The sequence below is a fragment of the Ornithorhynchus anatinus genome, chromosome X5 (assembly GCF_004115215.2).
Source record: "Ornithorhynchus anatinus isolate Pmale09 chromosome X5, mOrnAna1.pri.v4, whole genome shotgun sequence".
In the NCBI taxonomy this organism is placed as follows: Eukaryota; Metazoa; Chordata; class Mammalia; order Monotremata; family Ornithorhynchidae; genus Ornithorhynchus; species Ornithorhynchus anatinus.
This window is the reverse complement of record NC_041753.1, coordinates 24,410,021-24,552,403: the sequence shown is the minus strand read 5'-3', so window position 1 is coordinate 24,552,403 and position 142,383 is coordinate 24,410,021. Positions and strand designations below refer to the sequence as shown.

Genomic DNA, 142,383 nt, shown 5'->3' with positions numbered 1-142,383 from the left:
AGGAGGCCTTCGCCCGCCATTATCAGAATGAAATGTGATCCTGAGGTGGTTAGTTCACCTAGGAACAAAGTGGGGATTGTACTAGACGATTGACCATTCTGTCGCCTTCCCATACTGTACTAGATGATTGACCATCCTGTCTCCATTCTATCTCCTTCCAATATTGTATTAAACATCTTGTCTCCATTTACTCTCCTTCCTGTGGGAGATAAATCATTTTAAGTTTGGGTAGCAAAGTGTCAATTACGTTACCTTATATGGACCGCTCCTAAGAACTGGTTCTGATTGGAGGCTGGAGTACGGGCAATGCAATGGCACTGGGTAGGATTTTGGACACACGCTGGAAGAGTTGCGGTCGAGTGGAACGTGGAAATGCTCGCAAATAAAGGTACCAGGTTCGGATGACTCGGGGCTGTTCGTCACTCGAACCCTACTGTGGTGAATGGGCGGGCAGCCACTTTCCGCCCTTTCCTGCTCTCTCGGCTCGCTCTCTTGGGTCTGTTCATTTCTACACCAAGGTCACGAAACCCTCTCATGCGATTGCGAGATCAGAGTCATTTCTCTGATAAATTCCATAACAATCTACAATTCTATTTATTTTGATTCCTGTTTACTTGTTTTGATGCCTGTCTCCCCCCTTCTAGACTGTAAGCCCATTGTGGGCAGGGATTGTCTCTATTGCTGAATCGTACTTTCCAAGTGCTTAGTACAGTGCTCTGCACAGTAAGCACTCAATAAATGTGAAGGAATGAGTGAATGAATGATCATGTTCCCTGCCCAAAAGGAGCTTACTGCCTAGAAGGACTGCCTAGAGTCAATCAATCAGTGGTATTGATGGAAGGCTTACTGTGGAAAGTGATGTAATGAAATTGCAATAATTGAGCTGTTTGGTGGAAACAAAGCCTTAGCACAAGTGACACCACTTTGAGCAACAGGTAAGAGAACTTTAAAATGTCAGTGTGAAAAGCTTTAGAAAATCCTTTGTAACTTGCTGAATTTTACTACCCACCATTTGAGAATGTGTCAACAAGCCCTGGCACCTAAAATGACCTTATGTGGGAGTCAAGATGACTATTGTCTATGGGAGTGATTGAAATGCGGATGTAACTTGGAGGGGGGGGCGGCGGGGGAGAGACATGCTACTGTGGGGGTCTAAATGTAACTGAAAAAGTGTCTTTGGGGTCTAACACTAATCACCTCCTGAGGCCTGGTGTTTGATCATTCTGCAGAATAAAATTTGGAGACTATAAGAACCATGTATGGTCTCAGTGACCATGCAGAGCAACCAACAGGCATAATTTTACATGCAACATTACTGGGTACTGAGCACTGTACTGAGTGCTTGGGAAAGGACTATACAAAAGTGTTGGTAAACACGTTCCCAGCCCACAACGAGCTTATCCAGATGTTTGAGGCGGAGAAGAGGATGAAACATTACTTGGAAGTTCTCTTCAGTAAGGAGTAAGACTCTCATTCCACCTTACTGTCATTCCACCTTTCTGAATACTCCTTTTTTTAAATGGTATTTGTTAAGTCCTTTAATATGTGCCAGAATATATCTGTTCTTACTGCTGGGGCAGATCAGAGCTGTTCATGTTGAACACGTGGGGCTCACAGTCTTCATCCCCATTTTACAGATGAGGGAACTGAGGTAGAGGGAAATGAAAGGATTTGCCCAAGGTCACACAGCAGACAAGGGGCAGAGCAGGGATTAGAATTCTGACTTCCGGGCTCAGACTCTCTCCACTAAACCACATTGCTTAGCACTTAAATGCCATAATAATAATGACATGACTTCAACTATCACATCAATATGAATTGACTCCCAAATCCATCTCTCCAACAATCTGCCATGTGAGAGTGGGAAAAGCTTTTTCTTTCAGGACAGTGTCATCAAGTCATCAATTATGCTTCCAGTCAACTATTTCCCCCCTCTGCAATTTATAGACTGTATAAACTCTAGACTGTAAGCTCCTTGCAGGCAGGGAACGTGTCTTCCAAATAAAATGTACTGGTATCCTCCAAGCGCTTGTACAATACTCTGCACACAGTAAGCACTCGATACCATTGATTAATGAGCTCATTGTGATTATATAACAATTATACCACTTCCACAAATATTTAGATAGACTCACTGCAGCATCCAGAAATACCAGCACCCAAAAAAGTGATTATAAGAGGGAGATTTTGCCATTCAGGAACTGGAAAAACAGAAGTAATCGGGAATCATGGTATCAGCTCCTGGAGGGACAGGGACTGTGACCAAGCTTATTTGCTTGTGTCCACCCCAGCTCCTGGTACAGGGCCTGGCACATAAAAGTGCTTAACAAATGCCATTATTAATAATGACAATAATAATAAAATGGAGATTCAATACTTCTTCCCTATTATACTATGAGTTACCTGAGGGACGGGGACAGAGTCTGACTGGATAATCTTGAATCTACCCAATGCTTGATACAGTGTTTGGCACATAATGAGCACTTAACAAATGCCACCACAATTTTTATTATGCAGGAAGAGGGGGGGCCAGCTGGTTTCTCACCAGGTTTCTGTCTTCTCTCTCTCCTTCCCCTGCCTTGTTAACTAGAACAGCATGGTTTGCCTTGGCAGCCTGGACATTGCTGAGGAGGGCACATGGGAGATTAATCAATGGTGTTTATTTTATGAAGACCACTTTACCAAGTGCTTGGGAGTCCTCAACAGAGCTGGTGGACACACTCCCTGCTTTCAATCATCTTATAGTCTAGTTGGAGAGGCGGACAGTAAAATAAAATAACAGGTAGGATATCTGGGGCACAAGTGTATTCGTGTGTTTGTGTGTGTGTGTGGACATGCACACTTGTGCACCATGCAGGTGGGCTACCTTTACATGGGTGTGAATGTATTGGAGTTGTCTGCTTGGGGGTTCTTGCATGTGCCCACCTATGATGTCTCTGTTCTATGTGTAGTTACAATCCCCTGTCACGGGCCTCAGAATGAGACAGTCATGGTTTCTAATCCCAGCTCCACCCTTGCCTGCTGTGGAACCTTGGTTAAGTCACTTCCCTTGTCTGTGCCTAACTTACATCATCTGTAAAATGGAGATTAAGACATTCATCCCAATGTGGGAGAGGGAGAGTGTCCAACCTGATTCCCTTGTGTTCCACCCCAGCTCTTGGTACAGTACCTGGCACGTTTTGGGTGCTTAAATATCACAGTTGATTACTTCCAGATCTGCCCCTCCTCTGCGATGTGACCTTGGGCTTCAGTTGCCTCATGTGTAAAATGGGCATAGAGACTGTCCCAGACGGGGACTGTGTCCAATCCAATTGCCCTGTATCTAACCAAGCTCTTGCTGTGGTGCCTAACACATGTTAAGTACTTAATTAATACCACAGTTATCATTATTATTACTACTATTACAGCAGAGTTAGTAGACACATTCCCTACCCACAAGTAGTTCACAGACTAGATGGGGAGACATACTTGCATATAAATAAATAATATATATTCTGGCATTTAAGCACTCAATACCACAAGTATTGTGTTTATTATTAGAAAAGGGGGAAGGGAAAGCGGAGACCCAGAGGGATCGAGGGACACCACTAGAGTCACACTGCATTTAATCTCTTCAATACGACATTGATTCACTGACTGACCGGGTAGTGGAATCTGGGACAACCTCCAGGCTGAGCCACTACCCATCTCCAACCCATGGTGCCCGCTCTTTGTCTCTTGGGCCTAAGAGGGTCATGCCTTGTGGCCTAGCCCAGCCTGGTAAAGCCAATAGGGGCAAGGAGAAATCTGAGATTCTCCCACCCCTGGGAGCCCCATTCTTCTGCAGACTCTCAGGCTGGGTCCGGGGAAGAGGAAAGGAGAAAAAGAGGGTGACATCACCCAAGTCCCCAGACCCTTTCTCCTGACTGGGTGAGACTGAAGGAATGAAAAGTGGAGGGAGGAAGGAGAGAGGGTGGCAGGTTGTCAGTCTACAATTTAGAAGCTGGCGATATCCTCCTGCTTTGAGTAACAGCAGATACCCCCAAATTATAACCCTTCTGGGGAGTAGGAGCAGCTGCCACTGGATCAAGGGACTTGGGAAAGAGGAAAAATCATCCATTTAAATTTCACACAGATGTATTTGGGCTTACAAAGCCCATGCCGCCAAAGGGACAGAGAGGGGTGGGGGAGGAGGAGGAGAAGGGGGCCAGACCATGCCATTTCTGTTGGTAGGATGGGGAAAACCACTTTGCATCTTCCCACTCTAGCATGTGCTGATAGTCCTCTCCCTTCCTCATTCTGCTCGTCCAGGAGAGGTGGAGGTCATAGGGTAGTCACACATGCATACACATAGACAGGCACACCCCTAACTACTCCTGTCCCTGTATCCCCCTCCCCCAGGGGCACCTCCCTCGGGCAGGAGTCTGTACTCTTGAAGCCAGAGCTAGGCAGATAGCTCCCAAGCGAAGGGCCCGGCCCGGAGGAAGTTGGAAGTCTCACTGACTATAGAATTAAGGGCCCCAGGGGCGACTTCACACCCACTCTCAGGTCCTTCCACGCAGCACCTGCCTGAAGCTCTAGACGCCTGTCTCCATAACCCTCTACCCGTCCAAAGAGGGCCAGCCCCTCTCACCCTGCTCTGGTCCTGGCCCTCGCTCTCACGCACGAGGCACACACACACACACGCACACACCTCCATCCCCTCCTGGATTTGCAAGGGACTGGTTTGGCACCCATAATGCAGTATTTGATCCTTGACCCCCAAAGGAAATGGCATTGTCTGGAAGGAGGCGATACAGGTTTCCAATGGATGGGGGCTATAGGTGCATCCCTTTTTGGATAATGGGGTTGGGGGGAGGGGGTGTACGAGCCTTGCACAAACTACCTGTCACCTTCCAGCACATTTCAGGCACAAAGCCCTGGGTTATGGTAGGTTACTGGCTTGGATGACTTTACGGTTGAGTGGACAATACTAGGTATCTGGGGCCTGGCCAGAGCACAGGAAGAGAGCTCAATGAGAGAGACACATAGAGACCGTGATCATACACCCTCATGCACCCCGTAGTTTCTACCCCATCAAAACCCTCACCTCTAGACCCAGAGCAGTAATCATTCCCCACCAAAACAGGACTTCATCACATCGTAACCCCTCAAGTTCCTCGGCTCTTGATAACCAAATTAGAGGCTGGGCTACAAATACTGTTAACCACAAACATGTGTCCAATCTGATTATCTTCTACCTACCCCAGCACTTGGAACACATATTAAGTGCCTACCAAATACCATCATTTCATCAACACAATCAACAAGTAAACTGCATCAAATATTCTCCTATCACTCTCAAGCCTCTCCATTACATACACATCATTAATCCAATTGACACTGACTCTCCAGCCCTAGTCTCCTTCCTGCCTCGCCACACACACAACTCCAGCTTTCTTCACCCCCTATTGGATAATTCAGTACAGGAGATATCACATCACAACCCTAGATTATCAACTCCAGTCATTGGTATCACTACTTACCTTGTAACCACTCCAGCACTCAATACAGGGCTTGGCATATAGTAAACATTTAACAAATACCATTATCTTTATCAAGAATACACACAAAGTCAATCATATTTACAGAGCACTTACTGAAGGCAGAACACTGTCTTAAGCATTTGGGTTAGTACTAGGTAACTCCTAACTGCAGCCCCTTCCCCTAAAGGGCCACCACCATTATGCCAATTATTCTAGACTTGGGTCTCCCTTTCCTACCCCTTGAAGTCAAAGTCTGAGCCCAGTCCATTTTTTAGTCCCCTCCATCACTATAATCAATAAAATCACTAATATCCAAAACCTCCACATCCAAGTCACTGCTAAGTCACCCATATAAAACCAACTCCCCTCACAAGCCACTCCATCACCATGGGAGTCAACATCTATTAGCCCATCCTTAAGTTGTCCCAAAAGCATGAACCCTACTCACTGCTGAGCCATCAGAACCAAACCATTTGCCCTACCCACCTCAGCACCACTGGTATAAGAAATAGGTACAGAAAGCCAACTTAGGAGGGCTTTTAATCCAATACATCAACTACCACAGCTGAACTACCAAGCCAACAACTATTACAGCTAAACAAAAGATATACTAATCAAGGGGGCATCACAAGCCCTGCTCACCAAAGCCCAAGAAGAACACACTTTGCCTTCTTTCCACAGCCTACAGCAAGTAAAGTCCCCAGGCCTTACCTAAGGTAGAAAAAACCCCACCTGCCTCTGGGGCTTTAAAGGGGCAGTGCCATGCCCTATTGTAGGGCACCTAATGGAGAGTCTGGGTTGCCCGGGGGGTGGGGCTATAGGGGCAGGGAAGAAAAAGAGGCATTAGGCTATTAAAGAGAAGGGGATTTGCAGCTGCTCATTGTTAAAAGGATCTGGAAAAACATCCTTAATTATAGACACCTACAAGCCATTAACATACTCCTCGAGGATGGGGTCTAATTCTCAACCAGGGCTATCCCAGCGCCTAGTACAGTGCTTTGCACCCAGGATGATATTCAATAAATAAGAATGAATGAGCAAATGAATGAATGAATCGGTCAATAAACTCAATCTCTTCCCTAAGGTCTCCACGTGCCCTGGCCTCACTGTCCCCTCCACTCTTTCTCTCCTTTTTGTTTCTTTTATAATGGTATTTGTTAAGTGCTTTCTGTGTGCCAGGCACTGTGCTGGGTGCCACGGTGGATACAAGATAGGTTGGACACGATCTCTGTCCCATTTGGGGCTCGCCCTCTTGATCCCCCATTTTACACATTCAATAGTATTTATTGAGCGTTTACTATGTGCAGAGCATTGTACTAAGCGCTTGGAATGTACAAATCGGTAACAGATAGAGACAGTCCCTGCCCTTTGACGGGCTTACAGTCTAACTGGGGGAGACAGACAGACAAGAACAATAGCAATAAATAGAATCAAGGTGATGTACATCTCATTAACAAAATAAATAGGGTAATGAAGATATATACAGTTGAACGGATGAGTACAGTGCTGAGGGGATGGGAAGGGAGAGGGAGAGGAGCAGAGGGAAAGGGGGGAGAAGAGGATTTAGCTGTGGAGAGGTGAAGGGGGGGTAGAGGGAGCAGAGGGAAAAGGGGAGCTCCATCTGGGAAGGCCTCTTGGAGGAGGTGAGCTTTAAGTAGGGTTTTGAAGAGGGGAAGAGAATTAGTTTGGTGGAGGTGAGGAGGGAGGGCGTTCCAGGGCCGCGGAAGGACGTGGCCCAGGGGTCGATGGCGGGATAGGTGAGAATGGGGGATGGTGAGGAGGTGGGCGGCAGAGGAGCGGAGCGTGCGGGGTGGGCAGTAGAAAGAGAGAAGGGAGGAGAGGTAGGAGGGGGCAAGGTGATGGAGCGCCTTGAAGCCTAGAGTGAGAAGTTTTTGTTTTGTGCGGAGGTTGATAGGCAACCACTGGAGGTTTTTAAGAAGGGGAGTGACATGCCCAGAGCGTTTCTGCAGGAAGATGAGCTGGGCAGCAGAGTGAAGAATAGACTGGAGCAGGGAGAGAGAGGAGGAAGGGAGATCAGGCAGCAGGATGACACAGTAATCTAGCCGGGATATAACGAGAGCCTGTGACAGTAAGATAGCCGTTTGGGTGGAGAGGAAAGGGCGGATCTTGGCAATATTATAAAGGTGAGACCGGCAGGTCTCGGTGATGGATCGGATGTGTGGGGTGAACGAGAGAGCCGAGTCAAAGATGACACCGAGGTTGCGGGCCTGAGAGACGGGAAGGATGGTTGTACTATCCACAGTGATAGGGAAATCAGGGAGAGGACAGGGCTTGGGGGGAAGATGAGCTCAGTTTTGGTCATGTTGAGTTTTAGGTGGCAGGCAGACATCCAGGTAGAGACGTCTTGGAGGCAGGAGGAGATACGAGCCTGAAGGGAGAGGGAGAGGACGGGGCAGAGATGTAGATCTGTGTGTCATCTGCATACTGAGGCCCAGAGAAGTGAAGTGACTTGCCCAGGGTCACACAGCAGATGGATAGTAGAACCGGGGTTGGAACCCAGGTCCTCTGACTCACAGGCCCGGGCCCTTTCCACTAGGCCATGCTGCTTCTCTCCTCCCTGCTTCTGTTTCTTTTAGCCCCTGGGGAAGGACTGTTGGTGAAAGAAGTAATTAGAGGAGGCCAAGTCTGGGGGGCTGTAAATCCAAGAGCCTGGAGAGAATGGAGGGAAAAGGCAGGGAAGGTGAGGAAGACAGGAAGGAAGGACGGGTCAGCTTTCAGGCTGGCCATTTGGGTGGCCCCTGATGGCCCTTGCAGATCTTGTACCAACAGATAATAATAATGGTATTTGTTAATAGCTTACTTTGTAGCAAACACTGCATTAAGCCCTGTTGCCCAGGCTGTCACGTGTCTCACGGAACACTTTTTTAATGCTATTTGTTAAGTGCTTACTATGTGTTCAACACTGTTGTAAACCCTGGGGTAGAAACAAATGAATTAGTTCAGAAACAGTCCTTGTCCATTATGGGGCTCACAGTCAAAGTAGGAGGGAGAACAGGAGAACCGAGGCCCAGACAAGGGGAGTGACTTGGCCAAGTCACACAGCAGACAAGCAGCAAAGCCAAGATTAGAACTCTTGACCTTCTGACTCCCAGGCCCGTGCATGATTGACTTTTTGGAACCTCACAATGTTGATCCTTTCCTTTCCACTCATTCTCAGGATGCCACTATTTTACTCAAATTCACCCTTCATCTACTCTCCTCATTTCAGGGAGGTGGAATTTAGGGAAAATCGGGGAATTTTATGGTTCTTTTAAAGGCACACCACCCCCGAGAGAGCTTCCCTGATTAAACTCTCATCAAACCTGGGGAAATGGGGAATTTTATGGCTCATTTAAGGCACATCTTCTCCAAGAGGCCTTCCCTGACTGAGCCCTCATTCTCTTTTCTCCCACTCCCTTCTGGATTGCCCTGACCTGCTCCCTTTATTCACCCCCTCCTTCAGCCCCACAGCACTTTTGTCCATATCCATAATTTCTTCATATTAATGTTGGTCTCCCCCTCTAGACTGAAAGCTCTGTTTGGGAAGGAAATGTGTCAGCCAATTCTGTTGTACTGTACAGCACTCTACACACAGTAGACACTAAATAAATATCATTAATTGATTGATTGGCTCTTAGATTGAAAGCCCAGAGCCTGGACAATGTCCCATGATGCTTTCTCATGCTGCCAGCAAACACCTCAATGGTGGGGAACAGTTTCTGGGTCCCAAGTGGGACAGAAACTTTGTCTGAGTGCCCAAGATCCCCCTCTCCCCCAGATCCCCAATTGTATTATTCCATGAACTCCAGTCCCCTCTAAACTGAAAGCTTGTTGTGGGCAGGGCATGTGTCTGTCCTATGGGTACTCTCCCAAGCACTTAGTACAGTGCTCGGCTCACAGGAGGCCCGCCATCCATCCGACTGATTGATTGAAGGGGCAGAACTGTGTACACTCAGTAAAGAATTCAGTTTCTGGTACAATACCTGCCTTCTGCCCTGCCGGCCCACACCCCGTTGACTTGGTCTCAGGTAGGAGTCTGCCCAACTCTGCTTCTCGGAGCGAAATAGGGAAGGGACACTGATAGACACCCCATCCTCCTCCTGACATTAGAACCCACAAGCTTCCACATTAAGCCCAAAAGGTTCCCTTCTCTGGGGACCGAGGCAGGAAAGTGACCCCACATACAGGACTGCATTACACTTTCCAAGCACTTAATACAGTGCTCTGCACCCAGTAAGCGCTCAATAAATACAATTGAAGGAATGAATGACTATAGTCCTCGGGAGGCTTGATTCATCGGAAGAATTAAAGGCCCTGGGTCTTCTCAGTCCCAGGCAAGTCAGATAGAACTAGCTTCCTGCATAGAGCCCAGGTCCCTGTCCTCCCCTGAGTGGCAGTTGCCTCATCACTCTTCTTCCTTCCTATTATTCACACACACACACGCACACACACAGCCTTGCCTTGAGTAGCATTGCAGCCCACTGATTAAGGGGGAAAATCTGGGAATTGACTCTGCCTACAGTGTAAGAGAGATGCTCCTGGAGACCGAGGAGAAGCACTGAGCTGCAGCTGCTCTGGAAAGATGCCCCTGGGCCCTTGAACCAGAACCACCCTCGGGTCGGAGAGCAGCAGCCCGCTCCCTGGTGGCACTAATCGGGATTCGGGGTGGCTGTGCCTATCTATCGCCGCCTGGTGGCAACAGGCATTGGCCTGGGACGCTGCCCTTTTCAATAGCCCCGAGTTGGTACTACCTACTGTTCTGTGAGGCTTCGCCTCTCTATCATCCCCCCGGTGACACTATTTTTTATGGTGTTTGTAAAGCGCTTACTATGTGCCAGGCACTGTACTAAGCGCTGGGATAGAAAGCTCATCACTTTGGACACAGTCCACATCCCTAATGGGACTCACAAGTCTTAATCCCCATTTGAGAGATGATATAATTGAGGCTCGGAGAAGTGAAGTGACTTGCCCAAGGTCACCCCGCAGAGAAGTGGCCGAGGCTGGATTTGGAGCCAGGTCCTTCCGGGATGTAGCCACCAGGCGGCGCTGCTTCTCGCCCAGACGGTGATTCTGGGCGGCCGCGCCTCTCTATCGCCATCTGGTGGCACTTTGCTCCTACTGCTCTGGCTTCCTCCCTGGGCCTCCATCTCCTCTAGGTCGCCTCTGACTCTTTTCCCCGGCCTCCCTCTGGCATGGAAATCCCTCCCTCTCCACATGGGCCAGACCACTACTCTCCACCTCTTCAGAGCATTATTAAGTCGCAACTCCGCCAAGACGCCTTTTCTGATTAAGCCCTCTTTTACCGCCGCCCACCCCTCCCCCCGCCCCGCCCCTGGCTTCTTCGCCCTTCTGTATCCTCTATAGCCTTGGATCTGTGATCTGTGGACATTCCCTGTTTTCCCTGCAGTACTTATGTGCATATCTGTAAACTATGCATTTGTGTCTCTAGTTATATCCCGGCTAGACTACTGTGTCAACCTTCTCTCTGATCTCCCTTCCTCCTCTCTCCCCCCGCTCCAGTCTATTCTTCACTCCGCTGCCCGGCTCATCTTCCTGCAGAAACGGTCTGGGAATGTCACTCCCCTTCTTAAACAACTCCAGTGGTTGCCTATCAACCTCCGCTCCAAACAAAAACTCCTCACTCTAGGCTTCAAGGCTCTCCATCACCTTGCCCCTTCCTACCTCTCCTCCCTTCTCTCTTTCTACTGCCCACCCCGCACGCTCCGCTCCTCTGCCACCCACCTCCTCACCGTCCCTCGGTCTCGCCTATCCCGCCGTCCACCCCCGGGCCACGTCCTCCCGCGGTCCCGGAACGCCCTCCCTCCTCACCTCTGCCAAACTAATTCTCTTCCCCTCTTCAAAACCCTACTTAAAACTTACCTCCTCCAAGAGGCCTTCCCAGACTGAGCTCCCCTTCTCCCTCTACTCCCTCTACCGCCCCCCCCTTCACCTCTCCGCAGCTTAACCCTCTTTTCCCCCCATCTCCCTCTGCTCCTCCCCCTCTAACTTCCCATCCCCTCAGCACTGTACTCGTCTGCTCAACTGTATATATTTTCATTACCCTATTTATTTTGTTAATGAAATGTACATCGCCTCGATTCTATTTAGTTGCCATTGTTTTTACGAGATGTTCTTCCCCTTGACTCTATTTATTGCCATTGTTCTCGTCTGTCCGTCTCCCCGGATTAGACTGTAAGCCCGTCAAACGGCAGGGACTGTCTCTATCTGTTGCCGACTTGTTCATTCCAAGCGCTTAATACAGTGCTCTGCATATAATAAGCACTCAGTAAATACTATTGAATGAATGAATGAAATCTAGTGGCTGTGAGCACAGAGGGGGTCCTCACAGCCCCTTAGTATTAGTATTATTACTAATAATAATAATTATTAGTAATGTGGCATTACTTTAACATTTAAAATATGCCAGGCCATGTACTAAGTGTTGAGGTAGGTAAAAGAAAATTGGTTTGGACACAGTCATTGTCTCATGTGGAGCTCACAGTCCCAATCCCCATTATACAGATTAGGTAACTGAGGCCCAGAGGAGTGAAGTTACTTGGCCAAGGCCACACAGCAGACAAGTGGCGGAATCAGGATTAGAACCCATTACCTTCTGATGCCCAGGCCCATTCTCTAGCCACTAAGAAGAGAATGAAGTGAAAACACACTGGTGATTACTGAGCATTTACTTTGCACAAAGGACTGTAGGATGTCCTAGGGAGAGTAGGATACTGAGTTATTATGGTATTTGTTGAGTACTTACTATGTGCCAAATGCTGCTGTAAGCGCTAGGGTAGATATGAGGTAATCAGGTTATCTCACATGGGGCTCCCAGTCTTAATCGCAATTTTACAGATGAGGTTACTGAGGCCCAAGGAAGTTAAGTGACTTGCCCAAGGTCACACAGTAGACAAGTGGCAGAGATGGTATTAGAACCCACATCCTCTGACTCTCAAGCCCGTGCTCTTGCGATTAGGCCATGTTGCTGTGGGCAGGTAATGCGTATGTCCTATTGTATGGTCCCAAGCACTTCATACAGTGTTCTGCATGCAGTAAGCACTCTTTCACGTCTGGCGTTGTGAGATCTGGCATTAGGAGATCTGGCCCCAGAAGACACGCCTGGATGAGCAACTGTGGAGACACAAGTTCTCGCCATTCTGCCCTCCATCACCAGCTAAAAAACACAAGTGTTGGACCCCTCGGGCTCCAGGGGAACCATTTGTCTGATAGAAAGGGAGAGATGGCTAGCGTGGCTCAGTGGAAAGAGCACGGGCTTTGGAGTCAGAGGTCATGGGTTTGAATTCCGAATCTGCCACTTGTCAGCTGTGTGACTGTGGGCAAGTCACTTAACTTCTCTGTGCCTCAGTTACCTCATCGGTAACATGGGGATTAAGACTGTGAGCCCCACGTGGGACAACCTGATTCCCCTGTGTCTACCCCAGCGCTTAGAACAGTGCTCTGCACATAGTAAGCGCTTAACAAATACCAACAATATTATTATTATTAGATGGGGTGGGGGTAGGTGTGTGAAAACAATCCAGTTTCACAAACGTGAGCCTCCCCCAAAACATGGATTGCCAAGCAGAGATGACAGTTGACAGTCGCAGCTAAGCAGACTGCTACATCTTGCAGCTCTAAACCCTTAACTAACCCCATCTTCATATTGCCAAGTCCATTAGTTATTCTCCAGGGACTGGATGACCTAAACAACTACAGACTGGGCAGAATTCAGACCCTACATTCCTGCTGAATTACGCTAGAACTGAAGTCCACACGGCTCTACTCCTCAAAGAGGAACAGGGTAGACGTGCTAATGCTACCCTGTCCTACTCCTGACACTAGACCCTCCCCCTACCCCAGAAGCCACCACTGTCAAGGCCACAAGCATCCCTTCTCTGAAGAACTGAAGCTGTGCAAGATGAGCCTGCAGACAGGACTGGGGGCAAAGGGAGGTTCGATCCATCTAGAGAATTAAGGGCCTCGGGTCTTGTCCATTTCACAGCCAGATCAGACAGAGCCAGTTCCCTGCACAGAGCCCCAGTCCACATTTCCAGCACCATCCTCTGTGCTGGAGGTGGCAGCCACCTCCCCTCTCTTCTCTTTTCTCCTCTTCCAGAGATGAACTCTGAAGCATAGAAATTCAAACACAAACATATTCACCAACCACAAACAACACCTTCCCTGAGAGGTGGCGGCACAGCTCCTGACTCCATCTCTCCCCAAGGATTATGATGATGGTACTGGTTAAGCACTTACTTTGTGCCAAGCACTGTTCTAACTTCTGGGGTAAATACAAGGTAATCAGAATGTCCCACGTGGGGCTCACAGTCTTAATCCCCATTTTACAGATGAGGTACTGAGGCACAGAGAAGTTAAGCGGCTTACCCAAGATCACACAGCAGACATGTGGAGGAGCTGGGATTAAAACTCATGTCCTCTGACTCCCAAACCCGTGTTCTTTCCACTAAGCCATGCTGCTTCTGACACAATCCCTGATCCTTGGGGCTCATAGTCTAAAACCCCATTTTACAGATGAGGGAGCTAAGGCCCAGAGAAATAAGGCAATTTGCCCAAAGTCACTCAGCAGACAAGTGGTGGAGCCGGGATTAGAACCCATGACCTTCTAACTCCTAGGCCTGTGGTCTGTCCACTACCCTATGCCGTTTCTCTTGGGAAATGCATTGCTGTGGACATGGAGGGGGTCCCCACTTCCATAGGAGCTACCACTAGTAGACATGGAGAGGGTCCCCACTTGTGGACAGTGGTGTGCGGGGCTCCAGGTCTGCTCATTTGGTCAAGCCAAAATCAGCTCCCCGCCCCAAGCCCCAGTTCCTGAGTGCGAAACCAGCCTTCGTGCAAAGAGTGGCAGCCCCCTCCTCATTACTGTCCCCAAAGCTAACCCCATCTTTCATGCACAGAAGCACACACATCCCACCTTCCCTTTAAGTGGGACTGCATCACAGAGCTCCATCTTTCAGTGGTGGGGTGCATTGGGGAATTGACCTGACTGCCCAAGTGCAGGGGTATAAACTTCAAGGGTGGGGAGTTGTGATGAGCCACAACTGTAGAGAGAGCAGTAGCCAGTAGGATTCTCCCCTTGGTCATCCAGCCCCCATCTACAGAGTTCTGGAGGAGAAGACCTGTGGGGCTTTCCTACTCCCAGAGCTTAGAGCCAATGGACCCAGAATTAGGGGGCTTGGAATGCACCATAAATACCTCCTCTGGAGATGGGGAAGAGGATCTTTGGTCTCATGGAAGAGAGGCAACACTGGAGCCATCCTCCCAGCTCATGTGTTATGCCACTTAATTTCCCCCTGCACTGCACTTAGCAGGTCACTGGGTAATTCTATTCTGCTGCTTTGGATGCTCCTGCTGACTGTTGAGGTTAGGACTGTTGGCGTCAGTTTTCTAAAGTCAAACAGGCCCTGATTCTGCAAAGAACCAGCCATGACCATTAGTAAGTGCTTAACAAATACCATTAATAATAATGACAATGATAATAAAATGAGGATTCAATACCTCTTCCTTCCTCCCTCTTATACTGTGAGTTCCCTGAGGAACGGGGACAAAATCTGACCTGATAATCTTGAATCTACCCTGTGCTTGGTACAGTGTTTAGCACACAGTGAGCACTTAAATGCCACCACATTTATTATTATGCAGGAAGAGGTGGGAGCCAGCTGGCTTCTTACCAGATTTCTGTCCTCTCTCTCCCTCCTTCCCCTGCCTTGTTAACTAGAGGAGCATGGTTTGGCTCAGCAGCCTGGACCTTGTTGAGGAAGGCACATAGGAGATTAATCAATAGGGTTTATTTTATGCAGACCACTTTACTAAGTGCTTGGGAGTCTTCAACAGAGCTGGTAGACACACTCCCTGCCTTCAAGCATCTTACATTCTACCTGGGGAGACGGAGAGTAAAATATAATTAGAGGTAGGTGGGATATCTGGGGCACAGTATTTGTGTGTGTGTGGGCATGCACACGTGCACCGCACAGGTGGGCTAACTACACATGGGTGTGAACATATTGGAGTTGTCTGCTTGGGGGTTCTTGCATGTGCCCACCTATGATGCGTCTGTTCTGTGTGGGTTTATTTACAATCCCCTATCATGGGCTTCAGAATCAGTCATGGGTTCTACTCCCAGCTCCACCCTTGGCTGCTGTGGGAACTTGGTCAAATCACTTCGCTTCTCTGTGCCTTACTTATCTCATCTGTAAAATGGAGATTAAGACAGTCATCCCAATGAGGGAGAGTGTCCAACCTCATTTGCTTGTGTTCCGACCCAGCTCTTGGTACCGTACGTGGCACTTTGGGGGCACTTAAATACCACAGTTGATAACTTCCAACTCTACCTCTTGTCTGCTGTGTGACCTTGGGCAGGTCACTTGACTTTTGGGCCTCACTTGCCTCATGTCTAAAATGGGGATGGAGATTGTGTCCCTGTCTGGGACAAGGACTGTGTCCAATCCAATTGCCTTGTGTCTACCCGAGCTCTTGCTGTGGTGCCTGACACAGGCTAAGTACTTAAATACTGCCATTATCATTCTTACTACTATTACAGCAGAGGTAGTAGACACATTCCCTGGCCCCAGAGAGTTCACAGACTAGATGGGGAGACATACATGCATATAAATAATGTATAATCTGGCATTTAGGCACTCAATACCACAAGTATTGTGTTTATTATTAGAAAAAGGGGAGGGGAAAGCAGAGACCCAGAGAGATCAAGGAACACCAATAGAGTCGCACTGCAAGTCACTTAAATCTCTTCAAACGACTGATTGATTCACTGACTGACCAGAGAGTGGAACCTGGGACAACCTCCAGGCTGAGCCACTATCCACCTTCAACCCATGGTGCCCGCTCTCTGTCTCTTGGGCCTAAGAGGGTCATGCCTTGTGGCCTAGCCCAGCCTGGTAAAGCCAATAGGGGCAAGGAGAAATCTGAGATTCTCCCACCCCTGGGAGCCCCATTCTTCTGCAGACTCTCAGGCTGGGTCCGGGGAAGAGGAAAGGAGAAAAAGAGGGTGATATCAACCCCTCCTTTTACACTCCCAAGTCCCCAGACCCTTTCTCCTGACTGGGTGAGACTGAAGGAATGAAAAGTGGAAGGAGGAAGGAGAGAGGGTGGTAGGTTGTCAGTCTACAATTTAGAAGCTGGCGATATCCTCCTGCTTTGAGTAACAGCAGATACCCCCAAATTATAACCCTTCTGGGGAGTAGGAGCAGCTGTCACTGGATCAAGGGACTTGGGAAAGAGGAAAAATCATCCATTTTAATTTCACACAAATGTATTTGGGCTTACAAAGCCCATGCCGCCAAAGGGACAGAGAGGGGAAGGGGAGGAGGAGGAGGAGGGGGCCAGACCATGCCATTTCTGTTGGTAGGATGGGGAAAACCACTTTGCATCTTCCCACTCTAGCATGTGCTGATAGTCCTCTCCCCTCCTCATTCTGCTCGTCCAGGAGAGGTGGAGGTCATAGGGTAGTCACACATGCATACACATAGACAGGCACACCCCTAACTACTCCTGTCCCTGTATCCCCCTCCCCCAGGGGCACCCCCCTCAGACAGAAGAGGGAGTCTGTACTCTTGAAGCCAGAGCTAGGCAGATAGCTCCCAACGGAAGGGCCCGGCCAGGAGGAAGTCACACTGACTATAGAATTAAAGGCCCCGGTGCAACTTCGCACCCACTCTCAGGTCCTTCCACGAAGCACCTAGCCAAAGCTCTAGACCCCTGTTTGCATAACCCTCGACCTGTCCAAAGAGGGGCAGCCCCTCACACCCTGCTCTGGTTCTGGCCCTCACACTCACACAAGAAGCACACACACACCTCCATCTCCTCCGGGAGTTGCAAGGGACTGGTTTGGCACCCATGATGCAGTGTTTGACCCTCAACCCCCAAAGGAAATGGCATTGTCTGGAAGGAGGAGATACAATTGTGGGCTTGGAGGTGGGAGGGAGGGGGTGTCCAGGGGGCAGCAGCTGTGGCCAGAGGGCAGCAGCCCTTGGCCAACCAATTGCCCAACGGGGGGCCGGCGCAATCACTCTATCAGTGTTCATAGCATCTGGTGGGTAGCTGGTCAGTCCTCTGCTGTCCACAGGGATCAGGTGGTTCGGTTCGGGGCTGCGCTAAGACTTCCTGGGGACAGAAGTGACCATTGGTTGACTGAGGAGGTCTGCCCAGGCCACCCATGGGGAGAGTGCCAGCTTATCTCAGTTGCGGTGGGGGGGGGGCAGGGAAGACTTGGATGGGTCTCCAATGGGGATCCAATTCCTCCAGGTAGGGACGGTAGGGTAGGAGCGTGGTCAGAGGTCACTACTGAACCCAGGGGGATTCGATCACTGCTCTGGTTTGTGGATTATAAGGATGCAGTGGATTGTGTGTGTATATGTGGAGCAGGGGATAAGGTTCCCTCCACTCTATTCTCTCAAGCACTTCGCCTAGTGCTCAATAAAGACCATCGATTCCTTCTATTTGCCTGAAACAGAACCCAGAAAGCCCCAAGCTTAAAGCATAAAGAACTCACCATCCTGTCCAGTCCTGTCTGCACCAACATGTCCTTGGGGAGGCAGGGTTGGACCAGGGGGCTTGGTCTCCCATGATGCACTTGGGGCTCAGGCTTCTTCCTTGGCCCTAAGGATAAAACTGGTCAGGTCTCAGGGTAATCTTGCTTGGCGCCCCTTCTCTGGTCAGGGGGGTGCTACAGCCAGGGCCCAACCCCATCAGTGCCCCATGCTGCAGCTGGACTGTCCCCTGCAGACTCACTCACACCAGAATTGAGAGTGAGCACAAGAGAAAAAGAGCAAGTGAGAGAGAGAGAGAGAGAGAGCAAGAGAAGTGAGAACCAGAGAAGTGAGAGAACCAGAGATAAGGGGCCACCCCTCTGAGACATGAGAGCAGCTGCCATTCATACACCCTGCAAGGGAGGCCCTGATTGGCTTTGTCACCCCAAGGCAGGACACCCCAGGCATTCTGGGATTCCTCAACAAGATGCAGCTCCTGCAGACTCCCTCCCCACCACACCCACCCCCCAATTTCCCAGAGTCTTACCTGTGAGCAGGATTGTCTGGGACACTTCTCCAGGGCACAGAAAGAAGCTGAGATGCTGCCCTTTTTCTCATGTAGCCAAGCCCCTGAACACTTACCCGGTGCCAATCTGGTCCTTCACCCCTCTTCCTCTTTCTTCCTGTCTACCAATAGTAGATCCGGATGGGGCAGCTGACTCCAAGTTCGGCCTGGAGTAAGACCACACCCCTTTAAGCACCCTCTCTGGCAAACTTGGTGTAGGAGACACAGTCCCTGCCCACTGGGAGCTTACAGTCTGTCAGTCTGCCAGTCCATTTGCTGCCAGTCCATGTGCTGAACACTGTACTAACTCCTTTGGCACAGTACTATAGAACCAAGTAACTAACATGCCCCAACAAGCTCACAGTCTAGAAAGGAAGCACTGACTTTGGAACAACATGGTGAGAATGCTTCAAGAGGTTTAGCATTACATAGCACACATGGCCCCTGTTCTCAAGAAGCTTCCAGTCTACATGACAGACGTTAAAATTGAGTTACATACAGGTGGAATGGCTCATACAAGTTCAGTAGATGAAGTTGTACACCTTGAACCCATGATAAGCTTGAATCGGCATAAAAAACAAAGTAAATTAATACGGAGAGTGAAGGGTGGCAGTGTTGCAGTAAGACAGCAAATAGTATTTAATCGGAAGCCATTAGACAGAGCACCCTACTAAGAGCATGACGGGGGTGAGAGGCCTCGGTCATTCAATAGTATTTATCCAGCACTTATTGCAGATTATAACATAACCATCAACAAATTCTCTGCCCACTATGAGCTTACCATCAAGGGGGGAGACAGACATTAGTAGGAATAAATTACATCCATTTGAGTAAGAGCCATGACAAGTGGGTGGAGGAGTCATCTGGAAATATTCTGTAGACTAGATTCCAACTCAACAAGACATTTGCACTTGGTAACTCAGTCTCCCAGGCACGCATCTATTAAGTACTCAACAAATACTGTTGGAGACTCAGCTTCTGCTGTTACAACCAGGATTCATTCATTCATTCAATAGTATTTATTGAGCGCTTACTATGTGCAGAGCACTGTACTAAGCGCTTGGGATGAACAGGTCGGCAACAGATAGAGACAGTCCCTGCCGTTTGACGGGCTTACAGTCTAATCGGGGGAGATGGACAGACAAGAACAATGGCAATAAATAGAGTCGAGGGGAAGAACATCTCGTAAAAACAATGGCAACTAAATAGAATCAAGGCGATGTACAATTCATTAACAAAATAAATAGGGTAATGGAAATAGATACAGTTGAGCGGACGAGTACAGTGCTGTGGGGAGGGGAAGGGAGAGGGGGAGGAGCAGAGGGAAAGGGGGGAAAAGAGGGTTTAGCTGCGGAGAGGTGAAGGGGGGGTGGTAGAGGGAGTAGAGGGAGAAGGGAGCTCAGTCTGGGAAGGCCTCTTGGAGAAGGTGAGTTTTAAGTAGGGTTTTGAAGAGGGGAAGAGAATCAGTTTGGCGGGGGTGAGGAGGGAGGGCGTTCCAGGACTGCGGGAGGACGTGGCCCAGGGGTCGACGGCGGGATAGGCGAGACCGAGGGACGGTGAGGAGGTGGGCGGCAGAGGAGCGGAGCGTGCGGGGTTGGTGGTAGAAAGAGAGATGGGAGGAGAGGTAGGAAGGGGCAAGGTGATGTAGAGCCTCGAAGCCTAGAGTGAGGAGTTTTTGTTTGGAGCGGAGGTTGATAGGCAACCACTGGAGTTGTTTAAGAAGGGGAGTGACATGCCCAGATCGTTTCTGCAGGAAGATGAGCCGGGCAGCAGAGTGAAGAATAGACCGGAGCGGGGCGAGAGAGGAGGAAGGGAGGTCAGAGAGAAGGCTGACACAGTAGTCTAGCCGGGATATAACGAGAGCCCGTAGCAGTAAGGTAGCCGTCTGGGTGGAGAGGAAAGGGCGGATCTTGGCGATATTGTAGAGGTGAAACCGGCAGGTCTTGGTAACGGATAGGATGCGTGGGGTGAACGAGAGAGACGAGTCAAGGATGACACCGAGATTGCAGGCCTGAGAGACGGGAAGGATGGTCGTGCCATCCACGGTGATAGAGAAGTCTGGGAGAGGACCGGGTTTGGGAGGGAAGATGAGGAGCTCAGTCTTGCTCATGTTGAGTTTTAGGTGGCGGGCCGACATCCAGGTGGAGACATCCTGGAGGCAGGAGGAGATGCGAGCCTGAAGGGAGGGGGAGAGGACAGGGGCAGAAATGTAGATCTGTGTGTCATCTGCGTAGAGATGGTAGTCAAAGCCATAAGAGCGAATGAGTTCACCGAGGGAGTGAGTGTAAATGGAGAACAGAAGAGGGCCGAGAACTGACCCTTGAGGAACTCCAACAGTTAAAGGATGGGAGGGGGAAGAGGCTCCAGCGAAGGAGACCGAGAATGACCGGCCAGAGAGGTAAGAGGAGAACCGGGAGAGGACGGAGTCCGTGAAGCCAAGGTGAGATAAGGTATGGAGGAGGAGGGGATGGTCGACAGTGTCAAAGGCAGCAGAGAGGTCAAGGAGGATCAGAATGGAGTAGGAGCCATTGGATTTGGCAAGAAGGAGGTCACGGGTGACCTTAGAGAGAGCAGTCTCGGTAGAGTGGAGGGGACGGAAGCCAGATTGGAGGGGGTCTAGGAGAGAATGGAAGTTAAGGAATTCTAAGCATCGATTGTAGACGACTCATTCTAGGATTTTGGAAAGGAAGGGTAGTAGGGAGATAGGGCGATAACTGGAGGGGGAAGTGGGGTCAAGAGCGGGTTTTTTTAGGATGGGGGAGACGTGGGCATGTTTGAAGGCAGCGGGGAAGGAGCCATTGGAGATTGAGTGGTTAAAAACAGAAGTTAAGGAAGGTAGGAGGGCAGGGGCGATGGTTTTAATAAGGTGAGAGGGAATGGGGTCCGAGGCGCAGGTGGAGGGGGTGGCGCTTGCGAGGAGGGAGGAGATCTCCTCTGAGGAAACTGCAGGGAAGGATGGGAAAGTAGGGGAGAGGGTTGGTGGGGGGGAGGGGAGAGGCGGAGGGGTGACTTTGGGGAGCTCAGACCTGATCGTGTTGATTTTCGTGAGGAAATAGGTGGCCAGATGATTGGGGGTGAGAGATGGGGGAGGGGGAGGAACAGGGGGCCTAAGGAGAGAGTTAAAGGTCCGGAACAATCGGTGGGGGTGACGGGCATGGGTGTCGATGAGGGAGGAGAAGAAGATTTGCCTGGCGGAGGAGAGGGCAGAGTTAAGGCAGGAAAGGATAAATTTGAAGTGTGTGAGGTCGGCTTGGTGCTTGGACTTTCGCCAGCAGCGCTCAGCAGCTCGAGCATAGGAGCGTAGGAGGCGGACGGAGGAGGTGATCCAGGGCTGTGGGTTAGTGGAGCGAGAGCGGCGGAGGGAAAGGGGGGCGAGAGAGTCGAGATGAGTAGAGAGGGTGGAGTTGAGAGCGGAGACCTGATCATCGAGAGTGGGAAGAGAGGACAGGGCGGCAAGGTGAGGAGAGATGCTATTGGAGAGACGGATGGGATCGAGAGAGCGGAGGTCTCTGTGGGGCAGTAGCGAAGATTTGCAGGGGGAGGGAGTGTGAGAGATGAGGCAGGTGAGAAGGTTATGGTCAGAGAGAGGGATTTCAGAGTTGATGAGGGAGGCGATAGTGCAGCGGTAGGAGATGACGAGATCGAGGGTGTGACCGAGTCGGTGAGTGGGCGCGGTATGGTGGAGGAGGAGGTCGGCAGAGTCGAGGAGGGATAGCAGGCGGGCGGCAGAGGAGTCGTCGGGTACATCCATATGGATGTTGAAGTCTCCGAGGATCAGAGTGGGCAGAGAGAAGGAGAGAAGGAAGGTGAGAAAGGGGTCAAGGTGGTTGAAGAAGTCGGAAGTGGGACAGGGAGGGCGGTAGATGACAGCCACAAGTATCTGGAGGGGGTGGTAGAGGCGAATGATATGGGCTTCGAAGGAGGGGAAGGAGAGGGAGGGGGGAGGAGGGATAGTGCGGAAGCGGCAACGGGGCGAGAGGAGGAAGCCGACGCCGCCTCCCTTACCGGTGAGTCTGGGGGAGTGGGAGAAGGAGAGGCCTCCGCCGGAGAGAGCGCCGGCAGAGACCGTGTCTTCGGGAGTGAGCCAAGTTTCCATAAGGGCGAGGAGGAGGAGAGAGCGGGAGAGGAAAAGGTCATGGACGAAAGGTAGCTTACCTGTAATAGAGCGGGGGTTCCAGAGGCCACACTTGAAAGTAGCTGTGGGTGCAAGGGGGGGAGAGGGGTGAAGGGCGGGGCAGGGGAGGATTTGGATGGGAAGGAGGTGGCAGGGCCCTAGACGGGGAGAGGAGGATGAGGGGTAGCGGTGGGACAAGAGGACTGGGATGGGGCGTGGGTGGGGAAGAGAGAAGGGGGGAGGGGGTGAGGAGGGGGTTTGGTGGGGGGAGAGTAGGGGGAGGGGGAAGAGGGGTAGCGCTGGTAAAGTGGGGTTCTAGGGCGGGGGAGGGGAGGGGGGGAGGAGACAGAGGAGAGAGCGGGAAAGAGCTGAGCGAGAGAGGGGAAGGGGAAGGGGAGGATAGGAAGGGGCGGGAGGGGGGAGGGGGGGAAGAGGGACATGGCGAGGCCAGAGAGGTGGGTGGCAGCACTGACAACAATAAACAGTAATAAACGAAATCGGTAATATAGCAACATGATACAGTATGATACAATACAGTAGTGCTAATATAGCAGCATGATACAGTATGATACAATATAGTCGTGTTAATAAAAGGGCGATGACCAGGGTCGGGGGTAGGCTCGATTAAGGGGCGACCTGATCAAACTCAAAGTCTGACGACAATAAACAATAACAAGCGAAATCGCTAATATAGCAACATGGTACAGTAAGACAAACTACAATAGTGTTAATAAGCAGGCGATGACCAGGGTCGGGGGACGAGCCGACCCTACCCGATCAGACTTAAAGTCAAGCGGCCAGCGGCCGAGAGAGTCCCAGAGCTCATGACCAAATGTCCCTGTGGCGGCAGGGGGGCCCTGAGGTTGTCCGGGGTGGGTGGCGGCCGTAGGCGGCGGCTAAGGTAAGGTAACATGGTGAGACCAATGACGTCGTCGCCCGGGGCGGGGCCGGGGGAGATGAGATGTGTTGGGGGTGCTCTGGGTCAGGCCGGCGTATTCATTGAGTGCAGAGTACTGTATTAAGCACTTTGGAGAACACAATGTAACAGACATTCCCCACCCACAACAAGTTTACAGTTTATTCCACACGGGTGAAGCTACTGAACCTCAACTCACTACTGGGCTTTTGTGAGGCTTGTTATGAAGTCCCACGGTGGCAGAACAGGAGATTTTATCTCAGGATACAGAAATTGGGAAGCCTGAAAAGAGGTCCCAGCCAGCCAGCTGAGATCCACGGAATCCTGCACTCAAGGAGCACATGACGATACCGCCACCCCTTCCCCATCGGCAGGTCTTGCTTCCTGCCCCGGGGGGCTCACATTCTGATACTCCGATACTGTCACTTCCACGAACGACCCACGGCGCTGAATTCACTGAGGAGGCTGGAAAGTCGGGTTGAGGGGAAGGTTTCCAGTGAATGGGGCTGGAGGTGCACCCCCTTTTGTATAATGGGGTTGGGGGGGGCATGTATGAGCTTTGCAGAAACAGCCCCTCACCTTCTAGCACATTCCAGGCACAAAGTCCTGGGTTGAGGTTGTGGAAGATTACTGGCTTGGATGATTTTATGGTTGAGTGGGCAATACTAGCTAACTGGGGCTTGGCCCAAGCCCAGGAAAAGAGCTCAATGACAGTGACATACAAGACACACAGAGAGACACAAAGACAGTGAGCATGCACCCCCATGCACCCCATAGTTTCAGCCCCAACAAAACCCTCACCTCTAGACCCAGAGCAGCTATCATTCCCCCCAAAACAACACTTCATTGCATCACAACCCCTCAAATTCCTCCACTCCTGAGAACCAAGTCAGAGCTCAGCTTCAAACACTGTTAACCCCACACCTGTGTTCAATCTGATTATCTTCTACCTAACCCAGCACTTGCAACACATTAAGTGCCTACCAAATGCCATCATCTCATTGACAGGATCAACAAGTAAATGGTATCAAACCTTCTCCTACCACTTTCAGCCCTCTATATTGCATACACATCATTAATCCCACTGACACTGACTGTCCAGCCCTAGGCTCCTGCCTGCCCCACCGCATACACAAATCCATTTCTCTTCACCCCCTATTGGATAATTCAGTACAGGAGATACCATTTATCCCAACCCTAGATTATCAACTCCACTCATTGCTATCACTACTTGTGTCCAATCCACTGCTCAGAACAGTGTTTGGCATGTAGTAAGCACTTAAATACCCTTATTTTTAATCAATAATAGAAAGTCAATCATATTTATGGAATACCTATTCAGGGCAGAACCCTGTCTTAAGCACTTGGGTGAGTACAAGGTAACTCCTAACTGCAGCCCTTCCCCCTAAAAAGCCACCAACATTATGTCAATTATCCCAAACTTGAGTCTCCCTACCCTACCCCTTAATTCAAACCCTGAGCCTAGCCCATTCTTCAGTCCCCTCAATCACCATAATCCATAAAATCATATATATCTTTATATATGATATATCTTAAGTCTAAACATCCATCATTGCTGAGTCATCCATATAAAACCAACCCCCTTCATAAGCCACTCCATCACCATTGGAGCCAACATCAATTAGCCCAGCCTTAAGTTACCCCCCAAAAGCATCAACCCAACTCACTGCTCAACCATCAAAACCAAACCATTTGCCCTACCCACCCCAACACCACTGATATAAGAAATAAGTAGAGAAAGCCTACTTTAGGGGGCTCTTAATCCAATACATCAACTACCACACCTGAACTACCAAGCCCACAACTAAACAAAAGATATGCTAACCCAGGGGCCATCAGAGGCCCTACTCACCAAAACCGGAGAAGAACACACTCTATCTTCACTCCACAGCCTACAGCAAGTAAGGCCCCCAGGCCTTACTTAAGGTAGAAAAGGACCCACCCACCTCTGGGGCTTTAAAGGGGCAGTGCCATGCCCTGGTGTAGGGCACCTAATGGAGAGAGTGGGTTGCCCTGGGGGGGGGGTGGGGCTATAGGAGCAGGGAAGAAAAAGAGGCAGAAGGCTATTCAAGAGAAGGGGATTTGCAGCTGCTCATTGTTAAAAAGGATCTGGAAAAAACATCCTTAATTATGGACACCGGCAGAATGGGGTTTAATTCTCACCCAGGGCTACCTCAGAACTTAGTACAGTGCTTTGCACCCAGGAGGATATTCAATAAATAAGAATGAATGAGCAAATGAATAAATGAATCAATCAGCCAATAAACACAAGCTCTTCCCTGAGGTCTCCACAGTCCCCAGGCCCCACTGTCCTCTCCACTCTTGCTCTCCTTTTTGTTTTCTTTTTAATGGTATTTGTTAAGTGCTTTCCGTGTGCCAGGCACTGTGCTGGGCACCACGGTGGATACCAGATAGGTTGGACATGATTATTTTCCCACATATGTGGGACAAGGAGGTGACTGAGGCCCAGAGAACTGAAGCTACTAGCCCAGGGTCACACAGCAGATGGATTGTGGAGCAGAGGTTGGAACCTAGGTCCTCTGACTCCCAGGTCAGGGGCCTTTCTGCTAGGCCACGCTGCTTCTCTCCTCCCTGCTTCTGTTCCTTTTAGCCTCAGGGGAAAGACTGTTGGTAAAAGAAGTAATTAGAGGAGGCCAGGTTTGGGGGCCTCTTAATCCAAATACATGGAAAAAGTGGAGGGAAAAGGCAAGGAAGGTGAAGAAGACAGGAAAGAATGACGGGTCAGCTTTCAGGCTGACCACTTGGGTGGCCGCTGATGATCTTTGCAGATCTTGGACCGACAGATAATAATAGTAGCATCTGTTAATAACTTACTTTGTAGCGAGCACTGCATTAAGCCCTGTTGCCCAGGGTGTCACGTGTCTCACAGAACACTTTTTTATTGCTATTTGTAAAGTGCTTACTAGGTGTTCAACACTGTCCTAAGCCCTGGGGTAGAAACAAGTGAATTAGTTGGGAAACAGTCCCTGTCCCTTATGAGGCTCAGAGTCTAAGTAGCAGGGAGAACAGGAGAATTGAGGCCCAGAAAAGGGGAGTGGCTTGGCCAAGGTCACACAGCAGACAAGCGGCAGAGCCAAGATTAGAACTCTTGACCTTCTGACTCCCAGGCCCGTGCATGATTGACTTTTTTGAACCTCACAATGTTGATCCTTTCCTTTCCACTCATTCTTCAGCATGCCACTATTGTACTCAAATTCACCCTTAACCTGTGCTTATTTTAGGGAGATGAAATTTAGGGAAAATCAGGGAACTTTATGCTTCTTTTAAAGGCACACCTCCCCCGATAGGCCTTCCCCGATTAAACTCTCATCAAACCTGGGGAAATGGGGGAATTTTATGGCTCATTTAAGGCACATCTCCTCTAAGAGGCCTTCCCTGACTGAGCCCTCATTCCCTTTTCTCCCACTCCTTTCTGGGTCACCCTGACTTGCTCCCTTTATTCACCCCCTCCCTCAGTCCCACAGCATTTTTGGCCATATCCATAATTTCTTTATATTAATGTTGGTCTCCCCCTCTAGACTGAAAGCTCTGTTTGGGAAGGAAATGCGTCAGCCAATTCTGCTGTACTGTACTCTGCCAAGTGGTTAGTACAGCGCTCTGCACACAGTAGGCACTAAATAAATACCATTGATGGATCGATTGGCTCTTAGATTGAAAGCCTGGAGCATGGACATTGTCCCTTGATGCTTTCCTTATGCTGCCAACAGACACCTCAATGGTGGGGAACAGTTTCTGGGTCCCAAGTGGGACAGAAACTTTGTCTGAGGTGATTGTCTTCTGATCTAAAAACTTCATATATTAGAGGCCACCCCATTTATCTTGCCTCTCATTGTGTGCACGAATATTTGCAATCTGTGGTTAGATTGCTATCTATTTGAAGTGGCTTAACTAATTCCACAGAAAGTAGTTTTTTTTCAGCAGGGAGAATTTGGTCAATGAGCCAAACTGAAAAATTGCTAAGGGCTCTTGGCACTAAACTGAAACCAATCCAGGAATTGCAAATCTGATAATTGACTTCTGGGTTGTCAGTCCCAGCTCAAGTCCATGTATATGCCTAGCTTGTCACTAATCAGTCTATCAGTCAATGGTATTTACTGAGCCCTTACTATATGCAGAGCACTGTACTAAGCATTTGGGAGAGACCTAAAGGACAGAATTGATAGATACACTCAAATCGATCAATCAATGTTATTTATCGAGTGCTCACTGTGGGCAGAGAACTGTACTAAATGCTTGGGAGAGGACAATAGAACAGAGTTGCTAGACGCGTTCCCTGGCCACAAGGAGTTTACGGTGTAGAGGGGGAGACAGACATTAATCTAAATCAATAAATTCCAGATATGTGCATGAGTGCTGTGGAACGGAGGGAGGGGTGAATAAAAGGTGCAAATCCAAGTGCAAAGCAAAAGGAAATCTTCTATCTTGTCCGGCCTTGGTGCAGTTTTTAGGAGCAAGGAAAGTGCTTAAAAATACCATCATTATCATACGCACCTTGCTTCTGCTGCAGGCACATGGGACATTTGAGGGGAGTGGGAATACGCACACACACACAAAACCATACACACCCTCCCTTCCCTGCTTCCCCCCTTCTCAGTAGCTCATCTTGAAACTCCATTTCTTCCCTCTGCTTATGAGGTATTGTAGTGTCCATCTCTCCGACTAGATTTTAAGCTCAGAAGATGTTGTGTCTTCATCTTTCAGAATCCCTTGCTCCCCACTTGTGCTCTTAGATTGTGAGCCCCCAAGTCTAATTCCCACCTGTGCCTTCTCTCCCCACACTTAATACAGTGTTCTGCACCCAGTAAGAATGTAATACCTTTACTACGACTGTTATTGCTACTATGGCACAGCTCCAAGCTCATCTCCTCCAGGAAGCCAGCCCTGATTAACTCCATCCACTTTCCTGCCACCCCAATACTCTGTGTGACTAGTATCATGAGCATCCTGCTCCGGGAGTCAGAAGTCACAGTTCTCCGGTGACCGTGCATGGCCACGGACGAGTGTGTGGTTCGGGTACCCTGAGGGGAGTGATTCCCCGGCTTGCACATGAGGCTCTTGTTCCAAGGCTGTGGGTGACCGTGGGCTGCCCGTTCTGCCCCCTGGCCCCCGTGCCCTGAGGAGATACCCTCGGCCTCGTCCCTCTCTTGGACCCAGATGGCCCCTGGCCTGCGAGCCTGGGCCTGTCCGGATGGATACAAGTGTCCCCAGCCAAATTCTGCCTGTAATCCTCATCTAGAGCTGTGGAACCCCATCTTGAGAGATGAATGGATTACTGATACGGGGGTCCAGAGTCTCTCATCCTACCTTCTGGAAAAAGCTGAGAACCGTGTTTGTTACCAGACATTTCAGTCTCGGGCTGGCGGCCAAGAAACCAGCAGTATCAGAGCTGGAAAGAGCTGGGTCGCAGATTGGAGACAGCTTAGTTTGGGGTAGACACTAATCTCCCCATATCCTAAAACACTGACCCTATTTCCAAGAAAGGATGTGTATGGAGAGATGTAGCTGACTGCTGCTATGTCCTACTAAGACTTGTCCCCCTCCCCCTTGCCCCCAGGCCCTCTTTGGGGCACTAATAGGTATTTGGGGAGACTGTGCCTCTCTATCACCCCCCTGGTGACAGCCACCTTGTTCAGGGAGCCTGCACCTTTTTATCGCTCACTGGTGGTACTAGGCATCGCTCTAATAATAGTATATATAGTATAATAGTAATAATAATAATAATTATTATTAGTGGAACTGCACCTCGCTATCGGCCTCTGGTGGCATCAATCGTTATACCGGGAGACAGCATCTCTCTATCGCCGCCTGGTGTCACTATAGTATAGCGTAGTATAGTATAGTATAGAATAGTATAATATAGTATAATATAGTATAGTGTAATATAGTATAGTATAGTCCAGTTTAATTTAGTATAATATAATAGTAGAAAAGCAGCGTGGCTTAGTAAAATGAGCCCGGGCATGGGAGTCAGAGGACGTGGTTTCTAATCCCACCTCCTCCACTTGTCTGCTGGACAAGCCACTTAACTTCTCTGTGCCTCAGTTACCTCATCTGTAAAATGAGGATTAAGACTGTGAGCTCCATGTGGGACAACCTGATTAACTTATATCTCCCCCAGAGCTTAGAACAGTGCTTGGCACATAGTAAACGCTTAACAAATACCAACATTATTATTATATGTCCCCCAGAGCTTAGAACAGTGCTTGGCACGTAGCAAGTGCTTAACAAATGTCATCGTTATTAGTAGTAGTTGTAGGAGTATGGTATAGCACTAGGCTTCTTTTGGGAGGCTGCTTTTCTCTACAGTCTCACGGCGGTACGAGGCGTTGCTCTGTAAAGCTGCGCCTCTCTATCTCCCTTCCCGCCCCCGACTGGCACTCATGGTTGTGGGTTTTTTTTCCGTGGTGTTTTTGAAGCATGTACTATGTGCCAGCCACTGAATTAAGCGCTGGGTTAAAAGAGAAGTTCATCGGGTCGGACACAGTCTACGTTCCACATGGGTGTCACAAGTCTTAGCCCCCATTTTAGAGATGAGGTAATTGAGGCTCAGAGAAGTAAAGTGACTTCTCCAAAGTCACCCAACAGAGAAGCGGAGAGGTCTGGATAAGGAGCCAGGTCTTCTGACGCGCAGGTCCGGCCTGTAGCCACCAGGCGGCGCTTGCTTCCTTCTCACCTGGTGATTTTGGGCGGTCGCGCCTCTCTATCGCCACCCGGTGGCACTGTGCGCTTACTGCGCCGGTTTCCTCCCTGGGCCTCCAGCTCCTCTAGGTCACCTCCGACTCCTTTTTTTTCCGGCCTCCCCCGGGCCTCGATCTCCCTCCCTCTCCACATAGGCCAGACCACCACTCCTCCCCCCTTCTTCAAAGCATTACTAAGGTCACAACCCCGCCAAGAGGCCTTCTCCTATTAAACCCTCTTTCCCCCCACCCCTGCATTCTCCCTTCTAATACTACTACTACTACTACTAATGTCGTTATTTATTAAGAGCTTACTATGTGCCAAGTACAGTTCTAAGCGCCGGGGTAGATACAAGATCATCAGGTGGTCCCATGTAGGGCTCACAGACTTCATCCCCATTTTACTGATGAGGTAACTGAGGCACAGAGAAGTTAAGTGGCTTGCCCAAGGTCACACGGCTGACACTCATCAGAGCTGGGATTAGAACCCATGACCTCTGACTCCCAAGCCTGGGCTCTTTCCACTGAGCCACCTTCTGCATCGCCTACACCCTTTGGATATTCGCTCTTTTCCCTACAGCATTTATATGCCTACCTGTAAACTATGCACTCTGTGTACAGAAATGTGGTGGGTGGGTGTGAGCACAGATGGGGTAGTTAATAATAATAGCAATAAAGATAATAATAATAACTGTGGTGCTTGTGCCAGACACTGTACTAAGCACTGGGATAGATACAAACAAATAGGGTTGGATAGGTCTGACAGTCAATATTTCCAGCCATTCAAGAAACCAACAATTTAAGCAAAATGGCTTCAGGCAGTGGAATGGATGTATTTAGCAAAGACCAGGTTTCCAATTGTGGCCGAGAGCTGAGAACCTTAGTTTGTGGAGCAGGGGATCGATTTACAGGGGGAGACACCTCCAGGAAGAGCGGGAGGCTGAGGCAGGGGACCACCATATGCCTTATTGAAGGCACATCTCTTCCAAGAAGCCTTCCTTGATTGCCCCCTTTTTATTAAGCCCCTCTTTCCTCTTCTCCCACACCTTTCTGCCTCACCCTGAGTTGCTTCCTTTATTCATCCCGCCCCACAGCCCCACAGCACTTATATCTGTAATTTTATTTATATTAATGTCTGTCTTTCTAGACTGTAAGCCTGCTGTGGGCAGAGAATGTGTTTAGTTTTATTGTACTCTCCAAAGCGCTTAGTTCAGTACTCTGCACACAGTGAGCACTCAATAAATATGATTGAATGAACTGAATAAAGCGTGGCACCATGTGAACCTCCGTTCAACTTCCTCTCCTCCTCATTATCCCCCATTCCCAGCACTCATGTCTCTGCTGAAACAAAAGAAGCACAAACCTGGTGAGCTGGTGGTGTTGGCCACCACAGGGAGAATTGGTAGAATGTTCCCTGCCCCTAACGAGCAAGAGTCTAGAGGCTTGAGATCAGGAAGGGCTGGAATCTCTGCCAGGGGAAGACCCCAGGTGAAACCAATTGTAGAAATCTACAGGGCCTGTCGGGGAAGGCAATGACTGCTACCAAATCAGGACCAGAAGGCTTTTCAAATGGCCTGCCTCAGCATTTTTTGGGTAGCCCAGTGGGTCTCAGGGAATGAGAGAGAGATAGAGCCAACTGAAGGTTGTCAGGAGAACTCCAGGGATCAGAAGTCATTGACTAGGGAAGCAGCATGGCCTCATGGAAAGAGCCCTGGCCTGGGAGTCAGAGGACCTGGGTTCTAATCCCACCTCTGCCACTTGCTTGCTATGTGACTGTAAGCAAGTCACTTGATTTCTCTGGGCCTTGGTTTCCTCTTGTGTAAAATGGGAATTCAATCCCTTTTCTCCTTTTTTTATGGTATTTGTGAAGCATTATGTGCGAGGCACTGTACCTGGGATAGATTCAATCTAATCAGGTTTACACAATCCATGTCCCCCATGGGACTCACAATCAATCCCCATTTTACAGATGAGGCAACCGAGGCACAGAGAAGTAGAGTGACTTACCCAAGGTCACACAGCAGAGAGGTGGCACAGCTGGAACTAGAACCCAGCCCCAGGTCCTTCTGACTTCACGGCCCATGATCTATCCACTAGGCCATGCCGCTTACTGTGAGCCCCACGCAGGACAGAGACTTTGTCCGACCTGATTATCCTGTATCTACCTCATTGATTATTATAGTGCTTGGCACACAGTAAGCTCTTAGTGGTATTTTCTTATTACCTGGAATTCCCAACCCCAGCACTGTACTCTGATAGGAAACCCTGAAGCAGAGGGTCTTCCCTGCCTACTCAGGGTCAGAAGCCTTTCTGGTTAGGCTGACGCCAGGTCAGTTAGAGCTAGTAGACTGTAAGCTCACTGTGGGCAGGGATTGTGTCTGTTCTATTGTACTCTCCCAAGTGCTTAAGACAGTGCTCTGCACACAGCAAATGCTGAATACATGTGATGAATTGGCAATAGGGGGTGTTGGGGTCTCTAGGACCCTGGTGCAGTATCTGTGAGATGGGATGAAGAGAGGGGCTGCGCACTGCCACCCCCTAACACCAGGCGGGACTCAAGAAGGGAGCTCTGAATGAAGGACAGCTGTAGAAATGGTTTATTGTTGGTTTTTGCAGGCTCTGGTCTTTCCTTAGACAATCAAGGAATTTGGGGTTTCTCAGCAGCCACTCTTTTATCAAAAGAAAATACGCATCAACCATCTCCCTGAAACATCTCTGGCCCCATGGCCCTCGTGGGGATTGGGGGTTGGGAGGGCATGCGGGGGGAAGGCGGGGTGGAGGAGAGCAGAGGCCTCTCAGGCCCCTTCCCCAGGCCTGCTTGGGAGCAAGAAGTAGTTAGGGCCTCTGTGCATGGAGCCTAGACAACAGGGCATAAGGGTCTGGGGTCAGTGCTGGGGGATGTCCAGATGGGGTGTGGGTCCAGAACGGGTGAGAATATTGGGATACCCCCCCACTGTAATGACAGGAGCTCCCCCTGCCCCCCAGAGCCTCAGGACCTGCTCTCTCTCCCTCTATGACTCCCGACCCCAGAGACAGAGGTTATGCCCAGCTACCACCATCCAGTGGGGAGGGGGTCCAGATGCCACTGGCCCTTCCCTCTGAGCAACCAGCCTCAGGGTCCTGACTTGGAGGCCCTGGGACAGTAACTGGCTGGTGGGGAAACATTTGACACCAAGTCCCCTGGCCCACCCTGGGCTGGCCATTGAGAGACAACCCCCTCCCCCTCCGCAACCCAGTCCTGGCTTCTGTGATTCTCCATCTCCTCTAGCCTCTACACCACCCCCATTAACTCCAATCCTGGGTTTTGTTGGACCCTAGCCTGTCTGCCTGTCTTCTCTTCCCCACTGGGATGATCCCCAAAATTTAAAGTACCACCTGGGGAGGGGCTGCAGCCCCTGGAGACTTCAACCGCCTCCCCTCCGCTGTAGCCCCTGAGAGAAGAAGTCCATGACAAAGCCAAACTCAACTCATAGGGCTTCTCCATCCACTCTCCAAAATACCTGGGTGAGGGGGTGGGGGGCACAGTCAGCAGCTCCCAGTCTTCCCTCTCCTTAAGGGACAGACAGTGCCTGGACTAAGTCTTCCCAAAGCTGAGGGAGCGTAGAATCTGACCCTGTCAGAGGAGAGGAAATCCCTCCCCCTGCTGTGGGCACTGGCACTTGCCACCCCAAACCCATTCCTGCCTAAGGCAGAGGGTGCTTGGTCTAGGTGTACAGGAAATGCCACCCCACGGTTAGTGACCGGGCAGAGAGGCCCCTGAGGAGGGGACTAGCCGGGCAGGTTTGAGGGCCCGGAGCTGAAGACTGAAGGTGGAAAGAGAGGTGTGAGGAAAACCCCAGATCTGCAGCAGGGAGCAGACCTCTGGAGCCAAAAGGCCTGCCTGTCTCTTGGGGGCAGAGGGTCGGGGCTCTCTCCAGCAGACTGGCCACGCTCCAGCAGGCTGGCCAACACTGGCACACACCCAGATCTGTCTGTTCATCTGTGCCTCGGGTACCAGGTTTGTGCCAGCCTTGGCGTGGTTGAAGCCTGACCAGTGCAGTCATGACAGCCCAAACTAGGGAAGCCCAACTCCTGGCCAGAGTCGAGGGGGTGGTTGTTCTGCTGGGCCTGGAAACTTCTGGCAGTGGGACTTTAACAATTCGGGGTGACCTTCAGCTCATACCTGCTCTAGGGGAAGTGGGACCCCGACTTCGATACTGGGGAAGGAGGGTGGCAGGGGAAGGGAAGAATCCCGGAGTCCAACCCCCAAGCAGCCCAAGCCGCTCCAGGTTGACAACGGGTATGGCCGCAGGCGTGGTGGCCTGATGACCAGATCCCTGTGGGTCCGGAAGCCTGGGCCTTTGAGGGTCCGGTGGAATCCTAGGGACCTGCTGGGGCCGGCCAGGGCTGGGCTTCCCTGCCTGGCAGTGCCCACAACTCTCAGAGGTGCCATGCCCGGGCTGGAGGCAGGAAGACCCTGGGGGCCAGGGAGGCCAGGGTACTGCTAAACTGGGCCAGCACATGTTCACTCCTAGTGCTCTGCATCCATGGCATCTAGGTACTTGGCTTTGATGATTCTGGGCAGCAGATTGTACCTGGGGGAGACACAGACAGTTGAGGGGGAGTCACAGGTGGGGTGGCAGAGCTGAGGGGGGAGACCAACAGTTAAGGGAGACCCATTTGGGAGGGGGAGACCCTGCTGAACCCCACTGTTCTCCCCCCGATAATAATAATTATGGTATTTGTTAAGCGCTTACTACATGCCAGGCACTGTACTAAGTGCTGGGGTGGGTACAAGCAAATTGGGTTGGACACAGTCCCTGTCCCACGTGGGGCTCACAATCTCAAACCCCACTTTACAGATGAGGCAACTGAGGACCAGAGAAGTGAAGTGACTTGCCCAAGTTCACATAGCCAACAAGTGGCGGAGCTGGGATTAGAATCCATGACCTTCTGACTCAGAAGCCCATGCTCTCCACTGTGCCATGCTGCTTCTGACAAGGCCGGGGGGCAGGGGGAGCCCCTGGAGGTTTTCAAACATCATCAACAAGACTCCATCTTCCTCTAGACTGTAGGCTCATTATGGGCAGGGAATGTGTCTGCTATATTGTAATACTGTACTCTTCCAGGCACTTAGAATAGTGCTCTGCACTCAGTAAAAGCTCAATAAATACAATTGACCGACTGTGGGCCCGAGTTCCCAATTCCAGTCTGACCTCATTCATTCATTCGTATTTATTGAGCACTTATTGTGTGCAGAGCAGCCTACATTTCCCATGCAGTCTCTAAACTATAAGCTCGTTGTGGGCTGGGAATGTGTCTTTTTATTGTTGTATTGTACTCTCCCAAGCACTTTGTACAGTGCTCTGCACATAATAAGTACTCAATAAATAAAATTGAATAAATGACTGAAAGCAATAGGCCCAAAGACTCTCCGCACCCCAGGGAGAGATCGGAGGGTGCCCCGGTAAGGCGGAAGAGGTCGGAGTGGGCACCTGAAGGGGATCATGGCGATCATGATGAGGGGGAAGATCATCTTCATGTAGGGCAGCGGAGACATGCCAAACACACAGAGGAGCAGCAGCTGGAGCACCTGCAGCCCGGTGAAGTAGTGGATGGTTGGCTGGGGCACCCGCGTATGTAATGGGTCCGGGGGTGGGCCTTCTGCAGAGAGATACAGTGGGGGGCCACCAGGTGGGCACGAGTCGGCCTTACCAGACCTCAGCCCGGCCCCGGGGGCGGGGGCTCAAGGGGATTGCGGTCAGCATCCCCCTCCACCACCCAACAAGGCCAGGGCGGGGGGACCGGGAGACGGGGGCGGGAGGGGGCCGGGCACCTGTTCCTTGAGCAGGAGGGCGACCCGCTCGAACAACTGGTTGCTGTCGATGGAGGTGAGGGCGATGTAGAGGAACAGGCCATAGAGCACGGGTTTTGGGATCCACTGCAGCGGGAAGGGCAGCAGCAGGAGGGACAACACCACCAAGACGTTGGCCACCAGGGTGGTCAGTCGAGTCTCCTTCACACTCGCAAATCTGGGGAAAGGGGCAGGGAGGTCTGGCCTGGCCAATCCATCTTCATCTTCACAGCCCTCCTCAAATCTGGCAATGTCTCTCTCCTACTTCAAAGCCTTACTGAAGGCCCATCTCCTCCAAGAGGCTTTGCCTGACTAAGCCCCACCTTTCCTCTTCTCCCACTCCCTTCTGCATCACCCCGACTTGCTCCCTTGATTCATCCCCTCTCCCAGCCCCACAGCACTTATGTCTAGATCTGCCATTTATTGATTTCTGCTAATGTCTGTTTCCCCCTCTAGACTCTAAGTTCTTTGTGGGTAGGGAATGTGCCTGCTATATTGTTCTATTGTATTCTCCCAAGCGCTTAGTACAGTGCTCTACAGCCAGTAAGCGCTGAATAAATATGATTGAATGAATGAATGAGGGGGCTGTTGCCCCGTAACATTCCCCCGCCAATCTGCCTGCCCAGGCCTCGTTGGGGAGGCTGGTGTTGTGGTAGAGAGGGGCTGGGGGTAGCGATAAGGGTTGGGGGAGGGATGGGGGCACTCACGTCTCATAGATGTGCCCGTTCTCCACATGTTCCTCCCCGAAGGCCAGGGCTCGGACGTGCATGGGGGAGTGAGGGTAGGCAGCGTGGATCCATGGCAGCCCGTACAGGGACAGCCTGTGTTGATCAGAGCCACCAGCAGCAGCTCCCAGTGGTAGGCTGTGCCCTTCACCAACCTGTGGTATGGACCACAGACATCCAGAGACCCCCAAAACACACTCACAAACACACACACACACACACACACACAAACATACACACAAACTCGCTCTACAAGCCATGCATGAAGCAGTGGGGCCTAGTGGCAAGAGCCCGGGCCTGGGAATCAGAGGACCTGGGTTCTAATCCAGGCTCTCCCTCCCTGTGTCTGCTGGGTGGTCTTGGGCAAGTCCCTTCACCTCTCTGGGCCTCAGTTACCTTCTCTGTAAAATGGGGATTAAATCCTACTCCCCACTACTTAGACTGTGAGCCCCCTTTGGGGCGGGGGTGCGGTACCTCTGTCCAACCTGATTAACTTTTAAGTGCGCCAGTGCTTGGAACAGTGCTTGGCTGATAGAAACCTATACTTAACACCTTAACACCTATACTCATACTAATATCACCAATGATTATGATAATACAAGGAAGGACTGAGCTGAACCCCACTCTCCCTTAATAAATGAGGAGGCACATCAGAAAGGGAGAGTGCTGCCCAGGGTCCCACTGCCTCTGCCTCTCAGGCTCAGTCCCCAACTTATTTTATTTTTTTAATGGTATTTGTTAGGCACTTACTATGTGCCAGACACTGTACTAAGTACTGGAGTACATACAACATTGTCAGGTTGGACAGAGTCCTTATTCTGCATGGGATGACCTGTCTTAATCCCCATTTTGTAGATGAGGTAATTGAGGCACAAAGAAGTGACGGGACTCACCCAAGGTCACACAGTGGGGGATCCGGGATTAGAACCCAGGTCCTTTTGACTCCCAGGGCCTCTCCACTAGGCCGTACTGCTTTTTTAGGCCTGGGGACCCCAGTCCCTGGCACTGCCTCCTCCCGCTGGAGCAGCCTCTGACTCAATCCAAAAGATGAGGGCGGAGGGAAGTTAGGGCCGGCCTGGTCGGGTAGGAGGGGCTGGTGGGGGGAGGCCATACCTGTTCTCAGAGGCGTTGGCCAGTGACGCCACGATGGTCTGCTCAATGAAGAAGAGCATGGACAGCAAGAAGCCCAGGCCCATAGTGCTCAGGGCCGCACCAGTGGACAGCAGGTGCATTGGTGCCAGCTCAGTCAGGCTCTCGCTGGGGTTGTAGTTGAACTTGGACACTACCAGGGGGTGTAGAGGGGCTGTGAGGAGCCCATCCTGGTTCTTAACCCCATCCCCATCCTGGCTCTTGTCTCCCCCACTCCCTCATGCCCCTGGGCCCTCTTGCTCTAGTGCCAGGGGAAGGGGCAAGTACCACAGCCAAGTTGGTGCACTGAGCAGAACAAATGTCACTCTCACCCCCTGTTCACTGTGTCGTCCTCCCCCTTCTCACCTGGACTGAGCCAGAAGTTCCCCCCGCCAACCGCGCCCGCCCCCACACTTCCTCCCGAGGCCGCTCACATCAGCCGGCAATGTGGTTCCTGTCTCAATCATCGGGGTGAAGGAAATCCTGATCTGCACATCCAAGCCCCATCCAGACACTCCCACTTCTCGCCCCCCGTCTGCCGGACATCTGCAGCATGGATGGGATGACTTATCCGGCCCAGATCAGACTTAGGCCAGGGCCCAGAAGGTGGGCCCTGAACCCGGGCAGCCGGGGAAGAGGCCTCAGCTTGGCGGAGGTGCCCTTGGCCAGAGTGGGGTGGGTGGGCAATACCACAGGGCACCCACGGGGTGCGCTCACTCTCTATCTCATAGAAGAAATAGGAGCCCATGAGGGACAAGGTGAGCACTGAGATGGGCAGCGCACAGCTGGACAGGATGTCCTGAACGTAGGAGTGAAGGTAGCAGCTGCGGAGGGCAAGCACAGCGGGAACGCTTTCCTTCTGAAGCTGAGCACTACTTCTGCCGGGGAGCCAGCCTGGATTGACCCTCGGCCTGACTCCAGTCACTCCAATTGTGTGTGTGTGTGTGTGTGTCCCCGTCCTTACTTACCCATCAGACCTTTGAAGGCAGGGACTGTATCTCCTCCCTCTGCCTCTCCCTGAACATCCAGGTGTGTGTGGGAGGGACTGGGGGGGATGGGGAGGGGCCTTCCCCACATGCAGACCATCCACCCTCCATCCCCCCCATCCCTTCCCTTGCTCCTGGGCCCCATGCACTGTCTGGCTGGGACCTGCTCAGCTGCTACGGGTCTTCTGCCCGTTCACCTCTTCTTGAACTGGTAGAGGGTGTGGTCCAGCCAGAGGGTCCCCAGCATAAGCATGAGGCTCAGCATGGATGTCTCCTGACTGTAGTGTCCCAGCTCGTGCCTGCCGGTCTGGTTCTGAGGGCACAGTGAGCCGCCGACCGATGAGTTCACCAGGAGGGGTGTGTTGAGGTCGAGGCCGGGGAGGCCACGGGATGCTGCTGTCAGCCGGAGGTTGCTGCCAAAGGGCTTGTCGTAGTAATATTTCCTGAAAACTGATAGGAATTGTCGAGCAAACAACCACACATCCTATCACGGCCCAGTCTATGGACTCCATCTCTGAACCGGGTGCAGGTGGTCCTCCTGGACCCTCGACCCCGCAGTCGGGGGGTGGACTGTCCGCCAACCCCCCCGCCCTTCATCCCCGACTCTCTGGCCCATTTGGTGCCCAGCTTTCTGACGGAATCGTTCCGTGTGCTCGCTCTCCGCCACAACGAGAGCATTTCCTGCTGCTTGTTGGTTCTAGACCTACTACTATCCAGCTACGACTGGGGGTCCCCAACTTGCTGGGGTTGGTTGGGGTAAAAACAATGCTGGGTCCCCCTCTTCACACCCTTCCTGGATCTGTAAACTCTACTTTTATGCCCTCGCAGACTGCAGAATCCTGGCCCCTTCAGGTCATCTCTCTGTCTACTCACCTGGCCACTCTGGCTGCCCTTTCTGTCCCATCTTCTGGTTGCCTTAGACATAGTCACCAAAATTGTATGCAGAGGCTCGGGGATGATCACCCAATGGTTTTATAGAACAGCTTCCAGAGATACACAGACATGTAGAGCCACATGAGTGTGCCCGCGCGCACATAGACACGAATACACCCTCATGATCACACAGCACAAATAATCAATCAATCGCTAGGTGTTATTTATTGAGCCCTCACTATGTGCAAAGCCCTGTACTAAGTGATTGGGAGAGAATAATAAAATAACTAGAGAAGCAGCATGGCTCAGTGGAAAGAGCTCGGGCTTGGGAGTCAGAGGTCTTGGGTTCTAATCCCAGCTCCACCACTTGTCGGCTGTGTGACTTTGGGAAAGTCATTTAACTTCTCTGTGTCTCAGTTGCCTCATCTGTAAAATGGGGATTAAGACTGTGAGCCCCTCGTGGGACAACCTGATTGCTTTTTATCTTCCCTTGCACTTAGAACAGTGCCTGGCGTATAGTAAGTGCTTAACAAATACCATCATTACTTATTATTAAGTAGACGATCCCTGCCCTCAGGGAACTCAAAGTCTAGTAGGAGATACAGGCATTACAATGAACTATGGGTAGGAGAAGCAATCGAGTAGAAGTCAGATTCTCAACACACACACACACACCCATGCCCATGTACATACACACAAACACACACTCTCTGTCACTCACTCACATACCCCAACCTCCACAGTGCACATGGGTTCATTGCTAAGGACTCAGTGAGCCAGGCAGGTCCTCAAATCTTCATGTCTCCGAGGGGCCTGAACCCCACATTCATGATGTCAAACCCAGTGGGCCCATCTGGGTGCCCACCTCAGCCTGGCCCCAGCAGGAACCCAGTTCTTCCTGGGACTCCGTATATGGAATCAGGGAGGGAAGGGAACTTGGGTGGGAGGGGGAGATGTTCAACGCCATTCATTGGCCCAGCTGGATCAGGGCTGGGGAGGGGGCCGGGGTGGGGCTGAAGCAGATTTGGGTGTCAAAGATGGGGCGGAGCTGAGAGCCTTTGGTTCAAGTGAGATGACTTTCCTCACCTTGACTACATTCCCCTCGATAATAATAATGATGATGATAAATGTAGTATTTGTTAAGTGCTTACCATGTGCCAGACTCTGTATTAAGCGCTGGGGTGGAAGCGCTGGGTCGGGTTGGACCTAATCGCTGTCCCACGTGGGGTTCACAGTCTCAATCCCCATTTTACAGATGATGTAACTGAGGCCCAGAGAAGGGACTTGAGCCTGGTCACCGAGCAGATAGGTGTCGGAGGCAGGATTAGAACACATGACCTTCTGACTCCCAGGCTCGTGCTCTAGACACCATGCCGTGCTGTTTTGATGCCAGCCAGAGCCAGAGGCTGGGAGGGGGCCTGGAACCTGGAACCTGGAAAGGGAAGGGTTCAGGGGCAAAGGCTGGGGGGCCAAACCTGAAATGAGAGGGTTCGGGGCCAGCCCTGGAAGGCAAAGGCAGGGGTGCCCAACCTGAAACGAGAAAGGTTCAAGGCCAGGCCTTGAAGGCAAAGGTCGGGGGGGAACAAACCTGGAAAGAGAAGGGTTTGGTGCCAGGCCTGGGAGGCAAAGGCAGTGGAAACAAATCTGGAAAGAGAAGGGTTCGGGGCCAGGCTTGGAAGGCGAAGGCAGTGGGGGCCCAACCTGGAACGAGAAGACTTGGGGGCCAGACCGGGAAGGCAAAAGCCAGGGGCCAAACATGGAGTGCGAATGCTTTGGGGCCAGGCTGGGAAAGCAAAAGCTGGGGGGCCAATCATGGAACGAGAAGCCTTCGGGGCCAGGCTGGGAAGGCAAAGGCAGGGAGCCCAACCTGGAACAAGAAGGGTTCGGGGCCAGGCCTGGAGGCAAAAGCTGGTGGGCCAAACCTGGAATTTAGGTTAGGGGCCAAACCTGCAAGGCAAAGGTTGTGGGGCCCAAACTGGAACTAAAACGTTTCAGGGCCAAAGCTGAAAGGCAAAGTCTGATGTGGCAAACCTGCAAGGCAAAGGCTATGGAGCCCAAATTGGAACCAAAAGGGTTCAGGGCCAAACCTGCAAGGCAAAGGCTGCAGAGCCCAAAGTGTAACAAAAAGGGTTGTGAGCCAAACCTGCAAGGCAAAGACTGCAGGGCCCAAAATGAAACAAAAAGAGTTCGGGGGAAACCTGCAAGGAAATCTCTGAGGGGAGAAAAACTGGAACTTAAGGATTCTGGGCCAAACCTGTAAGGCAAAGGCTGCTGGGCCCAAACCTGAACGAAAAGGGTTCAGGGCCCAACCTGCAAAGCAAAGGCTGTGGCGCCTAAACTGGAACGAAAAGGGTTTGGAGCCCAACTTGCAAGGCAAAGTCTGAGGGACCCAAACTGGGAGCGAAAGGGTTAGGGGCCAAGCCTGCAAGGCAAAGACTGTGGGGCCCAAACCTAAAAGAAAAGGGTTCGGGGCCAAACCTGAATGGGAAACACTAGGGGGACTAAACTGGAACCAAAAGTGTTCGGGGCCAAACCTGCAAGGCAAACTCTGGGGTAACCAAACTATAACCAAAAGGGTACGGGGCCAAAGGTGCAAGGCAAAGGGTGCGGGACCCAAACTGAAACGAAAAAGGTTCGGTGACAAACCTGCAAGGCAAACTCTGCAGGGGCTAAACTGGAACAAAGGGTAGGGAGCCCAACCTACAAGGCAAAGACTGCAGGGTCCAAACCTGAAGGAAAAGGGTTCGGGTCAAACCTGCAAGGCAAACTCTAAGGGTCCAAAACTGGAAACAAAAGGATTCGGGGCCAAAGCTGAAAGGCAAATGCTGAGGGGCCCAAAGTGGAACCAAAAGGGTTCGGGGCCAAACCTGCAAGGCAAAGGATCGGGGGAGGGCAAACCTGCAAGGCAAACTCTAGGGGGCCCAACTGTAACATAAGGGTTCGGGGCCACATCTGTAAGGCAAAGGCTGCGGGACCCAAAGGGGAACCAAAAGTGTTCCGGGCTTAACCTGCAAGGCAAAGGCTGTGGGGCCCAAACTGGAAGGAAAAGCGTTCGGGGCCAAACCTGCAAGGCAAAGGCTGCTTGGCCCAAACAGGAACGAGAAGGGTTTGAGGCCAAACCTGCAAGGCAAAGACTATGGGGCCCAAACCTAAAGGAAAAGGGATTGGGGACAAACCTGCAAGGAAAAGACTGCCTGGTGAAAACAGGAACGAGAAGTGGTTGGGGCCCAACCTGCAAAGCAAAGCCTGTGGGGCCTAAACTGGAATGAAAAGTGTTTGGGGCCAAGCCTGCAAGGCAAAGGCTGCTTGGCCCAAACTAGGAAGAGAGGGTTTTGGGGCCCAAACTGCAAGACAAAGTCTGAGGGGCCCAAACTGGAATGAAAAGGGTTCAGGCCCAAACTTGCAAGGCAAAGGCTGTGGGGCCCAAACCTGAACGAAAAGGGTTTGGTGCCCAACCTGCAATACAAAGGCTGCAGGGCCCAAACCTGAACTAAAAGGATTTGGGCCAAACCTGCAAAGCAAACTCTAAGGGGCCCAAACTGGAACCAAAAAGGGTTTTGGGCCACACCTGCCTTGCAAACTCTTGGGGGCCCAAACTGGAACCAAAAGGGTTCATGGGCAAGCCTTCTAAACAAACTCCAGGGGGACCAAAATGGTACCAAAAGGGTTCAGGGACAAACCTGCAAGACTAAGGTTGCGGGACCCAAACTGAAACAAAATGGGTTCAGGGCCAATCCTGCAAGGCAAACTCTTGTGGGACCAAATTGGAACAAAAATGGTTGGAGGCCATAACTGTGATGCAAAGGCTGCGGTGCCCAAACCCGAACAAAAAGCCTTCGGGCCCAGACCTGCAAGGCAAACTCTAGCGGGCCCAACTAGAAATAGAAGTGTTCAGGGCCAAACCTGCAAGGCAAAGGCTGAGGGACCCAAACTGGGACAAAAAGGGTTGGGGGCCAAACCTGCAAGGCAAAGGTGGTGGGGGCCCAAACCTCAACAAAACAGATTCGGGGCTAAACCTGCAAGGCAAACTCCATGGTGCCCAAACTGGAAAAAAAAGGGTTCAGGACCAAACCAGCTAGGCAAAGGCTGTGGGGCCCAAACTGGAACCAAAAGGGTTTGAGTCTGAACCTGCAAGGCAAAGGCTGCGGGGCTCAAACTTTAACCAAAAAGGTTGGGGGCCAAACCTGCAAGGCAAAGAATGGGGGGGAACAAGCCTGCAAGGCAAAGGCTGCAGGGCCCAAACTGGGATGAAAAGGGTTTGGGGCCAAACCTGCAAGGTAAAGGCTGTGGACCCCAAACCTGAATGAAAAGGGTTTGGGGACAAACCCGCATGGAAACTCTAGGGGCCCAAACTGGAACCAAAAGTGTTTGGGGCCAAACCTACAAGGCAAAGGCTGCGGGGCCTAAACTGGAACCAAAACGGTTCAGCGCCGAACCTGCCAGGCAAAATCTGGGGGGCGGAACTGGAACAAAAAGAGTTGAGGGCCAAACCTGCAAGACAAAGGCTGCAGGGCCCAAACCTGAACAAAACAGGTTCAGGGACAAACCTGCAAGACAAACTCTACGGTGCCCAAACTGGAACCAAATCTGCAAGGCAAACTCTAGTGGGCCCAAATTGAAATCCAAAAGGGTTTCAGGCCAAATCTGCAAGACAAAGGCTGTGGAACACAAACTGGAAGCAAAAGGGTTTGGGGCTGAACCTGCAAGTCAAAAGCTGCGGGGCCCAAAGTGGAAGGGAAAGGGTTCGGGGCCAAACCTGCAAGGCAAAGGCTGCAGGGCCCAAAGTGGAAGGAAAAGGGTTTGAGGCCAAACCTGCAAGGCAAAGGATGCAGGGCCCGAACCTGAATGAAAAGTGTTCGGGGCCAAACCAGCAAGGCAAACTCTAGGGGTCCCAAACTGGAACCAAAAGGATTTGGGACATTAAATTGCAGTGTAAACTCTGGTGGGGTCAAGCTGGTATCAAAGGGGTTCAGGTCCAGACCTTCAAGTCAAAGCCTGCAGGACCCAAACTGAAATGAAAAGGTTTCAGGGTCAAACCTGCAAGGCAAAGACTGTGGAGATCAAACTGGAACCAAAAGGGTCCCGGGCCCAATCTGCAAGGCAAAGGCTGCAGGACCCAAACTGGAAAGAAAGGGGGGCTTGGGTCCCAACCTGCATGGCAAAGTCTGTGGGGCCCAAACTGGAACAAAAAGGGTTCGGGGCCAAACCTGCAATTCAAGACTGCGGGGCCCAAACTGGAACAAAAAGTGTTCGGGGCCAAACCTGCAGGGCAAACTCCAGGTGGCCCAAACTGGAAAGAGAAGGGTTTGGGGTCCAACCTGCAAGGCAAAGTATGGGGGATCCAAAGTGGAATGAAAAGGGTTTGGGGCCAAACCTGCTAGGAAAGGCTGTGGGGTTCAAACTGGAACCAAAAGGATTTGTGGCCAAACCTGCAAGGCAAGGGCAGCGGGACCCAAACTGGAACCAAAAGGTTTCGGGGCCAAAGCTGCAAGGCAAAGGCTGCGGGGCCCAAACTGAAACAAAAAGGGTTCGGGGGAAACCTGCAAGGCAAATTCTGAGGGGTCCAAACTGGAACTTTAAGGATTGGGTGCCAGACCTATAAGGTAAAGGCTGAGGAGTACAAACCTGAATGAAAAGTTTTCAGGACCAAACCTTCCAGGTAAATCTAGGGGGCCCAAACCAGAATGGAAAGAGTTTGGGGCCCAACCTGTAAGGCAAAGGCTGTGGGGCCCAAAGTGGAACCAAAGGGGTTCAGTGCCAAACCTGCAAAGCAAAGGCTGGTTGGGGGCAAACCTGCAAAGCAGAGGCTGCAGGGCCCAAACTTTAACCAAAAGGGTTTGGGGCCAAAGCTGCAAGGCAAAGGTTGTGGGCCCCAAACCTGAACGAAAAGTCTTCGGGGCCAAACCTATGCCAAAGCAAAGGCTGGGTGGGCAATTCTGGAATGCAAAGGAGGAGGGCCCCAGACTGGAACCAAAAGGGTTTGGGCCCAAACCTGCAAGACAAAGGCTGAGGGGCCCAAACTGGAACGGAAAGGGTTCTGGGCGAAACATGCAAGGCATAGGATGCAGGGCCCAAACTGGAAAGAGAAGGATTCGGGGCCTAACCTGCAAGTCAAAGGCTGCAGTGCCCAAACTGGAACCAATAGGGTTTGGGGCCAAACCTGCAAGGCATACTTCTCTTCTCCATCTGTGCTCACTCCCTTGGATAACTCATTCACTCTCATGGCTTCAACTACCACTTCAAATCTATATCTCCAGCCCTGATTTCTCTCCCTCAGTCCTCAGTCGAAGGGACAGGTGAGAGAGAGGCACAGTGAGAAGGTTAGTGTCAGAGAACTGGAGTGTGTGGGCTGGGATGTGGAAGGAGAGAAGGGAGGTGAGGTAAGAAGCGGCAAGGTGATGGGGAGCTCTGAAGCCAATAATGAGGAGTTTTGGTTTGATTTGGAGGTAGACAACCACTAGAGATTTTTTGGGGTGGGGGGGATCACATACCCAGAACATTTCTGTAGAAAGATAATCCAGGCAGCAGAGTGAAGTATGGACTTAAGTGGGGAGAGGTAGGAGGTTGGGAGGTCAGAAAGGAGGCTGAGGAGGTTGGGAGGTCAGAAAGGAGGCTGATGAGGTTGGGAGGTCAGAAAGGAGGCTGATGCAGTAATCCATTTGGGATAAGATGAGTGATTGTATTAATGTGGTAGCGGTTTGGACGGAGAGGAGAGGGCGGTTCTTGGTGATGGTCACCCACTCCCTTCTGCATCACCCTACCTTGCTCCCTTTGTTCTTCCCCCTTCCAGCCCCACAGCACTTATGATCATATCTGTAATTTATTTATATTAATGTCTGTCTCCCCACCTCTAGACTGGAAGCTCATTATGGACAAGAAATTGATGGTTCATCGTATTATATGCTCCAAAGCTCTTAGTACAGTGCTCTGCACACAGTAAGCGCTCAAAAAATACGATTGAATGAATGAATGAGTGGGAGAAGAGGAAATGAGGGCTTAGTCGGGGAATGTCTCTTGGAGGAGTTGTGATTTTAATGAGGCTTTGAAGGAGAGAATGATTGTCAGATATTAAGGGTGATATTAAGATATTAAGGTGCTCCAGGCCAGAGGCAGGACCTGAGCAAAGGGTTGGGAACAAGAATGACGAGATCGAGGTACAGTGAGTGGGTTGGCATTATAGGAGCGAGATGTGTGGGCTGGGTTGTAGTAGGAAATCAGAGAGGTAAGATAGTAATTGCATTTATTAAGCGCTGACTGTGTGCAGAGCACTGTAGTATGCACTGGGGGAGAATATATGGGTGGGAATTAGACACATTTCCAGCCCCGAGGGAGCAAGGTGATCGAGTCCTTTAAAGCTGATGGTAAGGAGCTGTTTGTTGTGAGGCGGATGGGCAACCACTGGAGTTCCTTGAGGAGTGGGGAAACAAGGACTGAATGGTTTTGTAGAATAAAGATCCGGGCAGTAGAGTGAAGTATAGATTGGAGTAGGGAGAGCCTGGAGGCAGGGAGGTCAGCATGGTGGTGCTTGAATTTCACTGTTTTCAGACAACATGTGGTTTGAATTTAGTTTGCAATGGTTTACAAATAGTCTACTTACCATTAATAATAATAATAACAATAATGATGGCATTTGTTAAGAGCTTACTAGGTGCCAGGCCCTGTACTAAGTGCTGGGGTGGATACAAGCAAATTGGATTGGACACAGTCCCTGTCCCTTGTGGGGCTCATAGTCTCAATCCCCATTTTACAGATGAGATAAATGAGGCTCAGAGAAGTGAAGTGACTTACCCAAGGTCACACAGCAGACAAGTGGTGGAGTCCGGATTCGAACCCAAGACTTTCTGACTCCCAAGCCCGTGCTCGATCCACTACGCCATGCATTAGTTCCCTATACAATGTTAGTGAACCGATACAATGTTTCTCAACAAAATGTGACTCCGACTGAAAATGTTTTTCTGTGTTACGGCCAATCTGTGGCCCATTTTAAAACTACAGTCTACTGTTTTTCCAGTACCGTTCTTCTATGTAAAGAGTCTCGGGAGATGCCTACATTTAAGGGGTGAGGAACATCAGCAAAGATTCCCCCTCTAGACTGTAAGCTCCTTGTTGGCAGGGAACTTGTCCATCAACCCTACTATATAGTACTATCCGTAGTGCTTAATTAGTATAGTGCGCTATAATGACTGTAAGCTCATTGTGGGCAGGGAATGTGTTGGTTTATTGCTGTATTTTCCCAAAAGCTTAGTACAGTGCTTTGCACACAGTAAGCTCTCAATAAATACAATTGGATGAATGGGTTAACGCCATCAGAAAGCTTTAACAGTGTGGTCCAGTCAATCAATGATATTTATTGAATGCTTGTTCTGTGCAGAACACTACATTAAGCACTTGGAAGAGTACAGTAAAGTAGATGCAGAGTTTAATAATAAATAATAATAATGATGGCATTTGTTAAGCACTTACTATGGGCGAAGCACTGTTCTAAGTGCTGGGGAGGATACAAGGTGATGAGGTTGTCTCACGTAGGGCTCACAGTCTTATTGCCCATTTTACAGATGGGGTAACTGAGGCACAGAGAAATTAAGTGACTTGCCCAAAGTCATACCGCTGACCAGTGGCAGAGCTGGGAAAAGAGCATGGGGCTCGAAGGAAGGTTATCTGGGTTCTAGTTCCGGCTCTGCCATTGATCTACTATACAACTTTGGGCAACTCACTTAACCTCTCTGTGCCTCAGTTGCCTCATTTGAAAAATGGGGATAATAATACCCAGGTCACCCCTCTCAGGGTCACACCTGGAGAGTATCCAGTACTCTACCAGTTTCGACCTCGGGAGGGAGAGTCAAGCAGAGGCATAACCATTCCATTCCTAGCTTGGGCAGTGGCTAGCGAGTGGAAGGCAATCTGCTACTAGTCAAAACTTACCTATGCTGGGCACAGTGGCAGGGAAGAGAGTCGAGGGCAGAGACTCATGTTTACTGCGTGGAAGGAGGCAGTGGTAAGCCACTTTTGTATTTTGACCAAGAAAACTCTATGGATATACTACCAGAATGATTGCAGATGGAGGTGGGGCGTTCTGGGAGAGATGTGTCCATGGCGTCGCTAATGGTCGGAGATGACTCGAAGGCATATGCCAATACCCAGCTCACCTTACAGGAATTCTGTGAGACTAAAATAAGATCAATGAGTCAAACAATCAATTGTATTTATTAAGTGCTTACTGAAAATACTGAAATTACTAAAAATTTCAGTTTTGTTCACATTTTAAGTCCTTATCATCCTGATTCAACACTTGCCTAGTTTCTCCAGAGACACCTGGAAGTAATAGTTGTGAAAGCTGGGATCTGACACAGCACATCCCCTACCCCACTCTCTCCCCAGCAAGATCTTTCTGCCAGACAGGATCAACTCCACCATCTCCAACCCAGTGGTAATTTGTTATTCTTTCTTTATTCATCTCATCCCTGGGCCTTCCATATAGGGCCATGCTGAGTTCAGTGTGTCATACGCATTCACTTGTATGTCATATGCATTCACTTGTATGTCATGTGCTCATTTGTATATATTATTTATTACTCTATTTTTTTTGTTAATGAGGTGTACATCCCCTTGATTCTATTTATCGTGATAATGTTGTCTTGTTTTTGTTTCGGTCTTTTTTGCTCTGCCATCTGTCTCCCCCGATTAGACTGTGAGCCTGTCATTGGGCAGGGATTGTCTCCATCTGTTGGCGAATTGTACATTCCAAGCGTTTAGTACAGTGCTCTGCACATAATAAGCGCTCAATAAATACTATTGAATGAATGAATATTCTCATAGAGCGACCCCCCCCCATTATTACATTCTTCTTTTAGCACTGGTTTATGCTAGTGCTATTGAATTTTCAGGCCGGTATTTCCCACATCATGTGAAGTCACTCATTCTGGGAAGCGAAGTTAGATCAGCTTAGCACTGTCTTGCCAAAAAAAAGGGCACTTGGCTTTGATGGACTTCCCTAATGAGGTGTTTCAGGCAGTTGGAGAAGAAACGGTTAAAGTCCTTACCGAATTATGCCAATAGGTATGGCTAACTACTCCAAGGCCTGCTGATTGGAAGAAATTAGTTTGTGTTCCAATACCGAAGAAAGGAGATACAACTAAATGCGACAACTATCGAATAATTTCCTCGATCTCACACCCCAACAAGGCATTGCTAAAAATCACACAGGATAAAATTAAGACCTACATGGAACATGAATTGCCCTATGTTCAAGCAGGATTCCTGAAAGGACGAGGGATGTGAGATGTTATTGCTGATGTATGGTGGATAATTGAAAGAACAAGAGACTATCAAAAGGAAGTCAGCATGTGCTTTATTGATTATAGCAAGGTCTTTGACTGCTTGGATCATGCGAAGCTCTGGGGCACATTAAGGAAAATGGGAATGCCGGACCATTTAATTGCATTAATGAGGAACCTGTATGTTGGACAGGAGGCTACAGTAAGAACAGAATATGGAGAAACTGATTGGCTTCCCATTAGCAAGGGTGTAAGACAAGGATGTATCCTACTGCCTCATCTGTCCATCCTTTATGCCAAATGCATAATGAGAGAAGCTGGATTGGAGGAAGATGAATGGGGAGTAAATATTGGAGGAAGGAATATAAACAACCTTCATTATGCTAATGACACTGCCTTACTAGCAGAAAGTGAAAAAGATTCCTAGGGCTTATTATTAAAAGTCAAAGAGTGGAGCAAAAGGATGGACCTGCATTTGAATGTCAAGAAAACAAAGATCATGACAATGGGAAGTTTTAACACATTTCTAGTGGATGGAGAGACGACTGAAGTAGTTGACAATTTTTCTCTCCTGGGATTGATAATCAATAACAAAGGAACTAGTTGTCAAGAAGTACACCGAAGATTAATGTCAGGAAGATTTGTTATGAAAAGCCTGGAAAAAATCATGAAATGTGTTGATGTAAATTTCTGTAAAAATACAAATTGCCAATTCTATGTATTTTCAGTGACACTATATGGATCCGAAAACCGGAGAGTGAAAAAACAGGATAGAAAGAGTATTGATTCTTTGTTCCTCCCCCACCCTCACCCTCAACGATCTGGCCACCTGCTTCACTACAAAAATTAACACCATCAGGTCTGAGCTCCCCAAAGTCACCCCTCCCCCTTCTCCATCCCCCTGAATCTCGACCCCTCCTCTACTTTCCCATCCTTTCCAGCAGTATCCTCAGAGGAGATCTCCTCCCTCCTTTCAAGTGCCACCCCTCCACCTGTGCTTCTGACCCCATTCCCTCTCACCCTATAAAAACTCTCCCCCTTCTCTCCTCCCCTCCTTCTCCTCCGCTCATTCTCCAACGGCTTCTTCCCCTCTGCCTTCAAGCATGCCCATGTCTCCCCCATCCTAAAAAAAACCCTCCCTTGACCCCACTTCCCCCTCCAGTTATCGCCCCACCTCCCTCCTACCCTTCCTTTCCAATCTGACTTTCGTCCCCTCCACTCCATGGAAACTGCCCTCTCAAAGGTCACCAATGATCTCCTTCTTGCCAAATCCAATGGTTCCTACTCTATTCTAATCCTCCTCGACCTCTCAGCAGCCTTTGACACTGTGAACCATCCTTTTCTCCTCAACACGTTATCCAACCTTGGCTTCATGGACTCTGTTCTCTCCTTGTTCTACTCGTCTCTCTGGCCATTCATTCTCATCCTCCTTTGCAGGCTCCTCCTCCCCCTCCCATCACCTAACTGAAGGGGTTCCTTGAAGGTCAGTCCTTGGTCCCCTTCTGTTCTCCATCTATACTCACTCCCTTGGTGAACTCACTTGCTCCCACAGCTTCAACTATCATCTCTAAGGAGATGACACCCAAATCTACATCTCCTCCCCTGTTCTCTCTTCCTCCCTCCAGGCTCGTATCTCCTCCTGCCTTCAGGACATCGCCACCTGGATGTCTGCCCGCCACCTAAAACTCAACAAGGCCAAGACTGAGCTCCTTATCTTCCCTTGGGAACCCTATCCTCTCCCTGACTTTCTCGTCACTGTGGACGGCACTATCATCCTTCCTGTCTCACAAGCCCGCAACCTTGGTGTCACCCTTGACTCCGCTCTCTCACTCACCTCACACATCCAATCCATCACCAAAATCTGCCAGTCTCACCTTCGCAACATCGCCAAGATCTGCCCTTTCCTCTCCATCCAAACTGCTACCATGTTAGTACAATCACTTATCATATCCCGACTGGATTAGTGCATCAGCATCCTTTCTAATCTCCCAACTCCTATCTTTCCCCACTTCAGTCTATACTTCACTCTGCTCCCCTGATTATCCTTTTACAGAAACGCTCTGGGCATGTCACCCCCCCTCCTCTAAAATCTACAGTAGTTGCCTATCAACCTTTGTATGAAGCAAAAACTCCTCACTCTTGGCTTCAAAGCTCTCCATCACCTTACCCCTTCCTACCTTACCTCCCTTCTCTCCTTCTACATCCCAGTCTGCACACTCTGCTCCTCTGTCGCTAACCTCCTCAATGTGCCCCTGTCGCCCGTCACCCAGGGACGGGTTCTTTTGGGAATTGGCACGGTGAGGGAGAGAGAGAGGGACCGTGGGTGGAAAGCCTGAGTTTTTAGACAAAATTTATTCCACAAATCGAATTATTTGACTATTTAGACACAGCAAATTGAACCTCCCTTTTGGGAGGAATATGATTATATGGTGATATTAGAGCTTCCCCAATGAGAGAAAAATGTAATAATAATAATAATGTTGGTATTTGTTAAGCGCCAAAGCACTGTTACTTGTACATGGCAGAACACCCAGGTCCCACCCAAGCGGAATTCACTTATGGTTTGTTCGCACGTGGTGAAGCGGCTAGCTCTCACCCGTGAGTACTTCCCACTTGGGAGGAATCCACTTATGCGTTACATACCCATGGCGAAGCTCCTGGCTTCCAGCCCCACAAGTATTCAGCAGGATGGGACACTCACCCATCCCACGGCTCCTCATTTGGTGCAGGCAGAGCGGGCTTCTCATGCTCTGGACAGACGCAACCTGCAGCCGGCTGCTGCAAGTCTCGATCCTCTGCACAGAAGATTAGAGGCTGCAGGTATTTATCACCTGTGCTCCTGGGTCATTCCAGCTTCTGGTCTCAGTTTATCCAATCTCTGCCCTCCCCCTTCCTCCATACCTAATTTGATTGGCACAGGGGCGAGGGACACCTTCTGTATTCCCGGCTTGGGTTGTCATTCTGGCAGTTAGGGTTGTGGAGGTGGTATCCCACCCTCACTTCCGAGTTCCACCTTCTGGCTCAGGCAGTCACAAGATAGCATTTGACCTTGAGATGGTCAGTACTCCAGGGTCACCTTGGGACAGCCTCGGTCTCACCTGTCCTGCCGTTGACCCCTGGCCCACGTCCTTCTTCTGGCCTGGAATGCCCTCCCTCCTCACATCTGCCAAACTAGCTCACTTCCCTCCTTCAAAGCTCTACTGAAAGCTCACCTCCTCCAGGAGACCTTCCCAGACGGAGCCCTGCTTTTCATCTGCTCCTCCTCCCCTCCCCATTGCCCCTACTCCCTCCCTCTTATGTACCCCCCTCCCCGCCCCCCAGCACTTGTGCATATATGTGCATATTTATTATTCTATTTATTTTATTAGTGATGCGTATATAGCTATAATTGTATTTATTCATTTTGATGCTATTGATGCCTGTCTACTTGTTTCGTTTTGTTGTCTGTCTCCCCCTTCTAGACTGTGAGCCCATTGTTGGGTAGGGATTGTCTCTATCTGTTGCCAAATTGAACTTTCCAAGTGCTTAATACAGGGCTCTGCACACAGTAAGCACTCAATAAATACGATTGAATGAATGAATGAATAAATATTTTGGCCACATCAACAAACAGAAGGACCAATTCTCTGGAGAGGACACTCATGCTAGGAAAAGTCCAAGGAAAATGTGGAAGAGGCAGACCAGCAGCTAGATGAATGGAAACCATAACAGCGATAGCGGAAGAGCGATTAGCAAGGTTACAGATTCTGGCAGAAGATAGGGCACTGTGGAGAAAATGTGTCCATAAAGTCACTGTGAATTGGAAACAACTCAACGGCATTTGATAATATTTCCCACAACCCTCCCTCACTTGGAAATAACACTCTGTTTTTGTTCTGAGCAGCATACGTGCATTCTGTGTGTGGGCCTGTAAGGTCTATGGTGCACCAAAAAGCAAACTGCTGTGTTTCACACTGAAGCTTCCTTACAAATAGATACAGCGCAGCACATCATGACGTCAAAGCAAATCTCCAACAATGCAACATAGTAGAACTCTGCTGGGAAACAACAATGATTATGTAGCCTGGCATGAAGTTATCAGGTTGTTCCTTGAGCAGAACTTTGGGAAAGGAAGAATCCTAACAGGCAGAATCAAAACTAGCATTTGGTCTGTAAGCAACGAACATCACAAGAGCTTAAGTCTGGCAGTTAAATTAGATGTGCAGAAGCTTCTGGACTCTGGCAAGCTTATGCAAAGTTTTTAGTTTCGTGGGGTCAACAGTGAGGACTATCTTTATTTGGTGTGCATGTGTTAACATTGAATTCTTTAAATTCATAATCATGTTGTTATTGTTACATGTTTACATTGCTCTTTGATCATGCAAGTCAATAATGTCAATTATATTTATTAGTATTAGATTATTAGATTTATGATTAGATTTAGATTAGATTAGATTAATGATTAGATTTATTAGATTATATTTATTAGTGTGGGGGGGAAGACAAGCCTATCTTGAAGGGGTCAGGGAAGGAGAGCAGAACAGGAGGGACAAGTCTGTGAAGGGGAGGAGTCCGGACTATAGTCAACAGGTGGCTTCATTCTGTTCTCCTGGACTCTCCTAACCCTGGAGTACAGTGCTCGACACAGAGGAAGCCCTCCGTCAGCACCACGGATTCAGTGCTGGAACCAAGTGTTGCGTGGAATTTCCACAGCCAGGGAGAAAGGCTGGAGAGCAAAGAGGCAGGTGGAGGGGCCAAGAAACCTGCTGCAATGGATGGTTAGGTCCTTCAGCCCTCGATCCCCTTCCCTCACAGGCATGAAGAAAGTCGGGAAAGGGGAAAGGTTCGACCTCCACCAAACAGCCTGCCCAGGATGCCTGGATCGCAATGACCTAGCTCAGAAGAGCCCCTAGGTGACAAGCCAGAAAGCAGATTCAACGTGACCCCAACTTCCCTACCTCCAAGGGATTGACGGAAGGTGCAGAACTGCATCACCCGGGATACAATTCAGTTTCTGGCATGAGACCGGCCTTCTGTCCTGCCAGGCCACACTGCTGGGACCTCGATTTTAGGGACGAAGCGGCACCACGCTGCTTCTCAGACAGAAAGAGGGGAGACACCCCGAGTTCTTCCCAACCTTAGAGACCACAAACTGCCGCCTTGAGTCCCAAAGGGTCCCTTCTCCCGAGAGTGAGGCTGTGCCGTGACCCTGCCATCGGGACTGTCATCCCAGAGACACTCGACCCATCTCTAGAAGTCAGGGCCCTGGATCTTCCTTCCTTCACTCAATCATTCATTCCAGATTATGGACTGAGCACTTCCTATGGGCACAGCACTGTACTCATCGCTTGGAATGTCATTTCGGCCACCCATAGAGACTCTCCCTGCCCAATGACGGGCTCACCGTCTCAACAGGGGAGACAGGCAGCCAAGCCAAACAGAACCAAAGAAAAACAAGAATGTGAGGGTGTCTTCTCAGTCCCAGGCCAATCGGAGAGAACTCGCTTCCTGCACAGAGCCCAGGCCCCTGTTCTCCCCTGAGTGGCCTCAGCCTCATCACTCTTGTTCCCCCCATGATTCACATACACACACACACCCACACACACACACACACACACACACATGCTTCTCTTTAGGGTAGCAGTGCTGTCCATTCAGGAAGAGGGAAAAGGGAAAATCTGGGAGTGGAGTCTGCCCACAGTATAAGAGAGAGGATCCTCAAAGCCGAGGAGAAGCACTGAGCAACCATTTTTTTCTTAAAAATGGTTCAGGGCCAGGCTCGCAAGGCGAAAGCGGGGTGGGGGAATGGAGGGGGTCCCATAATGGAACGTAAGGGGCCAAACCTGCAAGGCTAAGGCTGGGGGGGGCGGCCCAAATTGGAAGGAAAGGATGTTGGGGAACCGTGCAAGGCACCCCAGCACCGCCACTTCTCAGCTATGTGACTGTGGGCAAGTCACTTCACTTCTCTGTCCCTCAGTTACCTCCTCTGTAAAATGGGGAGTAAGATAGTGAGCCCCATGTGGGACAATCTGATGACCCTGGATCTAACCCAGTGCTTAAAACAGTGCTCTGCACATAGTCAGCGCTCAATAAGTACTATGGAATGCATGAAAGGGCAGGCCGGGGACAAGGTTAGCCTAGGGGAAAATGTTAGGCTAGGGGAGAAGGTTACAGTAGGGGAAAAGTTTGGCCTAGGGGAAAGGTTTTGCTTACAGGAAAAGGTGAGTCCTTTCAAAAAGGATAGGCCGAGGGAAAAGGTTAGGTCAGGGAAAAAGTATGGCCTGGGGAAAATATTAGCCTAGTGAAAAGGTTAGATGAGGGAAAAAGGTTAGACCAGGGAAAAACATTAGGCTTGGGGCAAAGTTTACAATAGGGAACAAGGTTTGGCTAGAGGAAAAGGGTAGGCAGGGGAAGAGGATAGGCCAGGGGAAAAGGCTAGGCCAGGGGAAAAGGTCAGGCCAGGCAGAAAGGTTAGGCCAGGGGAAAAGGTTAGGCCAGGCAGAAAGGTTAGGCCAGGGGAAAAGGTTAGGCCAGGGGAAAAGGTTTAGCTAAGAGATAAGGTTAGGGTAGGGGAGAGGTCGGGCTATGAGAAAAGCCTAGACTAGAGGAAATGGTTAGGCCAAGGGAAAAGTTCATCTATGGGAAAGGTTAAGCTAAGGGAAAGGTTAGGCTAAAGGAAAACATTAGGCTAGGGGAAAAGGCTTAGCTAGGGGTAAAATTAGGCTAAGGGTAAGTTTAGGAAAAGGAAAAAGTTTAGGATGGGGAGAATGTTACAGTAGGGGGAAAGGTTTCCCTAGGGCAAAGGTTTTGCCTACAGGAAAAGGTGAGCCCAGGCAAAAAGGATAGGCCAGGGGAAAAGGTTAGGTCAGGGAAAAAGTATGGCCTGGGGAAAATGTTAGCCTAGTGGAAAGGTTAGATGAGGGAAAAAGGTTAGACCAGGGGAAAACATTAGGCTCGGGGCAAAGTTTACAATAGGGGGCAAGGTTTGGCTAGAGGAAAAGGGTAGGCTAGGGGAAAAGGCTAGGCCACGGGAATAGGTTAGCCTAGGAGAAAATGATAGGTTAGGGGAAAGGTTAGGCCAAGGGAAAAGGTTAAGCCAGGGGAAAAGGTTAGGCCAAGGAAAAAGGTTAGGCCAAGGAAAAAGGTTAGGCCAAGGGAAAAGGTTAGACCAGGGGAAAAGGTTAGGCTGGGGGAAAAGGTTAGACCGGGGTAAAAGGTTTAGCCTGGGGAAAGGATTAGGCCGGGGAAAGGTTAGGCTAAGGGAAAACGTTAGGCTAGGAGAAAAGGCTTGGCTAGGGGAAAGATTAGGCTAAGGGAAAGGTTCGGCAAGGGGAAAACATTCGGCTAGGGGACAAGGTAACAGTAGGGGAAAACGTTTGCCAAGGGGAAAGGTTTAGGCTATGGGAAAATGTTAGGCCGGGGAAAAGGTTAGACTGCCGGAAAAGGTAAGGCTAGGGGAAAGGGTTTGGCCTGGGGAAAAGGGTAGGCTGGGGAAGAAGGGTAGGCCGGGAAAAACAGCTATGCCAGGGGAAAAGTTGAGCCTACGGGAAAATATTAGGCTGGGGAAAGGTTAGGCTAAGGGAAAGCTTAGGCTGAGGGAAAGGTCAGGCCAGGGGAAAACATTAGGCTAGGGGAGAAGATTACAGTAGGGGAAAAAGTTTGCCTAGGGGAAATGTTTAGGCTAGGGGAAAAGAATAGGTCAAGGCGACAGGATACGCCAGGGAAAAGGTTAGCTCAGGGAAAAAGTGTGGCCTGGGGAAAATGTTAGGCTAGTGGAAAGGTTAGACCAGCAGAACAGGTTCGGCCAGGGGAACAGGTTCGGCCAGGGGAAACGGTTTGGCAAGGGGAAACAGTTCAGCCAGGGGAAACGGTTTGGCCAGGAGATAACGTTAGGGTAGGGGAAAGGTCGGCCTATGAGAAAAGGCTACCCTAGGGGCAAAGGTTAGGCTATGGGTAAAGGATAGGGCAGGGGAAAATTTCGAGTCAGGGAAAAGATTATGCTATCAGAAAAGGTTAGGCAAAGGGAAAATGTTAGGCAAAAGGAAAATGCAAGTCTTGGGGAAACGGTTAGGATAGAGGAATAGGCTAAGCCACGGGAAAAGCATAGGCAAGTGGAAAGAGTCATGCTAGGGGAAAAGGTTAGGGTAGGTGAAACAATCAGGTCGGGTAAAAAGTTAGACCACGGGAAAGTTAAGGCCAGAGAAAAGGTTAGGCCATTGGAAAAAGTTAGACTGGGGGAAAAGGTAAGGCTAGGGCAAAAGGTTTGGCCTGGGCAAAAGGGTAGGCCGGGGAAGAGAGTAGGCCAGGGAAGAGGGTAGGCCGGGGAAGAGCGTAGGCCGAGGAAGAGGGTAGGCTGGGGGAAAAGGCTAGGCAAGAGGAATAGGTTAGCCTAGGGGAAAAGATTAGGCTAGGGGAAAAGGCTTGGCTTTGGGGTAAGATTAGGCTAAGGGAAAGGTTCGGCAAGGGAAAAACTTTAGACTAGGGGAAAAGGTTACAGTAGGGGAAAAGGTTTCCCTAGGCTAAAGGTTTAGGTTACGGGAAAAGGTTAGTCAAGGGAAAAGGTTAGACCAGGGGAAAAATATATGGCCAAGGGGAAAGGATAGGCCAGGGGAAAAGGTTAGGTCAGGGGAAAAGGTTAGACTGGGGGAAAGGTTAGGCAAAGGGAAAGGTTAGGCTGAGGGAAAACGTTAGGCTAGGAGAAAAGGCTTGGCTAGGGGAAAGATTAGGCTAAGGGAAAGGTTAGGCAAAGGGAAAACATTACACTACGGGACAAGGTTACAGTAGGGGAAATTGTTTGCCCAAGGGAAAGGTTTAGGCAAGGGGAAAAGGATTAGACTATGGGAAAAGGTTTAGGCTATGGCAAAAGGTTAGGCCAGGGGAAAAGGTTAGGCCAGGGGAAAAGGTCAGGCCTAAGGAAAAATTTAGGTGAGGAAAAACGTTTGTCCTGGGGAAAAGGTTAGACTGGTGGAAAAGGTTAGACCAGGGGAAATGGTGAGAACAGGGGCGAAGATTACAGTAGGGGCAAAGGTTTGGCTAGAGGAAAATTTTAAGCCAGGGGAAAAGATTAGGACAGGGGAAAACATGAGGCTAGGGACAAAGGTTACAGTAGGGGAAAAGGTTAGGATAGGGGAAAATGTTAGACCGGGGAAAAGGTTAGACCAGGGGTAAAGGTTAGATCAGGGGAAATGGTTAGGCCGGGGGAAAAGGTTAGGCCAGGGGAAAATGTTAGGCCAGGGGAAACGGTTCGGCTAGGGGAAGCGGTTAGGTCAGGGGAAGAGGTTAGGCCAGGGGAAAAGGTTAGGCCAAGGGAAAAGGTTAGGCCAAGGGTGAAGGTTACAATAGGGGAAAAGGTTTGGCTAGGGGAAAAGGTTTGGCTAATGGAAAAGGTTAGGCCTGGGTAAAAGATTAGGCCAGGGGAAAACATTAGGCTAGGGGCAAAGGTTACAGTAGGGGACAAGGTTTGGCTAGGGGAAAAGGTTAGATTGGGAGAAAAGGTAAAGCTAGGGGAAAAGGTTTGGCCTGGAGAAAAGGCTAGGCCAAGGGAAAAGGTTACGGAAAAATAGGGGAAAAATACGGTGACCCCTATTTCCTCTATTGAATGATAATGATCATCATCATCATAACAATGGTCTTTGTGAAGGGATGAGGGTGGCTTTTTCTCAAGGGACTGGATGTCCAGCAGCTAGGTAAGGGATCCTTCACTTTCTACTACAATGGCTACTCGGCCCTCTCCACCCTCCTGCCTCATGACTCACGTGGAGCTCATCACTCGACTCTTCTCCGAGAAGCATGGGGTGCACATGCTAGGATCCTCCGCCTAGCCCTAGATGGAGCAGGAAGCCACCAGCACTCTCAAACGGGTTTCTTCCCTAGGAAAAGAGAAAGGAAAGAGTGACCTCCACATCCACACTCCCTTGGTTTCCCCTTCCAGCTCACCCAGGCACCTCCTCCCACCTACCAAGTCCAGAAAGAGTCCCATCCCAGACATTAGGGACATAGCCTGAGACTCAGATCCTTCACTGACCTGTATTGTCTCATCTGGGTTCACCGCCTCCAATGGATGGTGGACCTCTAAGAGTGAAAGGGGAGGATTCTTGGGAGCATGGAGAAGATAAGCCCATCAGAAAGGATGAGGAAGGGAGACACCAGAACGAAAGCAGAAAATGGGAGACAGGGAGACTGAGGCGGTGAGTCTGAGCGGCAGGCAATGTGTCAGCTCCTTCGGTTGCATTGTCCACTCTCCAGCACTTAGTACAGGGCTCTGCCCATCCTAAACCCTCCATAAATACCACGGACTGATGACAAGAGCCTACTGTCTCTGAGAACTTCCACAGCTCCAGAAAGAGGCCATTGGAGTGGCAAGGGAGCCATCGGAGATGGATGATTCAACACTTCAACTCCCTCATGATCATCATCATCAGAAGAAAAATGATTCTTTTGGTCTTTCTGAAGCACTGACGAGGCGCCCCACACCGTTCTAAGGGCTGGGAGAGAGACAATGGATTCAGGTTGTCCCATGGGGGACTCACCGTCTTCATCCCCATTGGACCGATGGGGTCACTAAGGCCCAGGAAAGTGAAAAGAACTGGCCCAAGGTCACACAGCAGACAGTGGTGGGACCGTGATGAGAACCCACGTCGTCCCTTGACTCCCAAACCCATGCTCTTTCCGTTAAGGGTCACTCGGCATCCTCCCACCAACATCCAGGGAATGAGGTCAGGAGTGGTGAGAGATGATCTCCCCCCGCCACAGAACAGTTCTGCAGGAAGGTCCCTAGGGAAATGACCTGACCTCAAAGCCCTCCCAGCTAGCAAGTGAGAAAGCCCCTAGCCAGCTTCACCCTTCCCCCTAGACTGGCCCCTCATCCCCCTGCCCCTGCCCAACTCCCTCAGAGGCAGCCCCTGAGCAGTTCCAGCGCTGGAGAGATGAAGGAGGTGCAGGGTGACCCTGAGGACAGGACTGTGAGGTCAGGGAGGATTCACCCTGAATCTCGAGAATTAAGGGTTCTGGCTCTTCTCAGCCCCACCGTCAAGCCCGATAGAACCAGTTCCCTCCACCTAGCCTTCGCCCCAGGTTGGAAAACCAGCCTCAGGGCTGAGAGTGAGAGAGAAGCAGCGTGGCTCCGTGAAAACAGCGCGGGCTTGGGAGTCTGAGGTCATGGGTTTGCATCCCCGCTCTGCCCCTCGGCAGCGGTAGGACTGTGGGCAAGTCATGTCACTTCTCGGGGCCTCAGTTCCCTCATCTGTCCAATGGGGATGAAAACTGTGAGCCTCCCGGGGTACCACCTGAGGACCCTGGAGCTCCCCCAGTGCTTAGAACAGTGCTCTGCCCAGAGGAAGTGCTTCACAAAAACCAACATTATGATGATGATGATGATGATGATGATGATGATGATGATGATAGGGCCCTCTGCTCACCACCTCCTTCCTCTCTGGCCATAACCTTTCATCATCCACCCAGGCCCCCATCCCCTTCCCTTCGAGGTGGAAACTCAGCTCCTCTGCACCCTCTCTCAAGCAAGAACAGTCTAACAGAAAGCCCGGGGAAGGCAAAGGCATCCCCAAGCCCAACCCCACCACACACACACACTTGACTTAATCTTGCCACTCACCCATGCACTTGGGCATCCCCACCAAGCCCTTAACTTTCCACCCACAACCATCAGGTCTAACACCTTCTTCAATCCTTCCCTTACCTATATTGTCTTCATTGGGTCCTCCCCAATCCACTGAGGCCGGACCCAGAAGAGGGAAAGGGAACTCTGCTAGTATGGGGGAGAAAAGCCTATCTTGAAGGGGTCAGAGAAGGAGAGCAGAACAGTAGGGACAAGTCTGTGAAGGGGAGGAGTCCGGGCTGCAGTGAATAGGTCGGTTCATTCTGTTCTCCTGGATTCTCCTGACCCTGGAGTACAGTGCTCGACACAGAGGAAGCCCTCCGTCAACACCACGGATTCATTGCTGGAACCAAGTGTCTCGTGGAATTTCCACAGCCACGGAGAAAGGCTGGAGAGCAAAGAGGCAGGTGGAGGGGCGAAGAAGCCTTCTGCAATGGAGGGTTAGGCCCTTTAGCCCATGACCCACTTCCCTCACAGGCCCGAATCAAGTGGGGAAAGGGGAAAGGTTCGACCTCCACCTAACAGCCTGCCCAGGATGCCTTGAAGGCAATGACCTGGTCCAGAAGAGCCCCTAATCAACAAGCCAGAAAGCAGATTCAAAGTGACCCCAACTTCCCTACCTCCTTTACCCCCAAAACGCTGCTCCCCCTCAACTCCAAAGTCCCTCGCATGAAAGCATTCAACACATTCATCTCCGAATAACCTCAGGCTCTCGAGGCTTACATAGGTAGGGGGTGAGGGTGGGGTGGGGGGCGGAAGGAGCGGAGCCTGGCTTGACGTCAGTCATCCACCTGATGGGAGGCAGCTGGATTAGAGATCAGGTGTTGCAGGAGGAAGCCCCAGCAGCTTCATTGGAAGAGGGGATGGCTTTCGCAAAGATAGGGGAGGATGGGAGAGGGGATAAGGGATCGGATTGGATGGAATGCAATCTCTAGCATGAAAGGATCGGTCCCGGGAAACACAAATGCCAAACAGCTCTCGAGGGGGTCTGCTCTCAGTTCTGATCTCCACCCCACCTTTCTCTTTCCCGTCTGAGTTCCCTCCTCACAGCCCCCACCCCCCATCCGACCTGTTGACACTGGACCCCAGCTCTTTTCTGCTATTTGACTCAGAATGGAAGGAGACAAGAGGAACAGAGCTGATTTTAGTTTTTTTAGGGCATATGTGGTGTGTTTTAATATTTCATGGTTCCTCATGGGTCTGTCTCTCATAGGGCTCAGAGCTGGAGAAGGAGGCCTAGAAGATGGCAGACCACCTAGTTGTTTTTGAGGGGCTTGGGGGGGCAACATTCTTTCTATGTCTGAGCCAACAGGACAGACTCGTGCTCCTCTTCTCCCTCACTCCCACCTCCTGCTCGCTCTCCAACGCAGGACTCACTGCAGAGCTCTCCTCTGGGTAGGAGGCCGGATCATTGGGGTCTCCTGGAAGCCAAATGTCCCTGCACCTTCCCCAGTCCTGACTGAAACACATCTGGAGTGGTGGAACCTGACCTGAAGAGACCCATGGGGAGGAGGGCGGGACCAGGTTCCCTCCCTCTGCCCTTGGCCACGCCCTCTGCTTCTGTGGGTCCAACCCTTCAGGCTTCCCCAAAGTCTGCAGTCTCCTCGCTGGAGAAGGAGGGGGAGGTGATGGCAGACCACCTTAGGTTTCTGGGGCAGATACCCTTTTTCTTCTCCTCCACCCAACATGAAATCTAACTTCTGGAAAGATGAGGCGTCTAGGCAGACCACCTCACTAAGATGACTGCCACCATCTGCCCTGATTTATTGACATCTTGAAATGAATGTCCGCCTCCCCCTCGAGACTGGAAGCTTATTCTGGCCCGGGAATGGGTCTGTCCTCTGGGTCTGCTCCCAAGCCCTTAGTACAGTGCTCTGCACACAGGAGGCACTCCCTCCATCCAATGGATTGACTGAAGGTGCAGAACTGCATCACCCGGGATACAATTCAGTTTCTGGCACGAGACCTGCCTTCTGTCCTGCCAGGCAACACTGCTAGGACCTCGATTTCAGGGACAAATCGGCACCACTCTGTTTCTCAGAGAGAAAGAGGGGAGACACACCGAGTTCCTCCCGACATTAGAAACCACAAACTTCCACCCTGAGTCCAAAAGGGTCCCTTCTCCGGAGAGTGAGGCTGTGCCGTGACCCTTCCGTCAGGACTGTAGTCCCAGAGAGAATCGACCCATCTCTAGAAGTAAAGGCCCTGGATCTTCATTCATTCATTCATTCATTCATTCATTCATTCATTCCATAGTATGGACTGAGCACTTCCTATGGGCAGAGCACCGTACTCATCGCTGGGAATGTCACTTTTGGCAACCCATAGAGACTTTCCCTGCCCAATGTCGTGCTCACCATCTAAACAGGTGAGACAGGCAGCCAAGCCAAACAGAACCAAAGAAAAACACCAATGTTGGTGGGTCTTCTCAGTCCCAGGCCAATCGGAGAGAACTCGCTTCCTGCACAGAGCCCAGGCCCCTGTTTTCCCCTGAGTGGCATCAGCCTCATCTCTCTTCTTACCCCCATGATTCACATACACACACACACGCACACACACTTCTCTTTGGGGTAGCAATGCAGTCCTTGCAGTAAGAGGGAAAATCTACGAGTTGAGTCTCCCCACAGTACAAGAGAGATGATCCTCAAAGCCGAGGAGAAGCACTGAGCAACAATTTTTTTCTTAAACTGGAACAAAATGGTTCGGGGCCAGGCCCGCAAGGTAAAAGCAGAGGGGGTGGTCCCATCATGGAACTTAAGGGTCTGGAGCCAAACCTGCAAGGCTTAAGGCTGGGAGGCCCAAATTGGAAGGAAAGGATTTTGGGTAAACGTGCAAGGCACCCTGGCGTCGCCACTTCTCAGCTATGTGACTGTGGGCAAGTCACTTCACTTCTCTGTGCCTCAGTGACCTTCTCTGTAAAATGGGGAGTAAGATGGTGAAGCCCACGTGGAACAGTGTGATGACCCTGGAACTCCCCCAGTGCTGAGAACAGTGCTCTGCACATAGTAAGCGCTCAATAAATACTATGGAATAAATGAAGGGGCAGGCCGGGGACAAGGTTAGCCTAGGGGAAAATGTTAGGTGAGGGGAAAAGGTTTGCCTAGGGGAAAGATTTAGGCTACAGGAAAATGTTAGTCCAGGGAAAAGGTAAGGCCAGGGGAAAAGGTTAGGTCAGGGAAAAAGTATAGCCTGGGGAAATTGTTAGGCTAGTGGAAAGTTGAGGCCGGGGGAAAAGGTTAGGCCAGGCGAAAAGGTTATGCCAGGCGAAAAGGTTAGGTCAGGCGAAAAGGTTACACTGGGGGAAAAGGTTAGCATGGGGGAAATGGTTTGGCCTGTGGAAAAGGTTAGGCCAGGGGAAAAAGTTAGGCCAGGGGAAAAGGTTTGGCTAGGGAAAATGGTTAGGTCAGGGGAAGAGGTTAGGCCAGGGGAAAATGTTAGACTTGGAGAAAAGCTAAGGCTAGGGGAAAAGGTTTGGCCTTGGGAAAAGGCTAGGCCAAGGGAAAAGGTAGGGGAAAAATAGGGTGACCCCTCTTTCCTCTATTGGATGATAATGATAATAATCATAAAAATACTAATGGTATTTGTGAAGGGATGAGGATAATACTTTCCTCAAGGGACTGGATGTCCAGCATCTAGGTAAGGGATCATTCACTTTCTACTACAATGGCTACTCGGTCCTCCCCACCCTCACCCCTCATGACTCACATGGGGCTCATCACTCAACTCTTCTCCGAGAAGCATGGGGTGGACATGCGGATGGGCAGGATCCTCCATCTAGCCCTAGATGGCCAGGAAGCCACCAGCACTCCCAACCGGGTTTCTTCCCTGGGAAAAGAGAAAGGCAAGAGTGACCTCCCCATACACACTCCATTGGTTTCCCCTTCCAGCTCACCCATGCACCTCATCCCACCCACTAAGCCCTGAAAGAGTCCCATCCCAGCCCTTAGGGACGGACCTTGAGACTCAGATCCTTCGCTGACCTGTATTGTCTCATCTGGGTCCACCACCTAAATCGGATGGTGGACCTCTAAGAGTGAAAGGGGAGGATTCTTGGGAGCATGGAGAAGACAAGCCCATCGGAAAAGAGGAGGAAGGGAGATACCAGAACGAAAGCAGAAAATGGGAAACAGGGAGGCTGAGGAGGTGATTCAGAGCTGCAAGAAATGTGTCGGCTCCTTCTGTTGCATTGTCCACTCCCCAGCACTTAGTTCAGTGCTCTGCCCACACTAAGCCCTCCATAAATACCATGACCTGATTACAAGAGCATAGTGTCTCTGAGAACTTCCACAGCTACAGGAAGAGGCAATTTGAGTGGCAAGGGAGCCATGTGAGATGGATTATTCAACCCTTCAACTCACTCATGATAATCATAATAAGAATAATTATTATTTTGGTATTTCTGAAGCACTTACTAGGTGCCCAACACTGTTCCCAGGGCTGGGAGAAACAGAATGGATTCAGGTTGTCCCATGTGGGACTCACCGTCTTCATCCCCATTGGACCAATGGGGTTACTGACGCCCAAGGAAGTGAAATGATTTGCCTAAGGCCACACAGAAGACAGTGGTGGGGCCGAGCTGAGAACCCACGTCTTCCTTGGACTCCCAAGCCCGTGACCCTCGTTCCATTAAGGGTCACTTGGCATCCTCCCACCCACAACGAGGGCATGAGTCAGGAGAGGTGAGGGATGTCCCTCCCTCCTCCACCACAGAACAGTCCTGCAGGAAGGTCCCTAGGGAAATGACCTGACCTCAAAGGCCTCCCAGCTAGCAAGGGAGAAAGCCCCTAGCCGGGTTCACTCTTCCCCCTAGACTGGCCCCTCAGCCACCCCCCACACTTCTCTTTGGGGTAGCAATGCAGTCCATTCAGTAAGAGGGAAAATCTGGGAGTTGAGTCTGCCCACAGTATAAGAGAGATGATCCTCAAAGCCGAGGAGAAGCACTGAGCAACCATTTTTTTCTTAAACTGGAACAAAAATGGTTCGGGGCCAGGCCAGCAAGGCAAAAGTGGGGCGGCAGGGGTGTGGTCCCATAATGGAACGTAAGGGTTTGGGGCCAAACCTGCAAGGCTAAGGCTGGGGGGCCCAGATTGGAAGGAAAGGATTTGGGGTAAACGTGCAAGGCACCCCGGTGCCACCACTTCTCAGCTATGTGACTGTGGGCAAGTCACTTAACTTCTCTGTGCCTCAGTTACCTCCTCTGTAAAATGGGCAGTAAGACGGTGAGCCCCACGTGGGACAATCTGATGACCCTGTATCTACCCCAGCGTTTAGAACAGTGCTCTGCACATAGTAAGTGCTTAATAAATCCTATTGAATGAATGAAAGTGCAGGCCTAGGGGAAAATGTTAGGCTAAGGGAGAAGGTTACAGTAGGAGAAAAGGTTTGCCTAGGGGAGAGGTTTAGATTACGGGAAAAGATTAGTCAAGGGAAAAGGTACGACCAGGGGAAAAATATAGGCCAAGAGGAAAGGATAGGCAAGGGGAAAACGTTAGGTCAGGGAAAAGGTTTGGCTTGGGGAAAAGGTTAGGTTAGTTGGACAGGTTAGACCAGGGGAAAAGGTTAGGCCAGGGGAAAAGGTTAGGCCGGGCGAACAGGTTAGGCCGGGAGAAAAGGTTAGGCCGGGCGGAAAGGTTAGGCCAGGCGAAAAGGTTAGACTGGGGTAAAAGGTTAGAGAGGGGGAAAATGTTTGCCCTGGGGAGAAGGGTAGGCCAGGGGAAAAGGTTAGGCCAGGGGAAAATGATAGGCTAGGGGAAAGTTTAGGTTAAGGGAAAACGTTAGGCTAGGAGAAAACACAAGACAAGGGGAAAACATTTGGCTAGGGGACAAGGTGACAGTAGGTGAAAACGTTTGCCAAGGGGAAAGGTTTAGGCTATGGGAAAAGGCTAGGCCAGTGGAAAAATACTGCGGGAAAAGGTAAGGCTAGGGGAAAGGGTTTGGCCTGGGGAAAAGGGTTAGCTGGGAGAAAAGGTTAGGCCAGGGGAAAAGTTTAGCCTATGGGAAAATGTTAGGCTGGGGAAAGGTTAGGCTAAGGGAAAGCTTAAGCTAAGGGAAAGCTTAGGCAAGGGGAAAACATTAAGCTAGTGGAGAAGATTACAGTAGGGGGAAAAGCTTGCCTAGGGGAAAGGTATAGACTAGTGGAAAAGGTTAGTCCAGGGAAAAGGTTACGCCAGGGGAAAAGGATAGGCCAAGGCGAGAGGATAGGCCAGGGAAAAGGTTAGGTCAGGGAAAAAGTGTGGCCTGGGGAAGTTGTTAGGCTAGTGGAAAGGTTAGACCAGTGGAAATGGTTAGGCCAGGGGAAAAGGTTAGGCCAGGGGAACAGGTTTGGCCTGGGGAACAGGTTTGGCCAGGGGAACAGGTTAGGCCAGGGGAACAGGTTAGGCCAGGGGAAAAGGTTAGGCCAGGGGAACAGGTTAGGCCAGGGGAAACGGTTAGGCCAGGGGAAAAGGTTAGGGTAAGGGAAAGGTCGGGCTATGAGAAAAGGCTACGCTGGGGCAAAGGTTAGGCTATGGGTAAAGGATAGTGAAGGGGAAAATTGTGAGCCAGGGAAAAGATTATGCTATCAGAAAAGGTTAGGCAAGATAAAATGTTAGTCAAAAGGAAAACGCAAGTTTTGGGGAAATGGTTAGGATAGAGGATTAGGCTAAGCCACGGGAAAAGCATAGGCAAGTGGAAAGAGTCATGCTAGGGGAAAAGGTTAGGCAAGGTGAAACAATTAGGTCTGGGAAAAGGTTAGACCAGGGGAAGGTTAAGGCCAGAGAAAAGGTTAGGCCATGGGAAAAAGACTGGGGGAAAAGGTAAGGCTAGGGCAAAAGGTTTGGCCAGGGGAAAAGGGTAGGCCGGAGAAGAGGGTAGGCCAGGGGAAAAGGCTAGGCAAGAGGAATAGGTTAGCTTAGGGGAAAAGGTTATGCTAGGGAAAGGTTGGGCTAGTGGAAAACATTAGGGTAGGGGAGAAGGTTACAGTAGGGGAAAAGGTTAATCTGGGGCACAGGCTTAGGCCACGGAAAAAGGTTAAGCCAGGGGAAAACGTTGAGCCAAGGGAAAAGGTTAGGCCAGGGGAACAGGCTAGGCCAGGGGAACAGGTTAAACCAGGGGAGCAGGTTAGGCCAAGGGAAACGGTTAGGCCAGGGGAAACTGTTAGGCCAGGGGAAACTGTTAGGCCAGGGGAAAAGGTTAGACAAGGGGATACGTTAGGCCAGGGGAAAAGGTTAAGCTAAGAGATAAGGTTAGGTTAGGGTAAAGGTTAGGCTAAGGGAAAGGTTAGGCTAAGGGAAAACGTTAGGCTAGGAGAAAAGTCTTGGTTAGGGGAAAGATTAGGCTAAGGGAAAGGTTAGGCAAGGGGAAAACATTTGGCTAGGGGACAAGGTGAGAGTAAGGGAAAACGTTTGCCAAGAGGAAAGGTTTAGGCCATGGGAAAAGGTTAGGCCAGGGGAAAAGGTTAGACTGCAGGAAATGGTAAAGCAAGGGGAAAGGGTTTGGCCTGGCGAAAAGGGTAGGCAGGGAGAAATGGCTAGGCCAGGGGAAAAATTTAGCCTACAGGAAAATGTTAGGCTTTGGAAAGGTTAGGCTGAGGGAAAGCTTAGGCTAAGGGAAAGGTTAGGCGAAGGGAAAACATTAGGCTAGGAGAGATTACAGTAGGGGAAAAGGTTTGCCTAGGGGAAAGGTATAGGCTAGGGGAAAAGGTTAGTCCAGGGAAAAGGTTACGCCAAGGGAAAAGAATAGGCCAAGGCAAAAGGATAGGCCAGGGAAAAGATTAGGTCAGGGAAAAAGTGTGGCCTGGGGAAAATGATAGGCTATTGGAAAGGTTAGACCATTGGAAATGCTTAGGCCAGGGGAAAAGGTTAGGCCAGGGGAAAAGGCTAGACCAGGGGAAAGTTAAGGCCAGGGGAATAGGTTCGACCAGGAGAACAGGGTCGGCCAGGGGAATAGGTTCATCCAGGGGAACAGGTCAGGCCAGGGGAAACGGTTAGGCCAGGGGAAAAGGTTAGACCAGGGGAAAACGTTAGACTAGGGGCCAAGATTACAGTAGGGGAAAAGGTTTGGCTAGGAGAAAATGTTAGGATAGGGGAAAAGGTTTAGCTAAGAGATAATGTTAGGGTAGGGGAGAGGTCAGGCTATGAGAAAAGCCTAGATTGGAGAAATGGTTAGGCTAGGGATAAAGGATAAGGCAGGGGAAGATTGTGAGCCAGGGAAAAGATTATGCCATCAGAAAAGGGTTAGGCCAGGGGAAAAGATTAGACCAGAGGAAGAGGCTTGGCCTGGAGAAAAGGTTTGGCCTGGGGAAAAGGTTTGGTCTGGGGAAAAGGTTTGGCCTGGGGAAAAGGTTAGGCCAAGGGAAAAGGTTAGGCCAAGGGAAAAGGTTAGACCAGGTGAAAAGGTTAGGCTAGGGAAAAGTTTGGGCTAGTGGAAAACATTAGGGAAGGGGATAAGGTTACAGTAGGGGAAAAGGTTCATCTGGGGCACAGGTTTAGGCCACGGGAAAGGCTAAGCCAGGGGAAAAGGTTAAGCCAGGGGAACAGGTTAGGCCAGGGGAACAGGTTAGGCCAGGGGAACAGGTTAGGCCAGGGGAACAGGTTAGGCCAAGGGAACAGGTTCGGCCAGGGGAACTGGTTCGGCCAAGGGAACAGGTTAGGCCAGGGGAACAGGTTAGGCCAGGGGAGAAGGTTAAGCTAGGCGATAAGGTTAGGGTAGGGGAATGGTCGGGCTATGAGAAAAGGCTACGCTAGGGGCAAAGGTTAAGCTATGGGTAAAGGATAGGGCAGGGGAAAACTGTGAGCCAGGGAAAAGATTATGCTTTCAGAAAAGGTTAGGCAAGTGGAAAATGTTAGGCAAAAGGAAAATGCAAGTCTTAGGGAAAGGGTTAGGATAGAGGAATAGGCTAAGCCACGGGAAAAGCATAGGCAAGTGGAAAGAGTCATGCTAGGGGAAAAGGTTAGGCTAGGTCAAAAAAGTAGGTCGGGTAAAAGGTTAGACCAGGGGAAGGTTAAGGCCAGAGAAAAGGTTTGGCCATGGGAAAAAGATAGACTGGGGGAAAAGGTAAGGCTAGGGCAAAAGGCTTTGCCTGGGGAAATGGGTAGGCCAGAGAAGAGGGTAGGCCAGGGGAAAAGGCTAGGCAAGAGGAATAGGTTAGCCTAGGGTAATATCTTAGGCTAGGGGAAAGGTTAGGCCAAGGGAAATGTTAAGCTAAGGGAAAGGTTAAGCTAAGGGAAAGGTTAAGCTAAGGGAAAGGTTAGGCTAAAGGTAAAGGTTAGGCTGGGGAAAACACTTGGCTTGGGCTAAGATTAGGCTAAGGGAAAGGTTAGCAAGGGAAAAGCTTTAGGCTAGGGGAGAAGGTTACAGTAGGGGAAAAGGTTTCCCTAGGGGAAAGGTTTAGGTTACGGGAAAAAGTTAGTCAAGGGAAAAGGTTAGACCAGGGGAAAGGTTTAGGCGAGGGGAAAAGGTTAGGCTGGTTGAAAAGGTTAGGCCAGGTGAAAAGGTTAGGCCGGTCGAAAAGGTTAGGCCAGGCGAAAAGGTTAGGCCAAGTGAAAAGGTTCGACTTGGGGAAAAGGTTTGGTCTGGGGAAAAGGTTAGAGTGGGGGAGAAGGTTTGGCCTGGGGAAAAGGGTAAGCCAGGGCAAAATGATATGCTAAGGGCGAAGGTTATAGTAGGGGAAAGGTTTGGCTAGGGGAACAGGTTAGGCCAGGGGAAAAAGTTAGGCCAGGAGAAAAGGTTCGTCATGGAGAAAAGCTAAGGTTAGGGGAATAGATTTGGCCTGGGGAAATGTTAGGCCAGGGGATACTGTTAGGCCAAGGGAAAAGGTTAGGCTAGGGGAAAAGTTTAGGCTATGTGTAAAGGTTTGGTTAGGGGAAAGGTTAAGCCTAAGGAAAAGGGTTTGGGTAGGCGAAAAGGCTAGGATAGGAACAAAGGTTAGGCTAGGGGAAAAGCTTAGGTCATGGGAAAAGTTTAAGGTGGGAAAAAGGTTATGTTAAGGGAAAAGGATAGGCTAGGGGAAAAGGTTAGGTTAGGGAAAAGGTTAGGCCAGGGAAAAAGGTTAGGCCGGGAAGAAATTTAGGCCAGTGGAAAAAGTTAGGTCAGTGGAAAGGATAGGCCAAGGAAAAAGTTTAGGCTAAGGGAACAGGTTTGGCTAGGATTATGGTTAGGCAAGGGGAAAGGTTAGTCTAGGGAATAAGGTTAGGTTAAGGGAAATATTAGGCTATGGATAACGTTGGGGTAGGGGAAAAGGTTAGGCGGGGGAAAAGGTTAGGCTAAGGGTCAGGTTAGGCTAGGAGAAAAGGTGAGGCAAGCGGAAAAGGTGAGGTGAGCGCAAAAGGTGAGGCTAGGGGAAAAGGTTAGGCCAGGGGAGAAAGCTAGGCCACGGGTAAAGGCTAGGCCAGGGGTAAAGTTTACTCTAGGGAAAAGGATTGAGCTATGGGAAATGGTTAGGTTAGAACAAAAGGTCAGGATAGGGGAAAAGGTTTGGCTAAGGGAAAATGTTAGGCCAGGGGAAAAGGTTAGGGAAGGGAAAAGCGTAGGCCAGGGGAAAGAGTTAGCCAAGGGGAATGTTAGGCCGGGGAATAGCTTAGGCCGGGGAAAAGATTAGGCAGGGGAAAAGGTTAGGCCAGGGGAAAGATTAGGCTCAGGGAAAACATTAGGCTAGGCAAAAAGGTTAGGGAAGGGGAGAAGATTAGGCTAGGGGAAAAGGCAAGGTTATGGGAAATGCTTAGGTTAGGGAAAAAGGTTAGGACTGGGGAAAATATTTGCCTAGGGTTAAAGGAGGTTAGGCTTAAGGAAAAGGTTAGGGTAGGGGAAAAGGATAGGCCAGGGAGAAGTTTAGGCTAAAAGGTTAGTCTAGGTGAAGAGGTAAGGCTATGGCAAACTGTTAGGCTAGGGGAAAAGGTTAGGCTAAGGGAAAAAGTTAGGCCTGGGAAAAAGGCTGGGAGAAAAGTTTAGGCAAGGGGAAAGATTAGACTAAGAGAAAAGGTTAGGCTAAGGGAAAAGATTAGACTAATGGGAAAAGGATAGGCTAAGGGGAAAAGTTTATGTTAGGGGAAAAATTAGGCTAGGGGAAAATGATAGGCCAGGGAAAGATTGGGATAGGGGAGAGGCTAGGCTAAGGGAAAAGATTAGGCTAGAGGAAAAGATTAGGCTAAGGGAAAAGGATAGGCAAGGGGAAAGATTGGGCTAGGGGAAAAGGTTAGGTTACTGGAATAGGTTTTTGCTAGGGGAAAAGGTTAGGCTAGGGGAAGGGTTTAGGACTGGGGAAAAGCTTGGCCAGGGGAAAAGGATAGACTAAGGGAAAAGGTTAGGTCAGGGAAAAGTGTCAGGTCCGGGGAAAAGGTCAGGTCCGGCAAAAGGGTCAGGTCCGGCGAAAGGGTCAGGTCCGGGGAAAAGGTCAGGTCCGGGGAAAAGTCAGGTCCGGGGAAAAGTCAGGTCCGGGGAAAAGGTTAGGCCAAGGGAAAACTGTAAGTCAGAGAAAGGTTTAGGCTGGTGGAAAAGGTTAGGCGAGGGGAAAAGGTCTGGCTTGGTTTTAAGGTTAGTTAAGGGGAAAGATTAGGCTGGGGAAAGGTTTAGGCTATGGGAAGTGGTTGGGTTAGGGGAAATGTTAAGGTGGGGGAAAAGGCTAGATTAGGGGAAGAGGTTAGGCAGGGGGAAAGGTAAGGGTAAGGGAAATGTTTAGGGCAGGGGAAAACATAAGGTCAGTGGAAAAGGATTGGCCAAGGAGAAAAGGTTAGGCTAGGGGAAAACATAAGGTCAGTGGAAAAGGATTGGCCAAGGAGAAAAGGTTAGGCTAGGGGAAAAGGCTAGGCTAGAGATAAAGGTTAGGCTAGACAAAAAGGCTAGGCTAGATATAAAAGTTAGGCTAGAGGGAATGGGTAGGCCAAGGGAAATGGTTATGCAGGTGAAAATGTTAGACCGGTGAAGAGGTTAGTTTAGTTGAAAAGGTTAGGTTATGCAAAAAGTTTACGTTAGTTGAATTGATTAAGTTAGGGGCAAATGTCAGGACAGTGGAAAAGTTTAAGCCAGGGAAAAAGTTTAAGCTCTGGGAAAAGGCTAGGCAAGGGGGAAAGGTTAGGTTACTGGAGTAGGTTTTTGCTAGGGGAAAAAGTTAGGTTAGGGGAAAAAGTTAGGCTAGGGGAAAAGGTTAGGCTAGGGGAAAAGGTTAGGCTAGGGGGAGAAGGTTAGGACTGGGGAAAAAGTTTGGCCAGGGGAAAAGGATAGACTAAGGGAAAAGGTTAAGTCAGGGAAAAGTGTCAGGTCCGGGGAAAAGGTCAGGGCTGGGGATAAGGTCAAGTCCGGAGAAAAGGTCAGGTCTGGGGAAAGGTTTAGGCCAAGGGAAAACTCTAAGACAGAGAAAGGTTTAGGCTGGTGGAAGAGGTTAGGCGAGGGAAAAAGTTATGCTACAGGAAAAGGTCTGGCTTGGTTTAAATGTTAGTTAAGGGGAAAAGGTTAGGCTAGGGGAAAGGTTTAGGTTATGGGAAGTAGTTGGGTTAGGGGAAAGGTTAAGCTGGGGGAAAAGGCTAGATTAGGGGAAGAGGTTAAGTAGGGGAAAAGGTTAGGGTAAGGGAAATGTTTAGGCCAGGGGAAAATGTAAGGCCAGTGGAAAAGGATTGGCCAAGGGAAAAAGGTTAGGCTGGGGAAAAGGCTAGGCTAGAGATAAAGGTTAGGCTAGGCTAAAAGGCTGGGCTAGATATGAAGATTAGGCTTGAGGGAATGGTTAGACCAGGGGAAAAGGTTAAGTCCAGGGAAAGGATTGGCCAAGGAAAAGGTTAGGCTAGGGGAAAAGGTTAGGTTAGGATAAAGGTTAGGCTAGGGGTCAGGTTAGGCAATGGGAAAAGGTTAGGCCGGGGAAAAGGTTAAGCCAAGGGAAAATGTTAGGTCAGGGAAAAACGTTAGGTGAAATGACAAGGTTAACTGAGGGGAAAAGGTTAGGCGAAGGGTAAAGTTTAGATGAAGGGTAAAGGTTAGGCGAGGGGAAAAAGTTTGGCGAGGGGAAAAAGTTAGGTGAGGGGAAAAAAGTTAAGGCTAGGGGAAAAGGTTAGGCCAGGGAAAAGGATACCTCAAGGGAAAAGGTTAGTGTAGGCATAAACAGGCTAGGGGAAAATGATAGGCCAGGGGAAAGATTGGGCTAGGAGAGAGGCTAGGCCAGGGGAAGAGGATAGGCCACTGGAAAAGGTTACCCTAGGGGAAAAGGTTAGGCAAGGGGAAAGGCTTGGCAAGGGGAAAGGTTAGGCTAGGGGTAAACATTAGGCTAAGGGAAAAGGTTAGGTCAAGGAAAAGGTTAGTTCAGGGAAAAGGATAGACCAAGGGAGTTAGGCTAGGGGTAAACATTAGGCTAAGGGAAAAGGTTAGGTCAAGGAAAAGGTTAGTTCAGGGAAAAGGATAGACCAAGGGAAAAGGTTAGGCTAGGGGAAAATCTTAGGCTAGGATAAAGATTAGGCTAGGGGTCAGGTTAGGCTATGGGAAAAGGTGAGGCCAGAGAGAAAGGTGAGGCTAGAGGACACGGTGATGCTAGGGATAAGGTTTGGCAAGGGGAAAGGTTATGCTAGATGTAAATGTAAGGTTTGTAGAAAAGCTTAGACTAGGAGAAAGAGTTTGGCTGGGGGAAATGTTTAGGCTAGGGAAAAGAGTTAGGCCAGGGGAAAAGGTTAGGCCAGGTGAAAATGTTATGCCAAGTGAAAAGGTTAGGCCAGGGGAGAGGTTTAGGCCAGGGGAGAAGGTTAGGCCAGGGGAGAAGGTTAGGCCAGGGGAGAAGGTTAGGCCTCGGGAAAAAGTTAGGCCTCGGGAAAAGGTTAGGCCTCAGGAAAAGGTTAGGCCTTGGGAAAAGGTTAGGCTTTGGGAAAAGGTTAGGCCTAGGGAAAGTTAGATCAGCAGAAAAGGTTCAGTCAGGGAATAATAATGTTGGTATTTGTTAAGCGCTTACTATGTGCAGAGCACTGTTCTAAGCGCTGGGGTAGATACAGGGTAATTAGGTTGCCCCACATGAGGCTCACAGTTAATCCCCATTTTACAGATGAGGTAACTGAGGCACAGAGAAGTTAAGTGACTTGCCCAAAGTCACACAGCTGACAAGTGGCAGAGCTGGGAGTCGAACTCATGACCTCTGACTCCGAAGCCCAGGCTCTTTCCACTGAGCCACGCTGAATAGGCCAAGGGAAAAGGCTAGGCTATGGAAAATCGTGAGGCTAGCTGAAAGGTTAGGCTAGAGAAAAGTTTAGGCATGGGCAAAATGTTGGGCCAGGGGCAAAGGTTAAGCTAGGGGAAAAGGTTAGGCCAGGGGAAAAAGTTAGGGAAGGGAAAACTTTAGGCTAGGGGAAAAGGTTAGGCTTGAGGAAAAGGTTAGGCCAATGAGACAGTTAGACTTGAGGAAAAGGTTAGAGTATGGGAAAGGTTTAGACTAGAGGAATAGGTTAGGCAAGGGGAAAAGGTTAGGTGGGGGAAAAGGTTAGGCGAGGGGAAAAGGTTAGGCCTAGGAAAAGGTTAGGCCAGGGGTAAAGTTTATGCTAGGGGAAAGGATTAAGCTATGGGAAATGGTTAGGTTAGGAGAGGAGAAAAGGTTAGGATAGGGGACAAGAGTACGCTAAAGGAAAACGTTAGCCCAGGGGAAAAGTTTAGGTGAGGGAAAAGGTTAGGCCAGTGACAATGGATAGGCCAGGGGAAAAGGTTAGCCCAGGGGAAACGTTAGGTTAGGGGAAAATATTAGGAAAGGGCAGAATGTTGGAGTAGAGGAAAAGGTTAGGCTAGGGGACAGGTTTAGCCTAGACTAAAAGGTTAGACCAGGGGAAAAGGTTAGGCCAAGGGAAAGGTTTAGGCTAGGAGAAAAGGTTAGGTTAGGATAAAGGTTAGGCTAGGGGTCAGGTTAGGCTATGGGAAAAGGTTAGGCTAAGGGAAGAGGTTAAGTTAGGGGAAAAGGTTAGGCCAGAGGGGAAAGGATTAGGCCACAGGGGAAAATGTTAGGCCACAGGGGAAAATGTTAGGCCACAGGGGAAACGTTTAGGTCACAGGTTAAAGGTTTAGGCCACAGGGGAAAAGTTTGGGCCACAGGGGAAAAGGTTTGGCTAGGTGTAATGGTTAGTTTAGGGAAAAAGGCTAGGCTAGGGGAAAAGGTTAGGCTATGGGAAGTGGTTGGGTTAGGGGAAAAGGTTAGGCTGGGGGAAATTTCTAGACTAGGGTTAAAGGCTAGGGTATGGGAAAAGGCTAGGCTAAGGGAATAGGTTAGGCTAAGAGAAAAGGTTAGGTCAGGGAAATAGGTAAAGCAGGAGAAAAGAATAGGCCAAGGGAATAGGTGAGGTCAGGGGAAAAGGATAGGTAAGGGGAAAGATTGGGCTAGGGGAAAAGGTAAGTCTAAGGGAAAAGGTATGTCTAGGGGAACTGATTAGGCTAGGGGAAAAGGTAAGGCTGGGAAATGGTTAGGCTAGGGGCAATGGTTATGGTTAGGGGAAAAAGTTAGGCTTGGGGGGAAAAGGATAGGTTAGGGGGAAAAGGTTAGGACTGGGGAAAATATTTGGCCAGGGGAAAAGGTTATGCCAAGGGAAAAGGTTATGCTAAGGGAAAAGGTTAGGTCAGGGGAAAAGGTTGGGTCAGGGGAAAAGGTTAGCCAAGGGAAAATTTAGGTTAGGGAAAAGGTTAGGTTGGTGGAACAAGTTAGGCTAGGGGAAGGTTAGGCTCTGGAGAAAAGGTTAGGGTAGATGTAAAGGTTTAGGGGAAAAGGTTAGGCTAGGGGAAAAGTTTAGGCTATGAGATGTGGTTGAGTTAGGGGCAAGTTTAGGTGGGGGGTAAAGGCCGGGGAAAAACTTAGGCCAAGGGAAATCTTTAGGCCTGGGAAATGGTTAGGCCGGTAAAAAGCTTAGGCCAGGGGAAAACGTTAGGGCAGGGGAAAAGGTTAGGGCAGGGGAAAAGGTTAGGCAAGTGCAAAATTTAGGCCAGGGAAAAGGTTAAGCTAGGGGAAAAGCTTAGGTTAGGTGAAAAGGTTAGACCAGGGGAAAAGGTTAGACTAGGGGAAAAGGGTAGGTTATGGGGAAAAGGTAAGGCTAGGGGAAAAGGTAAGGCTAGGGGAAATGGTTAGGCTAGGGGAAATGGTTAGGCTAGGGGAAATGGTTAGGCTAGGGGAAATGGTTAGATTCGGGGGAAATGGTTAGATTGGGCGGAAAAGGTTGAGATTGGGAAAAATGTTTGGCTGGGAGAAAAGGTTAGGTTAGGGGGAAAAGGTTGGGACTGGGGAAAATGTTTGGCCAGGGAAAAGGGTTAGGCTAAGGGAAAAAGTTAAGCTAAGGGAACAGGTTAGGTCAGGGGAAAAGGTTAGCCAAGGGAAAATTTTGGTTAGGGAAAAGGTTAGGTTAGGGGAACAGGTTAGGCTAGGGGAAAGGTTATGTTATGGGGAAAAGGTTAGCATAGGGGTAAAAGTTAGTTTAGGGGAAAAGGTGAGGCTAGGGGAAACGTTTAGACTATGAGAAGTGGTTGAGTTAGGGAAAAATTTAGCCTGGGAGTAAAGGCTGGTGAAAAACGTAGGCCAGGGGAAAACTTTAGGCCTGGGAAATGGTTAGGCTGGGACAAAGCTCAGGCCAGGGGAAATTTTTAGGCCAGAGGACAAGGTTAGCCAAGGGAAAATTTAGGTTAGGGAAAAGGTTAGGTTGGTGGAACACGTTAGGCTAGGGGAAAGGTTAGGCTATAGGGAAAAGGTTAGGGTAGGTGTAAAGGTTAGTTTAGGGAAAAGGTTAGGCTAGGGGCAATTGTTTAGGCTTCTGGTAAGATTAGGCTAGAGGAAAAGGTTAGGCCAGGGAAAAGGTTAGGCTACCAAAAATTAGGTTAGGGGAAAAGGTTAAGCCAGAGGAAAGGTTAAGCATAAGGGAAAACGTTAGGTTAGGGCAAAGGTTGGGCTAGGGGAAATGGTTAGGCTAAGAGAAAGGTTAAGGCTAGGGGAAAGGTTTAGGCTATGGAAAATGGTTGGGTTAGGGGAAAGGTTAAGCCGGGGGAAAAGGCTAGATTAGGGGAAGAAGTTAGGCTAGAGGAAAAGGTTAGGATAAGGGAAATATTTAAGACAGGGGAAAACGTAAGGCCAGTGGAAAAGGATTGGCCAAGGGGAAAAGGTTAGGCTAGACGAAAAGGCTAGGCTAGAGATAAAGGTTAGGCTAGACGAAAAGGCTAGGCTAGATATAAAGGTTAGCCTAGAGGAAATGGATAGGGCAGGGGAAAAGGTTATGCAGGTGAAAAAGTTAGGCCAGGGAAGAGGTTAGCTTCGTTGAAAAGGTTAGGTTTGGCAAAAAGTTTACATTAGTTGAAAAAGTTAAGTTAGGGGAAAAGGTTAGGACAGTGGAAGAGTTTAAGCCAGGGGAAAAGGTTAAGCTATGGGAAAAGGCTAAGCAAGGGGAAAAGCTTAGGCCAAGGGAAAAGGTTAGGCGATAGGCAATGGTTAGGTTAGGGGGAAAGCATTTCTTGCACGAAGGTCATGTGTTCTGGGCCCAGCCCTGCCATTAATCTGCTTTGTAACCCTGGGCACTTCACTTCCCTGTGACTCAGTTACCTCATCTGTAAAATGGGCATTGAGACTATGAGCCCAGATCCATCAGGTACTGTGTACAACACAATTGACTTATGGCCACCACTGCTTCTTATTGCACCTCCTGACACATAGTAAGCACTTCAAAAATACCATCATTATTATCATGAAAGGGTTTGTCCATAGAAACACAAATCCCGAACAGCTTTCCAGTGGGTCTCATCTTTGGCTTAACCCCCACCCTACCTTGCCACCTTGTCTCAGATCCCCCCTCCCAGCCCTTATTGCCAGCACGCTGACACTGGCCCCAAGGAACAACCTGGCCCTTGAAAGCAAACAGACCACCACTCTGCCCACCTTCAGAGACCTCCTAAAATCACATCTTCTCCAAGAGGTCTTCCCCAACTAAGGCCAGGCCTGGAAGGAAATGGTGTGTGTGTGTGGGGTCCAACCTGGAAGGCAAAGACAGGTGGGCCAATCCTGGAATGAGAAAGGATTGGGGCCAGGCTTGGAAGGCAAAGGCAGGGGTGTCCAACCTGGAGGCAAAGGCTGGGGGACCGAACCTGGAATGAGAAGGGTTCAGGGCCAGGTCGGAAGACAAAGGCTGGAGAGCCAAACCTGGAATGATAAGCGTTCAGGGCCTGGCTGGAAGGCAAAGCCCGGGGTCCAATTTGGAAGGCAAAGGCAGGTGAGCCAAACCTGGAAAGCGAAGGCCTTGGGGCCAGGCCAGGAAGGCATAGGTTAGGCAAGATGTATAATTTAGGTTAGAGAAAATGTTAGTCTAGGGAAAAGGATAGACCAGGAGACAAGATTAGGCCATGGGAAAAGTTTAAATTGGAGAATGGGTTATGATAGGCTAGGTAAAAGGGGAAGGCTGTTAGGCTAGGTAGGCCAGGGGAAAGGTAAGCCTTCGATTAAAGGTTCAGCTAGGGTGCAAGGTTAGTCCAGGGGAAAAGGTTAGGCTAGGGTGTAAGGTCAGGCCAGGGGAAAAGATTAGGCCCGGGAAAAGGTTAGGCTAAGGGAAAAGTTTAGGCCAGTGTGGAGTTAATGCTAGCGGGTAAAAGCTAGTCTAGTTGAAGAGGTTAGACTAGGGGAAAGAGTAGGCTAGGGGAAAGGTTAGGCTGGGGGAAAGTGTTAGGCAAGGTGAAAGGTTTAATTAAGGGGAAAAGGTTAGGCCAGGTGAAAAGGTTAGGCCAGGGGAAAAGGTTAGTCTAGGAGAACGTGTTAAGCCAAGGGAAAAGGTTAGGCTACGCAAAAACTTTAGGCTGCATAAAGGTTAGCTCAAGGGAAAAGGTTAGGCAAAGGGAAAAGGTTAGGCAAAGGGGAAAGGTTAGGCGAAGGGAAAACGTTAGGCTAAGGGAAAACGTTAGGCTAAGGGAAAGTGATAGGCCAGGGGAAAGATTGAGCTAGGGGAGAGGCTGGCCAGGGGAAAAGGAAAGGCCCTGGAAAAGATTATGCCTTTGGAAAAGGTGAAGCCAGGGGGAAAGATGAGGCCAGGGGAAAAGGTTAGTTTAGGAGAAAAGGTTAGGCTAGGATAAAAGGTTAGGCTAGGAGAAAAGGTTAGGCTAGGAGACAAGGTTAGGCTAGGGGAAAAGGTTAGGCTAGGGGTCAGGTTAGGCAATGGGAAAAAGTTAGGCCAGGGGAAGAGGTTAGGTCAGGGGAAGAGGTTAGGTGAAGGGAAAATGTTAGGCTAGGGGAAAAGGTTAGGCCAAGGGAAAAGGATAGGCCAAGGGAAAAGTATAGGCTGGGGAAAAGTGTAGGATAGTATAAAAGTTAGGCTAGGGGTCAGGTTAGGCTATGGGAAAGGGTTAGGTTAGGGGAAAAATTTAGGCTAGGGGAAGAGGTTAGGCTAGGGGAAGAGGTTAGATTAGTGGAAAAGATTAGACTAGGGGAAAGGTTTGGCAAGGGGAAAGGTTATGCTAGGTGTAAATGTTAGGTTAGGAGAAAAGCTTAGGCCAGGAGAAACAGTTTGGCTGAGGGAAATGTTTAGGCTAGGGAAAAGAGGCCAGGGGAAAAGGTTAGGCCAGGTGAAAAGGTTAGGCTAGGTGAAAAGGTTAGGCCTGGGGAAAGGTTAGGGCAGGGGAAAGGATAGGCCAGGGAGAAGGTTTTTGCCAGGGAAAAGTTTAGGTTAGTGGAAAAGGATAGGCTAGGTGAAAAGGTTAGTCCAGGGGAAATGGTTAGCCTAGGGGAATAGGTTAGGCTAGGTGTAAATGCTAGGTTAGGAGAAAAGTTTAGATTAGGAGAAAGAGTTTGGTTGGAGGGAAAAGTTAGGCTAGGGAAAGGGGTTAGGCTAGGGAAAAGGGTTAGGCCTGGGGAAAAGGTTAGGTCATGGGAAAAGGTTAGGTCATGGGAAAAGGTTAGACCAGGGGAAAAGGTTAGGCCAGGGCAAAAGGTTAGGCCAGGGGAAAGCATTAGGCCAGAGGAAAACGTTTTAGGCCAGGGGAAAACGTTAGGCCAGGGGAAAAGATTCGGGTAGGGGAAAAGGTTAGGCAAGGGGGAAAGGTTTGGGCAGGGTAAAATGTTAGGCTGGGGAAAATTTAGGCCAGGGGAAAAGGTTAGGTGCGGGGAAAGAGCTTAGGCCAAGAAAAAGCTTAGGCCAGGGGAAAAGTTTAGGACAGGGGAAATGTTAGGCCCAGGGAAAAGGTTAGACTAGGGGAAAAGATTATTTCAGGGAAAAGGATAGGCCACGGGAAAAGGTTAGTTTAGGAGAAAAACGTTATGCTAGGGGAAAGGTTAGGCTAGGGGTCAGGTCAGGCTATGGGAAAAGGTTAACTCAGGTCAGGTCAGGGTCAGGTCAGGTTATGAGAAAAGGATAGGCCAAGGAAAAAGGTTAGGCTAGGTAAAAAGGTTAGGCTAAGGTAAGGTAATGCTAGGGGAAAGGGTTAGGCTAGGGGAAAAGGTTAGTCTAAGGGAAAACATTAAACCAAGGGAAAAGGTTAGGTTAGGCAAAAACATTAGCTTCACACACACACACACACACACACACACACACACACACACACACACTTTATTTACCCTTTCAACTCACCCATGCATTTAGGCACACCCACCAAGCACTGAACTGTACACCCCACAACAATTAGGTATATATCCTTCGACTTAGATACTTACCTTACCTATCTTGTCTTAATTAGGTCTTCCCAATTCAACTGATGCTGGTCCTATAAAATTGAAAGGGTACTCTAGTAGTATGTGGGAGACAAGCATATCTCAACTGTGTAAGGGAAGGAGAGCAGAAAAGTGGGGACAGGCCTGTTAACGAAATGAGTCAGGGCTGCAGTGAACATGTCTGTTAATTCTGTTCTACTGTACTCTCCTAACCATGTAGTACAGTGCTCTTCACTTAGTAAGCACTCAGTCAACACCACTGATTAATTGCAGGAAGGAAGTGTCTCTTGGAATTTCCACAGCCACAGAGAAAGGTTGGAGAACAAAGAGACAGTTTGGGTGGCCAAGAAGCCTTCTGAAGTGGAGTGTTAGGCCCTTCATCCCACTACCCACTTCTCTCACAGGCACGAATAAGGTCTGGAAAGGGGAAAGATTATACCTCCACATAGCCTGCCAAGAATGCCTTTAAGGAAATTACCTGGCCCAGAAGTGTCCCTAGTAAACAAGCCAGAAAACAGATCGAAAGTTACCCCAAACTCCACACCTCTTTCACCCCCCAAAACGTTCCTCTTATGTTTCTCAACTCCACAGCCCCTCGCATTAAAGCCAACACATTTAACTACAAATAGCTTCAGGCTCTGGAGGCTTATATAGAGTGGGGTGGGGGTGGGGGGGGGAGGATAGGGAGGCAGGGCCTGGCCTGAAATCAGTCATCCACCTGATTGGAAGCAGCTGGGTTAGAGATCAGGTGTCCCGGGAGGAAGCCTTAGCAGCTTCATTGAAAGAGGAGATGGCTTTGGGAAAGATAGGGTAGGATGGGATAGGGAATAAGGGATAGGATTGGATTTAATCTCTAGCATGAATGGATTTGTCCAGGGAAACACAAATTCCAAACAGCTCTCCAGGGGGTCTCATCTCTGGCCTGACCCCCACCCCACCTTTCTTTCCTGTCTGAGTTCCCTCCTCACAGCCCCCACATCCGACCTCCTGACACTGGAACCGAGAAGTAGTCAGAGCAGTCTGGCCCTGGAAAGCAGAAAAACCATCATGTTCCCCACCTTCAGAGCCCTCCTAAAATCACATTCATTCATTCATTCATTCATTCAATCATATTTATTGAGCACTTACTATGTGCAGAGCACTGTACTAAGCGCTTGGAATGGACAATTCGGCAACAGATAGAGACAATCCCTGCGCAATGACGGGATTACAGTCTAATTGGGGAGACAGACAAAAACAAGACAACATAATCATGATAAATACAATCAAGGGGACGTACACCACATTAACAAAATAAATAGGGTAATAAAAATATATACAAATGAGCACAGTGCTGAGGGGAGGGGAAGGAAGAGGGGAAGGAGCAGAGGGAAAGGGGGCTTAACTGAGCAGAGGTGAAGGGGGGAAGAGGGAGGGAGCAGAGGACTGAGCGGAGCAGAGAGGGAGCAGAGGGAGCAGAGGGAAAAGGGGAAGCTCAGTCTGGGAAGGTCTCTTGGAGGAGGTGAGCTCTTAGTAGGGTTTTGAAGAGGGGAAGAGAGTTAGTTTGGCGGAGGTGAGGAGGGAGGGCATTCCAGGACAGCAGTAGGATGTGGGCCAGAGGTTGATGGTGAGATAGGCATGAACGGGGGATGGTGAGGAGGTGAGCGGTAGAGGAGCGGAGCGTGCGGGGTGGGCAGTGGCAAGAGAGAAGGGAGGTGAGGTAGGAGGCGGCAAGGTGATGGAGAGCCTTTAAACCCAGAGTGAGGAGCTTTTGTTTCATGCTGAGGTGGATAGGCAACCACGGGAGGCTCTTAAGGAGGGGAGTGACATGCCCAGAGTGTTTCTGCAGGAAGATGATCTGGGCAGCAGAATGAAGAATAGACTGGAGTGGGGAGAGACAGGAGGAAGGGAGATCAGAGAGAAGGCTGACACAATAATCCAGCCAGGATATTATGAGAGCTCCTCATATGTCCACAGTTCCTCCAAAAGGTCTTCTCCAACTAAGCCCTCTTTTCTGCTATTTGACACAGAATGGAGTGAGCCAAGAGGAAAAGAGCAGATTTTGGTTTTATTTTGGGCATGTGTGTTGTGTTTTAATGTTTCATTGCTCCTAACTTGCCTGTCTCTAGTCTTTCTCAGAGCTGGAGAATGAGGCTTAGAAGAGTGCAGACAACTAGTTTTTTTTTGAGGGGGTTGGAGGGCAAACACTGTTTCTATATCTGAGCCAACAGGCTAGACTCGTGCTCCTCATCTCCCCACCACCCACCTCCTGCTCCCTCCAACACACAGGACTCACTGCAGAGCTCTCCTCTGGGTAAGAGGCAGTATAGTTTGGGTCTAATGGAAGCCAAATGTCACTGTACCTTCACCAGTCCTGACAAACACATCTGGAGTTGTGGAACCTGAGTTTAAGAGACACATGTGGATTAGTGCGGGGCCAGGTTTCCTCACCCTGCCCTTTGTCCTGCCTTCTGGCTTCTGTGGCCAAACCCTTCAGTCTTCCATAGATTCTGCTGTCTCACAGCTGGAGAAGGAGAAGTAGGAGATTGCAGACAACATAGGTTTCTTTGGCAGACCATTTTCCCTCTCTTCCATCAAACATTAAACCCATCATCTGGAGAAGTGAGGTGTATAGGCAGACCACCTCACTAAGATGACTGCAACAACCTGCCCTTATTTATTTATTTGCATATTTAAATTAATGTCTGCCTCCCTCTCTAGACTGTAAGCTTGTTATGGGCAGGGAATGTGTCTGTCCTGTGAGTACTCTCCCAAGCACTTAGTACAGTGCTCTGCACACAGGAGGCACTCCATCCATCCAATTGATTGACTGAAGGTGCAGAATGACATGAACACTGGATTCAGTTTCTGGTACAATACCTGCCTTCTATCCTCCCAGCCCACACTGCTGTGAACTCGATTTCAGGCAGGAATCTTAACCACTCTGCTTCTCAGAGAGAAATAGGGGAGACACCCTGAGCTCCTTCTGAAATTAGAAACCACAAACTTCCACCATGAGTCCAAAAGGGTCTCTTCTCCGGAGATTGAGACTGTGCAGTGACCCTGCAGTCAGGACTGTAGTCCCAGAGAGGTTTGACCCATCTATAGAATTAAGGGCCGTGGGTCTTCTCAGTCCAGGCCAATCAGACAGAACTAGCTTCCTGAACAGAGCCCAGGCCCCTGTTCCCCCATGGTGGGATCTGCTTCATCACTCTTCTTCCCCCCATTATCACACACACACATGCCATCCCCCTTCTCTTTGGGGTAGTAATGCAGTCCATTCAGTAAGAGTTTACCCTTCGGGAAAAGTTAGGCTAAGTGTAAAGTTTAGGTTAGGGGAAAGGCAGGTTAGGCTAGGTGTAAAAATTAGGTTAGGAGAAAAGCTAAGGCTAGGGGATAGGGTTAGGCTAGGGGAAAAGGTTAGGGTAGGAGAAAAGGTTAGGGTAGGGGAAAAGTTTAGGCTAGGGGAAAAGGTTAGGCTAGGGGAAAAGGTTAGGTTAGGGGAGAAGGTTAGGTCAGGGAAGGTTAGGCTATGGAAAATGGTTGGTCTGGGAAAAAATGTTAGGTCAGGGAAAAGGTTAGGCTACGGTAAATTGTTAGTCTAGGGGAAAAGGTTAGGTTAGAGGAAAAAGTTAGGCCAAGGAGAAAGTAAGACCAGGGAGGAAGTTAAGCAAGGGGAAAAGGTTAATCGGAGAATAGGTTATGACTGGGGAAAAGGTTAGGCTAGCTGAAAGGTTAGGCAGGGGAAAGGTAAGCCTTCAGTCAAAGGTTAGGCTAGGTATAAAGCTTAGGTCAGGGTAAAAGGTTAGGCTAGGGGAAAGGGTTAGGCTACAGTAAAAGGTGAGGCTAGAGGAAAAGGTTAAGCTAGGGGAAAAGGTTAGACCGAGGAAAAGGAAAGGCCAGGGGGAAATCTTAGGCCAGGGGTAAAGATTATGCGAGGGGAATAGTTTAGGCCAAGGGAAAAGGTTAGGCCAAGGGAAAAGATTTAGCCTGGATAAAAAGTTAGACCAGGGGAAAAGGTTAGGCCAAGGGAAAGGGTTAGGCCAGGGGAAAAGGTTAGACTGGGGGGGAAGGTTACAGTAGGGGAAAAGGGTTGGCCAGGTTAAAAGGATAAGCCAGGGAAATGGTTAGACTGGGAGAAAAGCTAAGGTTAGGGGAAAAGGTTTGGCCTGGGGTAAAGGTTAGGCCAGGGGAAAAGGTTAGGCCAAGAGAAAAGGTTAGGCCAGGGAAAACGGTTTGGCTAGGGGAAACGGTTAGGCCAGGGGAACCGGGTCGGCCAGGGGAAACGGTTCGGCCAGGGGAAACGGTTCAGCCAGGGGAAAAGGATAGGCCGGGGAAAAGGTTATATCAGAGGCAAAGATACAGTAGGGGAAATGGTTTGACTAGGGGAAACTGTTAGGCTAGGGGAAAAGGTTAGGCCAGGGGAAAACATTAGGCTAGGGGTGAAGGTTACAGTAGGGGAAAAGGTTTGGCTAGGTGAAAGCAAGGCTGGGGGAAAGAATAGGCCAGGGGAAAAGGTTATACTGGTAGAGAAACTAAGGCTAGGGGAAAAGGTTTGGCTTGGGGTAAAGGTTAGGCTAGGGGAAAAGGTTTGGCCAAAGGAAAAGGTTAGGCCAAGGGAAAAGATAAAGCCGTAGAAAACGTTAGGCCAGGGGAAAACGTTAGGCCAGGGGAAAAGGTTAGGCCAAGTGAAAAGTTAGGCCGGGGAAAAGGTTTGGCCAGGGGAAATATTTAGGCCAGGGGAAACGTTTAGGCCAAAGGAAAAGGTTAGGCCAAGGCAAAAGGTTAGGCCACGACAAAAGGTTAGGTCAGTGAAAAGATTTGGCCTGGGGAAAAGGTTAGGCTACGGGAAAAGTTCAGACTAGGGGGAATGGTTAGGCCAGGGGAAAAGGTTAGGCCAGGGAAAATGTTTGGCCTGGGGAAAAGTTTAGAACAGGGGAAAAGATTAGACCATGGGAAAGATTAGGCTAGGGGAAAGGTTAGACAAGTTGAAAAAATTAGGCTGGGGACAAGTTTAATCCCCTGGAAATGGTTTGGCCTGGGGAATGGTTTAGACCAGGGGACAAGGTTAGACCAGGGCCGAAGGTTACAGTAGGGGATAAAGTTTGGCTAGGGGAAAAGGTTTGGCCAGGGGAAAAGGTTAGTCCAGGGGAACAGTTTTAGACCAGGGGAGCAGTTTAGGCCAGGGGAATAGGTTAACCTAAGATCAGGTTAGGCTAGGGGAAATGTTGGGCTTTAAGAAAAGGCTTGGCCAGGGGAAAAGGTTAGGCTATGGGCAAAGGATAGGGCAGGGGTAACTTGTGAGCCAGGGAAAAGGTTATGCTAACAGAAAAAGTTAGGCAAGGGGAAAATGTTAGGCAAAGGGAAAAGGCAAGTCTTGGGGAAAAGGGTAGGATAGAGGAAAAGCCTAAGCTGCTGGAAAAGCATAGGAGAGTGGAAAGGATCATGCTAGGGGAAAAGGTTAAGCTAGGAGAAACAATTAGACCGGGGGAACAGCCTAGGATACGGGGAAAGTTTAGGCCAAGGAAAAGGTTAGACCATGGGAAAGATTAGGCTAGGGGAAATGTTAGACAAGTTGAAAAAACAAGGCTAGGGGAGAAGTTTAATCCCCTGGAAATGGTTTGGCCTGGGGAATGATTTAGACCAGGGAAAAGGTTAGAGCAGGGCCGAAGGTTACAGTAGGGGATAAGGTTTGGCTAGAGGAAGAGGTTTGGCTAGGGGAAAAGGTTTGACCGGGGAAAGGTTTGGCCAGGGGAAAAGATTAGGCCAGGGGAAAAGGTTAGGCCAGGAGAAAAGGTTAGGCCAGAGGAAAAGGTTAGGCCAGGGGAAAAGGTTATGCCAGGGGAAAAGGTTAAGCCAGGAGAAAAATTAGGCCAAGGGCAATAGTTACAGTAGGGGAAAAGGTTTGGCTACGGGAAATATTTCAGCCAGGGGAATAGGTTAGGCCAGGGGGAAAGGTTAGACTGGGAGAAAAGCTAAGGCTAAGGGAAAAGGTTTGGCCTGGGGTAAAGGTTAGGCTAGGGGAAAAGGTTAGGCCAAGGGAAAAGGTTAAGCCAGGGGAAGAGGTTAGCCTAGGGGAAAATGTTAGGCTAGGGGAAAATGTCATGCCAAGGTAAAGGTTAGGCCAAGCGAAAGGTTAGGCTAAGGGAAAATGTTAGACTAGCCGAGCAAGTTACTACGGTAGGGTAATGGTTTTGCCTAGGGGAAAAATTTAGGCTATGGGAAAAGATTAGGCTATGGGAAAAGATTAGGCCAGAGGAAAAAGGTTAGGCTAGGGGAAAGGTTAGGGAAGTGGAAAACATTAGGCTATGGGCGAAGGTTATGGTAGGGGAAAAGGTTTGGCTAGCGGAAAGGTTTAGGCCAGGGGAACAGAATAGGTCAGGGGAACAGGTTAGGCCAGGGGAACAGGTTAGGCCAGGGTAACAGGTTAGGCCAGGGTAAAAGGTTAGGCCAGGGGAACAGTTTTAGACCAGGGGAACAGTTTTAGACCAGGCGAACAGGTTAACCTAAGATCAGGTTAGGCTAGGGGAAATGTCAGGCTTTGAGAAAAGGCTAGTGTAGGGGATGTTGTGCCCCGGCTCTGACCCGCCAGAGTTTCAAGGCTAAGGCTGTGTTTTCGTGAGTATGGTATGCGCCCTGGACATGCGCAGATTTAGCTGGTAAACACCTTATCTAAGCTATTTTGCTTTTGTAGTGATGTCATGCAGCATATGAAGGGGTGGCTCTGGTTAGGCGGGCCGTGGTGTGTCTCCTGTGCTCTGCCGCCACCCAGGGCTGTCCCGCAAGTAACTTCCCCAAATAAACCACTTTTATATAGATCTCACTAAGCCTGACAGGCGTGGTCTGCTTCCTGCCTCGGCTCCCTCCCCAGGGCAAAAGGTTAGAATGGACACAAAGCTAAGGCTGGGGGAAAAGATATGGCCTGGGGTAAAGGTTAGGGTAGGGGAAATGGTTAGGCCAAGGGAAAAGGTTAAGCCAAGGGAAAATGGTAGGCCAGGGGAAAATGGTAGGCCAGGGGAAAAGGTTAGGCCGGGGAAAAGGTTAGGCCAAGGGAAAAGGTTAGGCCAAGGGAAAGGTTAGGCCAGGGGAAACGGTTTGGCCTGGGGAAAAGGTTTGGCCTGGGGAAAGGTTTAGGCTAGCTGAAAAGTTTAGACCAGGGGAAAAGGTTAGTCCCGAGGAAACCGTTCGACCAGGGGTGAAAGTTACAGTAGGCGAAAAGGTGTGGCTAGCGGAAATGTTCAGGCTAGGGGAAAGGGTTAAGCCAGGGGAAAACATTAGGCCAGGGGAAAACATTAGGCTAGGGTCGAAGGTTACAGTAGGGGAAAAGGTTTGGCTAGGGAAAAAGCTTAGGCCCGGGGAAAAGGCTAGACGGGGGGAAAGGGTGGACCAGGGCAAAAGGTTAGACCAGGGCAAAAGGTTAGACCAGGGGAAAAGGTTAGACTAGCAGAAAAGGTTGAGAGAAGTGAAAAGGTTAGGCCAAGGGACAAGCTTGGGTCATGATAAAGGTTTGGCCTGGGGAAAAGGTTTGGCTAAGGGAAAGGTTTAGACCGGGAAAAATGTTTGGCCAGAGAAATAGGTTAGGCCAAGGAGAAAGGATAAGCCTGGGGAAAAGATTAGATCAGGGAAAAAGTGTGGCCAGAGGAAAATGTTCGGCTAGTGGAAAGGTTAGGCCAGGGGAAACCGTTAGGCCAGGGGAAACGGCGAGGCCAAGGGAAATGGCGAGGCCAGGGGAAAAGGTGAGTCCAAGTGAACAGGTGAGGCCAAGCAAACAGCTTAGGCCAGGGGAACAGCTTAGGCTAGGGGAGCAGGTTAGGCCAAGTGAACAGCTTAGGCCAGGGGAACAGCTTAGGCCAGGGGAGCAGGTTAGGCCAGGGGAACAGGTTAGGCCAGGGCAAAAGGTTAGGCCAGGGCAAAAGTTTAGGCCAAGGAAAAGGTTAGGCCAAGGAAAAGGTTAGGCTAGGGGAAAGGTTAGGCTAGTGGAAAACATTAGGCTAGGGGAGAAGTTTATGGTACGGGAAAAGGTGTGTCTGGGGCACAGGTTTAGGCAAAGGAAAAGATTATGCCAGGGGAAAAGTTTAGGCCAGGGGAAAAGGTTAGGCCAGAGTAAAAGGTTAGGCCAAGGGAAAAGGTTAGGCCAAGGAAAAGGTCAGACTAGGGGAAAGGTTAGGCTAGTGGAAAACATTAGGCTAGGGGAGAAGTTTACGGTACGGGAAAAGGTTTGTCTGGGGCATAGGTTTAGGCCAAGGGAAAGATTATGCCAGGGGAAAAGGTTAGGCCAGGGGAAAAGGTTAGGCCAGGGGAAAAAGTTAGGTCAGGGAAAAGGTTTGGCCTTGGGAAAAGCTTAGACCAGGGGAAAAGGTTAGATCGGGGAAAAGGTTAGACCAGGGGAAAAGGTTAGACCAGGGGCGAGGGTTACAGTAGGGGAAAAGGTTTGGCTAGGGGAAAAGGTTAGGCTAGGGGAAAAGGTTAGCCCAGGGGACAAGTTTAGGTTAAGGGTGAAGGTTACAGTAGGGGAAAAGGTTTGGCTATGGGAAAAGGTTAGGCTAGTGGAAACGGTTAGGCCAGGGGAAATGGTTAGACTTGGAGAAAAGGTTAGGCTAGGGGAAAAGGTTAGGCCAGTGGAAAAGGTTAGGCCAGGGGACAAGTTTAGGTCAGGATAAAAGTTTGGCCTGGGGAAATGTTTTGGCTAGGGGAAAGGTTTAGACCAGGGGAAAAGGTTAGACCAGGGGAAAAGGTGAGAGCAGGGGAAAAAGTGAGACAAGGGGCAAAAATTAGGCTAGGGGCCAAGGTTACAGTAGGGGAAAAGGTTTGGCTAGGGGAAGAGTTTAGGCTAGGAGACAGGTTTAGGCAAGGGGAAAACAGGCTAGGCGAGAAGGTTACAGAAGGGCAAAGGTTTGCCTAAGGGTAAGGTTTATGCTACGGGAAAAGGTTAGTCCAAGGAAAAGTTTAGGCCAGAGGAATAGGTTAGGCAAAGGAGAAAGAATAAGCCAGGGAAAAGGTTAGGTCAGGAAAAGAGTGGCCTGGGGAAAATGTTAGGCAAGTGGAAAGGTTAGACCAGGGAAAATGGTTAGGCCAGGGCAAACGGTTAGGCCAGGGGAAAAGGTTAGGCCAGGGGAAAAGGTTAGGCCAGGGGAACAGGTCAGGCCAGGGGAACAGGTCAGGCCAGGGGAACAGGTTAGGCTAGTGGAAAACATTAGAATAGGGAAGAAGGTTACGGTACGGGAAAAGGTTTGTCTGGGCCACAGGTTTAGGCCAGGGAAAAGATTATGCCAGGGGAAATGGTGAGGCCAGGGGAAACGGTGAGGCCAGGGGAAAAGGTGAGGCCAGGGAAAAGGTGAGGCCAGGGGAACCGGTTAGGCCAGGGGAACAGGTTAGGCCAGGGGAAAAGGTTAGGCTAGAGGAAAACATTAAGCTGGGGGATAAGGTTACGGTACGGGAAAAGGTTTGGGGAACAGGTTTAGGCCAGGGAAAAGGTTAGGCTAGGGGAAAGATTAGGCTAGGGGAAAACATTAAGCTAGGGGAGAAGGTTACGGTACGGGAAAAGGTTTGTCTGGGGCACAGGTTTAGGCCAGGGAAACGGTTAGGCCAGAGGAAAAGGTTAGGCCAGGGGAAAAGGTTAGGCCAGGGGACAAGGTTAGGTCAGGGAAAAGGTTTGACCTTGTGGAAAAGCTTAGACCAGGGGAAAAGCTTAGACCAGGGGAGAAGGTTACAGTAGGGGAAAAGGTTTGGCTAGAAGAAAAGGTTAGACTAGGGGAAAAAGTTAGGCCAGTGGAAAAGGTTAACCCAGGGGACAAGTTTAGGCTAAGGGTGAAGGTTAGAGTAGGAGAAAAGGTTTGGCTATGGGAAAAGGTTAGCCCAGGGGAAATGGTTAGGGCAAGGGAAAAGGTTAGGTCAGGATAAAGGTTTGGCCTGGGGAAAAGGTTGGGCTAGGGGAAAGGTTTAGACCAGTGGAAAAGTTTAGACCAGGGGAAATGATTAGACCAGGGGAAAAGGTTAGACCAGGGGAAAAGGTGAGACTAGGGGCAAAAATTAGGCTGGGGCGAAGGTTACAGTAGGGGAAAAGGTTAGGCCAGGGGAAGAGTTTAGGCTAGGGGAAAAGGTTAGGCAAGGGGAAAACATTAGGCTAGGCGAGAAGGTTACAAAGGGGCAAAGGTTTGCCAAGGGGTAAGGTTTATGCTAGGGGAAAAGGATAGTCCAAGGAAAAGGTTAGGCCAGAGGAATAGGTTAGGCCAAGGAGAAACGATAAGCCAGGTCAGGGAAAAAGTGTGGCCTAGGGAAAATGTTAAGTTAGTGGAAAGGTTAGACCAGGGGAAACGGTTAGGCCAGGGGAAATGGTTAGGCCAGGGGAAATGGTTAGGCCAGGGGAAACGGTCAGGCCTGGGGAAGAAGTCAGGCCAGGGGAAGAGGTCAGGCCAGGGGAAGAGGTCAGGCCAGGGGAACAGATCAGGCCAGGGGAACACGTCAGGCCAAGGGAACAGGTCAGGCCAAGGGAAAAGGTCATGCCAAGGGAAAAGGTTAGGCCAGGGAAAAAGATTAGGTCAGGGGAAAAGGTTAGGCTAGGGGAACGGTTAGGCTAGTGGAAAACATTAGAATAGGGGAGAAGGTTACGGTAGGGGAAAAGGTTTGTCTGGGCCACAGGTTTAGGCCAGGAGAAACGGTTAGGCCAGGGAAAATGGTGAAGCCAGGGGAAACGGTGAAGCCAGGGGAAACGGTGAGGCCAGGGGAAACGGTGAGGCCAGGGGAAACGGTGAGGCCAGGGGAAATGGTGAGGCCAGGGGAAAAGGTGAGGCCAAGAGAACAGCTCCCCAAAGTAACCCCTCCCCTTCCTGCCTCCCCCCCCCACCAATCCTCTCCCCTACTTTCCCATCCTTCCCTGCAGTATCCTCAGAGGAGATCTCCTTCCTCCTCGCAAGTGCCACCCCCTCCACCTGCGCCTCGGACCCCATTCCCGCTCACCTTATAAAAACCATCGCCCCTGCCCTCCTCCCTTCCTCAACCTCTATCTTTAACCACTCACTCTCCAATGGCTTCTTCCCGTCTGCCTTCAAACATGCCCATGTCTCTCCCATCCTAAAAAAACCCTCTCTCAACCCCACTTCCCCTTCCAGTTATCGCCCTATCTCCCTACTACCCTTCCTTTCCAAGATCCTAGAACGAGTCCTCTACGCTGAGACTGTCCCCTCCACTCTTTTTCTCCTTTTTGTTTTCTTTCTAATGGTATTTGTTAAGCACTTTCTGTGTGCCATGCACTGTGCTGGACGTCACGGTGGATACAAGATAGGTTGAACAGGGTCTCTGTCCCATGTGGGGCTTGCCCTCTTGATCCTCCATTTGACAGATGAGGTGACCGAGGCCCAGAGAAGTGAAACGACTTACCCAGGGTCACACAGCAGATGGGTTGTGGAGGCGGGGTTGGAACCCAAGTCCTATGACTCCCAGGCCCGGACCCTTTTCGCTAGGCCACACTGCTTCTCTCCTCCCTGCTTCTGTTCCTTTTGGCCTCTGGGGAAGGACTTTTGGTGAAAGAAGTAATTAGAGGAGGCCAGGTTTGGGGGGCTCTTAATGCAAGAGCCTGGAGAGAGTGGAGGGAAAAGACAGGGAAAGTGAAGAATATAGGAAGGAAGGACGGGTCAGCCTTCAGGCTGGACACTTGGGTGGCCCCTGATAGCCCTTGCATATCTTGGACTGACAGATAATAATAATGGTATTTGTTTATAGTTTACTTTGTAGCAAGCACGGCATTAAGCCCTGTTGCCCAGGCTGTCACGTGTCTCACGGAACACTTTATTAATGCTATTTGTTAAGTGTTTACTATGTGTTTGACACTGTTCTAAGCCCTGGGGTAGAACAAAGTGAATTAGTTCGGACAAAGTCCCTGTCCCTTATGGGGCTCACGGTCTAAGTTGGAGAGAGAACAGGAGAACCGAGGCTCAGACAAGGGGAGTGACTTGGCCAAGGTCACACAAAAACAGACAAGCGGCAGAGTCAAGATTAGAACTCTTGACCTTCTGATTCCCAGGCCCGTGCATGATTGACTTTTTTGAACCTCACAGTGGTGATCCTTTCATTTCCACTCATTCTTCAGCATGCCACTATTTTACTGAAATTCACCCTTCATCTGCGCTCCTCATTTTAGAGAGGTGGAATTTAGGGAAAATGGGGGAATTTTATGGTTCTTTTTAAGGCACGTCTCCTCCGAAAGGCCTTCCCTGATTAAACTCTCATCAAACCTGGGGAAATGGGGGAATTTTATGGCTCATTTAAGGCACATCTCCTCCAAGAGGCCTTCCCTGACTGACCCCTCATTCCCTTTTCTCCCATTCCCTTCTGTGTCACCCTGACTTGCTCCCTTAATTCACTCCCTCCCTCAGCCCCACAGCACTTTTGTCCATATTCATAATTTCTTTATTTATATTAATGTTGGTCTTCCCCTCTAGACTGTTAGCTCTGTTTGGGAAGGAAATGTGTTAGCCAATTCTGTTGTACTGTACTCTCCCAAGCAGTTAGTATAGTGCTCTGTGCACAGAAAGCTCTAAATAAATACCACTGATGGATTGATTGGCTCTTAGATTGAAAGCCTGGAGCCTGGACAATGTCCCATGAAACTTTCTCGTGCTGCCAACAAACACCTCAATGATGGGTGACAGTTTCTGGGTCCCAAATGGGTCAGAAACTTTGAGGTGATTGTCTTCTGATCTAAAAACCTCATATATTAGAGGCCACCCCATTTATCTCACCCTTCATCGTGTGCGGGAATGTCTGCAATTTGTGGTTAGGTTGCTATTTCTTTGAAGTGGCTTAACTAATTCCACTGAAAGTAATTTTTTCAGCTGGGAAAATTTGGTCATCCAGCTATGCTGAAAAATTGCTAGGGGCTCTTGGCACTAAGCTGAAACCAATCCAGGAATTGCGACACTGATAATTGACCTTTGGGATGTCAGTCCCAGCTCAAATCCATGTATATGCCTTGCTTGTCTCTAAAAAGTCTATCAGTCAAGGGTATTTACTGAGCCCTTACTATATGCAGAGCAGTGTACTAAACATTTGGGAGAGAACTATAGGATAGAGTTGTTAGATACACTCAAATCGATCAATCAGTGGTATTTATTGAATGCTTACTGTGGGCAGAAAACTGTACTAAGCCCTTGGGAGAGGACAATAGAACAGAATTGCTAGATGCGTTCCCTGGCCACAAAGAGTTTAAGGTGTAGAGGGGGAGACAGACATTAAACTAAATCAATAAATTCCAGATATGTGCATAAGTGCTGTGGGACTGAGGGAGGGGTGAATAAAGGGTGCAAATGCAAGTGCAAGGGCGAAGCAAAAGGAATTCTTCTATCTTGTCCATCCTAGGTGCAGTTTTTAGGTGCAAAGAAAGTGCTTAATAAATACCATCATTATCATACACACCTTGCTTCTGCTGCAGGCACATGGGACAGTTGTGGGGAGTGGGAATGCACACACACAACCACACACACCCTCCCTCCTCTGCTTCTCCCCCCTTTCACTGTAATTCATCTTTAAACTCCATTTCTTCCCTCTGCTTATGAGGTATTGTAGTGTCCATCTCTCCAACTAGATTTTAAGCTCAGAAGGTGTTGTGTCTTCATATTTCAGCATCCCTTGCTCCCCACATGTGCTCTTAGATTGTGAGTCCCCAAGTCTAATTCCCACCTGTGTCTTCTCTCCCCACGCTTAGTCCAGTTGTTTTGCACCCAGTAAGAACATAATAACTTTACTAAGGCTGTTATTGCTACTATGGCACAGATCCAAGCTCATCTCCTCCAGGAAACCTGCCCTGATTGACTCCATCCATTTTCCTCCCACCCCAATACTCTGTGTGACTCGTGCCCTGAGTGTCCCGCTCTGTGAGTCAGTCAGGAGTCGTAGTTCACTCGTGACCGTGTGTGGCCGTGGATGAGTGTGTGGTCCAGATACCCTGAGCCTGGGGGGAGTGATGCTCCAGCTACCATATTAGGTTCTGGGTTTGAGGCTGTAGGTGACCATGGGCCGCCCGTTCTGCCCCCCAGCCCCCGTGCCCTGAGGATATGCCCTTGGCCTCGTCCCTCTCTCGGACCCAAATGGCCACTGGCCTGCGAGCCTAGGCCTGTCCGGATGGATACGGGTGTACCCGGCAAAATTCTGCCTGTAATCCTCATCTAGAACTGTGGAACCCCATTTTGAGAGATGAGTGGATTACTGATACGGGGGGGGTCTAGAGTCTCCCCCTTCCTACCTTCTGGAGAAACCTGAGAACCGTGTTAGGTTTGTTACCAGACATTTCAGTCTTGGCGCTGGGGGCGAAGAAACCAGCAGTATCAGAGCTGGGTAGCAGATTGTAGACATCTTAGTTTGGGGTAGACACTAATTGCTCCATATCCTAAGACACCGACCCTAATTGCAAGAAAGGATGTGTACGGAGAGATGTAGCTGACTGCTGCTATGTCCTACTGAGATCTGCCCCCCTCCCCCTTGACCCCAGGGCCCCTTTGGGGGCACTAATAGGTATTAAGGGTGGCTGTGCCTCTCTATCCCTGCCCTTGGGACAGCAGCCCTTGGGACTATGTGGTATAGTATAATATAGTATAGTATAATATAGTATTGTATAGTATAGGACAATTTAGTATAGAATAATAGTAGAAAAGCAGCGTGGCTTAGTGGAACGAGCCTGGGCATGGGAGTTAGAAGACGTGGTGTTAATCCCACCTCCTCCATTGGTCTGCTGTGTGACCTTGGGCAAACCACTTAACTTCTCTGTGCCTCAGTTACCTCATCTGTAAAATGAGGATTGAGACTGTGAGCCCCATGTTGCACAACCTGATTGCCTTATATCTCCCCCAGAGCTTAGAACAGTCCTTGGCACATAGTAAGCACTTAGCAAATACCAACATTATTAGTAGTAGTTCATTCAATAGCATTTATTGAGTGCTTACCATGTGCAGAGCACTGAACTAAGTGCTGGGAATTGTAGTAGTATGGTATGGCACTAGGCTTGTTCTGGGAGGCTAATTTTCTCTACCGTCCCATGGTGGTACTAGGCACTGCTCTGTAAAGCCGCGCCTCTCTTTCTTCGGGCCCCCAGGTGGCACTGATGGTTTTTTTTCATGGTGTTCCTGAAGCATGTAGTAGGTGCCAGGCACTGAACTAAGCGCTGGGATAAGAGAGAAGCTCGTCAGGTCGGACACAGTCTACGTTCCACATGAATGTCACAAGTCTTAGCCCTCATTTTAGAGATGAGGTCACCTCTACCACTCCCTCCAGATACTTGTTGCTGTCATCTACCGCCCTCCTGGTCCCACCTCTGACTTCTTCAACCACCTAGACCCCTTTCTCACCTTCCTTCTCTCCTTCTCTCTGCCTACTCTGATCCTCGGAGACTTCAACATCCACATGGATGTACCCGATGACTCCTCTGCCACCCGCTTGCTATCCCTCCTTGACTCAGCCGACCTCCTGCTCCACCATACCGCGCCCACTCACCGACTCGGTCACACTCTCGATCTCATCATGTCCTACTGCTGCACTAGCTCCTCCCTCACCAACTCTGAAATCCCTCTCTCTGACCATATCCTTCTCACCTGCCTCATCTCTCACACTCCCTCCCCCTGCAAATCTTTGTTACTCCCCCACAGAGACCTCTGCTCTCTTGATCCCATCCGTCTTTCCAAAAGCATCTCTCCACACCTTGCCCCCCGTCCTCACTTCCCACTCTCGATGATCAGGTCTCCGCTCTCAACTCCACCCTCTCTACTCATCTCAACTCTCTCATCCCCCTTTCCCTCCGCCGCTCTTGCTCCACTAACCCACAGCCCTGGATCACCTCCTCTGCCCGCCTCCTACACTCCTATGCTCGAGCTGCCAAGCGCTGCTGGCGAACGTCCAAGCACCAAGCCGACCTCATACATTTCAAATTTATCCTTTCCTGCCTTGACTCTGCCCTCTCCTCCGCCAGACAAAACTTCTTCTCCTCCCTCATCGACACCCATGCCCGTCAACCCCGCTAATTGTTCCGGACCTTTAACTCTCTCCTTAGGCCCCCTGTCCCTCCCCCTCCCCCATCTCTCACCCCAAGTGATCTGGCCACCTACTTCATCACAAAAATCAACACAATCAGGTCTGAGCTCCCCAAAGTCACCCCTCCCCCTTTCTCCTCCCCCTCACCAACCCTCTCCCCTACTTTCCCATCCTTCCCTGCAGTATCCTCAGAGGATATCTCCTCCCTCCTCGCAAGTGCCACCCCCTCCACCTGCGCCTCGGACCCCAATCCCGCTCACTTTATAAAAGCCATCGCCCCTGCCCTCCTCCCTTCCTTAACCTTTATCTTTAACCACTCAATCTCCAGTGGTTCCTTCCCCTCTGCCTTCAAACATGCCCATGTCTCCCCCATCCTAAAAAAACCCTCTCTCGACCCCACTTCCCCTTCCAGTTATCGCCCTATCTCCCTACTACCCTTCCTTTCCAAAATCCTAGAACGAGTCGTCTACACTCGTTGCTTAGAATTCCTTAACTCCCATTCTCTCTTGGACCCCCTCCAATCTGGCTTCCATCCCCTCCACCCTACCGAGACTGCTCTCTCTAAGGTCACCCATGACCTCCTTCTTGCCAAATCCAATGGCTCCTACTCCATTCTAATTCTCCTTGACCTCTCAACTGCCTTTGACACTGTCGACCGTCCCCTTCTGCTCCACACCTTATCTCACCTTGGCTTCACGGCCTCCATCCTCTACCGGTTCTCCTCTTATCTCTCTGGCCGGTCATTCTCGGTCTCCTTTGCAGGCGCCTCCTCCCCCTCCCATCCTTTAAATGTTGGAGTTCCTCATGGATCAGTTCTTGGCCCTCTTCTGTTCTCCATTTACATTCACTCCCTTGGTGAACTCATTCGCTCTCACGGCTTTGACTACCATCTCTACGCAGATGACACGCATCTCCGCCCCTGTCCTCTCCCCCTCCCTTAAGGCTCACATCTCCTCCTGCCTCCAGGGCGGGATGTCTGCCCACCACCTAAAACTCAACATGAGCAAAACTGAGATCCTCATCTTCCCTCCCAAGTCCAGTCCTCTCCCAGACTTCCCTATCACTGTAGATGGTACGACCATCCTTCCCGTCTCTCAGGCCCGCAACCTCGGTGTCATCTTTGACTCGTCTCCCTCGTTCCCCCCACACATCCGATCCGTTACCAAGACCTGCTGGTCTCACCTTTATACTATCGCCAAGATCCGCCCTTTCCTCTCCACCCAAACGGCTACCTTACTGCTACGGGCTCTCGTAATATCTGGGCTAGACTATTGTGTCAGCCTTCTCTCTGATCTCCCCTCCTCCTCTCTCGCCCCGCTCCAGTCTATTCTTCACTCTGCTGCCCGGCTCATCTTCCTGCAGAAACGATCTGGGCATGTCACTCCCCTTCTTAAAAACCTCCAGTGGTTGCCTATCAACCTCCGCTCCAAACAAAAACTCCTCACTCTAGGCTTCAAGGCTCTCCATCACCTTGCCCCTTCCTACCTCTCCTCCCTTCTCTCTTTCTACTGCCCACCCCGCACGCTCCGCTCCTCCGCCACCCACCTCCTCACCGTCCCTCGGTCTCGCCTATCCCGCCGTCGACCCCTGGGCCACGTCCTCCCGCGGTCCTGGAATGCCCTCCCTCCTCACCTCCGACATTCTAATTCTCTTCCCCTCTTCAAATCCCTATTTAAAGCTCACCTCCTTCAAGAGGCCTTCCCAGACTGAGCTCCTCGCTTTTCCCCTCTGCTCCCTCTACCCGCCCGCCCTTCACCTCTCCGCAGCTAAGCCCTCTTCTCCCCCTTTTCCCTCTCCTCCTCCCCCTCTCCCGTCCCACCCACTCAGCACTGTACTCGTCCGCTGAACTGTATATATCTTTATCACCCTATTTATTTTGTTTAATGAGATGTACATCACCCTGATTCTATTTAGTTGCCATTGTTTTTATGAGATGTTCTTCCCCTTGACTCTATTTATTGCCATTGTTCTTGTCTGCCTGTCTCCCCCGATTAGACTGTAAGCCCGTCAAAGGGCAGGGACTGTCTCTATCTGTTGCCGATTTGTACATTCCAAGCACTTAGTACAGTGCTCTGCACATAGTAAGCGCTCAATAAATACCATTGAATGAATGAATGAATGAATGAATGAAATGACATCCAAAGTCACCCAACAGAAAAGCGGAGAGGTCTGGATTAAGAGCCAGCTTCTTCTGACGCGCAGGCCCGGCCTGTAGCCAGCAGGCGGCGCTGCTTCTCTCCCACATGGTGTTTCTGGGCGCCCTCGCCTCTCTATCGTCACCTGGTGGCATTTTGCTCGTACTGCGCCGGCTTCTTCCCTGGGCCTTGAGCTCCTCTATGTCGCTTCCGACTCCTTCCCAGGGCCTCTCCCGAGCCTGGAACTCCCTCTCTCTCTACATGGGCCAGACTACCACTCGCCCCTTCGTCAAAGCATTATTAAGGTAGCAACTCCGCTAAGAGGCCTTCGCCAATTAAGCCCTCTTCCCCCCCGCCCCCGCCCCTGCTCCTTCTCCCTTCTAATAATAATAATAATATTTATGTTGGCATTTGTTAAGCACTTACTATGTGCCAAACACTGTCCTAAGCGCTGAGGTAGAGCCAAGGTAATCAGGTTGTCCCATGTAGGGCTCACAGTCTTCATCCCCATTTTACAGATCAGGTAACTGAAGCACAGAGAAGTTAAGTGACTTGCCCAAGGCCACACAGATGACAATCGGTGGAGCTGGGATTAGAACCCATGACCTCTGACTCCCAAGCCTGGACTCTTTCCACTGAGCCACCTTCTGCATCGCCTACACCCTTTGGACATTCGCTAGTTTCCCTACAGCATTTATATGCCTATCTGTAAACTGTCTACAGAAATGTGGTGGGTGGGTGTGAGCACCAATGGGGTAGTTAATAATAGTAATAAAGATAATAATAATAATAATAATAATAATAATAATTGTGGTATTTGTTAAGCACTTAATACGTGCCAGGCACTGTACTAAGCACTGGGATAGATACAAACAAATAGGGTTTGATAGGGCTGACAGTCAGTATTTCCAGCCATACAATAATAATAATGATAATGTTGGTACTTGTTAAGCACTTGCCATGTGCAGAGCACTGTTCTAAGAGCTGTGGCAGATACAGGGTAATCAGCTTGTCCCATGTGAGGCTCACAGTCTTAATCCCCATTTTACAGATGAGGTAACTGAGGCACAGAGAAGTTAAGTGACTTGCCCACAGTCACACAGCTGCCAAGTGGCAGAGCCGGGATTCGAACCCATAACCTCTGACTCCCAAGCCCGTGCTCTTTCCACTGAGCCAAGCTGCTTCTCATGTTGGTATTTGTCAAGCGCTTACTATGTGCAGAGCACTGTTCTAAGTGCTGGGGTAGATACAGGGTAATCAGGTGGTCCCACATGAGGTTCACAGTTAACCCCCATTTTACAGATGAGGTAACTGAGGCACAAAGAAGTTAGGTGACTCGCTCACAGTCACACAGCTGACGAGTGGCAGAGCCGGGATTTGAACCCATGACCTCTGACTCTTAAGCCCGGCTCTTTCCACTGAGCCATGCCAAACCAACAGTTTAAGCAAAAAGGCAGCAGAATAGATGGTTAGCAAAGACCAGGCTTCCAACTGTGGCCGAGAGTTGAAAAACTCAGTTTGTGGAGCAGGGGATCGACTGACGGTGGGAGACACCGCCAGGATGAGCGGGGAGGCTGAGGCAGGGGACCAGCATATGCCTTATTGAAGGCCCATCTCCTCCAAGAAGCCTTCCCTGATTAAGCCCCCCTTTCCTCTTCTCCCACTCCCTTCTGCCTCACCCTGATTTGTTTCCTTTATTCATCCTGCCCTCAATAAATATGATTGAATGAACTGAATAAAGCGTGGCACCATGTGAACCTCCATTCAACTTCCTCTCCTCCTCATTATCCCCCATTCCCAGCACTCATGTCTCTGCTGAAACAAAAGAAGCACAAACCTGGTGAGCTGGTGGTGTTGGCCACCACAGGGAGAATTGGTAGACATGTTCCCTGCCCATAACGAGCAAGAGTCTAGAGGCTTGAGATCAGGAAGGGCTGGAATCTCTGCCAGGGGAAGACCCCAGGTGAAACCAATTGTAGAAATCTACAGGACCTGTTGGGGAAGGCAATGACTGCTACCAAATCAGGACCAGAAGGCTTTTCAAATGGCCTGCCTCGGCATTTTTTGGGTAGCCCAATGGGTCTCAGGGAATGAGAGAGAGATAGAGCCAAGTGAAGGTTGTCAGGAGAACTCCAGGGATCAGAAGTCATTGACTAGGGAAGCAGCATGGCCTCATGGCAAGAGCCCCGGCCTGGGAGTCAGAGGACCTGGGTTCTAATCCCACCTCTGCCACTTGCTTGCTATGTGACTGTAGGCAAGTCACTTGATTTCTCTGGGCCTTGGTTTCCTCATGTGTAAAATGGGAATTCAATCCCTTTTCTCCTTTTTTTATGGTATTTGTGAAGCATTATGTGCCAGGCACTGTACCTGGGATAGATTCAAGCTAATCAGGTTCAAACAATCTATGTCCCCCATGGGGCTCACAATCCATCCTCGTTTTACAGACGAGGAAACTGAGGCACAGACAAATAGAGTGACTTACCCAAGGTCACACAACAGACACGTGACATAGCCGGAACTAGAACCCAGGTCCTTGTGACTTCAAGGGCTGTGATCTATCCACTTGGCCTTGCTGCTTCCCCCTCCCAGAGAGTGAGCCCCGCACAGGACAGCGACTATGCCCAACCTGATTATTCTGTATATACCTCAGTGCTTATTACAGTGCTTGGCACACAATAAGCTCTTAGTAAATGCCACCCTTCTTCTTATTACCTGGAATTCCCAACCCCAGCATTGGAGTCCGATAGGAGACTCTGAAGCGGAGGGTCTTCCCTTCCTTCTCAGGGTCAGAAGCTCCTCCGCTTGGGCCGAGGCCGGGTCAGTTAGGGCTAGTAGACGGTAAGCTCACTGTGGGCAGGGATTGTGTCTGTTCTATTGGACTCGGTCCCAAGTGCATAAAACAGTTCTCTGCACACAGTAAGTGCTGAATACATATGACAGATTGGCAGTAGGTGGGGCTGGGGTCTTTGGGACGCTGGTGCGGTATCTGTGAGATGGGATGAAGGGAGGGGCTGCTCACTGCCACCTGCCTAACTTGGCAGGACTCGGGAAGGGAGCTCTGAATGCAGGACAGGTGTAGACATGGTTTATTGTTGGTTTTTGCAGGCTCTGTTCTTTCCTTAAACAATCAAGGAATTTGGGGGTTCTCAGCAGTGACTCTTTTACCAAAAGAAAATATGTATCAACTATCTCCCTGAAACATCTCTGGCCTCAAGGCCCTCGTGGGGAGGCGGGAGGTTGGGGGGGGAAGGACATGCGGGGGAAGGTGGGGGTGGAGTAGAGCAGAGACCACTCAAGCCCCTTCCCCAGGCCTGCTTGGGAGCAGGAGGTGAGCAGGGCTTCTGTGCATGGAGTCTGGCCACAGGGCATAAGGGTCTTGGGGCAGTGATGGGGGATGTCCAGATGGGGTGAGTCCAGAAGGGATGAGAATATTGGGGTACCCCCCGCTGCAATGACAGGAGCTCCCTCATCCCCCAGAGCTTCAGGACCTGCTCTCTCCCGTTAGGACTCCCGACCCCAGAGACAGACATTATGCCCAACTACCACCATCCAGTGGGGAGGGAGTCCAGATGCCATTGGCCCTTCCCTCTGAGCAAGAAGCCCCTCCCCCGGACCTTGTGACCTTGTGGCCCCAGGGTCCAGACTGGGAGGCCATGGGACAGTGCCTGGCTGGTGGGGAAGCATTTGAGCCCACGTCCCCTGGCCCACCCTGGGCTGGCCACTGAGAGACCCCTCCCCCCCCACCAACAACCCACTCCTGGCTTCAGTGATTCCTTCCCCTCTAGCCCCTACACCGCTCCCATTAACTCCAATCCTGGGCTATGTTGGACCCTTGTCTCTGTGCCTGTCTTCTCTTCCCCACTGGGATGATCCCCAGAATTCAAAGCACCAGCTGGGGAGGGGCTGCAGCCCCTGGAGACTTCCACCTCCCCGCCCCCCTACCCCCCCACCGCTGTAGCCCCCGAGAGGAGAAGTCCATGACAAAGCCAAACTCAACCCATAGGGCATCTCCCTCCACTCTCCAAAATACCTGGGTGAGGGGGTGGGGGGAACAGTCAGCAACTCCCAGTCTGCCCTCTCCCTAAGGGACAGACAGTACCCAGACTAAGTCTTCCCAAAGCTGGAGGAGTGTGGAATCTGATCCTATCAGAGAAGAGGAAATAACCCCCTGTTGTGGGCACAGGCACTTCCCACCTCAAACCCGTTCCTGGATAAGGTACAGGGTGCTTGATCTAGGGGTATGGGAAGAGCCACTCCCATGGTTAGTGACCAGGCAGAGAGAACCCCCAAGGATGGGAACAGCCGGGCAGGTAGGAGGGCCCGGAGCTGTTGACTGCAGGCAGAAAGAGGGGTGAGAGGAGAACCCCAGAGCTGCAACAGGGTGCAGATCTCTGGGTGCAAAAATGCTTGTCTCTGCGGGGCAGAGGTCCAGGGCTCTCTCCAGCAGGCTGGCCACACTCCAGTAGGCCGGCCCACGCTGGCACACACCCAGATCTGTCTATTCATCTGTGCCCGGGGTACCAGGTATGTGCCAGCTTTGGCGTGGGTGAAGCCTGACCAGTGCAGCTGTGACTACCCAAACTAGGGAAACCCAACTCCTGGCCAGAGTCGGGGCGGTGGGGGGGGGGGGGGCGGAGGTTTTCCTGTTGGGCCTGGATGCTTCTGGCCATGGGACTTTAACAATTTGGGGTGACCTTCAGGTTGCACCTGCCCTAGGGGACGAGTGGGACCCCGACTTCGGTACTGGGGAAGGAGGATCGCAGGGGAAGGGAAGAATCTCAGTGACTGGCCCCCAAGCAACCCAAGGGATCGCCATAGTAGTATTTCCTGAAAACTGATGAGAGCTTATTGGGTGTAGAGCACTGTACTAACCACTTGGGAGGACACAATAGAACAATATAGCAGGCACATTCCCTACCCACAAAGAACTTACAGTCTAGGGGGGAAACGGACATTAGTAGAAATGGATAAATGGCAGATCTGGACATAAGTGGTGTGGGGATGGGGGATGAATCAAGGGAGCAAGTCGGGGCAACGCAGAAGGGAGTGGGAGAAGAGGAAAGTGGGGCTTAGTCAAGGAAGGCCTCTTGCAGGAGATGGACCTTCAGTAAGGTTTTGAAGTAGGGGAGTGTCACTGTCAGATTTGAGGAACGATGTGAAGATGAAGATGGATTGGCCAGGCCGGACCTCCCTGCCCTCTTCCCCAGGATCGTGAGTATGAAGGAGACTCGACTGATCACCTTGGTGGCCAACGTCCCGGTGGGGTTTTACCTCCTGCTGCTGCCATTCCCGCTGCAGTGGATCCCAAAGCCCATGCTCTATGGCCTGTTCCTCTACATCGCCCTCACCTCCATCGACGGCAACCAGCTGTTCGAGTGGGTCGACCTTCTGCCTCACTGCACTCTACTTCTGTGCCCTCTCAGCCTGCAGGCCATCTCTCTGTCCATCCCCCCGGCCACCCTGCCCACCCTTCTCTGTCTCCCCTTCTGGTTGCCTTAGACATAGTCACCAAAATTGTATGTGGGGGCCCTGGGTTGGTCACTCAACAGTTTTATAGAACGGCATCCGGAGATACACAACACCTACAGACAAGCACACCCACATGAGTGTGCCCGCACGCACATAGGAATGAATACACCCTCATGATCACATAGCACAATCTATCAATCACTCGGTGATATTTATTGAGCCCTCACTATGTATAAGGAACTATACTAAGTGATTGGGAGAGTATACTAAAGTAACTAGAGAAGAAGCTTGGCTCAGTGGAAAGAGCACAGGCTTGGGAGTCAGAGGTCATGGGTTCTAATCCCAGCTCCACCACTTGTCAGCTTTGTGACTTTGGGCAAGTCACTTAACTTCTCCGTGCCTCAGTTGCCTCATCAGTTCTATGGGGATTTAGACTGAGACCCCACGTGGGACAACCTGATTACTTTGTGTCTTTCCCCACACTTAGAACAGTGCTTGGAATATAGTAAGTGCTTAACAAATACCATCATTACTTATTACGATTAAAGAGACATCATCCCGGCCCTCAGGGAGCTCAAAGTCTGGTGAGGGAGACAGGCATTGCAATGAACTATGGGTAGGGGAAGCAATCGAGTAGGAATTAGATTCTCAACACACACACATACACACACCCATGTATACACAAACAAAAACACATACACCCTCTCTCTGCCTCTCACTCACTCACATAACCTAACCTCCACAGTGAACATGGGTTCACTGCTAAGGACTCAGTGAGCCAGGCACGTCCTCAAATCTCCATGTCTCTGAGGGGCCTGAGCCACCAATTCATGATGTCAACCCAGCGCGCCCATCTGGGTACCCACCTCGGCCTGGCCCCGGCAGGTGCTCAGTTCTGCCTGGGACTCCGTACATGGAATAAGGGAGGGAAGGGAACCCGGGTAGGAGGGAGAGACCTTCAACGCCCTTCTCTGGCCCAGCTGGATCAGGGCTGAGGAGGAGGCCGGGGTGGGGCTGAAGCAGATTTGGGTGTCAAGGATGGGGCAAGGTTGAACCCCTTCGTTTCGACTGAGATGACTTTCCTGGCCTTGCCCACGTTCCCCTTGAGAATAATAATAATGTTGATAATAACTGTGGTATTTAAGTGCTTACCATGTGCCAGACTCTGTATTAAGCACACGAGTGGAAACAAGCAAATCAGGTTGGACCCAATTGCTGTCCCACGTGGGGCTCACAGTCTCAATCCCCATTTTACAGATGACATAACTGAGGTCCAGAGAAGTGACTTGAGCCTGGTCACCCAGCAGACAGGTGGCAGAGGCGGGATTAGAACGCATGAATTTCTGACTCCCAGGCCCGCTCTCTAGACACTATGCCATGCTGTTTTGTTGCCAGCCAGAGCCAGAGCTGGGAGGGGGCAGCAGGGTAAGGGACTTCCGGGACACTAGAGGAGCTCATTCTGGGGAGAAGAGTTGTCAGGTGCCTCTGAAGGAACATTGTGGGTTTGGGGGATGGGGGTGAGAGAGGGTCACCATGCCATGAGGAAGCAGCGTGGTTTAATGGAAAGAGTCTGGGCTTCGGAGTCAGAGGTCATGGGTTCGACTCCCGGCTCTGTCACTTGTCAGCTGTGTGACTGTGGGCAGGTCACTTAACTTCTCTGTGTCTCAGTTACCTCATCTGTAAAATGGGGATTAACTGTGAGCCTCACGTGGGACAGTCTGATTACCCTGTATCTACCCTAGCGCTTAGAACTGTGCTTAGCACCTAGTAAGCGCTTAACAAATATCAACATTATTATTATGCCTGGAGGTCCATTGGCAGGACAACCCTTACAGTCCTCAACCCTGCGCCGAGCACTTTTGATGCCTGCCCTGTCACCAGCTACTTCTGAGGAGGGCAAAGCTCAAGATCAAATGATGGGAGAGCAGCTCCAAGCACTGGGGACGAGGGTCTGGAAGCTGGGGAGGAGCAGCCTCTGGTGTGAGCATTTCCAGTGCACTTCTCAAGCCCTAGGTCTGCCCAGCTTGGATGTGGGAGGCCCCCTTTCAGAACTCTGCCTTGGCACTGCCTGCCCGGGCCAGCCATCCCAGTTGCCTGCTTGGCCATGTACCTCCCTGATCTCCGAAGAGCCCTGGGGAGTGGGGGAGACAGCAGAGGGGAAGGGGGCCGGGACTCACTTTTGATGATCCTCTTGCCGGCGTTGAGCACAAAGGTGATGGAGATGAACAGGGCGATGATCTCCTCTGTGGATCTGAGGCCGGTAGGCGAGGCACCGGGGAGGTGGGAGGACCAGAGGGTGGGGGCACAGGTGGATGGACAAATGGACAGCAGTCGGTCACAGTCCGCAGCGCGTGGACAAGATACAAGGCCTCGCATCTCATGTCTCACCACCCCGGGCCCCACCAACAGACCCCTTTTACTCCTATTATGTTTGTGGTTGTAGCGTACTCTGCCAAGAGCTTAGTACAGTGCTCGGCACACAGTAAGTGCTCAATAAATACCACTGACTGACTCGAGACTGCCCACATTGTGGGCAGGGAATGTGTCTGTTTGTGTTTGTAGTCTACTCTCCGAAGCACTTAGTACAGTGCTCTGCACATTGTAAGCGCTCAATAAATATGAGTGGCTGACAAGACCCCACTGGGGCCTGGTGAATGAATCGGGGAAGCTCACCCCTTTTCTGGTCTACAGCCCTGGGATACAGCCACAGGGGGCTCCGCCCCTAGCCCAGGGAACCACCCTACTGGGAGCGGGCCCCCTCCCTCCCTTGCGAGGAGTCTGCTCAGCCTGAACCTCGGCCGCCCCCACTCCCAGGAACCCACCTCATGAAGAGCTTCATGACCAGGCTGAAGTTGAAGAGGGTGTAGAGGGCAAGGAAAAAGCTATTCCCCAGCCCCATCAAAGGTAGAAGGCATGGAAGTCCAGGCCGTAGTCATCGCAGATGCCCCGAATCATTGAAAGGCACCAGCCGCTCACCGGCGGGAAGGACGCATGGACGGTCCTCTAGCCAAGCTCCAAGCCCAGACCTCAGCCCGCATAGACTTGCAGTCCCTCCCTGCCAGTCACAGGACCTCTGCTGAGAACCTGTGGATGTGTGACAGGACTCCTCTTTCTTCTCCTCTTCATCAGTACAGGAGTCCACAGCCTTCCTGGAATCTCAGAGGCTCCCCTTCAAAGCCTTACTGAAGGCACATCTCCTCCAAGGGGCCTTCCCTGACTAAGCCCTCCTTTCCTCTTTTCCCTCTCCCTTCTGGGTCGCCCTGACTTGCTCCCTTTATCCATCTCTTCTCCCGGCCCCACACCACTTACTTCTATATCTGTCACATATTGATTTGTATTAATGCCTGTCTCCCCCTCTAGACTGTAAACTTGTTGTGGGTACTCTCCCAAGCTCTGAGGACTTTGCTTGGCATATACTAAGAGCTCAATAAATACGAATGAATGAATGAATGAATGAAGGAAAGGCCCCAAACCCGGGGGTGGGGTTGGGGGGTGGGGACGGGACTGGAGAAGGTAGTGTCAGCGGCAGGGCTAGGCTGATGCCACAAAAGGAAACTTGGGAGCTTTGGCCTGATTGGCCCCCAGTCCCAATAGCGCCAACCTCCAGCAGCCCGGGGATGGGGAGGGGGTTGGAAGGGTTTGGGATTTGGGCCCAAAGAGAAGGGCAGAGACTGGCTCATGAGACAGTGGCATGGCAGAGGATCGGCCCTGTCTTGGCTGGAGTCATCCTGGCCCCTGATTTGGCCCCTCTCCAAAAGGGTCAGTCAATCAATGGTAATGGAGCACATACTGTGTGCAGAGAGCACTGTACTAAGTGCTTGGGAGGATCCAATAGAAGAACATAACAGATCCATTCTCTGCCCACAGTGAGCTTACAGTCTAGAGGTCAGGCCCCACTGAGTGACATCCTGCCCCTGGCATCTGCAGGGGCTTCAATGGTATGAGGGGCGAACATGGGCCTAAGGGGGGCCGGTTGTGTTGGGCACTGGGTTCCCCTCGCTGGACCCTCATCCCCCCCACCGGGTCCAGCGTGTCCTGCCCTCACAGTTGATGTAGAGCACCAGAGGGGCGGTGGTCAGGAGCATGACTAGGGGCTGCCCGGAAAACAAAGCATACAGCAGCCCGCCGATGCAGTGGCCCACGAAAGTCTTCTGCATGTCTGCAAAATGGACCGATGGGTGGGTGGCGGCCCCACTGCTCCTGGGACGGCCCCCGGGCAACTTGGGGGGATGACCAGGGGGCTGCACTAGCTTCCTGGGGGCGGGGTCTGTCCAGAGCAGGCCAGACCCTAAGGGTCGGCGCCAGGCAGCTGGCCAGGGGGATGGGGTGGTCCAGCTGGGCGCCCTCAGCCCCTCCCTGGGGGTCCCACACAGACCCACTGGACCTCACGAGAGGAGACATAATGACAACAATGATGATATTTGTTAAGCACTTACTGTGTGTCAAGCACTGTTCTAAGCACTGGGGTAAATACAAACTAATCAGGTTGAACTCGATCCCTGTCCACATGGGGCTCACAGTCTTCATCCCCATGTTATAGATGAGGGAACTGAGGCCAAGGGAAGTTAAGCGATAGATGAGGTCGCTGAGGGACAGAAAGGTGCAGTGCCATGCCCTAGGTCACACAACAGACACCACAGACACAACAGAGGTGGGGACAGCATTAAAACCCAGTTCCTTCTACTTCCAGGCCCGTGCCACTTGCCTGCTGTGAGACCCTGGGCAAGTCACTTGACTTCTCTGGGCTTCAGTTACCTCATTTGTAAAATGGGGATTGAGACTGTGAGCCCTATGTGGGACAGGGACTAGCTTCAACCTGACAACTGTGTCTCTACCCCAGTGCTTCGTAAAGTGTCCGGCTCACAGTAATCACTTAACAAATACCTCAATTATCATCATCATCATCATCATTACCCAGTAGGCTGCGTTGTTTCCCAAGGCATGACCGAGACCAGTCCAAACCCCAGGGTTGTGACCCCCAGACCATCCCAACCTGGACCAGCAACCTGATTGGGTGCGGCCTGGCTCTCTGCCCGGACCCCCACTTCCGGCCGACTACCATGGGGGGAACCTGAGGGAGGGAGGGGGATGGGGACAGGCTGGCCCCTGTTCCCTCCCACCCACTGGCATCGCAGGGCCCAAGGTGAGGGCAAAGCTTTACCGATGGCACCGTGCATGTTCTCATCGTTGAGGGAGCCATAGTCGATGGTAGGCAACAGGCAGGCAAAGTAGTGGAAAATCATGGTGGTGATATACTTCCCCAATGCCTTGTTGCTTCCGATGATGCCTAGTAGAATCGTGACAACAAAAATGATCATTGTTCTAGTATAATTTCAGCATTTTCTACGTTCCGAGCACTGTACCTAGGCTGTGAACCCCATGTGGTATGGAGACAGGGACTTTGTCTCATCTGCTCCTACCTACCCCAGCGCTAAGTGGGAGGGAGAAAAGGCGTTTGGTTAATAATAAAAACAATAACTATGGTACTTGTTAAGTGATTACTATGTCTCAAGCACCGTTCTAAGCATTAGAGTAGATAGGAGGTAATCAAGTTGGACACAGTCTCTTTGTCATATTGGGCTCACTCTCTTAATACCCATTTTATAGATGAGGTAACTGAGGTCCAGAGAAGTGCCCAAGGTCTCACAGCAGACATGTATCAGAACCAAGATTAGAATCCAGGTCCTTCTGACTTCCAGGCCCAGGCTCCATTCACTAAGTCATGGTTGGGTGGCCGAAAGAAGGGGGCCAAGATCTGCCCCAGGATGGGGAAGATTCAGAGTGACCGAAGGCTGTGAATTCTGCTTTCTGAGGGGTTGGGGTGGGGGCTTGGGACCCCAGAGACACAGCAACCCACGCGAGCCAAAACCACAGGCTCTTCATGAGGTCATTAGGTTTAGCCCTCGGCTTCTGGGCAGGTGGCGGCTCCAACACAGCAGGACTTGAGAAATCTTGAGAAGCAGTACGGTCTAGTGGATAGAGCAGGGTCCAGGGAGTCAGAAGGACCTGGGTTCTAATTCCAGCTCTGCCACTTGTCTGCTGTGTGATGCGGGGCAAGTCACTTCACTTTTCTGGGCCTCAGTTCCCTCACCTGGAAAATAAGGATTAAGACTGTGAGCCCTCTGTGGGACAGAGACTGTGTCCAACCCGATTATCTTGTATCTACCGCAGTGCTTAGAACAGTGCCTGGCACATAGTAAATGCTTAACAAATACCAAAATTGTTATTGTTTTCCAAGATGCATCTCAACCATCTAAATCAGGGTGAATTTGACTTGGGCTGGGACCGAGGCAGTTTCAGGGGGCAGGGGGATGGACGAGAAGAATTTTGAAGGAGACAATGACATCCTCCCACCCCCAACTCTCCAGTGTGTGTCTGTAGGTCGTGCACATCTACATCCCCTGGCTTCAGTGGGAACCCAGAATTTCATGCCAGGTTATCGAGCACTGGGCTTGGCTCTGCCCCTGACCCTCTTTGTTCTGCAAAAGCCAGGTGGCAGCTGCGAATGCCCCAGACGTACAAGTCGGTCTCCAGCTCCCCTCCTCCCACCACATCCAGGGCCCCCAAAGCCCAGCAAGACCCCGGCTGACCCTCTTGGGCATAGAGGTTCCTGACTCCTACCTTAGCATATTTGATAGGGGCAGGGAGAACTCTGAAGGTCTCCAGCTGATGGCGAGCCACACTATTCTGGGCCATTTCCCTGGAGACCCTCAGGCTGGGTAGTGGGAGAAGGAAGGAGAAAAAGAAGGTGTGACTACTCCCTCTGTTGGAACTCTCAAGCCTCGAGCCCCGTTACTCTGCCTTGTTGAGAGAGAAGGAATGAGATCTGGGGGTGGGGAGGGAGGAGTGAGGGTGGCTAGCTTGTCAATCTACAAGTTAGAAGCCGACTGCATGCTTACTGCTTTGATTGCACAAAGGTACGCCCTCAAATTCTAATTCTACTATGGGGCAGCCCCAGCGATCAGTGGGCTCAAAGAGGCTCAGGATTGATGAGGAACATAGATGTTTTATTCCTCACAGATCCTTTTGGCATTACAGAGTCTAGTCAGGCAAGGGGACAGAGGAGGGCGGAGGAGAGGAGGGGGCCAGACTATGCCATTTCCTGGGGTAAGGTGGGGGGGCTGGTGGGAAGAATACTTGGCATCTTCCCCCTCTAGGATTTGCTACTTGTCCTCTCCACCTCTCATTCTGCTCCTCCAAGGGGGATGGAGGACACATGGTAGTCAAACACACATACACACAGATGGCCACATTCATTCAAAAGTATTTTTTGAGTGTTTACTATGTGCAGAGCACTGTACTGATGTACATATCGGTAACAGATAGAGACAACTCCTGCCCATTGACGGGCTTACAGTCTAATCAGGGGAGACAGACGGACAAAAAAAAGGACAACTTAATCACTATAGATAGAATCAAGGGGATGTACACCTTATTACTAAAATAAATAGGGTATTAAAATATATCAAATGAGCACAGTGTTGAGGGGAGGGGAAGGGAGAGGGGGACGAGCAGAGGGAATGGGAGGAAAGGGGGCTTAGCTGAGGGGAGGTGAAGGGGAGAAGGGGGACGGAGCAGAGGGCAGAAGGAGGAGCAGAGAGGGAGGAGAGGGAAGTCTGGGAAGGCCTCTTGGAGGAGGTGAGCTCTCAGTAGGGCTTTGAAGAGGGGAAGAGAGTTAGGTTGGCAGAGGTGAGGAGGGAGGGCATTCCAAGACAGCGGTGGGACGTGGGCCAGAGGTCGACAGCGGGATAGGTGTGAACGAGGGATGGTGAGGAGGTGAGCGGCAGAGGAGCAGAGTGTGTGGGGTGGGCAGTGGAAAGAGAGAAGGGAGGAGAGGTAGGAGGGGGTAAGGTGATGGAGAACCTTGAAGGCCTGAGTGAGAGGTTTTTAAATCCCTTACTCCTCCTGCCCCTCATCCCTGCTCGCACAGGGCACCTCCCACTTCCCTGCCCTAAGACAGGAAGGGTCTGTTCTCTTGAAGTCAGAGATGGACAGGAAACTCTAAAGACCAGGAGCAGGGAAGTTCAGATTGACTATAATAATGATGATAATGTTGGTATTTGTTAAGCGCTTACTACGTGCCAAGCACTGTTCTAAGCTCTGCGGTAGATACAAGGTCAACAGGTTGTCCCACATAGCGTTCACACTTTTTTAAACCCCATTTTGCAGATGAGGTAACTGAGGCACATAGAAGTGAAGTTACTTGCCCAAGGTCACACAGCTGACAAGTGGCAAAACCACTATAGAATTAAGGGCCCCAGCCATTACTCTGCCCACTGTCAGATCAGTGATCGAGTACCTGTCCAGAGCTCCATACCCCTGTTTCCAGAACCCATCTCCCTTTCCAAAGAGGGGTGGACCCTCCACCTGCTGCTTCTCACCCCTGCTCTCACAAGACACACACACACACACACACACACACACACTCACACTCACACCCATCACCTCTTGGAGATTAAATAGGATTGGTGTGGCTCTCATGAGGCAATATTTGCTCCTTGACCCCCATAGGAAATGGCATCATTTGGAGGGAAGGTTTACAGGTCTGGGCGAGGGGGTGGCCAGCGGAGAGCAGTCCGGGCCCAAACGGCTCACCTGTGGGGGGTGGGGGTCGATTGGCACAGTGCCCATGGTGTCCCACAAGTGGCTAGTTAAACCTCCACTGTCCATGCCGGCTGGTGATCTGTTTCGGCGCTGTGGGCTTCCTGGGGATGGATAGGACCACTGCTTGGTGGATGATGTACACCTCAGCCCACCTTGTGGGGATAGTGCCAGCCAATCGCAGGTGGCAGGGGACGCGCAGATGAGTCTCTGATGGGGAGCCCAGAGCCCAGCTAGGGATCGGGATGTTGGACTTTGGGGAGGAACCTCATCACGGGTTACTACGGGGCCAGGAGCCGACTCGGTCACCATTCTGAGTTTTGGACTATAAGGAGGCAGTGGATTGTGTGTGTGTGTGGCTGGGGAAAAGGAGCCCTTCTCTCTACTCTCTCAAGCACTTATTACAGTGATCAAGAAATACCATCGATTCCTTCCACTTACCTAAAAGGGAGCCCAAACAGCCCCAGGCTTAGACCATTACCCTCACTGTCCTGTCCGCACCCAGATGTTCTCAAGGAGGCATATACGGATGAGGGGAGCGGGTCTTCCATGATGCATCCGGGGCTCAAGCTACTTCCTTGCACCTAAGGATACGCTTGATTAGGTCTCAGGGTACTCTCGCTCTGCCCCCCTGCTCAGGTCAGGGGGTGCTGCCTTGTGTGCCCAGCGTTGCCTCTAGCCCCACCCCTCAGCTGGACTGCAGCCAGAGAGAAAGAAAGAGGAAGGTTGGGAGAGAAACCCTTTCAAGACAGAGCTAGGCAGAGACAGGACAGCGTGGCTGCCACTCAGACACTCTGCCAGGGAGGCCCTGGCTGGCTTGGTCACCCCAAGGCAGGAGAAAAATCCCAACTGAAGTGTTAAGTGTGGGCTAAGTGTTAGTTTACCCAAGGAATGCTCCAAACCAGACTCCCTCCTCAACAGACCCACCCACCCAATTCCCCAGCATCTTACCTCCGAGCAGGATCGTCCGGGACACTTCTCCAGGGACCAGAAAGAAGCTGTGCTTCTGCCTTTTCTCCTCACACGACCAAGTTCCTGAACACTTACCAGGGCCACTCTGGTCCACCACCCTTGCCTTCCCAACCCCCAACACCCCCCAAAATTGAGCATGACTGGGCAGTCTGATCCCAAGTTTGTCCTGACGTGAGGGAGAACACACCCCAGTAAGCACCCTCTTTGGCAATTTGGGTGGAGTCAATACAGCCCTTGCCCCTTAGGAGTTTACAATCTAAGGCAGTCAGTCAGTCAATCCTATTTGCACTCTTACTGTGTACAGAGCATTGTAGTGAGTCCTTGGGAGAAAACAATAGAAAAATATATCAGACACATGCCCTGTCCCCAGTGAGCTCACTGTTGAGAAGGGGAAAAATATCGACTTTGGAACAAGACGGTATGAGTGGTTTCAAAGAGTTCAACGCTACCTAGCCTGCGTGGCTCCTGTTCTCAAGAAGCTTCCAGTCTATGTGACAGACATTAAAATGGAGTTACACACAGGTAGACTGCCACGTACAAGGTCGGTATATGCAGTTGTGCATACTAAACCCAAGGTAAGCTCCAATTGGCAGTCCAAGTCGATTAAAAAACACCTATACATCAGTATGTACAGTGAAGGATGGCAGTATTGCAGCAAGACAGCAATAGCATTTATTGAAAGCTAATTTGACAGAGCACTGAATTAAGAGCAGGATGGGGATAAGCGGCCTCAATTGCGAAATATACGCTTTTCAGTCCGTCAGCCATATTTATCCACCGCTTACTGGGGGCAGAGTACAATGTAACAATCAATCAACAGATTCTCTTGCCCACGCTGAACTTACAGTCTAGAGGGGGAGAAGAAGATTCCGCTTCCTTAAGTAGGAGCCACGATGAGTGGGGGGAGAAGTCATCTGGCAATATGCTGCACACTAACTTCCAACTCTGAGAGATGTATGCTTTGTAACTCAGTCTCCAGGTTCGCAGTACACTGCTGGATATCTACTAAATACTCAGTGAATCCTGCTGGTGACCCAGCTTCCACTACTTCAACCGTGCTTCTGTTTGTGGTGCTCTCGATTAGTCCTTCACATTTACTGAGCATAGACCACTGTATTAAGGGCATGAGAAAATACAACATAAGACAAATTCCCTGTCCACAACAAGCTTATGGTCTGCTCCATATGGCTGTGACTATTAAACCCCAACTCATTGCTGGGCTTTTGGGGGGCTGTAACAGAATCCAATAGGGATCGGGGAGTAAATTTTACCTTGGGGTACAGGAATTGGGCAGCCCAGCCATCTGAAGTGGGCACAATCCTACTCTTGAAAGGCTTCCAGTTTAAGAGCCCTCGAGGGGCACATGACAGTACCCCCTGTCGGAGGAGCTGGGTTCCCACCTCGGGGGGCTCATGGTCCGATAAACCCGATACCATCGCTTTCGGAACTGACGCACGCATGGAATCCCGTGACGATGGTGGACGGTGAGCTGGAGGGAAGGGTGGAGGTTACTAGTAGATGGGGGCTGGATTTCCACCCCCTTGGGGATGATGGGGCGGCCGTTAACCTTACTGAAGCTCTCCTCCCATTTTCTAGCACATTCCAGGTGTAGAGTCCCAAGTCGAGGTTGTGAAAGTCATTGCACTTGGTGACTTGATACTTGAGTGGGAAATACTAGCTATCTGGGGGCTGGCAAAAGAATAAGGAGGAGGACACAATGACAGAAACACATAGACACACACACACCCACACACACACACACACAAAGACAGTGAGCCTGCACACCCATGCATCCCATGCTTTCTGCCCCATCCCTTTCTCCCCCGACCAAAACCCTCATCTCTAGACACAAAGCACCCATCCTCCCCCTAAAAACACATTTCAAAGCATCCCAACCCCTCAACTTACTCCAATTTAGAAATATCTTGTTGCCTCAGATATTTCTCTTGATAGATCCTAGACAACTCCCAGTTAGCAAAAACCCAAACCTGTACAGGCTGTGGCAAATCCTGCCTCTCTAGGGCATAAGTATTGTAGCCACATCAGAGGCTGGGCCAGAGACCCTGTTTACACCACACATCAGGGTATAATATGAAAATTGTGCACCTATGCCAGCACTTGGAAAAGTGCTTAACACGAAGTAAATGCTTAACACATATCATCACATCACCAGTATGGAGGAGTCAGTGATATCAAAACACATTCCCCATACCACTCTCAGCTCTCTCCATAACCCCCACATCATTCATATAGTCAATCGTACTTCTTCATTCATTCAATCATATTTACTGAACACTTACTAAGTGCGGAGCACTGTACTAAGCACTTGGAATGTAAAATTCGGCACCAAATAGAGGCAATCCCTGCCCAACAATGGGCTCACAGTCTACATGGGGGAGACAGACAACAAAACAAAACAAGTAGACAGGTATCAAGAGCATCAAAAGAGATCAGTAGAATCCTAGATCTAGATACATCATGAATAAAATAGAGTCATCAATAATATTTACAAACAGACACAAGTGCTGTGGGGAGGGGAAGGAGGTAGAGCAGAGGGAGGGAGTTGGGGGTAATGGTGGGGGAGGAGGAGAAGATGGAAAGGGAGGGCTCAATCCGGGAAGGCCTCCTGGAGGAGGTGAGCACTCAGTAGGGATCATTGGCCATCCGTCCCTCCCCTCTACACACACACACCCGCGCCCCCCAACACCAAGTCCAGCTTTCTCCACTCCCTCCTGATTTAATTGGTACTGTACATATCCATTATGCCAACCCTAGATTATCAACTCAAATCATTGATATCAATATACACAATAAATCAATCCTCTTCATGGAGTAATTACTGTCCCCTTCCTACTCCTCAACTTCAAACCTTTGAGAGCCGCCCATTCTGCTGTCCCTCCCTCCCCATAAAGAATAAAGTCACCCCTTATCCCAATCCCTAAGCAGTCAAATCATTTCTTAATCACCTAGATGTCATCACTTCCCACAATCAGCCACCTCATCCCCACTGGAGTCCACATCCATTAGCCCAGCCTTAAATTGCCCCCTAAAAGCATCAACTCAAGTGACTCCTGGTCCATCCAAACTAAAAATCATAATCCCACCTATCAGCAACCCCACTCCAATAACCCTCAGCTATCAGGGCTGAACAAAGAATAAGCCTAACAAGGGGGCATCACAGCCTCTGCTCACCCAACCCACAGAGGAGCTTAGCCTGCCTCTTCTCCCTAGCCGCCAGAAAATAACCTCCAGGGACCCTAAAGGGGGAAGGAGCATGCCAACAGCCTCTGGAGCTTTAAAGGGGTAGTGCCATTTACTCCATTCAAGAGCACCTAGTGAAGAGACTCAGTTTCTGGGGGTGGGGCTTTAGGATCAGGGACTGAAGCAGAAGGCAATTAAAGAGAAACACATTTGCAGCTCCCTCTCATTAAAAAGATCTGGAAAAATCCTTCATTATAGGCACCTGCAGGCCATTCACCTCATCCTTGAATATCAGGTCTCATTCTACTCCTGTGCTTTCCCAGTGCTTAGTCCAGTGCTTTGGACCTAGGAGGATATAGAATGCCTAAGAATGAATGAGTGAATGAGTAAATCAAGGAGGCAACACTCTCCCCTCCACTCTGCTTCTGCTTTTTGTTTATAGTTTCCTTTTTCATGCTATTTGTTAAGAGTTTTCTATGTGCCAGGCACCGTTGCGGATACCAGGTAGTCGGGTTAGACAGGGTCCCTGTCCCTCATGGGCTCACACTCTTGATCCCCCCACCCCCATTTTACAGTTGAGGTGACTGAGGCCCAGAAAAGTAAAGCTACTTGCCTAGCATCGCCCAGCACACAGGGAGCGGAGCCTCGCTTGGAACCCAGGTCCTCCGACTCCCAGGCCCCGGCCCTTTCCGCTAGGCTGAGCTGCTTCTCCCCTCCCTGCTTCTGTCCCTTTTTGCTTCCGGGCAAGGGCCGTGTTGCATATAGAATTATGCCCTTTCGTTGCTCTGCATGGTCACTGAGAAGCACACATGATTTGGAGGGTCTCCAAAATTTATTTTGCAGGTCAAACACCACACCTGGGGAGGTGATTAGTATAAGATCCCAAAGGCACTTTTTCATTCACATTGCTATCCAAATAACCAACCACCCCATATTTGCATGACAAACACGTGCATAGGCAACTCGATTCCCAGATAACGTTATCCTTGGTGCCAGAGCTTGTCGACACAGTCTCCACAGTCTCCATCCTGCAGTAAAATACATCCGTTACAAAGGATTTTCTTCACCAGAAGGTACTTTTCACATCGGTATCTTGAAAGCTCTCCTCCATGTTCCTCAAAATGGCGTCACTTCTGCCAAGACTACGTTTCCACCCAATGGCAGTGCCTCAGCTCAATGACTGTCATTTCAGTCCATTATTTTCCACAGCCATTGGTGTAAGTAGGTCGTGGAGGCCAAATCTGGTGGGGTCTTTACCCAGGAATCTAAATAGAGTGGAGGAAATGGGTGGGGAATTGGGGAGGAAGAGAGTAAGGAAAGGGAGGTCAGCTTGAAGTCTGGCTGCTCAGGTGGCCACAGAGGTCCCTTGCACATCTTGGACCAACAGATAAGAAGAATGGATTGGTTAGTCGTTAGCTGGGATTGGAACTCGGGACCTTTGACTCCCAGGCCCGCGTTCTTAAGGCAAGACAGTGCTGCTTCTCTGAAGTCCGCCCGAATCGCGGGCATTTCTCCAGCGACGTTCCGGTCGCAAGGACCCCACTTCCGAGATGCAGAATTCGAACGTCGGAGGAAAAGGAGGTCGGAGGCAAAATGGCAGACTGGAAGGCCCTTAATACCGACCCGTACCGTAATGACCGGGTCGACTGAGCATCGGGGGTCAGACAGGACAATGGCCGTCCTACTGGCCGCCTCGTCTGAGGGCACGGGACTTCCCTGAGGCTCAAAGGGAGGTCTGCTGCGGGGCACTCCGGTCTCCCCTCCCAGAATGCCTTCAGCTTGGGACACGCTGCACAGGGCCTCAGGTCTTACTGTTGTACAGCTTTCTGATTTCAGGGTGCCGAGGATGGACCGAGATGCCACGTGTCTGCTGTGGGACCTCGGGCAAGTCACTTCCCTTCTCTGTGCCTCCATCACCCCATCTGTAAAACGGTGATTAAGATTGTGCGCTGGATGTGGGTCACACTCTCTGTCCAACCTCATTACCTTTTATTGACCCCAGCGCTTAGAACCATACTCGGCGCTTAGTCAGCACAAAACAAATAGCACTCATTACAAATGACTCCATTATGATTCTTATCATTAGCAGACTAAATAGCAGTTTTTGGCCTTTATTCACTGAACTTGCCCAAACCCATCTCATGCTCATTCTGTCATCTTCCACATCCCTAAAGTTAAAAGCATCTAAGATCCATTTAAGAGCTGAGTAGGGACATCTCTCTACTTAGGGTCAGAGTGGTTGAAGATTTAGCTCTGAATAAACCAGGCCAATAGAGGATGAAAGTATCCTCTAGGAGGGTCCAGAGACCATGAAAATCTGAAGAAAATAAAGCCCAAAATAGAGTATTCAAAAATGGCGTGAACCTGACCTTGCAAAATCAAAAGGTTAGCTTGGGTTGTCAATCCATGCCACAAACCTGGAAGGCAAAGGCTGGGGGCCCCATCTGAAAGGAAAAGGGTTCGGGGCCAAACCTGCAAGACACAGACTGGGAGGGCTAAACTGGAACAAGAAGAGTTTGGGCCCAAACCTGCAAGGTATAGCCTGGGGGCGGGGGAGCGGGGCAAAACTGGAACGTGAGGGGTTCGGGGCCAGGCCTGCAAGACAAATACCGGGGGTCCCAAACTGGAATGAGAAGGCTTCGGGGTCAGGCCTGGAAAGAACTGGAATGAAAAGCGTTCTGGGCCAGGCCTGCAAGGCAAAAACTGGTGGGGGGGGGCCCAAATTGGAACGAGAAGGGTTCGGGCAAGGCCTGGGGCAGGGTGGGGGCGGGGGCAAAACTGGAAGGCAAAGGCGGTGGGGCCAAAACTGGAAAGCAAAAACTGGGGGGGGCCCAAACTAAAATAAATAAAAAAAAATGGTGGTATTTGTTAAGTGCTTACTATGTGCAAAGCACTGTTCTAAGCGCTGGGGGATACAAGGTAATCAGGTTATCCCACGTGGGGCTCACAGTTTTAATCCCCATTTTACAGATGAGGTAACTGAGGCACAGAGAAGTAAAGTGACTTGCCCAAAGTCACACAGCTGGCAAGTGGCAGAGCCGGGATTCGAACCCATGAACTCTGACTCCCAAGCCCGCGCTCTTTCCACTGTACCACACTGCTTCTCTGGAATGAGGAGAGTTGGGACCCAAACCTGCAAGGTAAAAACTGGGGCACACAAACTGGAACAAAAAGAGTTCGGGGCCAGACTTGCAAGACAAAAACTGGGGGACCCAAACTGGAACAAGAAGTGTTCAGGCCCAAACCTGCAAGGCAAACACTAGGGGGCCCAAACTGGAACGAAAAGGGTTTGGGGCCAGGCCTGCAAGACAAAGGTTGGTGGGGCTAACCTGGAACGATAAGAGTTTGGGCCCAAATCTGCAAGACAAAGGGTGGGGGGGCAAAACTGGAACGAGAAGAGTTTGGGCCCAAATCTGCAAGACAAAGGCTGGGGGAGCAAAATAGCAACGTGAAGGGGTCGGGGCCAGGCTCGGAAGGCAAATGCGGGGGGCCCCCAACTGGAATGAAAAAGGTTCTGGGCCAAACCTGCAATGCAAAGGCTAGGTGGGGCTCAACTGGAACGAGAAGAGTTCGGGGCCAAACCTGCCTGGCAAGGGGTGGGGTTTGGGGGGTAGGGCAAAACTGGAATGTGAAGTGTTAGGGCCAAGGCCTCCAAGACAAAGCCTGGGGGAGCAAAACTGGAACAAAAAACATTCGGGGCCAAACCAGCAAGGCAAAGCCTGAGGGGCCAAACCTGCAAGACAAAGGCTGGGGACCCCAAAACTGGAACGAAAAGGGTTTGGGACCAAACCTGCAAGCAAAGGCTGGGGGGCCAAACCTGGAACGAGAAGAGTTCGGGGGCAAAAGCAGCAAGGCGAAAACTGGGTTGGGGGGTGGGCAAACTGGAAAGAGGATGGTTTGGGGCCAAACCTGCAAAGCAAAAGCTGGGGGTGCAACCTGGAATCAAATGGGTTCAGGGCCAAACCTGAAAAGCAAAGGCAGATGGGGGGGCGGAGCGGCGGGGGGGCGGGGTGGGGAACCTGCAAGGCAAAGGCTGCCTGGCTGAAACTGGAACGAGAAGGGTTTGGGTCCAACCTGCAAGGCAAAGAATGAGGGGTCAAAAATGGAACGAAATAGCCTCTGGGACAAACCTGCAAGGCAAAGGCTGTGGGACCCAACTGAAACGAAGCAGAGCAAGGCAAACTCAGGGGGTGTCCCCACTGGAACAAAAAGGATGGGGGCCACACTTGGAAGACAAGCTATGGGAGGGCCAAACTGGAACAAAATTGGTTGGGGGCCAAACCGGCAAGGGAAAGGATGCAGGGCCAAACCTGAATGAAAAGGGTTCAAGGCCAAACTTGGAAGGCAAACTCTGGGTAAGCTAAACAGGAATAAAAAGGGCTGGGAGCCAAACCTGCAAGGCAACGGTTGCAGGGCCCAAACCTGAACGAAAAGGTTTCAGGGCCAAACCTGCGAGACAAACTCTGGGTGGGCCAAACTGGTACCAAAAGGGATCGGGACCAAAACTGCAAAGCAAAGACTGGGACGCAAACTGAAACAAAATGGGTTTGGGGCCAATCCTACAAGGCAAACTCTGCGGGGGCGAAACTGGAACAAAAAGGGTTGGGGGCCATACCTGCACGGCAAAGGCTGCTGGGCCCAAATCTGAACAAAAAGGGTTCGGGGCCAAACCTGCAAGGCAAAGGCTGCGGTGCCCAAAGTGGAACCAAAAGGGTTCTTGGACAAATCTGCAATGCAAATACTTCCTGGCCCACACAGGAATGAGAAGGGTTCAGCACAGAACCTGCAAGGCAAAGGCTGAGGGGCCCAAACAGGAACAAAAAGGGTTTGGGCCAAACCTGAAATGCAAACTTTAGGGGGCCCAAACTGGAACCGAATGGGTTCGGGGCCAAACCTGCTAGGGAAAGGCTGTGGGGCCCAAACTAGAACCAAAAGGGTTCAGGGCCAAACCTCCAAGGCAAAGGCTACGGGTCCCAAACCTGAACGAGAAATGTTCGGGGCCAATCCTGCAAGGCAATCTCTAGGGTACCTAAACTGGAATGAGAAGGGTTCGGGGTCAGGCCTGGAAGGAAAGGGCAGGGGAGTGCAACCTGGAAGGCAAAGGCAGGCGGGCCCAACCTGGAACGAAAAGGGTTCAGGGTCAAACCTGGAATGCAAAGATGGGGGGGGGGCAAGCTGGAATGAGAAGGTTCCGGCAAAGGCCTGGAAGGCCAAGGTTGGGGGGCCCAACCTGCAAGGCAAAGGCTGGGGGGACCACCCTTGAACAAGAAGCGTTCGGGCCCAGGCCTGGAAAGCAAAGACAAGGGGGCCCAACATCAAATGACAAGGGTTCAGGGCCGGGCCTGGAAGGCAAAGGACGGGGAGTCCAACCTGGAAGGCAAAGGCGAGGGCCAAACCTAGAATTAGAAGCCTTCGGTCCAGGCCTGGAAGGCAAAGGCAGTGGTGCCAACCCTGGAACAAGAAGGCTTCGGGTCCAGGCTGGGAAGGCAAAGGCAGTGGGGCGTGGGGGTGCTGGGGGGAAGATACACACCTCCAACACGAAAGCTTTGGGGCTAGGCCAGGAAGTCAAAGGCAGGAAAGCCATACCTGGATCACGTAGGGGCCAGGCCTGGAAAGCAATGGTGGGGGTGGGGGGCAACCTGGAACAAGAAGTGTTCGGGATCAGGCCAGGAAGGCAAAGGCGCAGGGTTCCACCCTGAATCGAGAAGTGTTCGAGGCCAGGCCTGGAAGGCCAAGGCGGGGGGGCCCAACCTGGAAAGCAAAGGCGTGGTGGCCCAACCTGCAAGGCAAAGGTGGGGGACCAGGCTGGGAAGGCAAAGGCGGGGGGCCTCAACCTAGAATGAGAAGAGTTCTGTGCCAGGCCTGGAAGCCATAGGCGGTGGGGGGGGGACCAAACCTGGAACGAGAAGGGTTCAGGGCCAGGCCTGGAAAGCAAAGGCAGGGGGTCCCAACCTGGATCGAGAAGTGTTCAGGTCCAAGTCGGGAAGGTAAAGGTGGGGGTCCCCAACCTGGAATGAGAAGGGTTCGGGGACAGGCCTGGAAGGAAAATGAGGGGGGCATCCAACCTGCAAGGCAAAGGCTGGGGGTGCCAAACATGGAATACGAAGGCTTTGGGGCTAGGCCAGGAAGGCAAAGTCTGAGGGGGGGCAAACCTGGAATGTGAAGGTTCCAGGCCAGGAAGTCAAAGGTTGGGGGGGCAAACCTGGAAGAAAAAGGGCTCGGGGCCTGGGCCTGGAAGGCAAAGGCGGCAGGGGGGGTACAACCTGCAAGGCCAAGGCAGGTGGGCCAAACCTAGAAGGCGAAAGCCTCGGGGCCAGGCCAGGAAGACATAGGTTAGGCAAGATGTAAAGTTTAGGTTAGGGGTTATGTTAGTCTAGGGAAAGGGATGGGCCAGGGGAAAAGGTTAGGCCATGGAAAAAGTTTAAGTCAGGGAATAGGCTATGCTAGGGGAAAGGTTAGGCCAGGGGGGAAGGTTAGGCCAGGGAAAAAGCAGGTTAGGCTAGGTGTAAAGGTTAGGTTCAGAGAAACGCTTAGGCTAGGGGAAAAGGTTAGGCTGGAGAAAAGATTATGCCAGCAGAAAAGGTTAGGGAAGAGGAAAATATTACTTCAGGGAATATTTTAGGCTAGGGCAAAAGGTTAGACGAGGGGAAAGGTTAGGCTACGCGACCAGATTAGGCAGGGTGTAAAGTTTGTCTGGGGAAAGATTAGGCTAGGGAAAAAGATAGGGCAGGAAAAAAGGTTAGGCTACGGGAAAGGTTTAAGTCGAGGAATAGGTCATGCTAGCAGAAAAGATTAGGCCAGAGGAATGTTTAGGCCATGGGAAAAGCTTAGGTTAGGTATAAAGGTTTGGTTAGGGGAACAGTTAAGGCTAAGGAAAAAGGGTAGGGTAGGAGAAAAGGCTAGGTTAGGGGAAAAGATTGGGCCATGGGATAAATTTAAGCTGGGGAAAAAGTTTATGTTAGGGGAAAAGGATAGGCTAGGGAAAAAAGTTAGTCTAGGGGAAAGGTTAGGCAGGGGATAGGTTGGGCTCGGTGTAAAGGTTAGGTTAGGGGAAAATCTTAGGCTAGGGGAAAGGGTTAGGCTAAGGGAAAAGGTAAGGCTAGGGGAAAAGGTTACGCTAAGTGAAAAGGTTAGGCCAAGGGAAAAGGTTAGTCCAGAGGAAAGAGTTAGGCAAGGGGAAAAGCTTAGGCTAGGGAGAAATTTAGGCCACAGAGAACGTTAGGCTAAGGGAAAAATTAGGGCAGGTGAAAAGGTTAGGCCAGAGTAAAAGGTTGGGACATGGAAAAGTTTAGGCCATGGGAAAAGTTTATGCTAGGGGAAAGGTTAGGCCAAGGTAAAGTTAGGCTAATGGAAAACCTTAGGCTAGGAGAGAAGTTACAGGAGGGGCAAAGGTTAGGCCCGGAGACAAGGTTAGGCCAGGGAAAAAGTTTAGGCTAAGGAAAAAGGTTAAGCCACGAGAAAAAGTTAAGGCTAGGGGAAAAGGTAAGGCGAGGGGGAAAGGTTAGGCTAGGTGAAAGGTTAGGCTAGGGGAAAAGGTTAAGCTAGGGAAAAGATTGGGCCAGGGGAAAAGGTGAAACTAGGGGAAAAAGTTAAGGCTAGGGGAAGAGGTTAGGTGAGGGGAAAAGGTTAGGCCAGGAGAAAGGGTTTGGCCAGTGGAAAAGGTTAGGCCAGGAGAAAAGGTTTGGCTATGGGAAAAGGTTAGGCCAGGAGAAAATGTTTGGCCAGCGGAAAGGTTTAGGGCAGTAGAAAAGGTTTGGCTAGGGGAAAAGGGTAGGCCAGGGAAAAGGTTTAGGCCAGGAGAAAAGGTGTGGCTAGGTGAATGGTTTAGGCCAGTGAAAAAGGTCAGGCCTGGAGAAAAGGTTTGGCTCGGCATAAGGTTAGGCCAAGAGAAAAGGTTTGGCTAGAGGAAAAGGTTAGTCCAGGAAAAATGATTTGGCTAGGGGAAAAGGTTTGCCAGGAGAAAGGTTTTGGCTAGAGGAAAAGGTTAGGGCAGGGAAAAAGGTTAGGGCAGGAGAAAAGGTTTGGCTAGGCGAAAAGGTTAGGCCAGGATAAAAGGTTTGGCGAGGGAAAAAGGTCAGTCCAGGAGAAAAGGTTTGGCTAGGGCAAAAGGGTAGGCCAGGAGAAAAGGTTTGGCTAGGGAAAAAGGTTAGGCCAGGGAAAAAGGTTAAGCCAGGAAAAAAGGTTAGGCCAGGAGAAAAGGTTTCGCTAGGGGAAAACATTAGGGCAGGAGAAAAGGTTTCACTAGGGGAAAAGGTCAGGGCAGGAGAAAAGGTTTGGCCAGGGAAAAAGATTAGGCCAGGAGAAAAGGTTAGGCCAGGCAAAAAGCTCAGACCAAGAGAAAAGGTAAGGCCAGGAGAAAAGGTTGGCTAGGCGAAAGGGTTAGGCCAGGGAAAAAGGTCAGACCAGAAGAGGTTTGGCTAGGGGAAAGGGCTTGGCCAGGAGAAAAGGTTTGGCTACGGGAAAAGCTTAGGCCAAGGAAAAAGGGTAGGCCAGGAGAAAAGGTTTGGCAAGGGGAAAAGGTGAGGCCAGGAGAAAAATTAGGCCAGGCGAAAAGGTTTGGCTAGGGAAAAAGTTAGGCCAGGAGAAAAGGTTTGGCCAGCGGAAAAGGTTAGGCCTGGAGAAAAGGTTTAGCTAGGGGAAAAGGTTAGGCCAGAGGAAGAGGTTTGGCTAGGGGAAAAGGGTAGGCCAGGAAAAAGGTTTAGGCCAGGAGAAAAGGTGTGGCTAGGTGAATGGTTTAGGCCAGTGAAAAAGGTCAGGCCTGGAGAAAAGGTTTGGCTCGGCATAAGGTTAGGCCAAGAGAAAAGGTTAGGCTAGAGGAAAAGGTTAGGCCAAAGAAAAAGATTAGGCCAAGGAAAAGGTTAGGCCAGGGATCAAGATCAGACCAGGTGAAGAGGTTAAGCCAGGGGAAAAGGTTATGCCAGAAGAAAATGTTTGGCTACGGGAAAAGGTTTGGCCAAGGATAAATCTTAGGCCAGTGCAAAAGGTTAGGTCAGGGGAAAAGTTTAAGCCAAGGGTGATGGTTACAGAAGGGCAAAAGGTTTGGCTAGGGGAAAAGGTCAGTCCAAGGCAAGAGGTTAGGGCGAAATAGGGTGACCCGTCTGTCCTCTCTTGAAGGCTCCTGAGAAGAATCCTCCTCCTCCTGCTGTTCTGGGGCAAGGGAGGCGGACGGCTTTCCCTCCAGGGACTGGCTGTCCAGCAGCTCATTCCAGGATCCTTCACTGGCAAGGACGACGACGAGGTCTACTCCAATGGTCCTCTCCCTGTCTCCCACGCATGACTCTCGTGCAGCTCCTCACTCAACTCTGCTCCGAGAAGGATGGGGCGTATCCACGGAGGGGTAGCATCATCCACCTAGCCCGAGATGGCCAGGGAACCCCCGGCACTCCCCAACGGGTTTCTAGCCTCGGAGGGAAAGAGAAAGGCAAGAGTGAGCTCCCTAGACACACTCCCTGGGTTTCCCCTTCCAGCTCACCCCTGCACCTCGTCCCCCCCATCCCCCCATCTCCACTCAGCTCGGAAAGAGTCCCATCCCTTCCATTAGGGACAGACCCCACCAGTCTGATCCTTGGCGGAGCGGGATGGTCTCCTCTGGGGCCAGCGCCTCCTTCAGAACGTGGAGCTCTAAGCGGGAAAGAGGAGGAGTCTGGAGAGTAGGGAGAAGACAAGCCCATCGGCAAAGAGGAGGTAGGATGACCCCCATCACGAGAGCCGACAAGGGGAGCCAGGAGACTGAGGGGGGGAGTTCGAGCCGCGGGCAATGGGTCGGCCCCTTCTGGGGCCCGGCCCCCTCCCGGGCCCGTAGGAGGTGGCTCCGCCCATCCTCAGCCCTCCCGAAATACCGTGGCCCGATGACGAGAGACGAGGGTCTCGGACAACGGCCACTGCTCCAGAGACAGGACGTTTGCGTGGCGAGGGAGCCATCGGAGAGGGATTCCTAAAACCCTTCCACTCACTCAGGAGCAGAAGAAGAAGAATCCGGCTGCTGTGGGTCGTGTTCAACCCCTTCCTAGGTGTCCCACATAGGTCTCAGGGCTGGGAGGGGCACACGGGATTTAGGCGGGCCCCATGGATGGGGGACTCACCGTCTTCATCCCCATGGGACCGATGGGGGTCACTGAGGGCCAGGGAAGGCAAAGGATGACTGGCCCCAGGTCACCCCGCTGACAGGGGCGGGGCCGAGCGGAGATCCCACGTCCGTCGTACCTCGACTCCCCAGCCCGTGACCCTCTTTCCGTTGAGGGTCACTCAGCCTCCTCCCGTCCACAACCACGGCAGGAGGTCAGGAGAGGGGAGGGATGCTCCGCATCCCCGACCCCCAGACCAGTCCTGCAGGCAGGTCCCTAGGGAAAGGACCTGACCTCGGAGCCTTCCCAGCTAGCAAGGGAGACAGCCCCTAGCCAGCTTGACTCTTCCCCCGGGCCTGGACCCTCCCCCCCCGCATTCCCCTGCACCCGCCCAACTCCCTCAGAGACAGCCTCTGAGGAGTTCCAGCTCTGGAGGGATGAAGGAGGTGCAGGGTGACACGGGGGACAGGACTGGGAGTGCAGGGAGGAGTCACCCAGAATCTCGAGAAGTCACGGCCCTGGATCTCCCTCCTTCCTTCCTGCCTTCCTTCCTTCCCTCTTTCCATAGTAGGGACTGAGCACTGGCTAGGGGCAGAGCACGGGACTCAGCGCTTAGAAGTTCCCTTGCGGCCAGCCAGAGAGACCCTCCCTGTCCAAGGACGGGTTCACCGTCTCCACAGGGGAGACGGGCGGGCAGGCCCAACAGAACCCAAGACAAACAAGCCCGGGGGTGGGTCTTCTCCGTCCCCGGCCAATCGGAGAGAACTCGCTTCTTGCACAGGGCCCACGCCCCAGGCCTCCCCGGAGGGGCCTCAGCCTCATCCCGCTTCTTCCCCCTAGGATTCACCCAGACATACACCCCCTTCTCTCTGGGGTAGCAACGCAGTCCATTCAGTCAGGGGGAAAAGCTGCCAGTGGAGTCTGCCCACAGGAGAAGAGAGAGGATCCTCAAAGCCGAAGAGAAGAACTGAGTAACCATTTTTTTTCTGAAAAATGGTTCGGGGCCAGGCCCGCAAGGCCAAAGCTGGGGGAGGGCGGGGGGTGACCCATAACGGAACGATCAGGACTTGGGACCAAAGCTGCTAAGGCTAAGGCTGTGGGGGTCCCAAATGGAAAGGAAAGGATTTCGGGTCCATGGGCAAGGCACCCCAGTGCCACCCCTTCTCAGCACTGGGACTGGTGGCAAGTCACTTCACTTCACTGTACCTCAGTGACCTCCTCTGTCAAATGGGGAGGCAGACGGTGAGCCCCACGTGGGACCATCGGATCACCGCGGATCTCCTGGTAATAATACCATCATTATTATCATGAAAGGGCTTGTCCATAGAAACACAAATCCCAAACAGCTTTCCAGTGGGTCTCATCTTTGGCTTAACCCCCACCCTACCTTCCCACCTTGTCTCAGATCCCCCCTCCCAGCCCCTACTGCTGACACGCTGACACTGGCCCCAAGAAACAACCTGGGCCTTGAAAGTAGACAGACCACCACTCTGCCCACCTTGAGAGACCTCCTAAAATCACATCTTATCCAAGAGGTCTTCCCCAACTAAGACCCCTATTTCCTCTAACGATAATGATAATAACATTAATAATAATAATGGTATTTGTGAACTGATGAGGATGGCTTTCCCTCAAGGGACTGGATGTCCAGGAGCTAGGTAAGGGATAACTCACTTTCTAATACAATGGCTACTTGGTCTTCCCCACCCTCACCCCTCATGACTCACGTGGAGCCTTCTCAACTCTTCTCAAAGAAGAATGGGCTGGATACACTGATGGGCACTATCCTCCACCGAGCACTAGATTGCTAGGAAGCCACCAGCACTCACAACAGGTTTCTTCCCTGGGAAAAGAGGAAGCAAAGAGTGACCTACACATACACACTCACTTTGTTTCCCTTTCTAGCTCACCCATGCACCCAGTCCCACCCACTAAGCACTGAAATAGTCACATCACAGCAATTAGGTACATACCCTTATACTCAGATCCTTCCCTTACCTGTACTGTATCATCTGGATCCACCGCAGAAAACTGATGGTGGACCTCTAAGAGTCAAAGGGGATTCGTAGAGAATGAAGAAGAGAAGCATATCTGAAGGTATTAGGAAGGGAGACACCATAACGAGAGCAGAAAAGTGGGGACAGGTAGACTGAGGCAGTGAGTCAGAGCTGCAGGGAATGTGTCTGCAAATTCTGTAGCACTGTACTCTCCCAAGCCCTTATTACAGTACTCTGCACATACTAAGCACTCAATAAATAACAATGATTGATTGCAAGAGCATAGTGCTTCTGAGAACTTCCACAGCTACAGAAAGAGGGAGTTTGAGTGGCAAGGGAGCCATCTCAGATGGTTATTGATCTCTTCACCCCACTAATAATAATAATAATATTTATGGTATTTTTTAAGCACTTGCTAGGTGCCCAACAGTGTTCTAAGCACTGGGATAGACACACATTATTCAGGTTGTCCCATGTGGGGCTCACAGTCCTAATCCCCATTTTACTCATGGGGTCACTGAGGCCCAGGGAACTTAAATGACTTGCCCAAGGTCACCCAGCAGACAGGTGGCGAGGCCGAGATTGGAACCCACGTCCTCTGACTCCCAAGCCCTGGTTCTTTCCATTAAGTGACACTACACATCCTCCCACCCACAACAAGGGCATAAGGTCAGGATAGGTGAGGGATGATACCCCCCAACGGAATAGTCCTGCAGGGAGGTCATTAGGGAAATTACCTGACCTACAAGCTCTCCCAGCTACCAAGTAAGAAAGCCCCTAGCCAGCTTCACTCTTAAACTTAGACTGCCCCCCACCCCCTGGCCTGCCCAACTCCCTCAGAGGCAGCCACTAAGGAGTTCCAGCTCTGGAGGGACTAAGGATTTGCAGGGTGACCCTGTGGACAGGACTGTGGGTTCAGGGAGGATTAACCCATCTACAGAATTAAGGTTCCTGGATCTTCTCAGCCCCACAGTCAGGCCCGACAGAAACGGTACCCTCCACAGAGCCTCTGCCCCAGGCCATAACCTTTCATCATCCACACATACCCCCATCACCTTCCGTTAGAGATGAAAACTCAGCTCCTCTGCACCCTCCCTACATGATGACCATCTTCACAGCCAGGTAGTCTAAGAAGTTTCTGGTAGGCAAAGTGGCTGGTCCCTCTCTTCCCATCACTAGGACCCCTTAGACAGCCACCTCCAGATGGCTCCGACTTGAGTTTAGGAAGCTCCCGCAAGATCCAGCCTGCTTGTCGTGTCTCACGTGGACCGGGTCCATCCCAACCCATCCACAAACAGCCTCCCACCTACACAGTGGACATAGCAGTGGTCTCCCAAAACTTTAAGAGTCCTACTGAAACTGTTTCTTCTTCAGTAAGCTTCCCTGACTAAAACTCACATCATCCCCATGCCCAACCTCCCCCCACCGCCCCCCCCAAACACTCACACACTTTATTTATCCTTTCCACTCACCCATGCACATAGGCACACCCACCAAGCACTGAACTATACACCCTACAACCATTAGGTACAGATACTTCTAATTAGATCCTTACCTTACCTGTATTGCATTAATTGGGTCCTCCCCATTCAACTCCTATCACACCTATAAGATTGAAAGGGAACTCTGGTAGTATGTGGAAGACAATCCTATCTTGAAGGTGTAAGGGAAGGAGAGCAGAAAAGTGGGGCCAGATCTTTGGGGGTGATGAGTCAGGGCTGTAAAGAACATGTCGGTTAATTCTGTTTTTCTGTACTCTCCTAACGATGTAGTACAGTACTCTACACATAGTAAGCACTCAGGCAACACCACTGATTAATTGCAGGAAGGAAATGTCTCTGGGAATTTCCATAGCCACAGAGAAAGGTTGGAGAACAGAGAGGCAGTTTGAGGGGCCAAGAAGCCTTCTGAAATGGAGTGTGAGCCCCTTCATCCCACTACCCACTTCTCTCACAGGCACGAATAAGGATGGGAAAGGGGAAAGATTATACCTTGACATAATAGCCTGCCAAGGATGCCTTTAAGGCAATTACCTGGCCCAGAAGAGCCCCTAGTGTACAAGCCAAAGAGCAGATTCAAAGTTACCCCAAACTCCACACCTCCTTCACCCCCCAAACCTTCCTCTTCTCCTCCTCAACTCCACAGCCCCTCACATTAAAGCCACCACACTCAACTGCAAACAGCCTCAGGCTCTCGAGGCTTATATATGACAGGGAGGAGTCTGGCCTGACGTCAGTCATCCACCTGATTGGAAGCAGCTGGATTAGGGATCAGGTGCCCCGGGAGGAAGCCGTAGCAGCTTCATTGAACAGGGGATGACTTTGGGAAAGGTAGGGTAGGATGGGATAGGGGATAAGGGATAGGATTGGATTGAATCTCTAGCATGAAAGGATTTGTCCAGGGAAACACAAATTCCAAACAGCTCTCCAGGAGGTCTCATCTCGGGCCCGATCCCCACCTCACCTTTCTTTCCTGTCTGAGTTTCCTCCTCACAGCCCCCACATCCGACCTGCTGACACTGGACGCTAGGAGTCGTCTGAGCAGTCTGGCACTGTAAAGCAGAAAACCATCACTCTCCCCACCTGCAGAGCCCTCCTAAAATCACATCTCCTCCAAGAACTCTTCCCCAACTAAGCCCTCATTTCTATTCGACACAGAATGGAGTTCCACAAGAGGAGAAGAGCTGATTTTGGTTTTATTTTGGGCATGGGTGTTATGTTCTAATGCTTCATTGCTCCTAACGTCTCTGTCTCTCGTCTTTTGCAGCGCTGGAGAAGGAGACATAGAATATTGCAGACAACCTACTTTTATTGACGGGATTGAGGGGCAAACACTGTTCCCATGTCTGAGCCAACAGGACAGACTCATGCTCCCCTTATCCCTCCCACTCACCTCCTGCTCCCTCCAAAATACAGGACTCACTGCAGAGCTCTCCTCTGGGTAAGAGGCAGTATAGTTTGGGTCTAATGGAACCAAAATGTCACTGCACCTTCACCAGTCCTGACTGAAACACATTTGGAATTGTGGAACTTGACCTTAAGAGACCCCTGTGGATTAGTGCGAGGCCAGGTTCCCTCCCCCCTGCCCTTTGCCCTGCCCTCTGCTTCTGTGGGTCAAACCCTTCAGTCTTCCCCAGATTCTGCCATCTCCTAGCTGGAGAAGGAGGGGTAGGAGGTTGCAGACAACAGAGGTTTATTTGGCAGACACCATTTTCCCTCTCCTCCACCAAACATTAAACCTATCATCTGGAGAGATGAGGCTTATAGGCAGACCACCTCACTACGATGACTGCATCAATCTGCCTTTATTAATTTACGTATATAAATTAATATCTGCCTCCCTGCCTCCCCCTCTAGACTGTAAGCTTGTTATGGGCAGGGAATGTGTCTGTCCTATGGATCCTCTCCCAAGCGCTTAATACAGTGGTCTGCACACAGGAGGCACTCCATCCATCCAATTGACTGAAGATGCAGAACTGCATGCACACTGGATACAATTCAGTTTCTGGTTCAATGCTTGCCTTCTGTCCTCCCAGTCCACACTGCTATGACCTCGATTTCAGGCAGGAATCTGCACCACTCTGCTTCTCAGAGAGAAATAGTGGAGATACCCAGAGCTCTTCCTGATATTAGAAATCACACACTGGCACCATGAGTCCAAAAGGGTCCCTTCTCCGGAGAGTGAGGTTGTGCCGTGACCCCGCAGTCAGGACTGTAGTCCCAGAAAGACAAGATCCATCTATAGAATTAAGAGCCCTGGGTATTCATTCATTAATTAGTATTTACTGAGCACTTACTATGGGAAGAGCACTGTACTCATTGCTTGGAATGTAAAATTCAGCAACAGATAGAGGCCATCCCTACCCAATGATGTGCTCACTGTCTAAACAGGGGAGACAGGCAGCAAAGCAAAGCAGAACAAAACCAAAACAAGAATGTTTGTGGGTCTTCCCAGTCCCAGGCAAATCCAACAGAACTAGCTTCCTGCACAGAGCCCAGGACCCTGTTGTCCTGTGAGTGGCATCAGCCTCAACACTCTTCTTCCCCCCATTCGACACACACACAACACACACACACACACACACACACACACACTCCCTCTCTTTGGGGTAGCAATGCAGTCCATTCAGTAAAAGGGAAAATCTGGGAGTTGAGTCTCCCACAGTGTAAGAGAGATGATCCTCAAGGCTGAGGAGAAGCACTGAGGAACCATTTTGTTCCTAAACTGGAAATAAAATGGTTCGGGGACAGGCCTGTAAGGCAAAAGCGGGGGCCCCATAATGAAACGATAAGTATTTGAGGCCAAACCTGAAAGGACAAAAGGCTGGGAGGCCCAAATTGGAAGGAAAAAGATTTGGGGTACACCTGCAAGGCATAGGCTGGGGAGTAGTCGGGGGGGGTGCAGGGAAGATGGGCGGGGATATTGGAATGAAAGGCGTTCGGGGCCAAACCTGCAGGGCAAATTCTAGGGCATCCAAACTGGACCTAAAAGGGTTCGGGGCCAAACCTGCAAGGCAAAGGCTGTGGGGCCCAAAGTGGACCGAAAAGCGTTCGGGGCTGAACTTGCAATTCAAAGGATGAGGGACCCAAACTGGAACGAAATGTGTTTAGGGAAAAACCTGCAAGGCAAGCTCTAGGGCATCCAAACTGGAACTAAAAGTGTTCGGGGCCAAACCTGCAATTCAAAGGCTGAGGGACCCAAACTGGAACGAAATGTGTTCAGGGAAAAAGCTGCAAGGCAAGGGCTGCGGGAGCCAAATTGGAACCAAAAGCATTCCGCGCCCAACTTGCAAGGCAAAGGCTGATGGGACCCAAGTGGAACAAAAAGAGTTTGGGGCCCGACCTGCAAGACAATGGCTGCCTGGCCCAACCAGGAATGAAAAGTGTTCGGGGTGAAACTTGCTGCAAGGCAAAGGCTGCAGGGCTCAAACCTGAACGAACAAGATTCAGGGCCTAACCTGCACGGCAAAGGCTGCAGGGCCCAAAGTAGAACGAAATGGTTCTGGGCCAAACTTGCAGAGCAAAAGTGGGGGTGCAAACCTGCAAGGCAAACTCTAGGGGGCCCAACTGTAACCGAAAGTGTTCAGGGTCAAATTTGCAAGGCAAAGGCTGCATCACCCAAAGTGGAACCAAAACCATTCGGGGCCTAACCTGCAAGACAAAGGCTGCCGGGATCAAACTGGAACGAAAAGGGTTCAGGGCCAAACCTGCAAGGCAAACGCTGCCCGGCCCAAACAGGAACGAGAAGGATTCGGGGCCAAACCTGCAAGGCAAATGCTGAGGGGGCAAAACTGGAACAAAAAGGGTTCGAGGCCAAACCTGAAAGGCAAACTCTAGGGGTCCCAAACTGGAAACCAAAGCTTTTGGGGCCAAACCTGCAAGACAAACACTGCAGGGCCTAAATCGGAACCAAAAGGGTTTGGGGCCAAACCTGCAGGGCCCAACCTGTACAAAAAGGGTTCCTGGACAAACCTGCAAAGCAAAGGCTGCTGGGCTGAAACCTGAACGAAAAGGCTTCGGGGCCAAACATGCAAGGCAAACTCTGAGGTCGCCAAATAGGTACCAAATGTGTTTGGGGCTACGCCTGCAAGGCAAAGGCTGTGGGTCCCAAACTGAAAGGAAAAAGGTTCGGTGACACACCTGCAAGGCAAACTCTGGGTGTCTCAACTGGGACACAAAGGGGTTGGGAGACAAACCTGCAAGGCAAAGCCTGTGGGGCCCAAACATGAATGAAAAGTGTTTGGGCCCCAACTTGCAAGGCAAACTCTAGGGGTCCCAAACTGGAAACAAAAGGATTCGGGGCCAAACCTGAAGGCAATGGCTGTGGGGCTCAAACTAGAATGGAAAGGGTTTGAGGCCAAACCTGCAAGGCAGAAGTGGAGGGGTCCAAACTGGAACAAAAAGGGTTCGAAGCCAAACTTGAAAGGCAAACTCTAGGGGTCCCAAACTGGAAACCAAAGCTTTCGGGGCCAAACCTGCAAGACAAACACTGCAGGGCCTAAATTGGAAAAATTGGAACCAAAAGGGTTTGGGGCCAAACCTGCAGGGCCCAACCTGTACAAAAAGGGTTCCGGGACAAACCTGCAAAGCAAAGGCTGCTGGGCTGAAACCTGAACGAAAAGGCTTCGGGGCCAAACCTGCAAGGCAAAGTCTCCTGGGCCCAAACTCTACTGAAAAGGGCTTGGGCCAAAACTGCAGGGCAAGAGCTGGGGGGCCCAAACTGGAAGGAAAAGGGTTCGGGGCCAAACCTGCAAAGCAAAGGTGGGGGGCTCCAAACTGGATCCAAAGGTTTCGGGCCAAACCTGCAAAGCAAATGTGGGGGCCTCCAAACTGGATCCAAAGGTTTCAGGGCCAAACCTGCAAAGCAAAGGTGGGGGGCTCCAAACTGGATCCAAAGGTTTCAGGCCAAACCTGCAAGTCAAAGACTTCAGGACCCAAACTGGAACAAAAAGTGTTCGAGGCCAAACCAGCAAAACAAATGCAGGGGGCCCCGAAGTGGAAGAAAAAGAAAGTGTTAGAGGCCAAACCTGAAAGACAAAGGCTGCTGAACAGATACTGGAATGAAAAGGGTTCAGGGCCAAACCTGCAAGGCCAAAGCAGAGGGCCCCAACCTGGAACAAAAAGGGTTCAGCGAAAAACCTGCAAGGCAAAGGCTGCGGGACCCAAACTGGAACAAAAGGTGTTCAGGGCCAAACCTGCAAAGCAAAAACGGAAAAATCCATGTACAGTCAATATCCTCGGACTGCCGAGAACCCAAGTCGTCCGTTGTGAACTAATCCATTCTTTGGGTACTCTTTCCCTCATCTCCCCTGTGAACACAGGCAATGGTTTGTCAGAAAGGAGGACACAAATAACTTGAATGGTTTGAGGGTGCACTAGGTAGTGGTTTTTACCAAGGCCAGTCAGAGCCAACCAAGTCCAGACAAGTCCTCGGAGGAGCTTCCTGTTTGTTCCAGATCGGACTCAGCACTCACCTTAGCTCTCCGGGCCTCCTCTGAAGACATGGATAAGAAAATGCCCACCCGAAGGGTGAGGATGATGCTTCTCTACTGGTCCTGATTTGGGCACATCTGGAATGGTGGACCCTACCCCTAAAATAAATACAGTTGGATTAGTTACAGAACTTTAAGTCCAACCTGCACATGGCAAAGAGTAGCTATTAAGTACAATCCAAGGAGACATGGTCCCCGCCCTTCAGGAAAGGACAGTCTAGCAGGGGAAACAGGCACCTGACATTCTAGAACTGCTTCCTATGGTCAATTTTAGTGTTTAAGTGCCCAGCAGGTAAGGATTAGTGAATGCCCAAGTCTTTAAACAATGAGAGCAATCAAGTGCCAGTTTGGGGGGGAAACACGGTGGAGAGATGAAGGGTTAATCATACACAGCCCCTGGAGAAGATGTCATGTCAGAAGATCCTCAATGAGGTAAGGCAATAGTCTGCCACATGAGAAGGTTGGGGAGGAGTTTGAGGGTCAAAGGAAAAGTAAGCAAGAGAATAGTGAGAGACGAGATAGAGAGACAGAGAGAGAGGCATGATGAGTAGCTCACCTCCAGTGTGAAGTGTGTGGGCTGATTAGTAGGGAGAGAAGAGAAAGGCTAGGTAGTGGGTATCTGTGAGACGATCTGTGGGCTAAAGGAATGGGGATAGTATGAGAATAGAAGAGAATCCAACCTTGGGGAGGGCACCCACAGGAAGTGTCAGAGGAAGAACAGGCAAAAAAGACTAGAGGAGGACAGCCAGGAGGTGACTCGGGTGGAGAAACTGATGAGAGTATATCGTGTTCACCGGTGCATAGAGTGGTTCACAGGGTGAGACACAGCTGCGAGGTCGAGAAAAAAGATGGCAGAGGAGGAGGATGAGGAGTTTTAGGAAGTAATAGTACTGATTCAATACTCCCTAAATGCAGAGCATGTTACTAAGCACTGGCAGTTGCCTCAGTGACAAGAAGGGAGTTGGGGGCACTGAGGGTTTAAGGCAGGACTTAAAAGTCTAGAACAGATGGTGAAGGCAATAGGCATGGGAGTCACTGAGGGAGGGGAATCACTGTTGCCGAGCAGTGAACAGGCAAAGTCAAATTCCTTTTCACGAACTATGAGATTTTCGAGGTGGTCCTAGTGACTAGATTCCCCCCAAGAGCACGATGCACAGTGAGTGGTCTGATGGAGCTCCTGCAAGTGGAGAAGAAAACGCGGGATGATGCAAACAATGCAGCTTCTCCAAAATTAAGTGTTCACAGTGTCCTCCACCCCCCACAAGTCAACCTACTGTTCGACAGGCCTGGGACAACCACCACAGATGCTGGTGCTTCTCCAGTGTTCCCTACCTGCCATTTGATCCCCCCACTCCCAGGCAGGGAGAGGCCTGGACTTATAAAGCAAGAAGTGTCCAGTTCAATGGCAGACTAAAAAGGGGAGTGCTAAATCCTGCAATATCCGGGACCCAAACTTTCTAAACTCCCTATGAAGACTACAGGATTGGAGGCTACAGGATTCCAGAAAAGAATGGGATGCACAAACACACACACCAAAACAGCCAGTCCCCTGGGAGCAACATGAATGAGATAGAGAAAGGTCCCTTCTCTAATAATAATAATGTTGGTATTTGTTAAGCGCTTACTATGTGCCAAGCACTGTTCTAAGCGCTGGGGTAGATAGAGGGTAATCAGGTTGTCCAACGTGAGGCTCACAGTTAATCCTCATTTTACAGATGAGGTACCTGAAGCACAGAGAAGTTAAGTGACTTGCCCACAGTCACACAGCTGACAAGTGGCAGAGCTGGGAGTCGAACCCATGACCTCTGACTCCGAAGCCCAGGTTCTTTCCACTAAACCACGCTGCTTTCCTATATCTAGGAAATAGAGATGTGCAAGGAAGATTCAATGAGTACTGTTCACTACTATGCTATACCCTATGCTTCACACTGGACCCCTGTGTACCCCAGGGACCCTTTCCCTCCAACTATCTGGTCTGTAAGGTTGGTATTCCCGATTCCAGAGGTACCAAGCGCATTTGTATGTGGGACAGAATAATCAGTTTCTAGTACAGTGCCTGCATTTTCAGTTGCCCAATCTGGATACTTGACTGTCAATGCAACTTATCCACTGTGCCTCACTGTGACACTTACCACTAGTATCCATTTCCAAAAATCCTCATAACTCATTTTCTCAGCAGATGATGAGATAGACAGTGATTAGCCCTGCTGTACTCATGACAAAGCACCACCTACCTGGCTTCCCCAGAAGCCCATATCAGACACAGAAGAGTTCCTTCCTTTGGCATCTGAGGACGTGCAGAGTGATTGGGAAGGCAGGATTTTGACTCACCTAGAGAATTAAAGGGCTCGGGTCTTCAGTCCCACAGTCAAGCCAAACAGAACCAGCACCTTCCACAGAGCCCCAGACCCATTTTCTAAAACCAGCTTCTGTCAACAGTGGTATCCTCCTGGTCATGGTTCTGACTTCCCACCCAGCTAAGGCCGCTCCCCACATCCATCATTCTTTCATTTAATCGTATTAATTGAGCGCTCACTGTGTGCAAAGCACTGTACTAAGTGCTTGGAAAGTACAATTTGGTAACAGAGAGAGACAATCCCTGCCCACAAATAGGTTCACAGTCTAAGCAGCGGAGACAGACAACAAAAGAAAACAAGTAGTCAGGTATCAGTGTCCACCCACCACCTAAAACTCAACCAGTCCAAGACTGAGCTCCTTTTCTTCCCTCCCAAACCCTGTCCTCTCCCTGACTTCACCGTCACCGTCACTGTGTACGGCACGACCATCCTTCCCGTCTCACAGGCCTGCAACCTTGGTGTCATCCTTGACGCTGCTCTCTCATTCACCCCGCACATCCAATCTGTCACCAAAACCTGCCGGTCTCACCTTCACAACGTCACCAAGATCCACCCTTTTCTCACCATCCAAACTGCTACCTTGCTGGTACAAGCTCTCATAATTGCCTGACTGGATTATTGCATCAGCTTCCTCTCTGATCTCCCATTCTGTCTCTCCCCGCTACAGTCTATTCTTCATTCTTCATTCATTTTATCTATCTACACAAACGCTCTAGGCATGTCTCTCCCCTCCTCAAAAACCTTCAGCGGTTCCCCATCAACCTTTGCATGAAACAAAAACTCCTCATCCTTGGCTTCAAAGCTCTCCATCACCTGGCCCCCTCCTACCTCACCTCACTTCTCTCCTTCTACAGCCCACCCCATATACTCGGCTCCTCTGCCACTAACCTCCTCACGGTGCCTCGTTCTCATCTTTCCCCCCACTGACCCCTGGCCCAAGTCCTACCACTCATCTGGATTGCCCTCCCTCCTTACATCTGCCAAACCAAGTCTCCCTCTTCAAAGCCCTACTGAGAGTTCACCTCTTCCAGGAGGCTTCCCAGACTGAACCCTCCATTTCTCTCTGTCCCTCCTCCACTCCCCTCCCCTATTCCCCCATTACCTCCCTCTGCTCTTCCCCCTTCCCCTCTCCACAGCACTTGTGTATATTTGCATATATTATTCATTACTATATTTTGTTAATGATGAATTTATATCTATGATTCTATTTATCTTGATGGTATTGATGCCTGACTACTTGTTTTGTTTTCTGTCGTGCTATTTAGACTGTGAGCCCATTGTTGGCAGGGATTGTCTCTCTCTCTTCCCGAATTGTACATTCCAAGAACTTAGTACAGTGTTCTGCACTTAGTAAGTCCTCAATAAATACTATTGAATGAATGAATCATTAATAAAATAGAGTAATAAATAATATATACAAATATGCACAAGTGCTGTGGGGAGAGGAAGGGGGAAGAGCAGAGGGAGGGAGAAGAATGGACCAGACTGTCCAAACTATGGAGGGATGATCCTCAAGATCAGGGAAGTGCACTGATCTGCCTTTGTACAGCAATTAATAGCTAGTCAGAGCCTCCCCTCTGTCATCAATGCCAACATATACACTGCCAGACAATGAGGCGAGGGACATCCTGCTGGGTCTCAGAGCTGTCTAGACAAGGAGCTAGGAAGAGACTCACTGGTGAGGCCTCCTCTGGCAATACAGGATCCTGGAACATCTGTCCGAAGATGGAGGAGTACTACTGGACCTCTGCCGCGGGTCGTGCCGATGCACATTTGAAACCTTGGCAGGGATGCCTGGCTTAGTAATCCTGAAGATACGCATTTCTCAGAGTGCCCTATATCTAAAGCTGAAGACCACAATTAAATCGCCAGGCGTTCATGTCTCCAAGAGGATCAGTCTTCTGGAAGCTGGAGAGAAAAGGTTACGCTTTCAGGCTTTTTTTAAAAAAAAGCAACAAAACATGAGGCATTAAGTTTTCCCTCCTCCACATGACCTTACCACCAGGAGTTCGGAAATCTACAGACCTAAACAATCAATCCCAAGTACGTTTAAGAAAAAACTCTGCCCTACTAATACTTAACCACCCCCTCCAAATTTGTTAGCCCAAGAGGTGGTTGTAGTCCCAGGACTGGAGGTTCAATCCAAACTGAACAAAGTTCAGTTCGGGGTACAATGCTGGCACTCCATGCACCCTGTTCACACCTTTGACAACTGAATCTCACTACTCTGCTTTTCAGAAAGGAATGGGGTAGATACACTGATTATCTTCCTCCTGACTCTGGACACTA

General features: G+C 50.6%; 1 non-coding gene and 1 pseudogene across 1 annotated transcript; one reads left to right on the top strand and one right to left on the bottom strand.

Annotated features, from left to right (window-relative positions):
* Window positions 1-34,834: 34,834 nt before the first annotated feature.
* On the bottom strand, window positions 34,835-112,607 carry LOC100089950 (annotated as a pseudogene).
* Window positions 48,644-48,781, top strand: LOC114808248. The gene has a single exon (XR_003756095.1). It is a non-coding gene; the product is annotated as a small nucleolar RNA SNORA7 (small nucleolar RNA).
* Window positions 112,608-142,383: the final 29,776 nt, after the last annotated feature.